Raw genomic sequence first — 132,143 nt, 5'->3', positions numbered from 1 at the left:
AAGAAGGAGTACCTGAAACTAACATTCACGTATTTTCTTCTTCTTTTTTTCCTTCCTTTCTTTCTGCAGGGTCCTGATGATGCAGCCAGATCCTGAGGAAAGGCACTCCCACCTCGCTCTGCTGGAATCCTTGCAGTGCTGTCCTCACACTCCATCCCACAAACTGATGAAAAACTGGACCACAAACTTCTATTGATTTCTAAATCTGCTTAAATAAAGAGAAAGAGAGAACATTTGCTCAGTTTTTTTGTCAGGTTCACACAGTTCAATTCCCATTACAAATAATGTGTGGCACCTAAAGGCCATGGGCATACTTGCGTGGTGTCCATGCTCCCACAGCAAAGAAGCAGCACGCATAGATAGTAGAGCAAGGAAGTATGAGTACTAACATCAGAAAACTGAGCAGCAGCAAAGGCAACACCAACAGTCCTGACTGAATGCTGGAGCTTCTGTGTACATTTGCTTTGCAGGAAATGCTAACAAATACTGGGAAGCCACTCTGTTTATTACTTTGAGCACATTCCAGGAAAGGAAAATAAAAAATTGATCATAGTATGGCAGTACAGTACATAGATGGCAAGCACAATAATTTCTTATATTGACTTCAGTGTAGGAGCCACTGAGGAAAATACATTCATTTATCAATACACGAGTGAACATGAGTGTATCACTGACTGTTTTAAGGGGTGGAAAAAGAGAGTATACTCATGCTAAGACAAACTCTTGGAAGCAAATGCTGAGCCCTTGCAATCACTTATCTGCTGACAAAACCTTTTGTGCTCATCCTCATCCCAGTGCCCCCACCTACACAGACAAGGCTGTGTATTTCAGTAAAATAAACCACACAGTTACTTTAACGTGCAGTGGTGCTGTTACCTTGACCACCAACAAAAGCACTGTTGCTCTTTCAGACACTTACAACTTTGAAGTTGCCACCAGCCCTAATACCAAACGGACCTTTTCAAGACATCCATTCTCAGTAAGGAATGCCGAAGAACTGCTACGTACAAAGGAGGATAAAGAAGACATGGAATTAAAGGATAGAAGGGAACACTGCTCTTTGCAGCCTTAAGAGTTTAACCCAGAATTCTGCGTCACTTCAGCATTCGCACGGATAAAAACAGAGATGGGAATGTTGTGCTGCGTTCCCTTTGCACCACGGAGCGATGGGTCTGCTTCTACGGACAGTTTTGGTGGAGGTGTCTCACACAAGAAACCATTCCATGTGATCTGCTCTTCCTCAGCCACACTGCACCTGGGTAATTGGCCTCATTACAGAGGAATATTTTAGCAGTCAGACGTGGCTTCATGCTACAGTACCTTTGTGCAGACAGATCACCTTTAGCGATTATTTATTTCAGGAGTTCAGATTCCTGCCTTCCTGTGACATGATGAATGACTTTTAAGTAACATAATATCTGGTTTCCTCTTCTTTCACACACCCATTTCATTGCCAGTTGTCTTCAGTGACCAGATCTAGGATTGTTTGCAGTCAAATCAAATGGGAAAGAGAAACTCTTTACCACGTGCCCAGCCTCCTCTTGTTCATTTTTAATTGAATTCTTGCTTGTTTTAAAATCGCTATCAATTATTCACTCCTGAACTTATTAACTCTGAACATCACAAGTAATAAATAGGACTGCTCTACTGTTCAGTCAGAAGTACCAGAGCCTCCCTCATCACTGCTGGGCTCTAAGAAACACATCCTGGCCTTTCAGACCAGCACTCAGTCCTCTCTTTCATCCCCAGCTTTAACATTTGAAAAGAGTATTTTTTTTTTATTTTTTTTTTAATGAGCTAAATTAAATCCTTGATGTTTTGTTTATAACCCACACTGGTTCCCAAGCCAGCTGGGAGGAAACAAAGCAGTAAAGCAACAGAAACAGCAACAAAAACCGAACAGAGGGAACGGGAGATAATTTGATCCCAGTAACACAGAGCAAAACTGAAACCTGTGCTCTCTGTGTGATCTCAAAACCTCTCTGCACTGCATGCTGGCAGCATTCGTACCATCACAGGAGATCAAGCATTTCAAGATGCAAGGCTCTTCAGTCAAATCAGATTCAAATACATTATTCTGACGTTGCATCCAAGGCCCAGCAAGCAGCCTCAGCACTGCTGAGTTGGGAGGTGTGCCATCTGCACACACACAGAGCCATCACCAGGCTCAGGTGGGCACAAGGCTTCAACCAGTGCAGGCCCTCATGTAGGCAAAAAAAAATTACCAAAAAAGCAATGTTGTGGGTTGACTGGAGTGCTGAAAAATGCACAAGATAATAAGTTTAACAACTATGCAAGTAATTTTTTTAGCTTTATTCTGTTAGCAATGGAGGGGTGGCACGTGAAGCAGCTGGAAGGGGTCAAGGTGCTCCCTGGGATGGTGTTTCTTATCACTAGAAGCAGACCCAATAATAACTGGGAATGAGGAATCAATTTCTTATTATTTAATAAATGCATTTGTAGTTTACCAACCTGTGGAGCTCATGACTGCACAGAAAGAGGATTGATAGAGGAGTTCAGACCTGGATGCAGCCCTGCTCAGCCACAAGCTGCTGGTGTGCATTTACCAGAAATTGCCTTCTGTGCATATGATAATGCAGTACAAAGGAAACCTGTTTTAAAGCAAACAAACACTTCAGCTAGCCTGCATTCTAAGGCCCAAGCTGCTTAGGTCTACCTCATCTCAGCCTTCCCACAGCATTACACTGTATATATCACTTAAACACACCGTGAGAGCTTCACTTTCACATCTATAAAACACAACTAACCGGGCTTCCTTTTCCTTGCATGGCTTCTGTGAATATTCAGACACAAACTGTTGTGCAATGCTAATGTGTAAGAAAGCAATTAAAAATGCCAAAGATAGATAGAGTGCTCCTAGGAGAATGTAAAGCTGTAAAAAATCTGTTTCAAACTCACTTCTCATGCAGGTCACTAAATCTGTGCCTATAATATTAGGAGTGTGCTGGCTAACTGGCCACTAACTATACAAAAGCCTTTTCTCTCCAAGTTCAATCAAAAGGACAACAGCATATGACAGACCCCTTGTATCTTTTGGTATTTTAGCCTGTCACAGCAGGGACCTCCTGCAGTGCTAGGAAAAGAAGGTTTTTTTGCTGGCCAAGCTAAAGCTAACAAAAATACCTAATGAGTAGAGGAGCTGAGAAGCTTGTGCATTTAGCTACGTCTAAAGTAGCATGTGCACACTGAATGCAGGCATAAAAAATTAATTCCAGAGATCCTATCAGATATACCTTCAAGTGACTGGAAGAAAAAAAAAATACTATTTTCTGTAACTGTTTTTACTTGAATCAAACATTTTTTTTGGAGGGGAGGGGAATATATACAACCATCACATCCATCTACAAGAAGGGAAAAAGAACTTCCGCCCTGCACCCTGAGCATTAACAATGCCTTATGCCTTGCAGGATCCTGGTCTGACTGTTCACCTCCTCTCCCTAGCACTGGTCTCTCTCCCTGTCGATTATCTCCACCCCTCTCACCTGTACCACAGTTTCTCACCATCCCAGCCAACTTTCCCCTAAAGTGGCACGAAGCCAGATGAGGCTGATGGACCTTAGGGCACACCGTGTGCTCTGCTTTGAGGATGCAGCGGAGAAGCTGCAGGTGGGAGAGGAATGTGACTGTATGTCCCCCATCAGGGATACCTGAGTTTCACATCAGGCTTTCAGTGCAGAAAATATTCCCTACTGTTGCTCTAAAATGTAATGTGCATCCTTTCACACAAAATAAGCTGGGAAAAAAAAGAAAAAGAAGTCAAACGGCATCTACCAGCAGAACGGAGCTTCATTCCATAGGAGGAATTAAGGTAGAGCAGAGCTTTCATCTGTGATGGCACCTTTGTTCCAAAATGAGCTGAGCATGGAGAAAGAGCTAGAGCTTCTGTTCAGAATCAAAGACAAGAAAAGAAGTGTTCATTCAGATGTTAGCTTATGCTGCAAGTGTGACGTGCTTCAGAAGAAACTTTACAGGCAGTCAAAAGAAGGCATAATTGACATCTGGGTCCAGATGGATGCCTCTGCACAAGCCAAGGAGAGCAGTTAGAAAGGTGCAGTCAGTACATAAACATTGGGTAATCCTTCTTCTTCTTCTCCAGGACAAACTCAGCCTATAGATTTGATGACAAAATTTCCATGACTAAGTAGCTGTTAATTAAATGCGTAATATATAATTATTACATGCAACATGCCTGAGCTCTTCAGGCACATTTACTGGTGTTCCAAACAGGATACGTGTTTGGAATCAGTTTGATTCTGTTTGTCATGTCCCTTTAGAGTGGTTGTGTAGTTTATTTATCCTTCAGGCAAACCTGAAGAGGAAGCTAAAGCAAATGCAAATACATTAAAGGAAATGTACTTTGAAAGAAGTATCCATCAACCTCTCCCATTTAAAGGAGAATCCAATATTTAATCAAAGTCTTCTGTAATTAGGAAACTTGGTTCCACAGTCGTTAATCCAAAGAGGAGCATCACTGATGGATTTGTTGCTTGAATGAAGTATTTTGGCAAAGCCAAAGATTCAATAAAAATCGATGCTGTCTTGCAGCCCACTATTGACTCATTATTTGCTGCAAAGAAAGAGCACAGAGAAGGATTTCATGAACCCTTGTATGGCTTGGGACTGCTAGAGCAGGGGTTGTCAGACTGACTCCTACAGTATGGATTGGCAAATAAATTTCCTAATGAAAATTCAGTATATGACCACTGCTAATATCTAAAGCAACATGATCTGTGTGACAAAATGATTAAATTCCTTCTGTATTCAGGGGCTGTCTTTACAGAAAAACGCCACTTGCTAATGACAAAAATGCTGGCTTTATGATAGAAAGAGAAGAGATGCTCTGTTGCAATGTGGTAATAATGCCTTTGTTCAGGGTTACACAGACAGCTTCATTTTAAAGTCCTAAATAAAATTTCCAGTGAGGAGTTTGGGGAAAACACTTAGGAGTTTCTTATATTTGCACGACCAGTGACAAATCTGTTTAAAATAGGGCTGAGTTTATAGGAGAATAAGGAGCTCTTCATCAGCCCCTCATGCCTCTATTTTCAAGTTCTGCAGAGTCGTGTATGCAGCAATAAGGTACAACAGGTGCATGATCAGGTCAGATTCTAATGTATGTATGTATCATCATGCAACAGACAAGTTCTACCTAACGCAAAGCTCAAAGCAAGAAAATTATGTAAAAGTGAAGCCTGGAATAAAAAACCCTTGTTTCATTAAACTTAAAATACAATTTGACTCTGCCATGCCAATGTATATGAGCTATCTGCATTAAATTGTGTTTAATTTAACTCTAGAACTATAGGGCCCAATTAAAAATAATGAGGCCTGTCTCCAACTGTCAGGCTCAATTAGAGATAATGGGAACTGATAGTTCCTGGAATAGATTCATTTTTGTCTGATAGACGAACTAGGGCAGGGGTCTTGGCAGGGGTCATTGGAATAGACCTGGCAACAAAACATGGGTCACTCAAGCTTAAGGAGTCTTAAGGAACCTAGTTATTAAATAAGGAAGTAGGAAGTAAATCAAATCCAAAAGCACATGAATAACCCCAATAGATTCTCTTCTTCTGTTAAACATGCATATATTGCAATTCATCTAATCATTAAGCTGCCCATTTGAAACCACAAAATATGTACCACAGAAAGGCTAAAATTGACGAGATGAAAGAAGAACTGGAAAATAAGTGCCCAGCTTATTTAGGAGTGCAAGAGGATCAGTATTTTCCCAGTGTGATGCTCCAAATATTTTACTAAAATGGCAAAGGATTTGTTTTACTTAAAGATTATAAAAACCAAAAGGAGGAAAGAATATTTGGATGTATTAGGAAACCCAGCTGTATTGACAGACGTTACTTATGACGAGCAGATTACTTCCTCTTCAGCCCCAGCAACAAACATAGGAAAAACTTGTCAGCTTCTGCTAAGCACTTTCAAAGATGTAACTGAACAGTCAGGCAAATTCAGAAACGCGCCTGTGAGGAATGAAGACATGTGTCCTTGAGGAAACATGAATGGGTGATATGGCTCGTGACAACTTTTAGGCACTAGACAGTAGCTGTCATTTTAGATGAGTAATTAATCTTGAACTGAGAGGGAGATGTGGAGCACTGTTGGCTGTTTATTCGGCTAGAATGACAGCCAGTGTCTGTTAGCACCGCCTGTACCCTGCCTGGAATCCGTAACCTCTCCGAGGCAAAGCTTCCCTGTGCATCCATTGTCAACAGCAATGACTCTGAAGTTCGTGTTGGGCAATGCTGACGTGCTGTGCCTTGGCTTGCCTTTTGTTTCTGTGTGAAGACACTTTTTTAATCTAATGATATCTTTCTCAATGTCTAATGATGCTCGTGCTACGTGCTGCTGATGGCATTTTATCCTCTGTTCCCCTCCCCCTTACATGTATGGGCCTGCAAAGTCATGCTTTGCATTTTAAATCTGTTCTCTGGGACTCCCAAAGAAAGAAAGAAAGAAGGGTTGAGCGTTTGAGCTTCCCCACAACACGATTTACTCTTTGTGCTGAAAGAATGTGCAAACTTATGATTGGGCATGTTATTTTTCTTCATACTTCCCTTCTTGTATGCTAAGAACCTCGATGAAGGACTCTCTACTGCCATTACAGAGCACCGTGTCACTACAAGACAGCACAGTGCTACTGGCACCACAAAGTTTTGTTCCCTTCTCCCATTGTCTTTCCTTGGTTAAAAGCACTGGCTATGGGTGACAGCCTCCTTGGCTTGGTCCGTACTGCTCACTGGCTGTAATAGATGGGAATTAACACATACAAGCAGGATCTTTGGAGCCTGCCTCATGGTTGTCTGCACTCGTGTAACACCTGGAAGGAACTGGGCATAGATGTCAATTACCATCCTTAGTAGTGACATAGCGTTAAAAACAAAAGTACATGTTTACTAGAGCCTGAAGTATGCCCAGCTCATGTCATACAGCACATGGGAGAACAGAAGTACTGAGATTCTGAAGAATTCTGTTATCTGTATCAGTATGTGTCACCTGCACTCAGCACAAGAACCTCAGGAAGAAGACTATTTTCCACAAGCAACACTTCACATCAGTATATATATTATACATACACATGTGTACATATAGGAATGTATGTATATGTGCAACTTTAACCCACAGAAAGCATTACTGCCCACAATTATTGTTGTACCTCTCTGCTGGAAGAATCAAATGTTTTGTTAGCTTCATTCTCAGTTGAGCTCTATGACTTTGGTCAATGCCAGGAGGTAAATTCTGTGAAATTCTCATCTCTCTCTGTCTTGGTCTCATCTTGTAAGTCTCAGTTTTCTTAAGTGTTAACGATTAGATTTCACTTCAAGGAAATTTCATTTCTTTTTCCTTCATTGCAGCAGCAAATTATGATGATATTTTTGCATTTCTACAGCCTCTTCTATCAAAATCTCTGAAAGTTTTGTGAAAAAGCTAACAGAGCCCCACCACAGTAATAGCAGACATTGTTGGTTCTACAGAACAATTAACCAAGCCACAGCTCAGCACATCATGCTGCTATTTATTTTATTTTGCAGAACTCATCCAATCAGTCGCTTCAGTGATTAATTCCAAATAACAAATTTTTGAGGAAGTGAAATTTTCATTTTCATCACCATGCAGTAAATTTGTTTCTAGTTCTGCTGTTCCTAACTTGGATGTCTAACTCAGTCCAAGACTTGGTGTGCAAAAGTTTATGACACAAGCTGAAATAATGAGTTACTGTCTTAATTAGCAAAGACATACAGAAAATGTGGAAATCTGTGACTGTGCAAGATTACACACATGGTCAATGACAGAGAAGAGATGTATTGCCCAACAACCAATTTGGACCCATCTGTTTTGCATATTTTCTTCAAAATTGCTTTTCCCACACAGAACACAAAACAAATGAAAAAGAATGAATCTGATCTCTCACAGTACCTGTACTCAGTATTCACAGGAAACAATGAGGAAGTGAAAATAGTGATGAGAAACAGCATTTGGATTGGATTTCTTTTCTAAAACCTTCGCTTCAAATGAAGAGAACGAAACCCAAATATTATGCACTAAAAGAAATTCTGCAAACACTGTGAAACTCCTTAGTTTTTAGAGCACACTAAAAAGTATTTTGCAACTTCAGGAAGTCCATTTTTGATCACATTTCTATATTAATGGTTGAAATCCAACAGTGCATTCTAATCTGAGTTCTGTGTGATAAAACAAACGGCTTCACACAATGGTGCACACCAAAACGAAAAAAAAACCTTAATCAAAGATACAGATCTATATGCAAAACAATGCCTAAGCAAGTCCTTCTGATTACTCTATATATTCAACTTCAAGGTTTCTTAGAGTGTTTTAAAATTTACTGAGGGCATTTATAGTCATGAAGCACTGGCACATGACATGAACAGTGCTAGGTGTGCCAGTGCTATGAGAGGGACAAAATGACAGAAGGTGGGAAAAGCAGATTTAATGTCAGAACTTCACACTCACGTGACTCTGAGTGATTTTCACTTCACCCAGTGGCACAGTGCCACAATGGAGAGTTGCTTCTTTTTCTAAAACCACATACACAGAAGAATACATGGTTTTAAATTCATGCATTGGAAACAGCTGAAATAATCCACAAGACTGGCAACCAGCAAAGGCAAGCATGAATACATCAACCTTCCATTTGCCAAGTTGGCCAGGAATAGCATTCTGATGCTGAGTGAGAGAAAAGGAAATCAGTTCCCCATGTGGTTACAAAACAGTGCTACACGTTTACATAGCACTGAAATCAAGCAAAGCCAAGTGCCAGCTGCTAGATTTCACACATACTACATCCAACATAAAGGATAATCTTATACATGGTTAATTCTGCCTCCCTGATGAAACCAGATTCTTTTGACTTCAGCAGCCTGGACTGGACTCTTGGTTTGTTTTCAGTTTCACACTAATATCAGCCCACTGTAGCTTGATGCTATAATCCTACAGAGCTCGGTGTGCCTGACTTTTCAGTGGGTGCATCTTCAGAACTGATTTCTATCGCTCCACAGAACTGCCCTTAATTTGGTATAAAAAGTGAGACGTTGTCATCACTTAAAGCTGAAGACTGTCACCACTAGAAAAACCAAACGTTTATCTTACAATGGCATTTGAAGAGGTTCTGAAATACAAAGAGACTCAGCAGGCAGTCGATGAATTCCCCCTGGCCCCACAAAAACATGACAGAGGAAAGAGAAGGAGACACATAATTCATCTTGAAGATACCGGAGGTTTTCTTTTTTTTCCTGCTGAGTTGGTCTAGTTTGGAACAAGCTACACCAGAGCTCATCGCAGCGCTGGGGCAATTCCCCATCACCCATTTGGTCAGCTAGGTACTGTAGCAGAAGCTGCCAAACAATTGGTTTATTCTCTTGTGATAGTAACCCAGGAAACAAATCTATGATGACACTGTTACATGCATTCGTGAACTTCGTGGCCTTGTAGGTCACTGGACAAATCTCTCTAAACTGAACTGTTGACAGTTCTTTGCAGGGTTCCCCACAGGAAACTGAAGGTTAATTGACCATTCTTTCAAACCATGAAATGCTTTTGAAAATGTTAGTTTTAAGTCCCGCAGCCTAAAATCTGATGAAACAGCGTAACTGTGCTGTAGTGTCTTGTAATTACTGGAAATTTAAAAGTATGGTCAAGGAAGGTGCAGAAATGGCTTAATTAGATTCCCGTGTCACGTAAACATGAAACAATGCTCATCTGAATTGTGATTTTGTTTAGAACAGAGATGTTGAGGTAGCAGGACACCTGCCAGAGAAGCTGTTATAATAGAAGTGACTTCTTCTTGATTATGTTAATTTGGTGATGGCCTTATTAAGAGGAGGACTCTTACATCTTTAGTCTTAGATCCTTAGAAAAATAGGCACATGTTTACCTCACATGGATAACCTCACTGACCTCGTGGGAACTGTCACGGTTTGTATCTGCAGGACTCTTCCACCTGGAAAGTCACACTGCTGTAAACATCCGCAGAAATCCCAGCAAACCCCCGAAGTTCATGAATAACTGAAATAAAAGCAGATTTGATGTTATGAGGCACAATACAAGTGACAAATCAGTTACATGACCACTTCAGATTTGCAGAAGCTACAAAGAAATCTGTGACTTTGTCTTGCAGAGGCTGAAGATTGAGCTGTGCCTCCAGCTGAGGCAGCAAACAGCCACTGAGAGACACAAGTTCCCAAAGGAGCTGCGGACACAACCTCATGTTTATTGCTTCTGTGACAAAACGCCATGTTTTTACGGCAGAAAAGCAAAGCTTTCCGTTCTTCTTCTTTCCAATCTTTCCACATACAAAGAGGAAAATCCTAATGTGAGAATAGGTATAAATAAAAGCATTGAGATTATTTGTGCAGTGCAATCCATGGAGATTTGATGAAAACTATCAGGAATATTGTTTATAGAAAAGCTCATGACTATGGGGAGGAAACAAACTAGATCTACTTGTAATTCTTTCCACTGCTCTCTGGCTGTAAAAAGAGCAATAAAGAGATCAAAATGGACTATTTTGTCTGCAGCCTCTTTCCATAGCTAACTACAGTTATACATGACATACGTCAGCCAGCAGCATATTGAATAAACAGTGGGTGTTAAAAATATGCACTTTCTACCCCAAAGTGCAAAATAAAAGCATTAACAGGTATGCTTACATAATGCAAGGATTTGGCTTAGCTTCACAAATGCAGGCATTCAAAACTCAGAGTACAACAGGTTTTTTGTCCCAACCTTTCGCACTGATGTATTTCCATCAACTATCAAAGTTCTGGCAATATGACCTTCCACACACACTGGCACTGAGTGTCACACACCACAGTATCTACAGATGGTAGGACGGCACATGGAAGCAGTTTTAGCCTCAGTCCTGATTTTGATAATTTCTACAGTCTCATATTAGATCCTACATCACTGAAAGTAACTATTTTGCTGGGAGCTAAGTAGATATGTATGGAAGCTACATTTCTCAGAGATCACTCTCTTGTTAATGAGATTTGGAGGGTTAAAATTCGCTAACAAGCTGTGATAAAGGCCATTACAATGGACATCAGAAGTGCTGGAAAACACATCAGCCAATCAGAATTCTCTCATCACATCACTTGCTCCATAACATTGCGTGTAATTGCACAATTACACTATCTATAGACAATGTTTGCCCCCAAATAGATACGTATCAAGGCAAAATACTGCTGTATTCACTCACAAAGGTAAAACTGAGCTATGTTTTGGTTTAAGTGGATAAATTATGAGCAGACTGTCAGTTTGTGTTTCCTAGTGGACTCCCTTTGTGACTTTGCCAGCTCTTAAAATGCAGATAATAATGGCTCTGTATTCTGTGTTATAGTGGCATGTAGAAGCCCCAGGCCCATCCTCTCAGCTGTCATTAGAAATACAGCAGGGAGATCATCTCAGCCTCAAAAAATATTACTTTCAAATGCATAGCTTCATTTAGCACCTAAACCTAAGACCCATCTAACTACAAGAAGGATGCTGGCAAACTGAGCAGCTATATCTCCAATTTCTTCCTAAACTCCAGAATTACTCAGTAATATGCCGTCCTAAAAATTACATCTGAATGCATCAACAAAAAATAGAATGGAAATAATAGCAATGAAAATAATACTCAATAAAATAAAGTTGGGCTACCAGCAAAGCTTCTCTTTCTGATGACACACTTTACCCTAACTAACCTGGACACAGAATTTCTAGCAGCAAAGGCATCTTAAAATGAGCAAGTCAGGCACTAGGACCTCCAGAATGTTTCCCTTACCTTAGCCATGAGGAAGGGCCTTTTTGTCCGTTACATCCATGCATGTAATCAGTGATTGTGCCTATTGTAGAACTCAGATTCACCATCTGTACGCTCCCAAGTGGCCAGGCGAGTGCTAAAACCCCATCCCTATGGGATTAATCTGCAATTTCACACTAAATGATTTTTAAGTGTAATTTGTTACAATACAGTATTCTAAAAGAAATTAAAAAAAAAAAAAGCAAAAAAAGGCAAACGACAACAAACGGTCAGTGCTTTTGCACTGTAATGAGAGGAGGAAGCTTGTAAAGTGCCTGCGTTAAAATGGGTCTTACAGAATCCACTTCCACATTAGTTTCATGTAGACATGAAAAGATCTTGGTAACTGCAATAGCTGCTTTTTATTTCTGAGGGAAAGAATACAAAACCAAACCCAGAATCTGTGCACTGAGCAGGGGATGAAGGATAAAGTACTCGCAGTCTTGTCTGGGGACTGAGAATTTGCACAGCGAAGTTGCAGTTTGTATTATAAATAGAATATTTCAGTTTTATATGAGGAGGGATGTAAAAGCACCAAGTAGACAAAGGAGGGCAAAAGAATCCACTCTTCCACACGAAACAAAGCTGGCTTTAAGCGTGCAAGGAAATGTCTCCTTTTTAAGCAGCACCGACTGCTTTGAGAAGCACCTCTTTTCACCAAGCAGAGGGCACTGATCTTGACTCACACAATTATTTTATCAAAACATTTCAGATGCTTGGCCAAGATGGAAGAAAACTGTAATCAGAAAACATGCCATGTGAGCAGTAAGACTGGGGGTCAGGACAAGTCAATATCCTTGTACCAAAATGATGATGTATTAACAAGGAGCAGTTTTCCAACCCTGCTGTCGTCAGTGTGGCAACTGTGGCTCCCAGTCTAAGCAGGTCTGAGGTAGGGGAAACACTTTGATTTTAAAGCCTGACCACGTGGAATGCAGAAGTGATCGAAGTCTTTGCAGAGTTATCCTAAATCTTGGCTTTTGAGGGTTCCACAACTCTCTCTTGTTAGTTTTGACTGAATCATCTGAAGTACACTCGAGAGTGGGGAAAATAAAACAAAACTGTTTTATGGTGACCTCACTTCATAGCAAAACGGATCCAGTTCAACGTCCAAAGCAAGCTACTACAGTTCAGATGATAATTCACAGAAATTAAAGCTCATTTTAGGATAAATTCACAGACAAGGAAGTCAATGCCTTTACAAAGTGAATTCCTTGCTTTTCTTTGTAGTTTTCTTCCGCTATCTTTTACTCCAGAGAAGGAAAGAATTTAACTGCTGAAGATCGTGTTATTTTAGAGATCACGTGTGAAAACTTTCTTCGTAACATTCAACCAGAACCTTTCTTGCTGCAACTTGCTAAGCACTCCGTGTTTGCAGAACTAAGCCCTTCATCCCTTCACATTTCAGTTTAAGCTCCCCTAGCGAGTAAGATGGGTTATCAACCACCTTCCTGCTCCATACCTGTGGTAATCCGGCCCTTGGAAGCAGGAGGGGCGCAAATCACCTGCACGAGGGAAACGAATCAGGTGTATTGCCGATATTTGGACAACATTTCCCGGGATTGTCCCTCTGATGGTCTGCCGTGACAGGACGAGGGGAAACGGCTTCAAACTAAAAGAGAGGGGAGATGCCGATCGGATAAAGGCGGGCGTTTTGGCACCGAGGGCGGTGAGGCGGCGGCCCAGGGCGCGCGCAGCGGCGGCCTCACGGCGCCTCCCCGCGTCCGCCGCTCCGCGCGGGACTCCGCGCGCCTCCTCGGCCGCTCCCGGGCAGCTTCCCGGGCTCGGATGGGGGGTGGCGGAGGCGGCGGGCCGAGCGGCGGGGAAAGCAGGGCGGCATCGGGCGGGGCGAGCCCAGCTCGGGCGGTTCTCCCCTCAGAGATTTCATTTTCCCCTCCTGACACGCAAACCGCCGCCGCACGTTTGAATGCCGCCCCCCTCCTCCTCTTTTCCCCCGCTCTTCTCTCCCTCCTCCTTTTTCTTTCTTTCTTTTTTTTTTTTTTTTTTTTTTAACCCTCTGGAAAGTTGCGAGAAGTTCGTCTTGCGCTTCTTTTTTTTTTTTTTTTCTCTCTCTCTCTCGTCACGACCCGCTCCCGCCGTGCGGAGGGGGATCAAGGGGAGGCGTAGGGAAGGGGGCTGGGGGGGGGGGGGGCTGAGGGGGGCTCTGAGGAAACGCGCTTCCCCAGCCCTGCCCCGGCCCTGACCCCCGGCCGCGCATGCTCCAGGCTGGACAGCTCCTGAGAGGGAAATTTAAAATCGGGGCAGGAGGGCGGCTGTGCCGCGGCGCCCACGGGGAGCTCCGGCCCCGCACGGCTCCCTCCGAACCGCCCGAGGAGGACCGAACCGCCCCCCGAGGGCGCGCAGCGCCGCGTTCTGACGGCCGCCAGGTTGGTGGGATCCGGGGGTCGCGGGTTCGGGGCCGCCCTGGGGCACGGCGGGGCTGCGCTCACCTGAGGGCGGCCCGCAACGCCGGGCGGTGCTCGGGGCAGAGCTCGCGGTGAATCGCCGAGCGCGTTGGCTTCGCCCTTATGACGGCGTTTTTTAGCTGGTTGTGTGGCCTAAGAGCGGGCAGCGCGCTCGGAGGTGGCGCCTTTGGTTCTGCTTTCCCATCGCTTGGGGTTTTCGGTTGGAATTTTGTCGGTCCCTTCCCCGTGCTGAAGTGCTGGATAGCTACTGCGTCTGTGCCCATAAATGTTTTCTTCGGTTTTATTTCTTCCTCTCCCACCCCCCTCCCCCCTCTTTTTTTTTTTTTTTTTTTTTAATTTCCTAAGGAGATGATAGAAAGCGACCTCCCGTCCACGATGTCAGGACTCATCCGGAGCTCAGGGCACAGCCAGCACGCTGCCCAGGAGTACAGGTGAGGGCTTTATTGATGGAGAACCACACAGCACCACCAAAACCTGCCAACTGATGGCACACAAATGATTCTCACCGTTTCCTTATGCGACCCTGTTCTAAAAAGCCAGCTGTGTCATTTCTCTTGCTCCTCTTGCTCTTCTCGAGCTGAACAAAGTGGAGAGCAGCTATAACTCATTGCTTACTTAGAGTGATTCCTATTTAAAACAATTTGATGCTAAGCCATATTAAATGCACCTTCCAAGCCACGGGCTGACCTCCCACTCTCTCTCTCCTGTAAGAGTGTTATCAGACAACATGTAGATCAATTACTGTTAATTTAGAATTATCTAAGAGTTTCCTTTCAGGTTGCATTTTGCATTATTGTGCAAAGACTGAATCACATGCAATAAGCACTGAATAATTTTTCCATTAAGACAAGCAAAGTACATACCTAGTACTCCAAAGCACTAGTTTATATATATATATTAGTTCTACTAATATTGGTGAGAGAAAATCTGGTTTTGCCAACAGCCTCTGATGATTTTCTATACCAATACACATCTTTCATCATGCAAAGGCATTGTTAGAAGTCATGGGATAGTTCTGCGTGAATTACAGTGCGCTGGGTTAAGTTAGGTTACATCTTGTCACATGATGCCAAGTTCCAAGAAACACATAATAACACGATCTGGCTCTTACAATAAAGAAAAGGATCTCTTTTTTTTTCTTTTTTTTTTCTTTTGTTGTTGTTGTTTTAAAATGAGGAGTGAGAGCTTCTCTCCTCCCTCCCAGCCTGAGGGTGTTTTCACACATTTCTGTGGGTACCAGTGCTCAGCCGCAGGTATTCTTCTATCAGCCTCTCTCTATTCAAAATGCAAACACTGCACTGCAGCCCCTTGCAGCTCAACAAGTGATTTGTTATACCCTCCTCAGCCACTGTGGAAGAAGGGTTGTGGAACTCTGTTTTGCTGTTTATTAAAGCATTCTTTGCTCCAGACGTTTTGTTGGCTGTGTAAATATTTGTAAAGAAATATTCAGTATTTAATGAGGGGTGTGTATGAGAGAGGTTTCTGGGTGCTTACATTTAAGTCTGTATCAGTGCCTTGAAGAGCACACCACCCTAACAAAGACCCTTATTATGGGGAGAATTATTCTTTAACTCATTTTAAAAAGCCCCCTTTTTTTTTTCCTTTGAGAAAGATTGGATTTATCTTAGTGCCAATAAAGGAATTGTAAGAGTTTCTCCTTTATTGGGAAGTCAGCTCCTTTTAAAAACTACTTTTAATCTCTGTTAAACATTCTGAACTCGAAGATCAGAGTTCTCTGAAGTTTTTAACCCATTTGTGATTTCTTTACTGCAGCTTTAAAGTGAATTATTTGACCTCATTTAATAGTGGCGAATTCTGATAAAAATGCATAAAATCTGAACTGCACCATAAATGCAGAGCAGTATTTGTCCTACTTCATGAGAAAACACTTTGGATTATGTAAAAGAAAATCTTTTAGACTGAATGATTTTAAGAAAAGAATAGACCTGTCAAATTCTATCAGCTCTGTTTACTCTCCTGCTGTCACCACAGTCCAGCACTGGAACCCACAGTCCCGAGTGCTCCATGGGGGAGCATCAAGGCTCTGCAAAATGGGGAATGGCCTCCAATTAGTGAGTGGGAGGCTGGGTCTGGGCTGAGAATGCTCTTCTGTCTCACTTGGAATCTTTCAATTGGGCAATTGGACTTAGAGGAGAGCAGGCTTTCCTGTGAGGCTGCAGCAGAAAATGCTGAAAAGGGGGAGAGTGTGTGTGCATGTGAGCTGGGGATCAAAGCAGTGAATACCTATACGTTTTCATGCACGTATGCATAGATCTCAAAATGACTGATTTTTTTAATGGAGAAAAAAAAGAAAGAAGAGGAAAAAAATCACTAATTTTAGCAGACATTAGAATTCTCTGGATCTAAAGCATCTGTAGCATATTTGACGCAGCACATGGCAGCCTAATTCTCCTAACTACTCTGTGCAAAGACCTGGGCTGTTTGCACCTTGATAAAATTATTTTGGGCAAACATCTCTTCTGTGAGATGTAAAACATCATGCTGTCTGGGAATGATTAGGGCCATGGCAGCTTCCCCAGTTCCTACATTTCTCTGGGACTGTCAGTGCCGGGCTGTCAATGCAAAGTAAAGCTGCCTATTAGCCAAAAAGTGCCTCTATCAACTTTCCCAGAGAAAATACTGCTACCTTCAGTATTTTCATAACTGTAGCAGTGACAAGAATTGCTGATGATTTCATTTCACATTTTGGGGAATAAAGGCAGAGAATCATAACACTGGGATTTTTAAACTTTCAAGACTTCAACACTTGGCTAATTCTAATGAATAACTGAATATTGTGCTGCAGTGTAAGTATTTTGATGTGGAATCGTAGTACATGCTTACCTTGCAGTGGTGCTCCTGTATTGTTTCAGCACAAAGCTATGTGAGTTATAGGAGCCCACTCAAAGACTTCTAAACCAATGGAGAACTCTCATAATCTTCAATGGGCTTGGAGCTGGCCTTTGAGTTATTTATTTGCCTTGTGAGTGCTTCAGGAAATACTGAATATAAGTAATATAAGCAGTATTGAAATTTGCAATTCATTTTCTTGCAGTTTAGTTTTGCTGAGCATTAATAACTGGTGCAAGAGAAGTAGAAGATCTATTGCAATGTATACGAGTGCAGAATTGGATTTAACATGAAAACCTTTAGGATTTGGAGCCCCACTGAGGCAGATGAAGGGAAAATAACAGATTTACAGTAGTTTACTTTTGGCTTGGCTAAAGAATGCTTTTACGTGACTATGAAGTATTCAATATATTAGAAGACTGTCCTTCCTCTTCTTCCCATTTTAACTGTCCCTTTGATTCTTAAATACAATATTTATATGATATTTAACTGATCAGATAATCTAATTCAGTTCTTTTTCTGTAACCTTGAATTTCTACACACACAGTTTGGCATCAAATTGTGCTTTAAAAGCTTTTTGGGTTAAGCTGACCTTTAGTTCATGTCCTGAACAGTTATGGTTTTACTTTCTCTAACCATTGATTCAGCGACTGCTTAATCCTGGCAGCAAATCCCATGAGCCTTGGATTGCCATGTCTACAGTCTTCACAGACAACCAACACGTAACCACTACGTTCCCTATGTTCTAGACATGACTAGACATGACATGGCGTTACAGAGGTGAAAATGGTGGACAGTCTTTATCTTTTATGGCACTCGGGACATTTTGGCTCTCCTAAGTGGTAGTCTCATAGCTGGTTTTGGAGCGAGCTACAGTTGGGTGTTTTCCACCATCAATCCTGTGGATAGATGGAGGCTGGGGTTTGCACGAAGTAAATTTCTGCAGACAAAAGGTTACAGATGCATAACTAACAACACCGTAATTGTTCCTGAAGAAAATGTCAGTGTCCATTCCCTTGACACCATGTGTGTCTGACAGGGAGTGAGATAATGACTCGATGTGTCGGAGGAATTTCATCACAGGACTTGCTTCATTCTTTCAAAAAAATGTGAGAAACCTCCTAGGAATCAGTCAAAGTGAGGCTGCAGTGGATTGATTTAAGTGGATTAGCTCAACTGTTTCCTATGCAGTTCCTGAAATGTGCTAATCAGTATTAATAAAAAAAAATAGCGGCCCTTGCTTCTCATATTGTCTTGCAATTGCTGCCAGAGCTGGGAAGGACTGGTTGTAGCTGGGCAGTACCTAGCAAGATTCCGAGGCTATTCTGTTTCCAATGAAACCAGAACTGAGCTCCTGTGTTACCTCATAAAAGGTGCTTGACCTTCAATTCAAGACAAGGAAGCAGAAAACTTGCCTTTTTTTTCAGCATTCTTGTGAGAAACCTCACGTGCTCAGGGCTCCCCGCTCTTGTTTTGCCCACTGAAAAAGTCTCGCCTGAGCAGAAAGCACAGCACAACTTCTGCAAGGGAGACAGGTCTGACAGCAGCGCAAAGCACAGCGTATTTCATGTCCCTTTTACACTGGATTAACTATCTGCACAGGATCCCAGGCAAGTAAATCAGTTCTTTGCTAATGAATAGCAGCTGAAGCAATGTTAAAGGAAAAATAGCTTCCCCAGTAGACAACGCTGCTGACTGTTACACAAAACATTCGTGTAGCATCAGATGCTTCAACACATTTTTGCATCAAGAAGAAACTTATTTTGACATTAGTTACAGCTCTTTTTTTCTGTTTGTTTGTTTGTTTTTTTTCCCCAGCAAAACATACTGTAGATTAAGATACAGGCTGCATCTGGGAAATCTTAACCTACAGGAAGAAAGAGTGACTGTGTGGGTGAAGCAGAGCAAGGAGTGAGCTCTGGGTTTGCTGCTGACACTGCTGCTCACTTCCTGTTAGGCTTAAGCAAATCATGTAGGTCACTTGTAATTCAGTTTCCCTTCATCCCATACCAAAATGAGGTAACGGGGTGTTGTGAAACTCTGAGCTGAGATGTATAAAAGTCTCTTACAGCACTTCTATAACTGGTTCTTTTAGAGGATAAATATCTTTGCAGAAGGTTTTTGGAGAATCACCTTCTCTTCTGAGCCATGGTGTTATGAAAAGGAGAAGAGCAACACCTGACAGGGTAATTATTTGCTTTTTGCTTTGGTTCATCTAATCTAAAGTTTCCCCAGTTGTAGTTGAGGAGGGATGTTCTGGTTGTTCCTGGACCGCTGCCTAATTTCTCTTCTTATTTCCAGCAAGGCCAGAAATTACTAAATTTCTGAAGACAGGGAGGAGAAAGGCAGGCTGGGCACTTCGGAGTGGATGGGTAGTGGGATTTCAAAAGGCAGAGTGGAATTGCAGACCAAAAGCAGCAGTGAGAGCAGCTGGGACAGAGCAAGGAGAAAGGGGACTGATGGCTGTGCAGTGTGGAAAACAGACCCTGGTGCAGGGAAAGGGGGAAGGTGGGAAGAGAAGTGTAGGTAGCAGGGAAGAGCAGAACCGTCAGTGAAGAGCGAAAGAAGACAGGTTGACTCAGTAAAACAGAATAATTCTCACCATGGAGACAGCTGAAGAGTCACAAAACACTACTGTTTTCCTTGTGTTGCTTTATGTATCAGAAATTGCTGTGCTTGTTCTGAGGCCGTTACATAATCCCAGACAAAAGAAAACAGTTTCTGAGAACCAATTCAAGAGAAAGTTTTTGTAGGATTCTTGTTGAATTGTCGCTCTCTGGATAAACCATTGCAAGCAGCTAATTAAGAATCTATCACTGCTGACTGCCTCTGCTCGAAGTTGCATTACTTATGCTCCAGTGTCAGTGCTGGCAGGGATAATGAAAATTTTCCATTGAGAGATGTTAGAACACTATGGTCGAAGTTGAATATGCCATGCAAAACAGCCATGGTGTTTTGGTCTGGGTTTGTTTAGAACAGTGGCAATGCTGAGTTGCTGCCACGCTCAAATCCCTTTGCACCAGACTCACCGTGCAACATCAACCAGTTTGAGCGCTTTGCAGCTTTTAGAGACAGACTCCATGCAGGCAGAGTCCTCTGAAGGGTGGAGGGCACAATACCTACAGAAATATGTCACCTTGCATGCTGTGTTATAAACCAGAATCCCCAGTTATTGGCTAAACCACCTAGAGATAAAATATTTGAAGGCATACTTGTCACTGCCAGGCTTTTCTTTAGCCTCAGCAGGGGTGTTTGGCAGGCTGGTCTATAACACCATTGAAGAGATGGTTGCTGTGTTCTCCAAAGTCAAATTCCTCATGCACCAGAGTTTGCAGGTGTAGAAGAGGCTGGATCACCTGCACAGCTGCTCCTGCACTGATGAACTGCATGAGATTCAGCTCAGTAGATCCAGCTCAATACGAGGTTCACGGATGTAGATCCAAAATCAGTTCTGGCATTCCAGGCTCCTGCAGGGTTGTGTCAGGAAGGAATTTCTTTCCATGTAGCTAGCTGTTTAGTTGGTGTCTCCTACCTGTATAGGAGCTGTTTCAGATAGCAAACGTGGCAGTGTTTTGCACTGCTAACAGACTCAAGTGGTCTTGGTCATAAGTGCAGCCAATGCAAGAGTCCAATTCCATGGTGATTGCTGGCAGGAAAGGCTGTAAGGTCAGCATAAGGGGATTCCTTTCCGTGTTATTCATCCTAATTTAAGTAAACTTTGTGCAGGCTGGCTGATGGCCAAGCTCTGTTGGAGCTTATCTCAAGTGGATAAATATTTTGGGCAACGTATAATAGAGCAGACAGCAATGATGAGTGCTATACCGAGCACTTCTGTGTCACGTACTGTAGATCTCAGGGTGCTTTTCAAAGAAGGCCAGCATCCTCTGATACACAGAGAGCTGGGGCATAAATCTTCAATATCACATGGGTTCTTACTAATGCAGTTACCTTTCTAGGGTAGAAACACATAGACAGGTTTTTTTTTCCTGCAGAGGGTTGAAAGGAGAGGGCTGAAAATGGAATTGCATCATTTCACCACACCTTTAAAAGATAATATTATGTTTGTAACAACTTTGGTGCAACTGGAACCTTCCTGCACAGGACGTAGCTGTTGAGCTTATGCACCAGACAGCCCTGGGGAATGTGCAGCTGGGGACATTTTCGGCAGCGTGCATTAATTATAGCGTATCACTATTTATCTCATTTACATGCATTGAAAGGAAATGGCTGCTTTTACTACAGTGCCCCATTGTGCCAGGAGCTGTGAACACCCATCTACAGGCAGGATCTCTGACTCCTGAAGTTTACCCTGAAATGTGAGACAGAAAGGATGGCGGAGGGGAGTGGAATCTGAGCACGTGGTATTACAGTGTGTATTTTTGCATTAGTAGTTGGCCTGGCACTGGTGCTTTTTTCGGGTCAGAAAGGTTGAACCCTATGACATTACAGTGTTACGTATTACTGTATTACTCTCTTTCCAGAGAGAGTCAGATGAGCATTTTTCACTAAAATCAGGAACGCCTTGAGCCTGTGTACTGTGAGATAAGCTGGGTTTATGCTGCAGAATAAATCTGGGTGCTTAAAACACCTTGGAGGACAAATGGATGCACTTTAAGCAGCCTTGCCTTCTTGAAGGTATATGAAATTTCAGCATTGCTTCAGTCTTCAACTGTGAAATATTTTTTCTCATTCTGACAAAACTTTTTCTTTTCCCCTATGATTAATGAGAACAGTTATTCCAACAACTACCAGTGAAAACATGTAAGCGAGCAGCCAGGCGTGCTTTTAAAAGTCTTGAATCCCAACAGCTGTTCCATGCTAGCACAGAGAAAGGAAGACATCTTTGTGTTGGACAAAGAACTGGCTCACACACCTTGCCTTGTTGTTTGCCTCTACCATTGCATCTTGGTGTCTGTTTGAAATGGAGCTCAGTGAGTGTGACACCGAGTTTAAATTGGGTATTAGGAAGTTGTTGACCAGGAGGGCAGCAAAGAACTGGCATGGATTGACCAGGGAGGTGGTGGTGCTCCCTGTGGACACCTGTGCTCAGAGGACGGGGCTGTGAGCACTGATGGAGCTGTGGGTGTCCTTGTGCACCGCACTGCAGACCAGACAGCCTTTGGGTCTCCCTTCCAACTCAAAATGCTCTACGATTCTATGAGGGAGCTGCATGTCTCCCAGTGATGCTGAGAGGCAGGCAGTGTGATCTTGGGGGGAGGATCATCCAATTTTGGATAGCACCCAATCTTCCAGAGCATATCACCAGACCTCTGCACGTCTGGGAAGCGCTATGCGAATCTCCACCAGGATAAGCAGGGAAACAGGGACCTTCTCTTCACTAAAAGACACTCAGGGAAGGCTGCTGCACAGCCCCAGCCCCACTGCACGGAGATGCTCAGAGAAGCAGAGGGCATGTGGAGGATTCATGGGCTGACAGGAGGCGTGTGTGGTGGGTGCTGACCCTCGCCGCCCATCTGACCCCGCTGTTTGTTGAGGGGGCTGACTTGTCTGGGAGGACTGGCAGGGACCGGGGTGCCAGATGGCATGTGTATGCGTGTTGTGTGTCGGCTGTCATTCAGCCAGATTAATGTGGAGTTGGTAAAAAGGAGGAGGGGGGAGAAAAACAATTAAGCAAGAATCCCAAAAACAATGGAGGCCACGTGCCACTGGGCAACAGTCGTTTGCTCCACAATGGGTTATCGGCTTACAATGAATGGGCCCAACTGTTGCAAACGACATGAGCCTGCCCAGTTTTCAAATCATTTAATGCTCTTGTTTTCTTCCAATCCAGCCAATCTCTGGGCCGGGAGAGTGGTCACCTGATATTCTTTTCCTGTATTTAAGTCCCAGGCCTCACAAAATAACTGAACAGTGGTAACCATGGCAATGCTAATTATTGCACTTTAACTACAGTACGAGAAAGAAAATGCGGTAGGCTAGGAGAGAGATGTGAAGATGTTTCTGGCCAGGATTTTAACTTTTGGCTCCTGCTCGTGGCTTTTTCTTTTTCCTCCTTCTTTTCAAAGCCTTTTTACAAACAAACAAATGACATTCTGCTTTCAGGATTTCCCAGATAACAATTTCTGGAACTTCTGATGTGTGTTTCAGGAAATCACAAATAGAGGGGCTGAATGCCCCTGGGCTGCCAGGCATTAGAGTTCTGTTCTTGTTCTTTTGAGCTGCCTTGGAATCATATGGAAGGTAAAAGATGGTTCAGCATGAGACCAGATTTCTTTAAGACTTCTGCATCGTTATTTGGCAATAAACATGCATTAGTGCCACACAGCTGGCTTCAACACATCTATGAGAGAGATTGTTTCTAAGCTTCATGGTTCCTTGTTAATGATCAGTAACTTCATATCTCTGAATGGAAAAGATCAATGATTCATTATGTGAAATTTCACTTATGCACCCACCAGTGGGATGCACAGGGGCTGGGAAAAGCTCTCCCCAGGTTTTGAAGCCAGCAGCAGGCTGTGGTGGATCTGGGCACAGAAACATTTCCAAGGTTTGCTGCTCACTGCCTTTTAATGCTAATACAAATTTGTCAGGTTAAGAGTCTTAACAGGTTTCTTCTACATCAAGGCTCTACAAGAACAGATTTCAGACAAAAGTGAAAATGACAATTCAGTTTGGGTTTTGTTTCTAGGCAGTTTCTCTTCCAGGTTCTCATGACTTCTTCCCCTATAAACACTGCACAGAATGTTTTCTTAACTAAAACATTTCAAATTGTACAAAGGAACACATGATTAAAAAGCAAAGGATGTCAGTAACAAGCCAGCTGTGAAACAAAAGGTCACATCCGAACTCTGCAAGCAGAATTCCAGCCTGATGCATTTCCCCGCTGACCTCCATGAGCTCAGGCATCCCAGACATCTCCCTTCTTACCAGGAGCAGTTTTGCAGCATCTCTACTCTTTTCTAACCTCTTGTGTTGTTTTGCAGGCTCTTAGCTTCTGATCCCTCCCAGCTGAGTGAAGATGACCTCCCCAGTGACTTGCAGTCCTTGTCGTGGCTGACATCTGTTGATGTTCCTCGGTTACAACAGATGGCCAGTGGAAGAATGGATTTTGGCCTTGGTGCCCAGAATGCAATGTTGCAACAGACAGGTAAACTGTTAGGGTGGTAAATAACTGCTATTGAAATGACCCAGGCTATTGCCCCTTTCACTTTCCTCCACACGTTCCAGCTTTCCTAGTAGTGGGTTTGTTTTAGGTACATTACTTTTTGCTTCCTGACAGAAGACCTGGAGCCTGTTGTCTTCTTAAAAACATTGCTGAATCTTTCTTTCACTTCAAGAGGCAGAGTCCTAGCTGTCACAGCAGCAATCTTAGGATCCAGCAGACTGCTCTGCTTGTTGTAGTTGCCAATGCCATGTGTGAAATTGGGCCAAGGTATTTAATACTTGTATTTCAGAGGTTTTCAACAGCTTGGAAATTAGGTAATTAATCTTTCTCATTTGTTTCAACACCGATAAAACTAAGAGTATCTTATTTACCCCATACCTGTTTGCTTCACACAGACTTACAGCATCTGTTCACTGAACACCTTTCTTTTCTTTGTGAGCATCCTTCAGGCAAACACACTTGTTCCCCAAGGCATTCTGCCGAGCAAGCTCAGCATATCATCTTGCTTGCTTTAGAGCAGAAATCCGTCTGGAGTATAGAGAGCTCTGAATTTGTGTTTTGTTTCTGGATAGTTTTTTTTTCCTTTTGTAAGATACTGTGTCTGTAAGAGCACTGCGGACTGTTAAACACCTGTCATCTTTCAGTCTCTATATAACAAGTTTTGGAAGCAGCCAAAGTCAGCTTTGCAATCTGTGAAAGGTTCAGAGTTCTTTTGGGATGGAAAGCCATCCAGGCTTTCCTGGTGAGGTGTGATTATCCACTCCACACTTAGCTGCATTGAAGTGCACCTATTACAAATAAATGTCAGCTCTCTTTTCTGAAGTGTACTTTCACGTGAACATTTATTACACTTGATTTTTTCAAAACAGGTCCTGTGGCAAGCAACATGCACTCCACAGGAGCACCTGGAGCAATGATTCATGTCCAGGCCAGCCTGCCACAAGGAGTCCTGGGACTGAATTCTATTTCATCACATGGAGCCAATGTAAGAGCAACCCTTGCAACACTTCTTAGGAAAAGATATTGGTAATCTGAAGACTGACACGTCTGTTGTCTTTGTCTCTGCAGATGAGCCAGTACTCTGTAGGTGGGCAGCCCTCTCCTAGTTTGCAGACACAGCAGCAGCTCTTCCCTCCTCATCCACAGCAAGTGTTTGCCATAGCCCAGAATACACAGCAGGTACTGTTATTTACTTGTGGTCCGTGTCTCAGAGTGCCTTCTAAGAACATCTCTAGAACTCTTTCAGAAGAAAAAGCCCTAAGCCTACACACAGTCGTGGACGCTCTTCTTCTTTTCCTTTGCATACAGTGTAACCCAGCAGCAATCTACAACACATCGTATGGCACCCAGCCACATTACCCTCAGCCTCGCCTGGCTCCTCACTCTGCCCAAGAACTGCATCCAAAACATTACCCCAAGCCCATCTATTCATACAGGTGAGTAGATACCAGCACAGCATGTTGCTCAGAGCCTGTTTTGGGATGACTTCACTGCAGGTGGGACAGCACAAGAGCATCTGATTCCGTTTGAAGGGAACACAGATCAATTCAGCCCGAGAGTTCTGTGGAAACTGCCTCTGGGGGGTAGCAGGACTGAACAAGCAAACTAGTTCCTGGCCATCGGCAGAAAGGTAGAAAAAAACAGCACAGGGAAGTAAAATCTGCAGGATCAGAGGGTGCCTTCTGAGCTCTTGAAAACTCACTGACTATAGATCCTTAGGGGGAAACAGACTACCAGGGGAATCCCGTGGTCAGCCAGGTGTTTGTATCTGAATGGAGATGGATCTGAGATTGCTAGACCAGGAGACAACATGATGTATGCAACCTGTTGCATATGCAACCTGTCGTTAAATGTTTTTCTGTCCTCTAGTTGCTTAATTGCAATGGCATTGAAGAACAGCAAAACGGGCAGTCTCCCTGTGAGTGAGATCTACAGCTTCATGAAGGAACACTTTCCCTACTTCAAGGTATGCATACAGCTGGGAGTAGAACATCACTTACTTTGTTCTCAGCATATTTCCCTGACATCTTTCTGCATCTTTTAGACAGCCCCCGATGGCTGGAAAAACTCCGTGCGTCATAACCTGTCCCTGAATAAGTGTTTTGAGAAGGTGGAGAACAAAATGAGTGGCACCTCGCGCAAGGGATGTCTGTGGGCTCTCAACCCTGCCAAGATTGACAAAATGGAAGAGGAGATGCAGAAGTGGAAGCGGAAGGACTTAGCTGCTATTCACAGGAGCATGGCTAACCCAGGTAGGGCTTATATTACACTTCTGTTGCTCGTGTTAAAAGTGTCTGTTTGGCCAGGAACACACAAATTAAAACAAAAGAAAAACGAAACAAAAACAAGCAAGTCCTGCACAACAGTCCTGTAGCACAGAGCTCTCAGGCCTTCCAACAACCTCTGCCTTAAACCTGCACAGCCAAAATGATCCCTGTGCTCTGCACTGAACTGGGTCACTACCCTTGCTGAGGACATGGAAGCTCTCAGCATAAACTGGTCCCCACATTCTAGATGGTTATCTTTTCCCTCCATGCTAACTAACTTAACTAGCACATTATGAAGAGTTATGCTGCCTCCAGTGTTAGCATTTATAGTGTCAGCTTTTATTTATTTATTTATTTATTTTGGCTGTTGCTCTGCAAAAGTCTTTGCTCTCATTCTTACTTATAAAAATGCATGCTTGTTTTTGAAGCTTTCAGCAGCTCGGTGTTGGCAAAAATCAACCAGAAGGTTTTCCTGTAAATTCTTTAATACACAATCTGATAAATTACATTCTCCTTTACTTAAAAGCAATCGTGCCACTGAAACTGCCAGGAGGCTCTCACGTGAATCTCACCTGGGAAAGAAGCAGAATTCAGAGTGTTGCTGTGAGCAGGAGACCTTCCAAGCATGCTGCCCATGCTGGTTGGGTTGCTCTGTGCAAACTTCATGTGATTCTTTATTTTTTTTCAAGCTGTGTTCGGGGTTACTATGGAAGTTGACTAGGGTATGGGCTAAGGGGAGGGAAGTAGATGGCACTTTTTTGCTCTTTGAACAGTCAGTTTGCACAGTCAAAGCTTGCCTTTTGTGCTGCTTCTCACACAGTCACAGATGCTGCTTGCCTTCTAGGTTTTATTGCAAAAGTGCAAAGCTGTGCTCACGAATGAAATGAATGAAATGCTTTGATAGGAACCTACTTGAACAAATGGGTTAAACTTCCTCTTTTCTTCCTTGGGAACGGGCATCGCATGCACAGAGGAGCTGGACAAGCTGATTACTGACAGACCTGAGAACTGCAGGCGGTCCAGTAAGCAGGCAGAACCTGAGATCTCTACCCTGACCCACATGGCAGCAGCCCAAGGCCGAATCTCCATCTCCCAGCTGCAGCCCCAACCGATCATGACGCTCTCTCTGCAGTCTGTCCCTCTGCATCACCAGATCCAGACCCAGGCTCGCATCGCGCCGGACTCCCCAGCACCTGCACAGACTCCTCCTCTCCACACTCTGCCTGACATCAGCCACAGCCCTCTGCCCCACCACCCCATGGGCCGTGCCCCTCCCGACTTCCTGAACGTGACCACAGACATGAACACGGAGGTGGATGCTCTGGACCCAAGCATTATGGATTTTGCATTGCAAGGTATAGGAGAAGGAAGCTGGGGGAGTGGAGGGCAGAATTTATACGATTGTGTCGTTGCTGAATATATATCCAAGGGCTTCAGCAGGACTCACTGGGATGGAATTAACTGAGATGAAATCTCGCGCTGGGTTCTGGCCTGTGCAGCTTGACTTCCCCAGCCTTCCTCATTGCATTTCTACCCTGTGCTAGTTAGGAAAGCAAACTCCCCTCGTGGTTCAAGTTCAGGCACTGCATTAGATATCAATAGACATGTCCCCCTAAAGATCTGGGACATCACACCTCTCCATCCCTCGGAAACCATAGCTCTACTCGTGCCGTGGTTTCTCTCATTTGTAAATCTTTGGCTTATGGAGATCCTTAGCGTGATCCTTGGGTTTCTTTCTGGTCAGCACATGGTAGATAGCTGCTGTCCAGGAAGGACTGGATTGCTGGATCCCAGAGGCCTGTGGGGGAACAGATGCTCACTGCCTTTGCACTCCAGAGCTGCAAACTGTGCTGTTTCTAAGCAGCACGTAAAACCCTTTAGTTAAGGACTGACCCCCTCCCCACAGTGCCTGAACAGGTTGGATGTGTTGCTGTGACTGGAATTTAATCTTTTAAAGGTAACATATGGGAGGAAATGAAAGATGACAGCTTCAGCCTTGACACACTGGGTGCCTTCAGCAACTCTCCCCTGCACCTCTCAGACTGTGACCTGGGCACTCCTGGCCTCACTCCCATCTCCAGTGGCAGCGATCACTCCTTGTCAGACTTTCAGGTCACAGGCCTTTATACCACTTACACCTCCGTGGACAACGTAGCAGCAGCTCAGTACATGAACCCTCAAGGCAACAAGCCCATCGCTCTGCTCTAAACGTTGCACCATTCCATGGACCTTGAATTCAGGGGCCAGTTTCTCCCAACCCTTAAAATCCAACCTGAAAGCAATAAACGGCTCCTCCTGCAGACACTTGGAAAGTGTTGGCTGTTTACTGGGACACAGCACGCAATGCCAAAATAACTCAAACCAGTACCAGTGGAGTTCTGCTGTACCTTTCATCCATGCCAGGACTAAGATTGGATGGTTGTGTTGCAGGGCTGGTGAGCTCTTAAGGACTTGGAAGGCATCAGTCAGTAGGAACTTCTACTAGAATGGAGCTGAGCTGAAAACTAGTCCAGTTAAGGAGAACATGTTTGCTTGACGTTCTAATCTAAACTTACTTGTTGATGTTGTTCTGCTGTCACACACACAGAGGCCAACACAACTCAATGGCTGGATCAGCACCAAGTTCACATCCAAAAGGGTTGATCTGGTACCACGTTCATCTTTCTTCTCATGTTGCCAAATGACTATTGCCTTGAACAAAGATCACACGCAGGCTCTGGAGGCATTTGCACCTCTAACACTTTTCTGATGTAACTGTTGCTAACTTATTGTTATGAGCTGGGGGGGGGGGAAAAAAGGAGCAAAAAGGTTATTAATGAGAAATCCATAGCAGACAACTGCTGTGTCTAGGGCTTAAAACAAAGCCCTTACCCAGGAAGGAACCGGTACTACTGAATGATGAAGCTGATCACTGGCTAGAAGCTTTTAGGAATTATGCCTATTTTTAGGACTTGTTTTAAAAAAGATTAGATTTGCCTTTTTTATAGTACTGTGCATTGTGCTTCTGTCCATTTTTGTGCTAGGCAGTATTACTATTTGTAAATTTATTTATATTTATTGTTATGAAGAGAAACTATGTAAACTGAGCACTGTTCAAATTCTTTTAAATGCTGCAGTAACCTGTTTTACATCAACTAAGTTATTCACCTTCAAAAACACCACTCCAGTCACTGTTACACTACATTTCTCTTAAATAAGCACTTTCAGTACTGTGAAACTCACTGTTTGTTTTCTTTTCTTAAATTCAGAGACCAAATATCCTAACTGTACCATTCCAATTCGCCTTCCCATTCTGATTAGCCCAAGTAAAATTGTTCCTAATTTAGATTTTCAGGTTTACATATTCCACTTTATACTTGGTGTCACACGATGCAAAGAAAAGAAATTGTATGAAACATCCAACAGCTAAAAAAAAAAAGCAACAACCCTGAAAACGACGTTGAAATTTAGCCTTTAGTCCACTTATAGCTCTGTGACCATGCGGTCGTATTCGTGTCTCACGTGTTGTCTGTTCCATTCAGGGCTCTGGCAGTCCCAGTCCTCGTACCTGCAGTGCATGCAGTGGGGCTGCTCACAGCACGCAGCCTCTCCAGCCTCCATCCAGGCACAAAGCACCACTGCAGCACCCAGCTGTGCCACCGCAGGGCAGCCAGATGCTGAAGCAGCCCCACCAAGCCAGCGCAGGTACCTTGTGCTGAAAGACACTGCTGGGAGAGTCAGGGGCTGGAAAATGTGCATACCTGTACCTTTCTAAGTGCGTGCATCCACGTCAGCCTCTTCCAGAAGACCGTGGTTGTCCAGGTCGTAATTTATTGTCCAAGAACGAATGTGATTACTGATCATTTGCTGTGTCATCTATGCTGTTTTCATCTTTTAAAAAATAAATATTTCTTAGCACGAAACCTGCCTCATTCTAGATGTGCTGCACTGTAATTACTGTGGTGGCAAGCAAGCTGTGCTGCAGCTCAGCGTGGTCACTTATTGCTGCAAATCTCAGTACCTAAATACATGGTGAGGGATGCTATGGACCACAGCTATTCCCTTTTCTTGTGCTGCATGCCGCACAGCAGCAGTCACTATTCCCTTCCTTCTCAGGTCCTGGGTTTATACAGTGACAAAACAAAAGAGCTCAGGAACAGTTTCAGGAACAGAACAAGGAAAAGTTTCCCTTGAGGACAGTGCTCATTTTATTGGTGTTGGTCTGGGTGAATGTTTCCATCACCTCCTGCACAGTGAGCAGCAGCACTCCAGGATCCCTGACAGTGCACTGACTCCTTCCATACCAGAAAGCATCTCCTTGTGTCTTTCTCATCCTCACTATGAGGTTGAGGAGACCTCCTCCCTGCAGTCCCCAGCATAGACACAACCAAGAAATTGCCAACAAAACCCCATCACATCAGTCCCAGTGCTGCCCTCAAAGCAGCTGTCCCCCCTTGCACTGTCACTGTGCTCCCTGCTCAGAGCCAAAGCTAAGCCCAGTGTGATGCTCCTGCAACGGAGTGACAGTCAGCTGATATCCCCACTGATAGCCCTACTGCAGCCAGTCCCAGAACAGCTTGATGTCTTTTCTGGCTGCCAGCTTTTGGTGGTCGTGTCTGCAGACTGCTCCCCAGCGCAGGGAAGGATGGGGACAAATGGCTCCTTGCAGTTCCTGAGTTTGTTTTAAAGCATCAGTTTGAGGCTGATCCTTCCTCAGCAGTATTTGTATTTCCTTGTGCCAGTGCATGGTCAGTCCCAACACAGTCATACGGAGACCTCTCCCATCGTCCAGCTCCAGCCAGCCTTGTGCAACATCTGGCACTGGTGCTTGTTTAAATGATTAAGGCATGGGCTTGCAACTAAAACACAGTAAAAGATGTTTAATTCTTCTAAAAATCAGCCTCTGCACCAGGTCCAGACTCCAGCTTTGGCTTGGAGCAAGTTTATCTCTGCCAAACCCAGCACCAGACGGAGAGAGCATCTTCATATCTTAAGGTACAGACATTGGCATCCTTTATTTAGGCACAAAGTGAGAGCCCAAGGTTTCAGCTGGCGGGCTGAGGAACCAGTGCTCCTCCTGCTGGCTCAGGACGGGTTCTCACCGTCCACCGTCGACAGGAGATGAGCGACCTGAGCCTTCTGTGCACCAGTGATGTGCTGAGCCATCTGGATGATGCAGTCCATGGCCACCTCGGGGTTGGCTTGGACCAGGCTGTGAGGCAGACAGAAGAGCGTGGCTGCCTGGGAGCCCACCACCCGGTGTCCCCAGCACAGGGGACGGCAGTGCCCTCGCACACAGCTCCTGCAGCCACTCACCTCCGGATGCGCTTGAGCACGTAGTCCCGTTTCAGGTACTTGATGTTCTCCCGGATGGCTGACTTCCTGCCATCATCCTCCTTCATGTGTTTCTGCAGCCATTCCACCACCACCTGGTTGTTGTCCCAGAGGTATCCCTGGGGAGAGCAGCACCATGAATTGGGGGGGGGGGGGTCCCATTGCTCACATGCTCTGATCCTCCCCTTTCTGCTACATCCTCAGGCTTTTCCTCCCATGGCACAGTGGATAATGGCATTGTCCTCCTCATCCTGCACATACGACATAGCATGTTGTTCCCAACCCATGTAGCAGCCATAGAGAGAGGGCTTGGTTTGGAAATCGGAACCCATGAAAGCCTCATAGACTACAGAAAATGCAAAAGATTTAGGTAAAACCAAGGCCCCCACATACTTTCTCAGCTCCTTCTGTCTCCATAAACCAGCGCCGCAGCATGGACTGGATGTGGATGTGGCTCAGCTTGCTGTTGGCTTTCAGGATCTCCAGCTTCACCACCTCTTCCAGCAGCAGCCGTCGCAGCCGCCAGTAGAGGAATGAGCGAGCATTCTTCCATTCCAGGATGTCCTGCAGAAACAGGCAGAGCCCACCTTAAGCCTTCGCAGAGGAAGATGTATTGGGGGTGTACTCTCCCCTTCATGCTGCTTCTGCAAAATCCCTGCAGCAGCCTCTTCCCCAGCCTCCGTGCTCACTGTGATGACGCCTTTCTCCTGCATGCGGCCAGGGGTGTCGTGCAGGTCAGCAAAGTGCACGGCCACCTGGTAATACATGGGCAGCAGGAGCTCCTCCCGGGCCTTGAGCTGCTTCTCCAGCTCCTTGCGCTGCCCCTCAGACAGTTCAGGTGTCCCTGCAGGACATTACCAGCTGTTGTTTCCCAGCAAGGGCCCTGCTTGGTGCTCCCATCCTAGCCACCCCAAGGCCCATGCGCTGAAGATCCTTTCCCCTTACCCAGCTGCTCCACAAGCTTGGCATAAACCTTATCGATCCTTCTCATGGTCTTCACCAGATCTTTCTTCCTGAACTTGATCTCCACTGTTCCTCCAGGCTCCAGAATGCCGCCCCTGGGAAGAAAGTATGGTAAAGCAAGGACCGATTTACAGGGGAAAATAAATCCTGGGAAAAGAGGTCACTGCTGATAGGAAAGCATTTCAATTCAGGCAACTTTATCCCCTAAGAATTTGGGACAGAAAACTCGACAGGGTTTTGTTTCCAGATTGGGACTCTTGTCTGTCCTCCCTTCCAGCTTGCTCTGATGCATGTTAACTTGCACTGGAGAAAACCAGAGGCTGACCTGCTCTCCTTGTCAGCGTAGAGCTCCACATACAGGGGGTTGATGGTGGGGTCCATGACCACCCAGGATCCTCCCCGCAGCTCGGCGTGCGGTGGGATGTACACGAGGACAGGCTGCTTAAAATCCCGCAGGCTATCGACGATGAAGGCACCAAACTTCAGCATTTGGTCATACATATCTGGGAGACAAAGGGACTCAGTGGCCGGACACCCCGAGTGCTGCAGGAGGGCTGGTGGCACAGCACAGCAACCTGGGCACCCTGGATACCTTTCATGCCGCTGGAAAAGCCCCTCCAGTTGGCAAAGATCATCAGTGGGAGGTGCTCACGGTTGAAATCCCGAATGGCCTGGGCTGTTTTGAAAGCAGAATCTGGAAACCAGACCTGTCCTGCCTGCTGGATTATCTGGAACAGACAGTGAGCAGCAGTGCTGAGTCTGGGGTCAGAGCCTCCAGGCACAGCAGTCAGCGGCACACAGTGCACGAGAGCTGGAAGGAGACAAAATGAGAGCACCCTGATCTTACTGCTTTCAAGGGGAGTCAAAACATGCCAAAAGGCCGTGCTAAGCTTTATCCTCACTTGTTCTCCCAGCCTCAGTGCTCTTCCTCTGCCTCATGACAGCACTGAGATCTCACCTTCGCCTCCGAGTCAGGGTTGGCAGGGTCTGCAGGTATTGTCACCTCCACAGTGCGGGTCTCGACAGCAATGACGCCCACAGGGAGACCTCCCAGCCTGCAGAAAGCAGGGCAGCCTCAGTAGCAGCCAATTCCCCTCCATGCTACACCCAGAGAAGTCAACCCCACTGGTCACCATCCCAAAAGCGGTGCCATGGGCAAAGATGACTTGCACTGTGCTCACGGCATCCGTGCATCAGGGGTTGGGAAGCATCCCCTGCTCACAGCTGTACCTCGCTCTGCCAACCACGACCGTCTGAGCCCACGGCTTCATGATCTCCAGAAAGCTTCCCTGGTCAAAGAAACCACTCTGCCACGTCCCCTTGAGAGCTGCAGAGCACAGAGCGAAGAGGAAAGGCACAACCACGTGCATCTAAGGGCTCCTTGCGCATCAGTGTGCGGCAAAAAGCACGTTCTGCACAAGGATGGAAGAGTTTGCAGCCATAGGTTGCATTTGGGCACACTGCTGCAGGGGCTTTGGGTTGCTCTCACTCACTTGGATGGGGTCTCCCTGCCAGCATCCACCTGGGGTCGTAAGGGACTTTGGAAGGGACAAAATCGATTTCTCTTTCGATGGGGTCACTTATGGCAATGACAGGCACTGGGCTCCGGTTATCCTGTAAGGGGAAGCCCCAAAGGGCAGCTTACCAGCCAAGTACCCCCATAACACCCCACGCCACCATCCTGCAGCACCCTCCTACCTTGGGCATGTAGGAGAGCCACTGCAGGATGGTGTAGACTCCTTCAAAGTCATCTGGGACAGTGATGTGGGAAATACCATTGTTGTACATGACCTGCACACCTCCCAGCTGGTTATTGGATGTGTAAACTTCACGCCCCAACACCTGGGCAGAGAAACACAGATAAGTCTCTGCTAAGCACAGGCACTGCCTCTCCAGATCATTTTTTATCCGCCTTTGTCTGGGTGCATTCCCTCTGTTTTGAGGCTGAATTTCCATCTCTGTCTAGCAGGCTGATGTTAAATTCTATTTTAGACACCTGAAGGTTTCAAATCAGCTCAAGGCCGCAGAGCTGTGCCCAGAGATGGGTCCTGCTCCTGGCATCACAGCTGAACTGTCCCTGCAACCCAACACTGACCCCTAAAGCAACACCAAACACCGGCAGGGTGGCATTTCCTTAACAAACACATTCCATGAGGATCCATGGGGGTGTTCCACCTCTTCCCACAGGATAGGGAAGGGGTAAAGAGACAGCACTGGATGAGGATACGGGCCGCAGGCACGGTACCTTATTGAGAGCTGTGACCCCAGTCAGGATGATGTGGGAGTTCTCCACCTGGATGACACGCTGCCCCAGCCTCACCAGGTACGCACCGATCCCAATGGCACGACAAGTCACCTGGGCACACACAAAAGCACATGCAGGGTTGCTGGGATTGTGGGCTGCAGCAGTGATCCTTTCCAGCTCTATTGGGAAAGGGCACAGGTCGTACCATGCTGATGGTCACTATTTCATCATAAGCACGACTGGACTCTCCAGCAATGGTGCCAGCAGCTCGCAGGTTTTCCACTCCAAAACCATTATCCTTCCCAATGATGTCCAAGAGGACGTACCTGCAGGAAGGCAGGGCTGCAGTGGTGTGGGTAGGACAGGGCAAAACTCACTTCCATGGTGGGGCCAGCAGGACAGCGAGCCAGGATGTGGGGAGACATAGGGCAGGGCTTACCTGGACTCACCCCCCTCCTCCACATGCTCACAGTGCACAGAGTTCATGGCACTGATCCTCGTGTAGTCCTGGGGAGTCAGGTACAGGTACTTGAACCCCTGAAAACATACAGAAGGAGAACGAGCTGCACACTCAAACGGGACATGGCCAGCTCTCCAAACACAACCTCACAGCAGATCAGGAGCAGGGCTGGTCAGAGCAGCCATGCCTATACATGTACTTTTATCACCACCCCACCGTGGAAAGTGGAGGGAACCATCCACTGGCACTGGGGATTCTCATTCTCTAGCACTGATCCCACAAGATTTATCTCTCCTTTTTAGCTCCGGTCCTTCCCCCATTGAGTGCTCTGTTGCTTTCTCTGATAACCAAAGGAAAGGTGCCCACACACCTTGTAGGGGTCCTCAGGGTCCACCCAGGCCACCTGGAACATGTGCTTTATTTCATCAGCAAAGCCGATACGCGCACCGCTGTTGGCAGCAATGTAGACACGAGGGATGCCTTCAGCCCGTGCCAGCTCCGAGGCTCTCAGGAACACCATGTCCTCCTCCGGCCCAAAGGAACCAATCATGTGTGTGATGTCATTGCAGATGAGCACGATGTCCCGACCCTTCGGGTACTCAGGGGTCTTCAGCTTCATTTTGAATGCAACCATCCCCACCTGCCCCAAAATGGTACAACGTCACGAGGCTGGCACCTCCCAGAGCTGGAGACTGCACAACTGACAGACAAAGCTGGTTGAGGAGTTTTCAATCCCTTGGGCTTGAAACAAAGCTTGGATCAGGAAGCCACCAGCAGATCCCACCTGTGGCAGCACAGCTTCCCTGCACCCCGCTCCCAAACCCTTCCCTGCTACCTCATTCCCTCCAGGGAGCCTGTTCATCTGCACCAGCTGTCCTTGCGAGTCCAGCACCAGCTCTGTGTATGTCAGGACATCTTTAGGGTGCAGCTCTGAGGAGCCCCACAGCTTGAAGAGAGCCTGCAGAGACACCGTGCATGGGACAGGCTGGAAGAACGGGGCACAAAGCCTGCTGCTGGGACTTGATGTGAGGAGAACTTGGTGTCTGAACTCTGCACAGAGCCTTATAGTTCACATCCTTTATGAGTACAGCTATGGCAATTTGCAAGAGCTAGGAAGCAGTTTTGAAATGCTTTGTATAATTGAAAAAGCAGGTAGTTTGGGCTCTTTTCTTTTTCTCCTTTGCCAGCTCAAAAGGGGAAAGAGGGATAGAAGTGGAAATTTGGGAATTTGGAGTCTCATTCAGCTCAGCCAGACGCACCTGCCTGATCATCTCCGGGAAGTCATACACATAGGTGGTGCCCAAGGACTGTGCCTGGAAGCGCTTGGCCTGGAGCAGGTCCTTGGTGACATAGGGGGTATTGATGAGCATGCCATGCTGTGCCCCTTGTTTGTCCCCATAGGACTGGAACATGATCTGCAGAGGAGGGCAGAGCGTTGGCTGCCTCCCTGCGGACATGGGAGCAGCTCAGAGAGGTCGTGGAGGGGCTCCCACTTTCTGCAGTACTCACATTGCCGGTGCTGGGGTCCCTCACTTCCTTGTAGAGGCTGATGTCCAGGTAGTAGCCAGACTCGTTGGTCAGGAAGAGGCGGATGGGGATGGCCGTGGCGGTGGGCGTCAGGCGGATGTTGATCTTCACCTCTGCCTGCAGGACCCGCAGCTTCCAGAGGCGGCTGCCATAGCGCATCACCATGGCCCTGACCGACTCCTCGATCTGAGTGCGGGACAGCACAGGGGTTGCTCTGCAGCCCCAGGAACACCATGCACGCGATGCCAAGATTGAAGCAGCCTATTGCACCTCCACCAAATAACCACGTCAGGTTTGCTTTGGGGGATCCCCTTCTCTCTCCTCCTCCCTGCTTACCAGGGGCCAGTGCTGTCATTCAGCCTCTCCACTGGGAAGAGGGAAAGCCACTCCTCTACAGCCCCCTTGGCAGACACAGTCACCACTTTCTCACCATGTGCTGCACGAGGGCAGAGCCCACCACTCTCCCTTGTGTCCTCCAGCAAATCGCTGCTTACAAAGACCATGCAACAAGTCTTGAGTCACTGCTAAGTGTGAAAGCTCAGCATCTCAGCAAAAAGCCCATCTCAGCAAAGAGCGAACAAGCCCACAAACGTGGAATTAAACTGCAGGAGCTTCTGGGACTTGCCAAATCAATCCCCTGTCCAAGACTGAGCGTACACTAGACAGGACCAGGTCCAATAGACAGCATGGAGGGTGGCATAGGGGATGAGGCAGCCTCCATCCCACCACTCTGATACACAGCGAAGCAGGACACCCAGAAATGTACCTTGGAAGGGTCCATGACAACGGTGGGGACAAAGTTGAGGAAGATGTGGTTGCAGTCGGTGCGAACACTGGTGTTGTTGAAGGCCACCTCCAGCTCATCCATCGCCTCCAGGAGCAAGCGCTCACCCTCGTTCTGCAGGTACTCAAAGGAGGCCTCCTGCAGTGCATGAAGAGGTTACAAGATCTCCTTGAGGACAGGTAGGCAGCAGTGAAGGGCGGCCTCGCAGCTCCCAGCCTTGCCTTGGTGATGAGGTCTGAGTGCCGCACAATGGCGCGGATGAAGAAGCGATAGTCGGTGGCCTCGGTGCCCGCCTGCACTTTGGCTGCCCCCAGGTAGAGGTGCATCTTGTGGTTGGCACAGGGGATGGCTGTCAGGTCGAAGTTGCGCATGCGGCTCAGTTCCAGCTGGAAGGCCAGCGCCGGCTCCAGGTGCCGGTAGATGCGGTCCTCTGCAAACTGGTGCAGTGTGGGGTGAGGGAGCCGTACAAACAGACCTCGCTCCATCCCGGCTGGGGGACAGCTTTACCTCATCCCTGGCTCTGAATGTGAAAAACTTTGGGAATTCTCTCTAGGGAAAAAAAGGGGAAAGACAAGATGATGTGAATAAAGCTGGAATGCAGTGGCTTTTTCTGTCCTGTAGTGGAGTCACCTGACATAAAAAGCAATGTAAGTCTTCCACCCACAATGGGGGAAAGTGCTAGAAGTAATGGATGCCCTTAAGGGCAATTAAGAGGTATGGAGGGACCACACAGGAACCACACGTAACTGGAGATGTTAGCAGCATGAAGGATAACACCAGAGATAAATCACTCATTGAATGCTCTGTTCATCAATTCCCATCTCTCCCTCCCAGTGCCAGGAACATCTATCTCTCTGCTTTTAGTACAGAGTATTTCCAGAAATCACTACAGGCTTTAGGGAGACAGAGGCCCCATCCCTGGAAGCATCCAAGGTCAGGGGACGGGGCTCTGAGCACTGATGGAGCTGTGGGTGTCCCTGTGCACTGCAGGCAGTGGGACCAGACGGTCTTCAAGAGTCCCTTCTGACTCAAACCATTGTATGATTCTGTGAGAAGCATAATGTACCTAACGCCACGCTGTCAGCATTCAGTCTGCACTGACCTGCTGGGCAATGAGAAACGTGATTCTTCGGAGACCACAGTCAACAAGGATGTTTTTCTGCACGGAAGCAGATGAGAAGGTCAGAGCATGGCCAGCCCAACAGGGAGGCAGGGAATGTGCCATGAAACGCACCTTGGACTGGGCAAAAGCTCTGAAGATAGGCACCAGCTTCTCATCCTCGGCATGGTCCGCCCGGCGGAGCGCAATGTTAAGGATGTGGATTGGTTCCTCATGCGTGTTCTGGCAACGAGAGCCTTGCTCAGCCCTTTTGCCCCAGCACAGCCGTGCTGCCACCATCCCTGCACCATCCAGAGTGGGAGAGCAGCACTTCTGTGCCCACCTTGGCATCCTCCTCCCCATAGATGGTGGTTCGTGCCTCGCTGAAGAGGGAGCTCTCCAAAGGTGGGTCAGCAAAGCAAGAGATCACTTCATCAAAGTTCCTGCCCAAACAGTGGGGTGAGAAACCAGCGCTTCATCCCACAACCCATGGGGACAGCATCACAGCCAGGAGTGTCCCTGCATTCCCACCTTGTGAAGTCCTCAAATTTGTTGAAGGCCACCATGGCTCCCATCCGTTGGCTCAGGGGTGAAAAGCCACTGTCCATGAAGAGCTCAGTGCTGTGCCGAGCCAGGTCGGGGTTGGAGATGCTGATGGGGACAGACATCCTGCGTGGGGCAGAGAGGTGGCTGTCAGCCACCATAGATCCTGTGTGAGACCACAACCCAGAGAGGGCTCATCCAGCACCTCCCTCCCAGGGTTCCCAGGCACTGAGGAAGCAAATCCAGAAAATTTGCAGAAGAGATCCTCATAGGGGGAGTGGGCAGAAAGGTGAGGATGCCGTACCTGTTTGGGTGAGAGAAGGGCAGCATGAACTGGAACTCTACCAGGCAAGTGCCATCTGAGAGCTGCCTGTGCTGCAGGCTGTTCAGCTCATAGGCAATGTACCCACGTCGCACGTACACCTGGGAAGGAGGTGATGGGGTGTAGATGTGGGTACCACTGAATCTGCACACACCTGCACCCCTGGGGGCTCACTGCCCTGTGTGCCCCCAGCCCTCACCTCCAGTGCTGCCATGCGCACAACCTGGTTGTCGTGGTAGAAGAAGAAAGGAAGCACGTCAAAGATGGTGGTTTCTGAGAGGATCAGTTTCTAGGAGGAGAAGGCAACGTTTAGGGCAAAGACGGAACAGAACCTCTCCTTACCCAGCTACAGGGAAGGAGAAGGAACATCCCAGTGGCATCTATCAATAAAGGCTGCACAGGAATCAACACCTATGTGCTGGGATGCTCAGCCCACCATAGGGACACTGCCAGATTCAGGCACGGACCCACACATCAGCGGTGCAGGAAGCAGGAAACTGGAACCAGCAGCAACGGGGCACATCCCAACTTTGCTTTGCACAGGGGCTGACGCTGCAGCAAGGCTTTAATGCATTTTTTTTTGCTATTTTTCAAGCTTAACCCATTTGCAGACCAAACCTCAAAGCTAACCAAAGCAAAATTTTCATTGTGAGGAAAAGTGAGGTTCCCAACCTTCAGGTTTTCAGGGCAGAACTCATGTCCATACATGTCAATAGCAGAGAGGAATATGGACTCCACCTGGTTGTGCCGCAGCTCATAGGAGGGCAAGTGAGAGGCAATGAGAACCTGCAAGAAGAAAGGTGACCAGGAGCACTGGGATGGGGTTAGGAGATGGGAACAGGGGTAAGACAGCACGGTGCTTGCTGACCTGCCGGGCTCTCAGTGCCACTTTGGAGTGTTCTGTCTTACTGAGCTGTGTCAGCTCATGCAGGATGGCTGCCAGCTCATCTGTCAGCGTGGGTTCGCGGCCGCACAGCTGGTCCTGCAATGCACCACCTCAAGGTTTGACTCAGCTCCTTACTGCCCCATGTAAACAGCAGGGGCGAGATCCCATGTGGGGAACAAGGATGAAACACAGCAAAATTCTGCTTTCCGAGCCCAGTGCAACAAAGCAACGCTAAGCAAGGGACAAGATGACCCCTCACCAAGCAACTGCATGGCCAAAAAGGAATGGATGCTTGAATGCAACCCCCCAAACCTGGGTTTACATTGAGTAGAGAAATACCAGCTTATTAAGCTTCTGCCTGCTTTTGAGGGAAAAGCACGGGGCTGTGATGGCTTCAGGCAGCTGAGCACTGTGGCAGCCATGTCCCATTCACAGTGATGAGGCTTATGGGCTTTTCCCTGTCTCAGGCTTTTGCTGCCACACTTACAATTAACATGGTCACCAGCAGGTTCTTCTTTGCCACCTGGGCATGGGAGAAGATGCTCTCCAGCACCGGGGTCATGTCAGGTTTGTACTGCTCCCGCAGGCTGATGACACACTTGTCGTAGTGAGCTATGGGCAAAGCGTTGTGAGCCTTGTAGCTCCCCTAGGAGCCCTATAGCCCCTGCCCATGGTCCCAAGCCCTCACCTTGCTGGAACTGTGTCTCCACTTGCAGGTAGCGTCTCAGCAGGTCCAGCACCACCGCCTTCATGTAGCCACGGATGCCGCTACGGTACCTGGGCAGCAAAGAGCCCAGCATGCTGCAAAGGGGTGGCGATGGGCTGGGGGCAAGGAGGGCACGAGGCTCACCTCTGTACCAGCTGCACCACGCTCTGCGTGTTCATGAAGAAGACCTCCCGCTCAGCCTTCCTTTGCAGTGTGGCTGCGTGGGTATCCAGCACATTGGCGATCTGAAAGGAGAGGGCGCAGGGTCTAGCACCGCTCAGGGACAGTGCTGCAGTGCACAGTGGCTTTCAAGTTTGGTTTTTCACTTTCCCCTAAGCAAAATATGCAATATGACCCATCGCTCTTTTACATCTTTATATCATCTCCCAGCAGGACAAATGCAGGCTGAAGCTCCTGGCTAGCTCTAGCTAGAGGGGAGGCAAAGGCAAGCTGCTCACCTGCTGGCTGGGGAAGCGGCAGAGTACAGAGGTGATGTTGCTGGCGTACTGAGCCATCACTTTGCGGATTGACTTCTCCACTGAGAGAGGGATTCTTCCTGAAATGCTCGTCATGATTTCCTGCAGCTCCAGGAGGGGCAGGGAAGGGTCCCGCAGAGTCTTCATCAGCTGTGCCACCCATTCCTTCACCTGCAAGGAGCAGAAGTGGTGAAGCCCAGCAGCCCCAGTGCCATATATCTTGCAGGGCATGTGGGTTGCCAGGAGCAGAGGATGCTCCTTGCCCTGGGCACCCACCTTGGTGCTGAAGTAGGGCTCGGGCAGGCAGTACCCATTCATGACATTGGTGAGGTTGTCAAGCACGTTGCGCAGAACCTGGTGCTGCCTCTCACCAGTAATGGAGAGGGTCTGTTGTGCTGGGAGCCCCCCTGTGAATGGCTGTGCCTGGAGAGAGCAAACAGGGTATTTGTACTAGATTGCCCCCAGAATTGTGTGGGGCCCCCAGAAATTGCAGCTGCCCCAATAGAAAGCTGCATCACCCCTCCAGCATCTGTTTGTTTGAAGGAAGGACCTAATGGTCAGCTTCACGTTTCTGCCAGTATCTCATCACGAGAAAGATGCAGAAAAACTGTAAGTGTGAATTTATGGAAGCACGCACAGGCTGCTTATGTAGTGCCACACTGGGGAGCAGCCACCTGAGCTCCAGCACAGCCACCCGGGGATGCAGCATGGGCATGCAGTGCTGTTCCAGGACAACAGCACATCCCCACCTGTGCCCCAAAGAGTGGCTGCTCAGCTCCATGCCTCAACCACCGCCCCCTGCTGTCCTTCAGACTCACAGACTGCACTTTGGTAGGGTCATCCAGCTGGAGCTGTGCAATGACACAGCCTGCCTCTAGCAGCGCACCTGGCCGCTTGACATAGTGCACCCTGCCTGCCTCCTCCACCGTCAGCGTCATGATGATCTTCATCACCTGCACCAGGATGGGCAAAGCTGTCACCCACTGCTGCTTTGATCTTGAGCCACGTGGCAGAGCTGCAGGAATGCACTCACCTCAATCTCTGCAAAAACGCTCCCCTCGGCAACGTGGCCACCATCATCCACCGTGTACTGCAGCAGCTTTCCTGCAGATGGGGAGCGCAGCACCGTTGGGTCCTTCTGCTTTTCAAAGTCACACGTTTTGTTGCCAATCGTGATCCGGTACCTTCAGAAAAGGGGAATGTCTCACCACAGCCCCGAGGCTGCTGGGACCTGGCGCCCAGGGAGGAGCTACCTGTCGATCTCCTCCTTCATGTAGGTGGTGTAGCTGTTGCCATCATAAGAGAGCAGCAACCCGCCGTCGGTCAGCCGGTGCACATCTATCTCGATGTGAGTGTGGTTCATGATGATGACATACGTTGTCAAGGACTGCCGGGCAACCTGCGGGCAGCAGCCAGAGACACCATTTTTTAGGATGTTTCCCCATGAAGTTAACTTACTGGTGATCCTTAAGGTCCCTTGCAAGCCAAGGAGATAAAGATCTCCTTATAGAATGGTAAACGTTGGAGAAGCCCTCTAAGATCACCAAGTCCAATTCCAGCCCATCACCACCACGCCCACTGACCACGTCCTTCAGTGCCACATCCACCCTTTTCTTCATCATATTATCATACTTCTTGATCATGTTAAGATCAGGGCAATGGGATGTATGCAAACGCCTGCCTTTTTAAAACGAGGCTATCAACTTCATTTCCTATGCTGCATATTTTTAAACGACAACCTTGTATTCATCGTGTATTTATACTCCTTCCATCAGCAGAACACATGTTCCCATGCTGGGGAGCAGCCAGCATTGCTGGGAGGAGCACAGCACGGCCCCTACCTGGAGAACATATTTCATGCCCTCGTAGATGAGCTCCACGTCGACAATGTTCAGCAAGGAGGCTGCTGGCAGCACCTGGCCCCTAAAACACATCAGTGAGGTCAGGCACCACCAGGGTTTCATTTCTCGCCTGTGCAAAGCGGCAGGCAGCCAAATGGGCCATGTGTCAGCAGTGCTGCTGGTGTCAGGTCACATGGGGAAGGTGACCAGAGGGGACAGGCATCTGTTTGTACACAGCCCACGCGTGCACCTCTTACAGAGCAGGGCAGAGACCGGCAAAACACACTCAGATAAATGCCTGTGGGAGCCCCAGGCGTCCTTGTCGAGGAATAACCTTGATGTTCAAGTGCAAATCAGGAGCAAGCTGCACTCAGTTGAGCTGCTTTCCCTGAAATGCCACTTTCACAACTACGTGAAACATTGCGCTTCTCTACAGATAAAGCAACGCGGAGAAGGCAGAGCCCTGAAGGCTCATCAAGTCCTGAGGCACTGCTGCACTGAGACACCACCTCCAAATTTGCAAAGCAAAAGAGGGAAAGAGGATGGCCAAGGCAGAGAAGAACACAGGTCTCTGTGCTTGCAGGAGCCACGCCAGCTTCCAGTAGCAGAACATGCTCTCCCTGTGTCCCCTGCACCCGCAGACATCAGGTCCCACCACCCAACACGGGCAGCTCCCACCCTGCACCTCTCCAGCGAGTGCAGGAAGTCAGTCATGCACGTCCTGAAGGCAGCATCTGCGACGTTCAGAGCACCACAGACAACACCCAGCATCGTGTCTGGCTTCTCTGCCTGGAGGGGTGACGATAAAGGACTTGGTATCTTCCCACAGAAGGTGACCCAGAGGTGGTAGGGGCCCATCTCCCCCACCTGCACTTTCTCAGCGATCAGATGGTCCAGCCAGCCGGTGTCGATCTCATTGCTCTGGAAGCTCTCTGTCTCCAAAAGTTTTATCAGATATTCCACTGTGGTGCGGAAATCCCCACGGATGGAGAGCTCTTTCAAGGCCACCACCATGTTCCTTTCAGGGAGATAAAACCTCCGTTAATGACCGAGCAGGGCACTGCGGCACCCTTCCCCTGCTTTCAGAGTTGTCCCCAAACACTTCAGACACCAGGAGCTGCACCTGGTTTCCACCCTCCACAAAGAACAGGCTGTAGAGACTGTTTAAGTGTCTCCATGGCCCATCAGCATATCAAAAGGCTGTTACGCAGCAGCCAAAAGCTGCAGGATGAAGACACAGAGATGGGACCGGTGAACACCTCACCCTGAATGCTACAGCATCCAGATAAAATATCCCTGCAGGGTAGGAAAGGGACAACCCCGTGCACTTAAATACCCAAGACAATTCCATTTCTTGTTGCTTAATTACTGCTCAACAGCAGCAAGAACTGCCCATCTTCAAGGCACCATAACATCATTGCGGTTTGAAAACTTTGGCTTTCATCAGACAGCTTCCACAACGCCAACAAGCCGATCAGCACAGCAGCGCTATCACCTGAGAGAAGAGCCAGCTTTTCTGGCTTATGCATCTACTAGGAATCTTTCCCCTTCCAGCCCCAGCTGCCACACTCACGAGATGGCCTCCTCTCTGTTCTCTCCCCATGAGAAGCAGTGTCCAAACTGGGAATCAGCAAATTCGTGCAGCCCCCCAGCAGCTGCCACGCTGAAGTACCCCCAGACATTCTTGCTGCTGCGGAAATTCAATTCCTGCACTGTCCCTGAACTGGGCTTGAAACCCTAAACAAAGAGCAGAAAGCACTGAGAAAGAAGTCTTGGACCCCATGCACGTGTAAATAAGAGGAAGGAGGAACCCCTCTGTGTTTTATGAAGGTTTCACTGACCCCATGGGCTGAGTTCCCATCAGTGCTGTCCCACTGATGAGGACAACAGGTCCCCCTGTCCCCACAGCTCACCTCCTCAGGGTTCTCACTGGTGATGCGAGCGGCGATGACGTGGCCTCTGGGCACGGGGGGGCTGGCAGGGTTGTTGAAGCAGATGGGAGTATCGCCCCATGGGCTCTCCCCATACAGCAGTCGGATGTCTTTTATCCTGTGTAAGGGGATGCCCATGGCAATCTGCACAAAGAACAAGGAAGAGAACTTGAGAACTAGTGCAAGGCTTTAGCATCACACATACAGCTTTTGGAACTAGAGGACGAGCAGCTAAGCTGCAAACAGCTCCTCCAGGCAGAGAGCCAGAGGCAAAGGGGAGACACTGCATTGCTTCTGCCTGCACCCTCCATGCTGCATTCAGGTACCTGGAGCTGGGCAGCAGGGAGGTTCACATCTGCGATCATCTCTGTGCAAGGGTGCTCGACCTGCAGGCGTGGGTTCAGCTCGAGGAAGTGGAAGCTCCCATCTTCACTGTAGAGGTACTCAACAGTGCCTGCGCTCACGTAGCCCACCATCTGTGCCAGGCGTACGGCGCACTGCAGGACCATGAAACCACAGCACTGAGAAACAACCGCTGCAGAGCCAGGGCTGTGCCAGGCAACGGGGCAGTAATGTCCTTGCATGGAGCAAGGACACAAAGAGGACCAACAGTTGTCTTCGGGAAGGACGGGGAAGAAGAATGCTGCCCCAATGTGCTCACAAGTCCAAGCTTGCACGTATCATGGAATCCCTCCCTTCCTTAGGAGTCACAGGTGCCTCAAACCACAATAAATCCAGCAAAGATCATTTTCTCATTAAATTCCACGCCACCTGAAGACCAGGGTCACCCACCTTCTCCATCACCTCGATGACAGCAGGAGCTGCAATGGTGACGGGTGCCTCCTCGATGATCTTCTGGTGCCGGCGCTGGATGGAGCAGTCACGGCCGAAGAGGGAGATGGCATTGCCATACTCATCAGCCAGCACCTGCACCTCCAGGTGCCGCGCATGCTGGGCCAGCTTCATCAGGAAGATGGGGGACCCAGGTGCCTCTGCCTGCACCTGTGGAGGGGAGAGGTTCACACTTTGGCTCTGTGCTCTGAAATTTACCCCAAGTCCCACAGAAAGCCCAGCAGGGAAGCACAGGATGCATGGGGTAGGAGCAAAACCCTAGTGTGTCCCAGCCTGTCTGAGGGGATGGGATTGGAACAGAACAGGTGCTCTGGGCACCTACCTGTCGGAAACAGGTCCCAAACTGTTCTGCTGCCTCCACTTTGCGGATGCCTTTGCCCCCACCTCCTTCTGCTGCCTTGATCATCAGCGGGTACCCGATCTTCTTGGCCACCTGAGGGGGACAAGGATCGGTGTGGCCATAGTGCTCTGGAGCCCACCTGGATCACCCAGAGCTGCACCAGCACAGGGGAACAGATTGCTACCAAAACACCCTTATATCGCTGTTGTATGGGCTGGGAGCCCAAAAGGGCTGGAGCTTGTAGTCTCCAAAGAGAAATAATGGCATGCAAGAAAAAACTGGCTGCTCATGCACTCAGCTTTACCTCCAGGCCTTCTTCCACATCCTTCACGCAGCCCTGTCTGTATGTCTCGACGGGAATGCTGATCATCTGCTGATCCTTCTGGTCCTCCTCAGACCACTGGGCCACCAGACCTGCAGGCATAGTTGGGCTGTAGTCACCACAGAGGCAGTAGGGCCACCCTGGGGACAGCATGCTGAGGACCCCATGTGGTATATATCACTTCTTGTGTGTCTGTGCACCCCTGCCCAAACCAACAGCTGCTCAGCTGCCATGAGATCCCCAGTATCTGCAGCCCGCTTGGGCTAGGGGCCCCATGTCAGTGTTTTCTTTGGGGAAAGGGAGGCAAAGAGGGAGAAATCACTACAGAGAGGGTGTATGGAGCTGCAGTGAAGGTCTTACCACTCCCACTCCATGGCAGCGTTGGTATCTGGACTGTCTGAGCCACGATGGTAGAGGCAACTTTATCCCCCAGTGCCCACATGGCATCGCTGGGGGGCCCTGTGGACAGGGAAGGAAGGGATGAGCAGGGCCAGCCTGGAAGCTGGGATAGCTCCAGGAAAATGGCCTGGGGACTGCCACACTGCAGGACACACGAAATGGGCAGATGCACACATGGAACTGGTGTCACTGGGGATCAAGAATACACACTCCCACTATCCCAGAGTCCACATCTCCCTACAAACAAGGCAAAAGCAGCAAGACCTTACCTAGGAAAGCTATCCCATTTTTCTGCAGCAGTTCTGGCAGCTTGGGGTTTTCCGAGGCATGTCCCCAGCCAGCCCATACCGCCTGGCACAAGAGAAAGAGCAGCACGAGCAGTTATCTCCTGCCCCAGCATCCTCCCTTAGGCCTTGGCATCATGCCTGGTTCCTCTGTGCAGGGTAGGAGTATCACTCCATCTTGGAGCACCCCTTGTGCCATCCCTGCTTCCCAACAATTAATTACAGTCTGTGAAAGCCCCGCTGGCACAGGAGGGAGGCATTGAGGCACCAGTATGATTCTAAATCACACTGACAGCAAAGCTTCGTGCTTTTCCCTCTTTTCTGGGCCAGAAGGGTCAAGGGAAACATCCCTGCCAATTTCTACAACATTTTCTTCAGCTTTGCTCTCCTCATAGAACTGGTCATCCCCTAAGTCATAAGGGTAAGCCCAGCAAAGAGATGAGAGACCAATTATAAGCTGTTACCTGGACTGGGATCCGTTTGGAAATGTCCACAATCAGCTCCACGTTGGCATAGTTGTTGTTGTTGGTCCCTCCAGGGACAGGCACGTAATGATCTGCCATTCTGATATACTCTGAAAGACAGCACACAGCAGTGGGGGTCTCCTCACAAATCTGGGGAGCGGGAAATCATTTATTCCTGGATCTGGTTACATATAAGGGGAGCCTACACTGGGCTGATCAGTCCTGGGATCGGCTTTAAGGAATTACCTGCGTTAGCCTTGAGATCTTCAGGGGTGACCATGACCACAAACCGAATGGCACGCTCATTTCGGAACATCTCGTAGGCCCAGCGGCGGATGGAGCGCATGCATTTGACAGCAGCGATGCCATTGTTGGCAATCAGGACCTGCAGGGCCAGGGGCATCGCTAGAGCAAGCGTGGGAGCACAGGAGCTGAACACGGCAACGCAGGGCCTCCGAGGGAGGGTGAAGCAGAGGGGATGGCAGCTTCAGATGGAGGCAGCTCAAGGAGGCACCCCAAGAAGCAAGCAGGCAAGGCAGACACCTTCTCAATGACGCGCGTCCCCCCGAAGCGGGCGATGAACTCAGCAGGCGAGGCCACGGTGAAGTCCCGCTGCAGGTCCATCTTGCGGTGCTCGCGGCTGCGCTTCGCCAGGTGCAGCCCAGACATGCTAGGCCTGCGGGGGGGGGGTGAAACAATTGGGGAAGCAATTGGGGATGAAGAGAGCATTTTGTCATTTAAACCCTGGGAAAAGCACAGGGGATCCCTAAGGACGTAAAGCAGCAATTTGGATCTTTTGTTATTATTTCATGGCTGGGCTACAAATAAGCAAAGGCAAAAAGACAGTCTACCCCTCCTCTCCCCCTGTGACCTATTTTTGCACTATCAACACATGGCATGCTTATTTCAAGGGGAAATATGCTCACAGCCCCCTGGGAGCTCAAGAAATGCTCCATTCTCTCCATCAATTCAAGATATTTTATGAGTAGCCACAATTTTACACAGTTTACCAGCATTGTCCCAAGCCCCGCTGCAAAGCCAACGCATCCAAACCATCCTGCAAACTGCACCAACCACCTCTGCCCTGCAGCTTGGGCACCACCAGAAGAGTTCCTCCTGTGTTCTGGTGCAGATGGAAACCAGAGGTGCCTGACATCTCCCAGACTCCCAGCTCAACGAGAAGATACCGTTTGGCTGTGCTGAGCTACGGGGCTGTCAGTTTTCATCATCCTGCAAAGGTCTTTTATTTTTAACAGTGGTGAGAGCAGAGCAGGCAGGAGGAGCTGTGCAGCAGCGCTTTGTTTCCAGTTATTTATAATTGTCATCAGCTGCGCTTGCATGGGAAGCTGCTGAGTGCTGCCAGCAGGCAGCACCTCCTGTCCCCTTACACAAACTGCACAGAGCATTGCTGCTGCAGGCTTACGTCATCCTGTAGGCTCTAGCTCAAACATGCAGAGGCTTAAGAAGCCAAGAGGCGTCTTGCAAAACTCAGTATTGACAATATAGGAGAAAGCTCTCTCATTTCTACATCTTCTGGCCAAGGGACAAAATAAAAAAGGTTGAGTTTGTAGCTCAGCAAGCACAGGTGCAAGTCAGTGCCTCAGGGCAGAGCTCACTGTGGTACTACTCACAGAGCAAAACTCACTGCTTTTCATTGACTTACACACAGAAAAACCCACCAAAGAACTACATTGTTCCCCTCTACAAAAGCAAAGTGCTCAGTGCAGCTGAGCCAGACCTGGAGGGTGCACAGCAACATGTGCTCGTGCAAAAGTATGTGCACACGTAAGTGCATGGATAAGTGCACGTGTAGGCACAAAAAAACTCAGATAAACTTGCAGATTTCCATCCCACAAAATGTATCCAGAGATGCTCCTGCACAGAACAGTGAGTTGGAGGGATGGAGACTGTGTGGCAGCACCTGCTGCTGCCTGTCCTGTGGGCTCAGCACTGTGACCACCACCAATCTCACCTCCTTGGGCCGAGAAGCCCCCATGTGCCGATGCCCCCCCAACAGCATTGCGTTATACCTTATGCCAACAGTGAATTCCTGCAGAGCAGCCATGGTGGGGGGCTCAGCACCTGTCCCCCCTGCACTGGCCAAGCTGCTGCGGCGGCTGCCCACCCTGAAAGCTGCAGCTATCACCTCATCATCAGAGGAGTTGTCATCAAAGGAGCCCAGCACAAACTTGGCCAGGGTGGGCCTGCGGAGAGCAGTGGGGTTGTACACCACAATCTGCTCCTGCTCCCCCACAGCAGGTTGCTGTGGGGGGCTGGGGACCGGGGGGTTTGGGGATGCCGCCAGCTCTGGGGTGGGAGGTGGAGCTGGGCTCTGCTCAGGAGTCTCGTCCTCATTCTTGGCGTTCAAGGTGGACATCTTGGTCAGGATGAGCAGCGCAAACATCATCAGGAGAGCAGAGGCCAGCAACATTCACCACCCTGAGGAGAAAATGGAGATGCTCCATGAGTTTTGCTGCACCACAGGCTAAGCTGAACCCTCAGGGGCTCCTTTAGGCTCAGCTCTGAGCTCTAACTCATCACCAGCCCCCAGCAGACAGGAAACTTTTGTTTCCCCCAGTGCTCCCTACAGCACCCAGCTCAGTCCCCCAGCATTCCCACACCCCAGCCCACCCTCCTCCATTTCGCCCCTGTGCCCCCCCAGCACTCCCCAAAGCCCCCAACCCACCTTCCCCTGTTCTGTTAACACGTCAAGCAGTTTTTACCTCCGTTAGAAAAACACCTCATGGCAAAAACGTGGGCTAAAATGGGCACCCGGACACGAGGAAGGGGGTGGGGGAGGAGGGGGCAACAGCCATCAGGCCAGCAGCCCCACAGTGCCCTGAGGTGGAAGGGCTGTTAAACGGAACGTCTGGTTCTGTTAGCAGTTAACGGGGGGGGGGGGGGGGGGAAACTGTCACCCTACCTTCCTCTGGAGGTAATTATTGAGATCGACCCAATGTGAAATCTCAGCACCTCCAAGGTGAATGCCAACACTAGCTTAGTTAAAGGAGGGCTGCAGGGCTCCTCAGACCCCCCCCCCCCCCCCCCCCGTGGCCCCACAGGGACCCACCTCCCCATTTTAAACCTCAGCATGCCCCCACTCAGGGATCCCCCAATGCCACCACCACTACCCCACTCACCATCATCTCCGAGCCCGCTGGCGTCCCAAGTTGAGCCCAAAGCCAACCCTAAGGGCCACAGCTCTGTGCTGGACCCCCCTTTATCCTCAAGTCGGGACAGTGACCCCCACAGGGCCTGCAGACTGGGGGCAGCTCCTGACCGCTGCAGGGTTTCACATTTCAGCCCGCAGCCTGCGCTAGGATCTCCCTCTGCTCTTCACGTGACATTCACGTCAAGCATAAATATTTCCCCGTTAGCACGGCTGGAAAACTTCTGCTGGAAGGAGAGGGTGGAAAGCAGAGACGGGGACATGTGATCCTTGTGGGACAAAGGTGCCATGACAGCTAAGGGGGGGGTTGGGGAGGGTTAGGACGAGCTGCTGCCGTCCCTGTGCCGTCAGCCCCACCACCCACTCCTCTGCTCATTTCCAGCCCTGGAAGATCACAGCACAATGTAAAGAAAAGATTTTTATTAAAAAAAAAAGAAAAGAAAAACACACACCAAACCCAAACAGATGTCAAGGAAGCTCCACCAACTAGTGCCACCTCCTGGAGCAAATACAAGGTTTTAAATGCAACTTTTGAACAAGGCACTTTCATTAAAAGAAAGCATGGAAACAAAGCAGGACTGGACACCCAGAGCTCTCACAATCAGCCAGGAAGAGCCAACAGATTTCTGGCCTCAGAGCAAATAACTTTCTCCTAGGAAGGCAAAGCACAGAAGTATCTCTGTATTAAGATTTAAGATTGTAAATATTCTGAAACATTCAGCCCATCACTTGGGCAGCTTGATGGACCGGTGTATCTCTGCTGGAAGTGGCAGTGAGATCTGCAGGAACCTCCCTCAGTATCATGGAGCTCATCTGGTTAACCCTGAAACCTCAGTGACGCACCAGATAAAGCCTCTGATGGTGATTTGCCTTTAAGTCAGTCTTGGCTCCAGTGGGGACCAGGGACTCCAGTTCCACTCCCATCCACTAAGAAACACAGATTTGTACAGCAGGATGCAGGGGAGAGGGGAAAAGCAAGGCAGGCTACGTACAGCAGCTGAGCAGCTTCACTGCAAGAATTCACACCCCTTCACAAGGTCCTCAAAAAACATTCCAGAATAAAAACCAAACAAACTAACATGAAACTGTTTTGCTTTGCCTCAAGCCAGGCTGAGATCCCTTCCAAAAGCAGACAAGTCATTCAAATTTGCTCTGGAATAAAACCCAAGTCTCTTAGAGTTAGGCCTTTTGTTCCTTGATTGACATCCAGAGGACAATCCTCAGGTCAGCAGAAGTTTCTCAGAAACCAGACAGCCCTTCCAACAGGGGCTGTTTGCACCCATCTGGCCCCAGAGCTGATGCTCACAGCTCAGAGCGCTCTCCAATCAATGGGCTTCTTGCCGGACTTCTTTAGGAGCTCATTTGTCTTGGAGAAATGCCGACAGCCAAAAAACCCTCTGTTCACAGACAGAGGGGAAGGGTGAACCGTCTGCAGGACGTGGTGGCGTTTCTGTGAAGGGTGAAGGAAACAGCTCATTAGATGTCTGCACTTTCAGGGACAAGGCTGGCTGCTCCACGTCATTTAATTTCCTCTCTGCGTTTCCTCAGTCATCAGACCAAGAAAGGAGGGCTGGAGAATTCAGCCATAAAGGCAGAGACTTTTGTCCCACTGAGGACAGGCTGCACAGAAGCAGTAACACCCAGCCCATTTTTCAATTGCTGTTGTCCTAGCAGCACTTATTCATGAGATTTTTCCTAGAAATACCAGCTCTGCCATCAGCTGGAGGCTCTCCTGACAACAGAACGTTACTCTTGCTCCACTTTTGTTGCTTAATTCTGGCAAAGACCAAGCTAAACAAAAGGGCAATCAAGTTTGGCAGCAGCAGAGTTCAAGCAGGGACTAAAACACAACCCTGTAAAGAAAGCACCCTCTAGCGTCCACCCCGTAATTAAAAACATCAGTGAGCCACTGCACGACCCATACCCTGTCAATAGAGCTGCCCTTCCTCTGCGCATAAGCTCCCCACAGCATGAAAACAACACCGTGCAGGTTCTTGTTCAGCCAGGAGACCACCACATCTGTGAACTGCTCCCAGCCTTTCTCCTTGTGGGACGTGGCCTGGTGGGCTCGCACCGTGAGGACAGCGTTGAGCAGGAGCACACCTAGCACACAAACAAAGCCACAGGTTAGCTGCCTTCTGCTTCCCTTGAGAATAAATAATGGGAATATTTTCATCCCAAGGTACTTGCTAGGGCACCCAGAATTGATTTTGCTTTACAGATAGGCTCTGCCTAATCACAGATCTGCTTTTTAGGATGCCTTACCCTGCTTGGCCCAGCCAGTCAGATCACCGTGACCAGGATGGGTGAAGTCTTCAATATCAGTAGACAGTTCTTTGTAAATATTTTCCAGACTGAGATCATGAGAGAAAGACAAAAGATTATGAACTATGCACCTGGGACAGACAAACAATTTGGTATTTAGACCCTCAAACAAGCTAATGTATCCCAGATATATATATATATATATTTTATTAGACTTTTAGATTGGATACAAATAAGTTGTTTATGCTAAGGACAGTGAGGCACAGGGTGCCCAGAGAGCTGGTGCTGCCCCATCCCTGCACACAGCCACAGTCAGGGGACAGGCCTGCGAGCACTGCTGGAGCTGTGGGTGTCCCTGTGCACTGCAGGCAGTGGGAACAGATAGCCTTTGAGGGTCCAACTCAAACCCCTCTACGACCTGAGAGTCTTTGTCCAATTTCTATTTAAGTTTCTATTATCCCTCCTGGGTAAGTCGCACCTTTGCCTTTCCATTCGTTAATCGAGTCCTAATCATACAAGACTTCTAGCAGCATTCAAGTATCAAAAACCCATTGCAGACAATCAGCACAAGACAGACCTGTGTCATTAAAGATACTCATTTATAGATAAGAGCAGACAGCATCACTCACTGCTCTTCCCCTAAACAAGGACTGCACTGAGTCCCATCTAATCATTTAAAATAACACACTCGTTTGCAGCATTGTCTTTAAGATGTCTCTCCTAGGCAAAGCACAGCTGTAACATCTCATCAATTATCTCACACACAGGTCTAAGTAACAGAACCAAAACTAATTTGTTCATGAAAGGAATTTTGTAAGATGGTTACTGCCATACCTGGGGGGAGGTGGAACAGGTTTCTGGACACTGAAACAGAGCCCATGAGCTTGATTAGGTCCGTGATAAGGATCTTGTCCCAAAATTACAACTTTTACCTGGAAGCAGACCGTAATTAGTATTGAATCACATTACTGTTCCCCAAAAAAATGGAAACAAAGGAAAAGCTTGCATACAGGCTCTATCCTAGAACAAATGCAGACAAAAAAAACAACCAGTAACTGCCTTTCAATCACTGACACTATATGCAAGTTAAGAAACAGCCCCTACCAGAAGCTAACACCACAGCTGTGCTGCCGAGATTATGGAAATGCTTTGAGTGCAAAACAACAAAGTTTACACAAATCCACAATCCACTTGATGAATGCTTCCAAAGAAGCTTTCTGAGTTTTGAATTCTATGCCACATTCACTGGGAAAATGATGGCCACACACACAGCTTATTAGCAAGGCATTACCTTAAACACTACCATACATATCTCTGTATTACAGTTCATTAGACAGGAGAAAATCCAAGATGCAGGAGACCCCAAATCAAGCCCCACCCTCCCACGAGCCCCACCCCTAAGGCACTTCAGATCCAAACCACCCCCATCCTACTCACATCCCTGATGTCACACATCTGTGTCCAGGTGAAGACCTGCTCCGGAGGCGGGTACACCGTGTGTTTCTTCCTCTCCTCGGCCACGAATGCCATCAGCTATAGGCAAAACAGGGGGATCAGCACAGGGGGAGCAGTGGGGCAGCAGCACGGTGCGGGGCCAGCCCTAGACACTCACGTCCACGAAGTAGGGCTTGGTGAACTCTGCCGCCAGCTCCCGCCGCCAGCTCTCCCCGAAGCCCGGAGGCACGTTGCGCTCGTTTAGCCGCCGCAGTGCCAACTCTTTGTTTCTGCGCATCCGCTCCAGCTGCTCAGGGCTCAGCGCTGAGGCCCTGCCCGCTTCACGATCCGAGGTTTTCTGCCTCTTAGCGGCATCGTCCTGCAAACGGCGAGAGAAAAGACCGCTGCAGAGCTGGCGCAGAGAGGCGCGGCCCAGCCGCTTGCCCAGCAACAGCCCTGAGACCGCCATGCCACAATCCGGCCCTCCCCACAACGCACGTGTTTTTCTCGCGGCAAAACAGCGACAGATCTGTCCCCATTGGTTACCGCGCCCTAAGAGGGCCCGCCCACAAGCGCGGCTCTGATCCCGTGCTCTCCCATTGGCCAGCGTAAAAACATCCCCTTATTTCTATTGGCTCTTGACGGGCGTAGTGTGCTAGTCTGCCTAGCAATCGTGACGTAAACAAGCCTGCAACGCCTATTGGATGTTATTGGTTGCTCAGTCAGGCGTGCAGAACCGCGGGATTTTGGAAGCGGCTCCCAACGGCCGCTAGCACCTCACCCCCCACACAGGCACCGCGACCCTTCAACAGCCAACCCCCAGCTCTCGGCAGCTCTTGCCAGCTCTCGGCAACCCCCTCCTCACCAGCCCCCAGTGCCCTGCGCAGCTCTCAGCCACCTCCAGCGTCCAGAATGCTCCTTTACCCCTATAGCCTCCACCACACAGTTACCTCAGTACCACCGCCAGGCTCTGGAGAGCGGCTGCGTTTCCTCGGCGGTGCGGTGCTGAAGAAACAATGTAGCGTCTTCTGCCCGATCATAGCTGCAGCAGTGCCGGAGGGAGGACAATAGCGGCGGGACCGGCGCGAAAAGGTGTTCGAAGGGGGCGGGGCCACGATTTGGCGCCAAAAGCTCGCGCAGACGCCGGGGGTGGGGCCTGGTGGTGGCAGGGGGCGGGGCTTAGGGAAGCGCTTGCGCACTGCTTCCGGTACGGAGGGGTTGAGAGATTCCCGCCTCCGGTCGCTCCCTCAGTGGAGGCCGCTCCTCAGCGCCCGCCCCGTACGGGTGCTGTCCCACGTATTACCCGCTTTGCGCATGGACAGATTCGTGGTTAAACGTTCTGCTGTGGAACCTGGGGGTGATGGTAAGAGGCCCCGGTTAGAGAAGGCGGCGGGCGGCCTGCCCCATCCTTCACAGCCTAGTCAGCAGATCCGTGCCCAAGGCCTGAGCCTCGAGTACCGCCTCCTCTTCGGCCGGGCCGAGGCTGACGAGGTCTTCCAGCAGCTGGAAAAGGAGGTGGAGTACTTCGAAGGTAAAGCAGCTGAGGGGGAGGGTCTGATCTTTGGAATCAGCGTGATTAGGTTGGAGGGGACCCCAAAGCCCCCACAGCCCTGCCGTGTGCTGGCTGCCCCCAGCTCAGGCTGCGCCCATCCGTGGCCTTGGGTGCCTCCAGGGATGGGGCACCACAGCTCTGGGCAGCACGGCCAGGGCCTCACTGCCCTCTGAATGAAGAATACTGAGTTAATTTTGATCCATCTTGTTTAAACAGGTGAACAGACAAAGTTGCGTGTGTTTGGCAAATGGCATAACATCCCCAGGAAGCAGGTAACCTATGGAGACCCCGAGTTAACGTACACTTACTCAGGTGTCACCTTTTCTCCTAAGCCGTGGATCCCAGTTCTGAACCACATCAGAGATCGCCTTGTTTTGGAAACGGGACACACTTTTAATTTTGTTGTTATTAACAGGTATGTCTGATTTCCAGTCACACAAAGCAGCTCATTCCTATTGCTTGGTGTACTGACAGATCACCAAGGAGTAGTTTGATATTCATTTTGCTGGACTGACAGGTGAACTAATTATTCTGTTTACAGATATAAAGACGGTGAGGACCACATAGGTGAACATCGAGATGATGAGAAGGAGCTGATTCCACGCAGCCCTATTGCATCAGTGTCCTTTGGAGCCTGCAGAGACTTCGTTTTCAGGCACTGCGATTCCAGAGGGAAGAATGCAACACGGCACATTAAGCCCATCAGACTGCAGCTAGCCCATGGCAGCCTGCTGATGATAAAGTACCCCACTAATGTGTACTGGTACCACAGCCTGCCCATCCGCAAGAGAGTGCTTGCTCCAAGAATCAACCTGACATTTCGGAAAATGATGGTTGTTGACAAAAAAGCGAGATAGCAATGAAGCACCTGGACCATAGACCCTGAGTACTGAAGTTTTCCTCCTCGATATAGCTGTCAGTTCCTCAATCAAGCTGTGTTTGATGATCCAAGGCATTAAAGTAGAAGATAGCGTGCTTGGTAACTTGCTAATAAATTCTGCAGCTACTGATCTTAAGTGCCAGGAATGCTTTCAGTAAACAGTTGTTGATACACCACTTATTATCAAGTAATACTCTTGTTTTGGTCAGGATGAAATTTGTTCTCACCTAATCTTAATTAGAGCCACTTCTTTAGAAAGTCCAAAATATTCTTCATCCTTGAAATAGTGAGATAATTTATAAATACCATAAAGCGTGAGGTGTAATCATTTAGAGTGAGCCTGTAAGCTGGTGGTATTCAGTGGGTGACACTTCCTTCGATGGTCTAACAGTGAGCTACAGCTTGCTTGGTTTTATTTAAATAAAACACAAATGAGACTGACATGAGAAGATGATTGCTAAGATATTAATGCAGTGACTGCAGTATGTTGTACGGTCACTATGATTTGTCTGCATCTATTTTCTCTGCTGCTTTACCTCCTCTGCTTGCGTGGGTTCTTGTGGGCAGCGGTGTGGTGGGACAGAAAGACATCAGAGGCACCTCTTCTTCGCTCAGTCCTCTGTGCAGAAACCAGGGAGCATAAGGTGACTTTCAGGGGAATATGTTTTATATGGGCAACACAGTGTGAAAAGCTATCACTTCTGAGAGTACCTGTTTTTCTAAACAATTATCCCTAGGGAATCCATTCTGAAAGCCATTCCCATCCGTGCTCCATCCTACTGAAATGAGGAAAGAGTGTCCAAAGTGTCCACCAGGTCTTAAGGAATCAAGCAATGGTAAGTGCTGAGCAAAAATGCGAGTTGATCCCTGTGTAACCGTGCTTAGAGTATGTGAATGAGTAGCCTGCAGTCTCTTGGGGCTGTGGAATTAACAGCAGTTTAGAAAAGCTGGAATTGGAAATTCTTATCCTCTGTGTTTCTTGTGAAGAGCAGGGCTCTGCTGGGAACCTGGATCCCAGGAATGCACCTAGAGAAGGAGAAGTGCTGCTTCTATCAGATACACTGTGTATATATCTGATAGATTGGCCTTGAAGAAATCAGCAAATATGGACAGTTACTTTTTTTATTAAGTTCTTTTATTGCTACTGTACAGTTACAAAAAATACCCTGAAGTGAAAATGCAACTTCAAACAGCGGTGCTGTGACTCACATCACACTTTTTTAAAATAATACACAAAATAAAACAAGAATTATCCAAACACAGAGATGTCATCCTAGAGGCCTTATCTGATGTTTGTAAGCTCCTGCATTTTGTTAACAACTTTTCCATCACGAAAGCTTCTAACAAGTAACAATATTGGATGAAGCCCAGTGACTTCAAAAGGTGAAGATGGTAAACATCTGCAGAAGCCTTTGAGCTTGCAGTAGGCTGAGTGTCCAGCACAGGACTGGGCCTGAGGTTCTGTCACTTGCTTCCTTCCTCACGCTGAGGGCTAAACCAAGGCTGCCTGCTCCTTCCCAGCAGCAAAACCTACAACAAATGCTGAGCTGTTCAGCCCTCGTCTCTGCAGCCTTTGAGGAAGGTTGCAGAGTGAACCTGCAGCTGAATGAAAGTGAGCAGGTTATCAGTGTCACGCAGTCATGCTTCCATCCTGATCAAACTGACCCGACAGAAAGCAGTTCTATGCAAAGTACTGAACGTGCAAGCTTGCAACGCTTTGGGGCTGACAAGTTTGAGACTGTTAGCCTGTGGTGTGCATGTGTTCTGACACAGCTCCAGCATTACTGCTTCCTAAACAAAATTACCTGAAGAACTTCACAAAACCTCTATAAACAGCCCCTACTGAGAACAGGCTTTGCAGAATATACGCTCTGGCTGGTGGAAGTGTTTGGAAGCTTTCAGGTCAAATTGTAGCCCTGCTGGAACGACACGCTTTACAGAGCTTCTCCTGCACTCCCATGCTGCTCAGAACAGGGGGTTTTCCTCTCCTCTCACATTCTGCAAGTCTGTTAGATTTTATCTCAATGGCCAGGACATTTGTGGCATTTTGCAACCCTTTTTTTTTTCCCTCTTGTTGTTTTTCCCTAACTTAACATATAAAAGTTAAAACCATGCTACCAGTAGCCTAACCTAGACAGGGAGGCTTCTCACTAACTGGTATCTCTGTAGATTTATAAAGGGTGTTTTATGTATTATTACTTTGGAACAACGTGACTGTAGTAAACAGATTCTTATGTACATCTATTATTATTTCAGCTGGTTCTGAGACTTCATTAAGGAACTCTGAACGCCTGAGAGCTTCAGGCAGTGATATGAATATATGAGGTACAAAGTTACCTAAAAAAAAGCTATGAAGACAGTAATGATTTGAAAACTTAGTTGCTGTTTTACACTGAAAAATCTAGTCTGAGGAATGGGTCTTTTTCCTCCACGTTAGAATTATAGAAAAGAGCTAAAAACAGTCTACATATTTTATTCCTGATAATTTAAAAGCAGTCAAAAGTAATTTTTCCTTCTCCATCCATGCTTTGAGATACTATTATTTTTAACACATTAGACAACCTAGAGCAGCAAAGTACAATTTATATGGAAATCTGCATATCTAATGCAGAGACACCAGAATTTGCAGACTGCCTTACCAGACAAGTTGCCCATTGGTCCAGATTCAGTTCTGTATGCTCAAATTTTACAAGGATGCTTGGGTTGCTGTTTATCTCAGCTCACAGTCACAACCAGTATAAGCTCTAATGCTCAGCTGCAAGCCTGACAACATACATCCAAAAGGCTGATGACAAATGACAGTTTTTAGTATTAAAATAGGAAGGGCACATCTAGAACACCAATTACAATAGCCTTAAAGTTAATGGTATTAAAAGGTGTAGTCCTTACTACCAGCATTAGTATTCAACAGTTTGAGTGACCAAGAAAATTACAATATTGACAGCTAGCAAACTCTTCTGTCTTTCCATGTCACCTGTAGTGCAAAGATACAGAGCAATAAGTCAGGTGTCAGCTCTTAATTGGTAAAAGAATTTGATCTTTTCTCCTCGAAAAAGGAAACTGCTGCCTGAATCAGTAATTCCATGACATATAGAGAACTGAACTATTAGGAAGAGGGAAGGAAATTTTTTGGTCATGCATGTTCTGTAAGGAGGCCTTGTTTTATTCACTGGCTGGGATATCAGGAGAAATCTGCTGTCATTCTTTTCATCCCATCATCTTGAGACACCTCTCAGAACACAGCTGGCACGCAGTGGACTCAGACAATGGTAATCTGTTCAAATAGGCTCAAGGCACTTTGTTTCTTAAATCATTGCCTTTGATAACAGTAGCTTCCCAACAACTGCTCCTGGGGCTCCCTTGTTCAGAAACGTCTGCACTGAAGTGTACAGGATTCCACATCTCCCCTTGAAAACATACATGTGTTCAGAATATGGATATCAGCCTTGGAAAGTCTGTTTTGAGATGTCTGTCTCGGAGCTGTGATACTGACAGAATTGCTACTGAACAGAATAAATGCTCTTCTAATACAAATACACTTTGGACTGCACGACGTTAGCAGACCAACTTTGGGTAGCTTAATTTTGGTACAAAACTACTCCCAGCAAGAGCCAGCTGCTGCCATGGAGGGAGGGGAAAGTTAAAGGGCCTGTGGTGGATTATTTGCATAACAGACAGGAGGTGCAACGTGGATCTCAGCAGAGGAATTTGGTCAGTTTTTGTCCTCCTCCATCTCTCTTAATCACTCTTCAGGCCTCAACTCCAAACTCTGGTGCTGTACCCTTGAGTGAACACGCTCATAGAACAGCAGGTAAGCACTAGAGGCAAGGACCTCCTGCAAACTAGCTTTGCGAACCGTATCGTCTGAAATCCATAGCCACTGATTGCTGACAGAGAGCGGGCTCTTGGGAGAAGGCGGAGAGCGGCGGTAAGTCACAAAGTGTCCAGAATGCATGTCTCCATGGTGCACAACCACCGCCATCAGCCGGTACAGGTACACAGGGGGACTGAGAGAGAGAGGAGAGAAAGGGTCAGCAGACCTCGTGTGTCTCACATGGACCTAAGGAAGCTCCACTTGCTTTGTCTTTGCTTGCAATTTCTTTCCAGAGCAAGTAATTGTGTCTAAGAGACGTGCTGCAGTTACTGTGTGCAGTAGCTGTGCAATTACTTTTCATTATTCTAATTCTTTTTGTTATTTTAAGTGCACTGCAGTGCTGCCTGACTACTGAAGAAAGCAAACCATTCATTTTAAAGGTTTAATGCACCAGACAGCTATTACATCTTTCTTAAAAAGAGGTCAAATTATGGTGGGTAATCCATAGATAAAAACAGGTATACTTTAAGGACTTGCTCTACAACTGTCTTCATAACAAATGTTTGGCACAGAGCGTTTGCTCGCTTCTCATTTCCCAAAGTATTGTGGGAAATGTGCTCCCCATGGGATGATAACCAACAGTTCTGTAACAGAACGTTGGTCACAGGACTGAAAAGGGAACTTTCTCAAAAAACAAGTCATCATCATAAACATCAAGACTGGATTTATTAAGTAGAATCACGGCAGCTGCAATTGAGATTGTTAAGTAGAACTCTTACAGATTTTTTTCCCAATATTGTACGAATTTCTTGCAGGAGTTTGAAGAAACCTAACAACTCTCACAGGAATAGTTAAAAATCAAAGAAGGGGTAGTAGGAAAAACAGCATGAATGAGAATATGGCAATCCAGAAGGATGACTGCTGCACACTGAACCAAAGAAAGGAGATTCCGAGTTCTCCCTGTAATAAGCTCAACTCCCTTTCTTAGAAGGAGAGAAATGGAGCCAAAGACAATCAGCAAGGAAAACAGAAAACAATTTTCTGCACAGGAACTAGGATAGATGTTAAGTTCTATGACTACACAGCCTTTTTGATAAAGACAATAAAGGAAAACATAACTCAAATGGATGGAAATACAAACAGGGTGCACATCTGACTTACCTGCACTCAGGGAATGCAGCGAGTGGAAAAGTTCCCGAGGACATTAAGAGTGGAGAGGAGCAGGCGCCATTCATAAGGAGAGATTTGGTACCACATGTCTGCTCTGCATCTGCAAAACAAAACAGATGCTGGTCATTTAACTTCAGTGCTGCCACAAGTATTGCTAACTGCTTCTGTTTCTACAGTGTCTGTCATCACAGAATGTGAAGGCAGTTTATTTTAATTCATTGCATATCACAGTCCCTTGATATCTAAAGGCAAGAGGTAAATACAGGTAAATACCTGAAGGTTTTACTGCTATCCCATCCCTTGTTCCAGGCTTTGCCTCTTCGGAGCTTTTCTGATTCAGATCATTCTGAGTTGATTTATGAACAGGAATGTGATATTTGTAGATGTCCATGATTAGGAACTCATTGAACTGTACGTGTTCATGACGTTTCAGAGGAGTCCCTTGGTTTGACCAGCTCAGTCTTTGCAGATGGATACACAAACACTGAGGGAGCTTCAAAGTTCCATACAAAAGAGAAGTCAAAATACATTTTAAGTGAAGAGAAACAGCTGCTAAAAGCATTCTAATGGAAGTAAGCGGTAAGTCCAGCAGATAAGGAATTAAGTCACTGAACTGTTGTTCCTTTATGTGCTATTTCTGTATCTAACTTACTGCAATACAATTTCTGAGTCACAACTGTTGAGATTTCTAATAGTGCCACATTGCTTGCTAGGCAGTAGGACAGAGCATGTTAATTACTGACTGCAAATGGGGGAAGGAAAAGAAGAAAAATCACACACATTGCTAAAAAGCCCATCTCATTTCGCTTGATGATCTGCAAGGTAGAAATGAGCACTGGAATTTGTGTCAGTATGTTGCTGCCAGACATTTGCTAATATTCCATAAATAATGGCATCACACAGTAAGATACCCAGGAAAAAAGGTCAAGGAGTTATAAATATCTGTCAGACAAAATCATGCCGAGGCTAGCCTTTGTCAGTAAGGAAATGTTATTAGGAATGGCCCTGCTGTCCTCTGCATTATCTGATCACAGAACAAGAAACTTGTAAGCACCTCCACTATAAACCTTTCCAGTTCTTTAGCATTGCGTTCTCTTGTTTAAACCTTCTGTAGTTAGAATATGTTAACTTTGAAATGCACAAATTATCCTACAAATAGGCTGTATATATCAACTGCTTTACTGACCAAGGGAATAAAAAAGCAACACAAGGCAAATAAACTGCACCTAAGCCAAACTCAAGTGTTTTGCTGAATAGCAGTGGAGTACTCACGTTCTTTAAGCTAAAGAGTTCAGAGCTTTGTTAACTGAGATTTCAATGTCTACAAATATTTGACAAAAGCTTTGTTTTTCTATTTCAGAAAACATTAGAGAAGTGCAATAAGTAGTAGTAGGCATTAAGCAAACGGGTCAAAGAAAGAGATTACTATTTAATAGGATTTAAAAGTGGATGTGGGGGGTTAGCTCGCCTTACCTTCCCTAGCTTTAATTGCTTAACAAATGTTGTTTTCTGGTTTTCTATGCTCTGTCCATTCAGAGTCCCTTCTGCCTGAATCTGAAATCAAAGGGAAAACAGAGTTGTTTGATCACTTGTATCAAATTACAAACAATAATCCTGCTGCAGGTTTGCATGCTGCATGCCAAGCTATCCCTGGGACGTGAATTTCTTCTACAATTTTCCTCTCTCAAGAGCTGTTGGCCCATTCCAATGGATCCATGTTTTAACACAGAACTGAGCAGAAACAGCTCTTAGAGAACAAACCTAGTTTACATGTAGCCATTTCTGTTAGGTTTCAAACAATCCGTTTTGGCTCTCTGTCATCAAAGTACAGGCAAATATAAAGTAATGTTTCAAAAGGGGACTAATTCTTGTTTTGTTCTTCTAAGTATGATCTAAATACCCAATAAAGCAGTTGTAAATTTTATTATGTTAACAATAAATAAAGCTTCAAAATACTATGGGGTAATAACTCTATTTTAAGAATAATAAATCCCAGGCAAGCTAGAGGCTTTCCTGAAGTCATGAAGAAAGGAGTAGAAAACCAAAGCCATAATTCTGTCAGCAGGCTTGAAACTGAGCTCAAAGGTTACATAAATTACAATGACATACTTTAGTGCAGTTGTCACACACAACATCCTTCACAGATTCAGAGGAGATGAAGTGATGGAGGCAGTGATCCAGTGTCATAGGATGACCCTTAGAACAACAGCAAAAACAATTAATTACAGACATAAGGTAATGGCTACAATACAAAGGTCTGCACATTTTGCCCCCAGATCTACAATGTTTTATCATTTAAAGATTTTCACAAAGCCAGTGAGACACAGAAACTATTTCCAGTTGAAATGTAACCAGAGACAGAGCATTTGAAGGTCATCTTCTAAGCCTGCCTGTAATACACAGCCCTCGGGATACAATCTGCCCTGTTCAATTTAACCAAAAGGACCAAATAATCCACCAGGAGAAAAAGAAAACTCAGTGCCTACAGTCACACCCACCAGGCTAATTGCTCATTTCCCTCATTGCCTTAGTAGTAAGGTCCTGTGCTAACACAGCAGGATTGCTTATAAAGGCAACTCCAGTTACTCATTTAGTAACACCTCATTGAGGTGCTACTGAGGCTGTAAAAGGATAACAGTGAAGATAAAGCCCTGATGGCAAGGCAGTAGAGTGCTGGCTGGGTCACCCATCAAAGGCAGATACATACCCACACAGCTGCTGGAATACTCAGGGAGAGACTGTCAAATGTATCATACCTCACAGGACTCTGCAAGAAAATATTTCAAATGCAGTGAGCTACAAAATCCACCATGATCTAAAAAACCAAATAGGTCAACCATTACCTCCCAGCAGCCTCATGCAGAACAAGCACATCCGTGCATGTCTGTTAAATCACTTGTTTTCCCCACAGCTGTAGTGCTAGGAAACACCTGATGCAGATGCTGATACAGGTACTGCTCTGCCTGTTCCTGCTGAAGCTGCCCCTGCTCGCTTCTAAACTTGTCTGCAAGTTTTTGAAAAGTGTTCTTAGAGTTGTGTGTATGAATTCCATCTATTTTCTGTATTTTTGCTTCATTCAGCTTATCTTCATCTCCTCACTCTGGATGACTGCAACCTTTGCATGTGCAATCACAATACTGCATGCTGAATGAATAGCCAGTCCTAAAATGCAAGTGGATTTTCAGCATATGATCCCTGTGACATTGGATACTAAATGTAATTAAACAACTATTCTACCCGATAAGATAGCTGTCATCCCCAGGAAGTGAATCACACTTCATTTTCTTTGGGATGCTTAGCAATATTTTCTTGTTCAATGCAAAATGCCACAACAAGTAGCTGAAAAAAATAATGGCTGAAGCTCTTATTCCTGCAAACTATTGAGCTTAAACCAATTATGTTGGAAACAAGGGATGGTGATTTCACCTCAGAATGCACTCTGAATATCAGGCATCGCTTTTCACATGTACCTACACACAGCACACTTCTGTATACCTGGTGTTCACAGTGTTTGCAAACCATGTTGCTGGTCAGCCTGCCATGAAAAGGATGCTGAGACTTCCAGTGATTTGACATAGGAGGAAGAGATCCTGAAACACAAAGATGAAATTGTCCTTTTATTTTCAAAACATTCACGTTTCATCACTGTAATTCCAACTGTCTGGCCTATTGTAACAAAAGCTGTAAAACATGGTCTGCCCCACTAACAAATAACAAATGGTATTTTACAAATGAGGAGATGCACATCAGTCCAATAAAGACAAAGATCAGTTGGTCTTATCCCCTTAATAAACCAAATGATCACACTATGACTTAATATTCTTGTTTCAGGATGGAAGAAAAAACATACCTCTGGTTCGGCAGCTAATTTGCTTTTGGGTTATTTCTGGCTGCTGCAGAGGAAGATAAAAGATGTCATCAGCCCCACCTTAGAGAAGCTTACATATTAAATATATATTTCATCCCTGATTTCAGAACAAAGGTATGAGTTTAAGTGTCTTTGTGATTGAAGAAAGCCAAAAACCTGGTGCAGAACAAAGTTCTAAGTGACAAATAGAGCAGTTCTAATACAATGAACAGTTAACCTGTCGAATTCTGTGCCTGATAGCACTGAAATAAAAGCTCAACAAGTTTTCAGACTGGTTGTATTTTAGGCAAAAAGATACAAATCTTCCATCAGCATTAAGCTGACCATTAATGCTGGAGGATGAGCTAAAACTTCACCTCCAAATGCACTGTTCTATAAACACCCATTCTGCAGTTGCCCTTTGTTGCATCGGGTCTAACAGATAAGAGTAAATGATTGCACCAACTGCTGCTCTGTGTTAGTTTTGCTAGTTTTTCAGTCCTTATGTTCAATGGATTTAGGAATGCAAAAGCTCTCATGCAAGCAGAGTCACAACAGACTGAGGTACATTTGCCTTCAAACATTTTTTTTTTCTTTTCATTACCTGGGCTACTGATTCATTTCTCTCACAGCAATAAAGAGCAGCTTTGTAAACCCTATGCTAATATCTTCAGTTTCTTAACAGGCATTTCATACTTGACAAGCTTAGGAATCTAGGCAGACTACCAAGTACATATGGAAACTTCTCCTGATAAGAAAACAACATTGGTAAAGTCGTCACCTCCAATGAATGCACATCAAACAAATGTGTGACACGTGGCTGACGATCCCGTTCATCTTCCAATGAAGAGGTAAGGACATGAAATAGTTCATGAGCATCCTATTAAACAGAGGCATAAGGGTTACAGGAAGCAAAAAAAAAAGAAACCCATCCAAACATACACCAGGAGTGCTGAGAGTCCACTGCACTATGAAATTAAAGGGGAAAATCACTGCTTAGAGCTTATCTTACGTATTAATAGTCATCAATTGTGCATCCAATTCAAGTTTAGTAAGAAGTGTTCTCTCTAAAACTGAATTTCATATATTTCATTATTAAAAACATTCTGGGCTGGATAAATTTAAGAGGCACCAAAATCATTGAAGAAAAAAAATGAATGCACAAATGCCTGCTTTCCTGAGTTTCAATAAAACCCATCACTGAAATCTGTGCTATTTGGTCTGGCTCTGAAACATAAAAGAAGAATGCCACCATATTTTATGAATGAGAAAATTGATTGAGTTTATTGACCAGCTGCACTTACTTAGGGGCTAGAAATACTGAAAATAAGTCTTAGAAATCCCCTATGGGACTGAATTTGGAAATAGTAACCAAGTTGAGTCCATCCCTGCAAGCAGAAGCCCTTCAGATACAGGGCAGTGAGGGCTGCATCCCTTCTGCTTTAACATGTCAAACCAAATCTGAACATACTAAGTAGGAGGTTTTGAAGCAGCCAGGCTTCCCATGACAGACATCTAAGCAAACTGAAAACACCATTCATTAATCACAAACCACACGGTTGTTCTCCTTCATTTTTTCAAAGCAAACTTTTTCCTGCAGCAAAGATTCAGCTCTGACACCCAGTGCTATTAGTGCTATTGCTTCAGTTTTTGGTTATTCCAGATCTAAGCACTGAACTGTACATCAGGCAGTCTAACTTGAATTTTGTAATCACCTGCTCTTCAAATGTCGAGATCTGCCACCTGTAAATTCGTAACACTTCTAATAAGCAGCTTGCATCCAGGACATCATCTTCTGTTACCTCTTGACAGGATAAAGCTTAAAGACATTGCATTTTAACATGTTAGAAGGAGCCACAAAGCATGGTTAGAACACAGGTCTGTGTATTTTAGGATTTACGCTACTTAGGCACAATATAATTGATTACCATAAAGATATTCTTGATTAAGACAGGTAAACAATGACAACCAAACTAGCATGTATTAATTGCCATTCTCATCTGACAGTGTCATTGACTGCATACATTCTCTTTGTCTAATATACTTGTAAAGTAAAGTGTTTCCCAACTGACACACATAGAGAGAATAAGCAATAATATAAACACTGCCTGAAAAGATCACTTTACGAGTGGCTTAGGTAAAAAGAGGATCTCTAGATATCACAAAATCAATGTTAATGTCTCACTGTCCTTTTATCGCTTGAACTTACAAGCTCAAGCACAGTTTTAGTGTGAACAACATCCTGAGACACTAAACCAAAAAGAGAGGAACCCAGCATCGCCTGCTCTTCCTTTCTTTGAGAAAGATTAATGTTGATGCTAAGTGCTTTCTTCCTGGCTTACCACGACGTGAATGAGTTTGGTACCTCTTAGGAGATGCAACAGAGTGAGCGACAAGTACTGCTGCTCGCTGGCTTGGTTCTGCTCTGCCTTGTACTGTGCTGTGAACTCCTCCAGCCACCTGATGAACGAGGGGCACGAAGACAGGCCTTGCAGCAGGGAGTTCATGAAGCAGGTGTTGCCCAGGTTCAGCAGGCCAGGCACCAGGCCTGCCAACAGAGATGGAAGAGCTGACACTGCGGGCTGCAAAAACCTTACTACTTTCACTGGCAAGTGAATTTGGTATGGAAATTACATGGTTTCTGTTCATTTGGTGCTGAAAACTAGAAGGTTCTCACATGGCTGTTTTGCATCCCAAAATGCAAAATAAAATAAGATCCGTGACCTGCAGCAGTAATTAAATTACCACAGAAGAGACACGAGCATATATTCAGTAAGTCACAATTATTAATAATAGATACAATTAATAGCTTACATAAGGAACAAAAGTCCTCTGTTCAACACAGATTGCAACCTGTGACATTTTAAAGGCAAGGACAGCGGCCCAAACCTTAACTTCAGTGACAGCCCACCATTTCCAACAGCTCCTAACGACGAACGCAGATAACGGGGTGCCCGGGGAACCCCAAACCGGGCCTCTGCCCTCAGCAACGGCCTCGCCCGCCTCCCCCCGCCGCTCCCTACCTCTCCTCCGCTTCTTCCTCTCGGCGATGGGCCCCCACAGCACGTAGATCCCCGCCGCCACGGCGGCCGCCAGCCCCCCGATCACCCCCCAGCTCCGCATCGCCCTGTACCTGCACGGGGAGACACGGGGACGGTGACGGAGGCGGCCACGCAACGGGGCTCGGGACGACGCTCGAGCCTCGCCTGCCGGTCCCCACCCCTCCCGGCCCCGCCGCTGACCTGCCGCCCGCCCCGGCCCTCAGCGCCCGCCGCACGGCGCCGCCGGGCAGCATCGCACCCCGGAACCCGGACCTGCGGGCGGGTGGCGCGACGGACGGGCAGCGCGGGGTACCGGAAGTAGCGAGGGGGCCGCCGGAAGTGACGCCATAAGCACGCTCCGCGCCGGGCCGCCCCCTAGCAAAGGTTGCTAAGGCCGCGCGTTGGGCGAGGATTGCAGAGTCCCGAGCGTGGTGCAGGTTTCTGAGCCTGACTCGAAGGCCTCGCTCTGCACACAGCGCTGTCACTTTTTTTTTTTTAACCGAGGTGCTCTAGGGGTTCTGTAGCGAAAGCAGCGTTTGCCATCAATGCAGACATACGTGCAGCTTCTGGGAGCTCCTCGAGGTGGCAGCTGCCGACTGTGGGCCTGGCAGGGAGCAGCGTCCTCCTCTTTACACCTTCCCAAACTAATTATCGAGCTGTGTTACATGGTGCCTCGTGCACCTTTCAGCCCAGTCCTGGTTTGCCTGGCCTTGTTCCATATGTGCCAGAGGGAGAGGGGAGCCCAGAGAGCACAGGAACAAGAGGCTGATTGAGGTGGGGAAGTGGTGGAAGAGAGGGGCAAATGAAGCTGTCCTGACTGCTGCAGCACTCCTGTGAGATGTACAACACTGACGTAACACACTGAATACATGAACAAAAGGCACCAGGGTGCTGAGAGGACCAAAATTCCCACCTTCCTCTTGTGGGCTTTACGATGTTTCACCTCATGAGACAGAGCAGACTTTTCAGATTATATAAAATATTGAAGTATGGTTTCTTTAACCCGTGTTTTTTGAAGAGGAATGTGTGGATAGATGAGGTTTAGCTGCCAAAGTCTTTCATTTTTTTTATGTTATGGGCCAGGCTGCTTTTTATTCCAAATAAACTGCTCAGCCCCTTTGTGAGAACAACCAACTGAAACTGCCATTCTTTATCCAAATCACAGCACCACCCAAATCAAAGACAACAAGGATGCACGATGAGAGAGCCACATTGTTTGTGCAAATCTGCGTGTCTGGGAAAGATGAGCAAAAAATGTCAGGGGAGGTGACAGTTACCCAAATATATGCATCTTGATCCACATGGAATGACACTAAGGTACCTGAGACACCCATGAGGTCTTTTGTGATCAACTGTACAGTGTGGTGCTACACAAAGTGCACGGATGGAGACCGCAGGACACACACAGTTATTGAAATGAAGCTTAGTGTGAGCATCAGGATTCCACTCCCAGGCACAAATTAAAGAATTATTCTCACAACTTTTAAGGCAGCTGAAGCTCTAGCTACACCGCCTGTGAGACCTCTCCTATACATACTAAAAACTGTTCACATTTTCAGTATTTAGCATCATAAACCGAATCTGTGTGATAGCTGAACAACTCTCAGTATTAAGCGTGCTTGGTTTGTCATAGCCAGGCCAACTCTCTGTTGGGCATCATCTGTTTTCCCTGGTCTGAATTTGCACGCCTTCTGACTTATTCCTCATGATAATACTTTTCACCTGTCTTCATCTGAATTCACCTTGCTGATTTCAGGCCATTTTTTAATTAGTCAAATGTATCTTACATTTTAATCACGTAAAAAAGTCTCCTAGCACATTTCTTTTAATTTTCTCCTGCATGCCTTTCTCTGGAAAGGATTCTTCTGTAAATGCACAGCTAAATTTTCTCTTCCAATTGCAGAAGAAAGTCTACAGGGGGGAATGCACCTGGCTGACAGCATATTTTGCAGCTAAATGACTGAGATTTTTTACAAAGTGATTTCATTCTGAGTTTGTGGAGTGCACACTCAGAAACCCTGTCGGATCACCAGAAGAGATTAAATATGGAAACTTTCCATGGGTATCTGAAACAGGCACTATAACGACGTAGTTTCTGCAAAGACCCTCATGAAAGTGGAGTGTTAACAGCTTACCTGACTGCGCTGTGTTCCCCCAAAAGACCCTTTGCTATCATTTCAGGATCACCCAAAATAACTTTGCTCGGCTTTCCTTACGGAAGTCCCAACGCTGCCCAGCTCATTTTCTGCTGCCACTTTAGCATCCCTTGTGCCCCAGCCTCTCAACGGACGAATCCCTGGTCACGGCTGCCAGGAAAGCCGGTGCAGGCTGGCAGCACATCCCGCAGCAAGCACGGCAAGGGGAGGGAGCCACTCAGCCCTCCCCGCGTGCCGTGCTGAGCGGTGCCGAGCCCAGCCGCGCCGCGCTGTGCCGTGCGGTGCCGCACCGTCCCGGTGCCTGCGACCACCAGAGCCCTCCGTCCGCCCGTGCCCGCTTTGCTACAGCTGCATCCATCCCCGCCATGCGAGAGCGATGAGAGCAGCTCCTCCAGACGCAGCCTGGCAATGGAGGATGATTTATTCCAGCTGAGACAGCTGCCGTAAGTAGCAACGGTAGGGGAGCGAGGATGCGCAGGGTTTCTTCTCAACGGGCTGCAGGGATATTGTACATCCTGGCGATTTTTAAGAGAATTGCTTTTAGGAAGTGTCTCGGGCCCCGGGAAGCAGGCCATTTTCCTTGTGCAGCTGCCTGGCTTCAGCATCCTGGGGGCATGCAGGGATTCGGCTGTTACATAAATCCGATGCGTTTATGTTTTTGCATGAACCTGGTGGTGGTGGAAATAAGGAGGGCTGGAACAAAACCGCGGAAGTGCCAAAAAAAATGTTCTGAGAGGAAATGCTCCTATTGCATTTGCAAGGTGCATTGCATCTGTAAATAACGTTGGGCTAAGGAAGGCATCTTCCTCAGCTTCCTGCTTTGAGCCGATGGCAGATCACAACCTCTTTTTGCCAAGGTGTGTTTGCACTGAGTGTCGTTAATATTTGCTAAGTGCATGTTGCAGTAAAGCACACGCTGCTGCACAGGGAGAACGCTGCTGTTCATAACAAACTGTTGGGATGTGGTTGTTGGATCTGTGCAAAAAGGTGAGAGAAGGATTTTAACGGCAAGATTTCCTTTCCTGTTCACGGCTGCAAAATGTTGTCTTTGCAAATAAATGCGTTTCTCCCAGTTGCTCCATTATCACGTGGTTTGAAATATATTCCTGTTTGGAAATCATTCACTCTGCAAGGCGGGGAATAAATGCTTAAAGTTGATTTTCAATATTAATGAGCTTGTCTCAATGACAGAGCAACCTGTCCAATAACATTTCTAATAAGCTGAAGAGGTGGACGTGAGCTGCAGGTATTTTCAAGTGCTCAGCTCAGCTGTAATCACCTTAAAAGTAAAAATAATGATCCATCATTTACATTAGGCCATTTTCCCCAGTCTCTTTGTTTTAGAAAACTAAGCACAGAGGGCATAAATGTCCTGAAGTACTTTTCAATGCAGGTATAATTAGACTTATTCAGTACTGTGGGATCTTGCAAACAAATGCAGCTCTCTGAGAGTGTGGGATGGCCAGTGGCACTGCGTGTTGTTCTTCATTTGTGTCAATTTGCTTCGTGTGTTCTCAAATGAAAAGCATTTTCTTTGATTCTTTGTGATGCAGAATGTGAGCTCTGTGCTTGGATTGCCACTGGAGAGTTTATGATTTTCAGATCAATCAGTGTGCCTTTGTACAGCACCTGGAACTCCCCAAAATGCTCAGTTCCAAAAGCCTATTTGAGCTATACAGTATGAAACAGAAGTAATACTTGGGTTTTGTGGTGTTTTACATTGGAAAGGTTTTTCTTAGTATAAAAAACGTGGCTTGTAGCTTGCTGAAACATGGTCTAGTTACAAGTATAGTTGGTATGAATGATATTCAGTCATAACCCCGTGGAGCAGTGGCTTTTTGTAGCTCCCAAAATCCTTCAATGAGTTTTGCTTCAGGCTTTGGGGTTACTGAAATTATGGTAATAGTCCTTTTTTTAATGACAAGAAATTGCAAATCTGGTTTACTTTCTGTATAGTTAAACCAGTTGCTTGCAGAGCTTTTACAAGTACAACATGAATGGCATTCTCCTATTAATTGCCCTTTGTAATAAAAATAAATAAATCATCTCACAGGCGTGCAACATCAGTGAGTGCTAAGACTTTGCATGTTGTAGACTGTATGAGGATTATATCTTCAGGGACGTTTTTAGTCCCAGTATTCCCATAACTATTTACCCCATGCATCTCTCCAGTTGTCCTGTTTCTATGATCATGAGAAGCAGTCCCAAAACATCTCACAGCCAACTGCTTGTGTGTGACAGCCTCACAAAACGAGGACTGTACCTCTCTCTCTCCAGATTGTTGCCAGAATATCATCAGTGAGTGCGTGCAATTCCCCACATGGGATGTGGTCAGCTGTGCCATGTGCCATGTGCCATGGACTGTGGTCAGCTATGTGCCAGGACTGTGAGACTGGAAAGTGTTTTGGATCCCTTTGCTTTATGGTTCTACCACAGAGAAATCCTGAGCTGGACTGGGTGGTTCATTGCAGCCAGGACTCCTTCAGTTGTAGACAACCCATGGGAGACCGAGATTTTAATTCTTCCATCCTCTTATTAGACCAGAAGCCATTTGGAGGAGTTGTGTAGATTGCCTGTCATTTTGCCCTTACATTCATATGGATTGCACCATCAGCACTTGTAAGAGAAAATAAGATTGCCAAATACATAAAGTCTTTCAGGTCACCTTTAGAAATGTCATGCATGCATGTCAGTTTGCTGCAGCTGCATCTGGCAAGGATGCTGCTAGCTTAGTTTTGGCAACCTTTAAAGCGGAGGATTTTAGCTGAAGTTCAAGGGACTTTCTGCTCATCTTTATCATAGAAATAAAATGTTTAAGTACCAGAAGTCAAAGGTAGCAGCAAGAATAATTTAATCTATTTCCAACAACAGCAACAACAAAAAGCTTCACTGAAGTCCAAGAAATTGTCAGTTACCAAGGTGAAAAGTTCCTCTGATGTTGGGGTAGACTGAAGGAGGACTGAGGGATGTGTTACACTAGCTATGTTAGACCTGTTCTAAAATCTTTGTTTCATCACATGAAAGTTCAATGATGGCAGGTGGACCTCCTCCTTGTTATGTGAAGCCTTGCAAAAAGTCACTGTTAAGTAAGTCATGAAAGTTGGATCAGTTCAGCAGTTCTCTTTTCATGTCCTGTTCTCTCCCTGGCCTCACTGCAGAGATCAGCCCATCGCCTCTTTGACCAGATAGCTTCTCAAGACTAACTGAGCACAGCAATCCACAAGACATCCACCAAAGCATTAATCCTCATTTCTCTTTTCTTAGGGTAGTCAAGTTTCGCCGCACTGGAGAAAGTTCAAGGTCAGAGGAGGATGCCATTTCAGGAGAGCATGAAATTCAGATTGAGGGCGTTCGGACAGAGCTAGAGGCTATCGAGCTGGAGGATGGAGCTGCAGTGCCAAAAGAATTTGCCAACCCAACTGATGGTGAGCAGGTTTCTTGTTTCCCTTCAAGGAAAAAGCCGTGGCCTCTTCATTTCAGCCAGGATAAGTGCATTGGGTTTAGAGAAGTTAGAGATCCCCAGATCAAAAAAGAAAACAGCAACATAGGCAACACACCTGAACATGGGGATTTAGTTACATTGTCCCCTGAGGATTTCTTTGTGTGTTTCATTTGATGGGGGGATCCAGTTGTCAGCACCCATTTCAAGTAGGCAGTTTGGCTAAGTTTCCTTTACAACTGATCAGTACTCCTAAATCATCACCATGTTTACTGGAACAGTTACACCTGGCTCTCCTTTAGGGCTGAGCACGAAGCCTCTGCAGTGCTCCTGTCTGCCACTCACCTAGAGGACAAGAGGGACACAGAATGCATTCATATCCCAGCCTCTGCTTTCTGCCTGAGAGAAAAGAGCAGGCTGTCCTGAAGGAAGATGTGAGAAGTGCTAATTGTGTCTCAGCACAAAACATACTGAAGTTCTGTAGAACAGCTGTTTGCCCAGGGACTCATTTATTAACATATTGATGCAGGAGGAGCCAGAATGGCGTGAAGTGGATGAGTTTCTTGAAAGACTTACTGCATCAATGCAAATCTGCAGACAGGTTCAGTTGGTATATCTCCCAAAAAAGTGGAAGCGATGCAACATGCCAGCATGCTGAGCTTCAGTGCTGCAGCCACAGATTGGGATCCCACGACATTTCTGTTTTATCACTTAGTTTTTGTTTGATTTCATTTTGGTTTGGTTTTGATTTCTTTTTGATCTTCTGTTCTGTGAGAATGTCCAAGTCTTAGTTAGATAAAGCTTTTCTGTGGCAAATGTACTTCATTAAGAGCTGGAAGTGTTAAAGCCTGGAGACTTAAACCGTTTTAAACAAATGGAAGATCAAAAGATATTTTGGTTGCACTTCTCATTTTCTGTTTGAGCAAAGGAATTTGAGATATCATTGCTTGTTCAGATGGCACAAAATAACGAGGTAATGAAACAAGAACCCTCAGCATTTTTAACAGAACTGTATTGAGATATAGATGTCCTGGACAAATTCTTCATTCAAATAATTACAGTTTGACTTTCAGTTCAATAAAATATCCTTCTGCACTTTCCAGCCCCTGTATAGTATTGCTCTGTGCTGTTATATATACCTCTCACCAAAGGAAATTGTAAGTCAGTGGCTGGTGGGGTCTCCAAGGAGTAGCAGGCTGAGAATGCACTGAAGTCATTGGTGTGACTCTGATTTATTTCTTTGTCAAGAAAATATTTTATAAATATTTAGAATTGTTTTGGCTCTAAGACAATTTCTGAAAAACATGGAGATGTTCTTGGGGAGGAGCTGTATAAAAGCAAAGTGGCCCTCTGGTCGTTATTGTAAATCTAAGCAGATTACCCAGTTAATGCATAGTTACACTGGCAGAAAACACTGCATCAAGGGATGCATGTCACTAGGAGAGGAGCACGTTTCTGCACTCAGATTGTTTTCTTTCTAGATACTTTCATGGTGGAAGATGCGGTGGAAGCCATTGGATTTGGGAAGTTCCAGTGGAAGCTCTCTGTTATTACAGGATTAGCATGGGCAAGTAATTGTTAGCAAGATGAATTGCATGGTCACCCGTTACAGAATCCCAGTGATTTCAAATTCTGTAGCCATTCTCTGTAGACAAAAAGTCTCTAAACAGATAAATATGCAATGGAGGAAGAATTTTGCCTGAAATTCTAGAGTGACAGCTGGACTCAAACTTGTTGTGTGGAGGTAAAGAATAACTGATTGATTTCTCTCTTGCTGAAATTCTCTACTTAAAATACTTATTTCAGATGGAAAGGGTACAATCCTATTCCTACAGATCTCAGTTTTCATTCGGTGATTTCACCACATTATTCCATCAGCTACATTCTCTCTTTGCTGTATTACTCAATATTATTGTAATGTCTGCTTCAGATGAACACCAATTCAGTGCTTCTAGTTTTAAACTTTGATATCAAGAACAGGAAGACAGGCTTTGCTTTCACTTTTCTGCTATTTCTGAAGCACTGTATGTTACATCCACAGTGGTCTATTTTTGGGTAATGATGTCTGGAGCCCTTATTTACTGTGGACACCCCCAGTACCTTGCAAGCACAAGTATTTTGTTTCACTTACAGAGGAGAAATGTCAAGAGAAGAAGCAAAGTTAGCTTCAAGAAGGAGGATTAATGACTGTTACATCAATCTAATTTACAGGCAGTTCTTTATTTTTGTTTCTTTCTCACCTTTCTAGATGGCAGATGCTATGGAAATGATGATTTTAAGTATCCTAGCTCCTCAGCTTCATTGTGAGTGGCGATTACCAAGCTGGCAGGTTGCATTGCTCACATCGGTAGGAAAAATAACTGACAGCTCCTGTGTTCTGTAAGGTTTTTCCACTCACTGTTATTCAGACATTATGCTTTATATTCCACAGTTAAATCTGTTCATGGCCTTTCTTAAAAGCCAGAGCTTGAAGAAGGGAAACTCAGTGAGAAATGAGGAAAATTTGCAAGCTTTAACTTCATTGTTTCATGTAATTTCCAGGAAAACATATGAATTGACTCAGAATAATTGCCATTATTTTAAATGGGCAAGATTCCATTCTTCTCTGAAGACAAGTAGCCTTGCAGAGATTCAGTCTGCTGAAATTCACCCCAATTCCTGGACAACAAACTCCCTATCATCTCAATGGATGTAAAGTAGGGCTGGAGTGCATTTTGAATAATCTCACTGTATGAATAATTGCCTTTAATAGTCTTTACTGCAGAGGAACCCAGAACACGTGAAAATTTTGGTCTGCTGTTAGTGCTGAAGTTTTCAAGTTTCATTTGAAATTGTGTTTTCTTTGCTGTCGAATGGGAATTGTCACTTGTCTTGTTGTTAAGGAGGAGACTTTTTTTCTGGTGTTTCCTAGGTAGTGTTTGTGGGAATGATGTCCAGCTCCACCCTCTGGGGAAACATTTCAGATCAGTATGGGAGAAAAACAGTAAGTGCTCAGCTCCTACTGGAACATGTGGAAGTAGTGCAGCAGTGTGCATATTTTAGTGAGTGATATTTACAGGTGTCATAGCTCGTATGTATGTAGAGTTAAGCAGAATTAAGGAGAGCCAGAAGCGACCTGCCATGAAATAAAAGAAGTCTGGGAGACTAAAGCAGAAAATAAGAAGTGAGAAAAATAAGAGCCGGGTGGCATGAAGCATTTTGTTGTTGTGAAAGCCTCTGGGAAATTCTGGGTGCAGTACAGCAAATCCTTGATACAGATAGAGGAATTCTCTGCTCACTTGGTGAACGGGTTCATAAACTCATCACCTACTGGTGGTGTTAGGGTCCTGGTAACAGCCGTGCCACCTTAGACTCGCCTTTAGGAAACCTTCAGCTGTTGGACTTAGAGAAGTAACACTTGAACTTTCTGGCTGTGAAGCTCTAGTTTACATGTTGTTCATGTTGTGTTACAGCAGAGATTTTATTTTTCCCTTGCTTGTTTGTTAAATGCAGGGCCTGAAGATCAGTGTGTTATGGACTCTGTATTATGGGATCCTCAGTGGTTTTGCACCGATATACAGCTGGATCTTGGTGCTGAGGGGCCTGGTGGGCTTTGGGATTGGAGGAGTGCCTCAGTCGTAAGTAAATATTCACAAGTCTCTTTTCTATCTTCGTGTTACTTTTTTTTTAATGCTTATGTCAAATTGAAGACTTCCCTCAGTTTAGTTATCCCAAGCCCACTTTCCTTTTAGTTTTTTGGAACTAATATATTAAATTCTGATAAGCCTTTGAAGATATCTAATAGATCACTAAGGTGATCTATCAGCCTACAGTGACCTCTGTGTGAAAAAGCTAGGTACTTAAATGTAATATATTGTATGCCTTGAGTCCTATTAAGTTCCTCTCATTCCCTCAGGTGAAAAGGAGAGGCCCAAAACAGCCCAGCTAGCAGTGGATTAAGTGCAATAGACAGCATTCTGTAGCCGTGCCCAAACACTGCATTAACAAATTGTGCTGGGAGTGGTCAATAAGGGATGACATGGACTTGTTGCAAGATAGATGATGATCTAAACACTAGCAGTTAGAGGTGGAGTGAAGCCTCGACTGCTGCTGCTTTGTAAAGCTCTAAAATATTGTTCAATCAGAGCCTCAACTTTTACGTCGGATCCTGATCTGGAGTTCCGAAGTCACGTAGCCCAAACCTGGAGCAGTTCAGATGTCTTCGTGGCTCAGACACTTTCTGGTACGAAGGTAGTGTCAGGATATTTCTCTAGGACTGTATCATTCCATTCTGAAGAGGAGGATCTCTAAATTTTCCATTTTAATAAATAAATCTGCTCTTGGCTTTTAATTATAAATGGAAAGGGATGAGTATATCTAGTCTTTCTCCATGTGGTCTTTTATCCTTATTAATAATTGATAGTTTGCCCCGTGGAGGTGCTATTTCAGAGTAATCAGAGCCTAACTTTGATTGATGGCTCATAGACTTCTTGACAAGGCAAGTCAATATCCTGTCTTTTCTATTACCATTCCCAGATAAAAGATTCAGAGCTGAGATGGAGCTTCACAGTTTCATTAATTTTCTCTTACTGCTCATCTGCTCCCTGTTAGAAGCTGCACACAAGCACAACATGCATGTAAAATTGAAAGTTCTTATCCTGCTGTGTATTGAGCAGCAGTGAGGCATTTTCTGCCATGCAGTTCCAACTGAGCACAACTGGAATGAGGCAGGAGAACAACAAAGACGAAGCATCAGAATTAATAATGCCTCATACTGCAAACTCATATTAATGGTGTTCCACAGAGCCCCGGTGGAACAGTTACAGCTCAGCTAATACCACTTTGCAGAGAGGTGGATAAAGCCTAAGGGCTGCATGACTTAATGAGGGACAAAGAGGAGCTGGTTACAGAGCTCAGAGGGGATTCCATTGCTGCTGAGTCTGCTTCTTGCTCCAACTATAACAGCAATACCTTTGATAAAAAGAATTAATATAAATCTGGCATGAGAAATAGCTCCTTCCTGGTATTAAGTAGACACTATTACTTTGGCTACGAGTAGCTCTATTTCAGGGAAATAACACTGGCATCTTTATAATTATATTGTTGTATTCTATAGTTGGTATGGGAGAAAGGTTTGTACGAAACGTGCTGCTAGAAAGAATACACCCAGCAGTAATAAATCAACTAACTATAGCAGATGTCCCTTTCCCTCTGCGTATGTTGGACCTGCACCTGAGGCCTCTTGGAATCTCCTGTGAGACAGTATGTCACCATAAGTATGATTGTTCACTCATGTTGCAACATCCAGTCTTTCAAAGATATTGTATTCTTTCAAAGCTGAGGATGAGCCAGTGGAATCCAAAGAGAGTAGGAGCCAAGAGTCTTAGCAGACTGAAGACAACAAGAGAGCCTTGGCTGTCTGCTGCCCCTTTGGTTCTGCCTTCTGTCCACGCAGAAGCCATACTGTTGGCACAATCATGGAATGGCAGTCCTGCAAAGTTAGACAATTTCTTTTTGATTCCTCGTTGCAAAAGAATGGGAATTGTGTTATACCAATAGCACAATCAGATCTTGAAAATAATTATGTCTTAGAAAGTTGAAACCTGGCAGAGTAGGCCAATGTGATGTTCTCTGAGCCAGGTGTAAGTAAGAACTTAACTAGCAAGAGTTTGCATGGACTGCTGATAGACCATGCTGAAAATGCAGACATCATGCCTGTCCCAGATCAAAGCAGTGTTAAGCAACGTGTGCAGCAGGAACTGTTACATTTAGCTAACAACTATAAGCCACGTGAGCAGAGCAAATTCTGCCTTCTCTGGCAGTGATGAACTAAAATAGAGTGTTTGTTGTTCAGCAAAGTTTGTACCAGTGTGCACACCTCCCTGCCTCTGAAGACTAGGAAGGGTTTTTGTTACTCCTGTGGTTTTGGCAATGTTAATAAAAGGCAAGCACAGTGTCTGACATTTCTCAGTGTGCTAACATGATGTTTTTCTCAATGTTCACTCTTACAGGGTAACCTTATATGCCGAATTCCTTCCAATGAAAGCCAGAGCAAAATGCATTTTATTAATAGAGGTGAGCAGTGTAGCTATGTGTGCTGGTCCACGGGGGACAAATTCTGCTGTTGGTTGCAACCATTCAGCTCTGTTGATTAATAATGTCAGACATGGCAGCAGTCAGGTCTTGACAGTTAAGTTAGCGTGGAGTTCTCCAGCACTGAGGCCAGTGGTCCCAGAACAGAGCCAAGTATGCAGCATTTCTGAAGGCAGCATGCAGAGATCCCTCTGGTGACCTAATGCTGCAGTGAAATTGATGTACAGCTCAGTAATGGATAACGAAGAGGTGACTGTACAGTAAGTGCAAGGCTAAATTCAGCTCTCCAGATTCAATCCAAATGTATCAAAGTCACACAGAGAGGAATTTTGCCTTATAAATACTTGAAAAGCAAAATTTGCAGCCCTTGAGTTGAAGTGTGCCAGTAGAAGACAGTTAAGCAGTGAGAGAGCAGTGCTGTTACTTGTCTGACGTGGTCCTTTTGGAAGGAGCATCCTTGTGGCAAACCTCACTACACTGAAACAGCTTCTCAGTTACTCAAACAGTTTCCCAAGATAACTGCTGGCTAGTCCTACTTTCAGTTGCTTAAGTTTTTGTAAATAGAGTTCAACAGATGAATCACTGCCTTCTGTGTCATTTTTGTTCTGCCACAGTCTGGCTACCTCAGAGCAATAGTGGGTAAGAAATATATTCTGAGCATTAAAGAGTGAGCTGTCAAGAAAAAGAAGATTATCCTTTTACGGTTCATAATCCAGAGGAGAATAATCCTGCATGGCTAGGACATGCAACAGGTTGCCAGCTCCATTATTTGCTAGGAAGGTATCAATTCCTTCTTTCACTTATAGGACAAACTCTGTGTGGCTTTGCTGTTTTGGTTTTGCAAAGGAAGACAAATACAGTAAATGTGGCAGTGTTAGGTGGGTACTATAGCCATACATAAGTGGTAGTAGTCATTTTGCTTAAGAAGCAGAATGTGATGAGTCTGTTCCTTATAAGAAGCTGCCTCTGGTCAAACAGGAGTGTCAAAAGAAAGCTGACATTAGCTTTTCAGAGCTGAGCTTCTGCAACATGTACACAGATCCCCAGTACATCTCTGGATTTCTGTTTGCATGCAGTGGTGTATATTTGAAATGTCTCTGGCATTTCTCTCTCAGCTGTCCCTGGAGAGCACATTTCTGAATGTTTCAAAGAATGCTTAATAGCATTCTCATCTGTGACTGCTTCTTTTCCCTTTGGCAGGTCTTTTGGGCCATTGGAACCGTGTTTGAAGTGCTCCTAGCAGTGCTGGTGATGCCCACTCTTGGCTGGCGGTGGCTTCTCATTCTTTCTGCCCTCCCACTTTTGCTCTTCGCTGTCCTATGTTTTGTAGGTATTCTCTTAAAATGTGTTTAAAAATGCAAATTCTGGAATGCCTAAAGCATCTTGTTGTCTGCTCGGGATGCTTTGCCTTCCCCACTGAGAAAGGATAATGTCAAGATCCTGCAAAAATGCTCAGCATTTCTTGAGAATGGGAAAGAGACAACAGAGTTCTGGAGTTCTGACTTTATGGCAAAAAAAAGCTGTTTGGTAGTTTCTCAAAGCCTAGAGAGGAACTTGACATTTGACACAAAGGGGATTTTCTGATTTGTTAAAGACCGGTTCTGTGGTCAAGTCTTATGTTAGATTTCCCACTGTAAGCTCACCAATAAAGTCTGCAGTTTGTTGGTTGCTGTGTTTTTGACATCACTGTGCATATGATCTGCTTTGCTCTCTTAGTGGCTGCCAGAAAGTGCAAGGTATGATGTATTATCTGGAAATCAAGAAAAAGCAATTGCTACTTTAAAGCGGATAGCAACAGAAAACGGAGCTCCAATGCCTCTAGGAAAATTAATTATTTCCAGGCAGGTATGTATGGGTAATTGACACATTAATCACTCGGGATAACAGTGAAACTGTACTGGAGGCATAGGGATTTATGTAAGCAAATAATCCATGTTAACTTTAATTTTAACGTCTCAACCACTAACCAAAAATGAGAGATGACCATATATGCCCAAACCACAGTGAGAAAGACCCTATTTTTGAAGAATATCACACCTCCCAGGATCTGAACTCATGGGATGAGGTGGAATCAGACTCTCTAGGTGCATCTCTTGAATTTAATCCTGGTCTTGTGGAGCTGGAATGCTACAAGCTCCAATTCAGTCCTATTGCATGGAGCAATTCAGGTTGTTCCTTCTGAACTGTATGCTACTGCATGAATTACATTGGATTTCTTTTCACTTTAGTGTTACATGGCCAACTTTTCAGCACCCCTGTCAACATATAAATTGGCTCTGCGTTTACAGAACACAGAGCAGACTTTCACAGATAAAAAATGTTACGAAGCTAGCAGGAACAGCAGAGGCAAACCTGCAGGTTCGAACAGCAGCAAAATTGTAGAATTAAGCAGGAGATTTTTAGAAATGGTCTTAATAATTGGAGATACAAGCTCAGTTTTCTGCAGCCTAGATGGGTGAGGACTGGAGCTCTTGCGCCTTTCACCAATACTTGGTTCAGTCAGGGCAACGATGATGGGCTGTGCAGGAACGCTCTGCAAGTTTTGGAAGATTCTGTTTTTAGGGTGGGGTGGGAAAGCACTTTTCCTTAACCACAGGTTTATGAGCTGTGTCTGCCACTCTGTTTTAGAAACACTCTGTTGAAAAGAGGTCTGCTTGCTGGTAGGCTGCTTGTAGTTCCTTGGCACCTTGCCCTGGGTCTCAATGGGCTGTGCTAATTCAGCAGAGCTGACTGAAGGCCACATGAACCCTGTGCTAGATGTGCATTGGCAAAGTTCTGCTATTCCACTTTCCAGCCCCTCCTTACTCAGATTCTCACCTTCCTCATGAAGCAGCACTGCGCCATGTGTGTGAACTGTTCTGAGAATGCTGTGCTCCTAGAGAATTCCACTTGGCAGAGGAATTCTTTACTTCATTGTGGCTCCTCCAACCTGAAGAGTCCGAAATTCAAACTGAACTTGTCCAAGTACATCATGCTGTATATTGTTATCCCTTGCCACTGTACATCCTTCAGTCTGGGACCTGTGAGCACCCTGATTCTCTGACTTACATTTGTTTTCAACAGGAAGACCGAGGAAAAATGAGGGACCTTTTTACACCCCATTTTAGATGGACCACGTTGTTACTCTGGTTTATATGGTAAGAGAAAGTATAAATGGTTCAGTGCCAGCACTTTTCTAATGGATTTTAATTGAGGTGTTCAGCAGTATCACTAAAATACAGCAATTTCCTCCTCATGAAAAAAAGCCCAAACTGCATTGATTTGTAATTTATTAAACCACTCAGTCACTAGCATTCTTGATCTCATTGCCCCTTCCTTTTCTAACTGCTGATAGGAAATGGCTTTGAGGTGGCACTTGGTGGAAGTCCTCACACAGTGGGTTTGGTTGTGGTTCCTGTTGTTTATCATAGGTGTGGTCAGCTGAGATTTCCTCTCTTCTTTTCGTCCCTGCAGGTTTTCCAATGCTTTTTCATACTATGGGTTAGTTTTATTAACTACAGAGTTCTTCCAAGCAGGAGATGTCTGCAGCAGTGAGTACTAGACCATCTCTTCTTTTTAATGATCCCTGTAAAGTAATGGAATATCTTTTATTTGATGACTTTCAGCAGTTAGTTTGGAAACAACCGTGGTTGCCAGCCTGACTTTTAAGGCATCTCCTTTTTATTAAACGCTATTGGCAGACATTGCCTTGTTTCCCACACAATGCAGAGAGGTCCTGCAGTGTCTCTGAGCCCCAAATGTAACACAGCAAGACAACCTTCAAAGGAGAGCTTTTAGGAAATGTGTCTGTTCTTCTTGAGTAAAGAACGATTGAATAAATGTAAGCTGCTAGATTTGACAGGCCTAATTGGTTCTGAGATAGAGAAAACTGCTGCTCCCGTGGAGCTCCCGGGTCCTTAAGATGTGAAGACCTGTGGAGAAAAAAGATAATGCTGGGAAAGCAACGCCCTTTCTGTTGCAGGTTTTTATGTATAAAAAAAAAGCTTTGACTGCATCAAGAAGAGGCTTAAGAAGTTGGATTCCCCAGGGGAGGCATGGCTTTATTCAGAACGTTTGAGATTAGTCAAAACTGTCTGGTAGTTTGAAAATTATGGAAAGGGATGGGCAGCATTGGGGAAAGACACGGAATCAGAGCTTGCACAACAGCGCAGTCCTTAAAAATACTGTTTTGTTTTTTTTCCCACAAGGACTTGGAATTATTCTGTCTTCTCAAAGTCCAGAAGAAGGGTTAAATCCCAATTTATGTAGGGAGAAACCTGTGTTACGAATGTTAATTCTGCTCACTTCATAGGCCCTGGGCTGGGAAATCACTAAGCTTGTAAAGCTGATATTCAGGTGTAAGTTTTCATTCTGGTTGCACATGTAAGACATCCTGCCACATGTAAGACCATCAGCTGTTCAGTTCCAGCTGTGTCTTCTGCTCTGAATACACTTTCTGTGCAGCAGCATTTCTTTGCTTCACATCCCTTCCTTTATTTTCAGCAGTAAGAATGGTTCCTTTACCAGGAGTAAAGGAAGCTGAGCAGAGAGCAGATTACTTAAAATATGTTTAGTTTTTTTGTTTGTTTTTTTCTTTTCTCCTACAGTTTCCAGTAGAAGAAAAGAAATTAAAGCAAAGTGCAGCCTGACCTGTGAGTATCTGACAGAGGAAGACTACACTGATCTGCTCTGGACAACCCTGTCAGAATTCCCAGGTAAGTGGTGATAAAAAGCTCCAGTTTTTCACTGCCAGTAGCTCAGTGTAATTGGAATGGACTTTGGTATGACAGAAAGTGGGCTCTCCTTCTGGCCTAATGCCACTGTATTTCCAGAAGCAGTGGGGCTCCTTGCTTGAACTGTTTGATACATGCAGTACACACAGTAGCTGTAGCTCCCTTCACTGGTGGCGACATCCCCACAGATCAAATCACTAGTAATTGCTTTGTGAACCTATAATGGCCTGTCTTACTATGGATTTGTTCCAAGAAACATATTAGGCATTCAGAGGAAGAGTAACGATTAAATAAAAGGAGCAGAATCACTTGAACTTTTATCCATAAGTGACTATCCAAGACTATTTTAAAAGGATCCTGGATGTAGTGAATCAATGGAGGACTTGCTTCATAACACTCCATCCAGCACAGCCGTGATTTTCAGTCAATTTAAGATGAATTTCAATGGACAGTCTTTCACGGGATGATCCAGATAGCATTTAATAGCTAGTGTTTCTTCAGATGTAAAAGATGATCTCTCAGTACTACTCTGTTTGAAATACTGCAGTGAGGCAGCAGTGGAGATGTTTGCACCGCTCTATATTGTAGTTTCAGGGACATGAAATCTAAGAGAAGCCATTTAATAGGTGAAAAGTTGTGAGTCTGTGGCAAATGTGCATAGCCCCTACCTAATGAGAGTAGGTAGGACAGTCTGGAAAGGACATGAGTGAATGGAAGACAGAACGTAGTCTTGGACTGATGCTATAGCTGAACAGACTGGTCAGGTCCTGACACATACTGAGACAGGGTGTAAGAAATACAAACTGGGATATCTCTGAATGTGACACTGGCAACATTGGTACTGGCATAATCTCCACTCTTGCTGTGCGTCTGGTTTTAAAGGGATCTGGAAAAACTGCAGAAGAGAGAATATTTAAAAATATGAGACTTAAAGAGCTTGATCCATTTCTTTTATCACAGAGCAGGTGAGAAGTGATTTGATGGCAGCATGTAAAAAAACTCAATGGCTAGACAATATTTGGGTCTAAGCAGTAGAAAGATTAGTAGGGGACGGTGGTTGGAAGCTGAACAAAAGATATTCCAGTTAGACATAAGGCAGGCATTTTTAGCACTCAGTAAGCAGTATTTAGCAGATGTCAGAGTTGACTGCTCACTGCTACACCTGTGTGTCCCCCAGTGAGCGTGCAGGCAGGTGGATTACTGTGAGTGTGGAGCAAAGCTCACACACTGGGACACAGAGTGGTATTTTTGCATGTGATAACAGTAATTGCACCGATCTATTCCACACCTCTGCTCCATTCCTCTGCCAGCAAAGTATTGTGAGAGCAGATTTTCAAATCTAACTAACATAGCCTATGTGAAAAGCCAGCTGATGCAGCCTCCACCTGTGCTTAATTCCCAACAATCAACTTGCCTCCTTCTACAGGTGTGTTAGTAACACTGTGGATTATTGATCGCATAGGCCGCAAGAAAACCATGGCCCTGTCCTTTTTTGTCTTCTCGTTTTGCAGCCTGCTGCTGTTTCTGTGTGTTGGAAGGTAAGTAAAACACGGTGAAATGCCAGTGCTGACTCTGTGTTCTTTCTTAATCGTGGTGGGAGACAACGTTTGGTTTTTGGGGCTGAAGAGCAAGGAAGTGTAAAATAGGCAGAGGAGAGCTCTCTGAATTTAAACCTTTTGGGGCACAGCACAGGAACTGTGTAATGAGAAACCTTTCAAAGCTGCAAATGTTCAGTTGGTATGTAGGGTCGTGTGTTTTAAACAGACGAGCTGCAGTCTGACTTCCTTCTTGTGTGTGCCAATTTTTTGTTGTTAGCACCATTCATAACATGGAATATATTTTTCTTACTTAGACAAGCTTAGGCACTGGCTGTTTGTTTCTGCAGTCCACAGCTGTCAGTTAGAATGAATACCCTTAGAAAGCTGATGTGACTGTGGGAATGCAGATTGTTTGGCATCGTTATTGTATTAAGGGTCCAGAAAAAATAAGAAGGGTTCATTAAAAAACACAAAAGAAATGGCTGTAATGAAATTAGCATTTTTTTAATTGCACGTGCCTCCAAGTTAAACAAACAGATTTGTACAGAACAATCCCAAACACTGCTCTCCTTTTTATTCTCACAGAAATGTTCTTACTGTGCTGCTCTTCATTGCAAGAGCTTTTATTTCTGGAGGATTTCAGGCTGCTTATGTTTACACTCCAGAGGTAAGGAGGCTGGTTTTGTAATGAGACTATTTAAGGGGAGTGAGAACGTGGTGGGAAAGTCATTTTTATGACCTCTTCACAGTGGACCAAACCCCAGATGTGAGTTCATGATCTCAATGTTGTCTTGCAGAACTCGTTGCAGTGCTATTTCCGTTGATTAAGGAGGTTGGAAGGGAGCTGCTCACTTGAGTTAATGGGCTGGTGCTTTCTCCACAGGTTTACCCAACAGCCACACGTGCTTTGGGCCTGGGAACGTGCAGTGGAATGGCCAGAGTGGGAGCCCTCATAACGCCATTCATTGCACAGGTAAAAACCCTTCCCTCAGTACTGATGGCCTAGGAAGGTGATGGAGAACCTGCCTCCTCTCTGTAAGGGCCACACCAAGGTCAGTCTGTGCGTGATGTGTTGAAGGATAGTTGTTGCCCAGTCCCTGAAGAGAGTTCAGGCTCATCTCTTATTTCAAGGGTCTTATGATGGGAGATAAATAACTACAGAGCAGGCTGCTGGATGGATGTGAGGGCTCCTCGGAAGGAACCCATCTAGGAGATGGGATCTGTGAGGGGCTTACAGGTTTCTGTGGGTTGTGCAGTGCTGCTTTTCCTTTGAGACCTCAAGTTCTAGGGAATGTGAACCTGCAGCACACGTGGAATGATAGGCAGGAGGTCTGGGAGAGCCAGGCTCTGTGGGACAGGACTAAGAAGGCTGTGTCAGGAACTGCTGCTCTGCAAAAAGCTAAGTAGAGAACTTATGACTGTAGTCTTTGAGGAAAGAAAAGTATGCAGCCCTAAAATTCCTCCTGGTGGTAATATTTTGTATTTTCTGCAGGTGATGTTGGAATCCTCAGTCTATTTAACACTGGCTGTTTACAGTGGATGTTGCCTGCTGGCTGCTGTGGCTTCCTTCTTCTTGCCCATTGAAACAAAAGGTCGTGGCTTACAGGAGTCCAGCCACAGAGAATGGGGACAGGAGATGGTTGGGAGAGGATCTCATTCCCCAGGAGTCACCAGGTCTAACTCTGGGTCACAGGAGTGATGAGACATGAAATCCTGCTGAAGGAATGGATGAAATAAGCAAGATAAGTTCCCAAAAAGGCCAACTCTGAAGCATAGAAAGCAGACCATTCTGTCACTGCCAACGTTATGTGTCAAACTGCAGGAACTTTTGGGTTGAACCTCAGTAAATTGTGTCACTACTGCTCTTTGCTCACACACGTAAAGACCTCACTTCCATGCTGAAAGGCATTTGATCCAGATGTCGTTTGAATTTTAGCAGGAAGGGTTTTTCTTAAGTCTGTTGTGCTTGCATGGTCAGCTACTCAGCTTACAATGTCCCGTGTCAAGCAGATAATTAACTGAATGCCACTCGGTATAAGCTGTAATTAAAATAATGTACTCTCGATGCCTAAAAACAAAAGATTAATATTTATTGTGTACTTGGTATAGCATATGGTGGATTCCATACACTACAAAATAGGTTTTACGAACTAGATGCCTGCCTTGCACTTTTTAGCCATCATCAACAACAACAATGCAGTAACAGCAAACCAACCAATGCTTACTATTCCCTTGCTTACGGGTTCTGCTCCTTGAGAATTAACAGGCACTGTGAGGGAGATTGCTTGGAATCTATTTCCTGAATGCTTCTCCCACTCGAGGCAGGTAGTTTGAGTTGGTGAGGAGTGGTGTTTGCTGCAGAGATGGGATCTCATATGGGAGGTGTATGTACTCTGTAATTCTTGATGCTTTGGAGCAGAATTTGATTTTTCTACCATTGCCAGGAACATTGAGCACTGTGTTGCTTGGTGAAGACTGCTTCAGCTGTGCTGGTGTCTCTTTGTGCGTGGAGATGCACGCTGTGGTTTTCTGCATGGGCTCAGGTCTGTTTCTGCTCAATTTGCCTAAGTGTGTTCCTGCAGTGGTGTACCCAGAGTGTTTGGTGAAGATGCCTCAGTCTGAACGGCTACATGGAACAGTTTGGAAGGTGCCTGTTTGGAGTGTCTCCCAACAGAAGCTGGTCTCCTGAAAGCTGGTCTGGACTTCTCAATAGCTGCAGATTGCATGACTGCAGTGGTAAGCGGGTGACAAAGGAATGTAGCTGGCATCGTGTCAGAAACAAAAATCCTGGGAAGAGCTAAACCACAATCTTCCTGAGAAGAGGAACTTCATTCCTTCAGACGTAACCAGTCCGTGGAGGCTGATGATCCCTGCTCTTGGTGGAGAATGCAACAGAGTTCAGGTGAGGATAAGTTTGTCTCGTTTGTCAGAAATTTGTCTTTGCAGGGAGTCAGAATTCAGAGCCTGTGGATATGCAGCAAGAAAATACAAACAGAAACTGAGACCTGTCTGAGCATCTATGGCTCAGTTTGCTGTCTGAATTCCTCACTATAGAACACATGACCCAGTGGAATGAGATGGACTAGATGCTAATCAATAGGCTGTGGGAAAGCAATACATTTTTTCTAATATGTGTGGTCCGTTGTCTCACAGAAACACAGGTAAATGTGCAACAAATTTTGCACAATAAAGTATTTTAAGTATTCTGGGAACCAAGCCCCTCTTCTGTGGGGCAATAACAGGTCGCTGAGTCTGTTTTTGGGTGCAATACAAATGAACACTGTTGGGTTCACCTTTCACTTAGGGATTTGCAGCACTGTAGTGCTGTGTAATGCTCTGAGACATGTTGGGCTGTTTGTTTGTTTATGGCGTCGAAGGAGAATTAGACAAGAAACTGAGGGAACTCAGACTAATTTAAAAAAGGCCAAAGAGTTTGTTGATATTCCATGTTTGAGTGTCTTCTGCTGAGAAAAGTTGGAGTTTGACATGGCACCAGAATGTCTGTCTGCTCACTTACTGCTTTCTGATGGTGGCTGCAGTGAGAGATTCTGGGAGCAGTGGGTGCAAGCAGGCACTTTTCTTTTTGTGGCTGTCTGAAAATGCAGCTGAGCTCGCAGGGGATCCTGCTGTAGATATGGTGGATGATGTAGGAATGCACTGTCTGTTCCAGTGACTGTTGCTTGGTGTGGGTCTGGTTATCTCTGATCTTTGTCTCTGCTGTGTCTTTATCCTGTGTGCTCGGTCTCCAGCAAGCTCAAATTCCAGTCAGCCCTCAGTAAACAGACAGGGCTCTCATGGAGCTGACAACCAGTGCATGTAATTTGTTTTTGCCACCTTTTATCAGGCTGTAGTTGGATAGCTTTCTCTAATATACTATGCAACTGGGGTAGCTCAGTGCTGCCTCAGAGATGCACTGACTCATTTCCCTTGGATGCACGAGGGATGGATGTGGTGCAGCAGAGGATGGAAGCATCTCCTGGATGCTTACAGTTCAGTGAACACCCCAAAACTGGAGTGCCTATAGGAGAATCCAGCTGGGTGTGAGCCCACCTTAAAGGTCAGGGTGAATATAAAATGAAATCTATGGCTGGATGAATGCCACCTCGCAGCCTGGCTGCTGCCTTGGTTTGTTATTGAAAGCCTTTTCGTTAAAGTTCTGCTTTTCCAGTGTTAATGTTCACAGGGTACTTTGTTATTTTTTGAGCCAATATTCAACAGCATTGCAATGGCCTTCAAAACGTGCATTCACAGGGTTTAGGGAAGTAGAGATATCGAGTAAACTTCAAACAAGATATGGCCCACGTGAAGACTTGTAGGTAACACACAGCCTTTGGATGCTGTTGAGTTCAGTGTTAACCTGTATTAAAATAAAAATTGAGGGCATTTTTGCTTTTCACTTTTTACAAATTCTGCAACTGAGAATGTATCTGACAACACAAGCGTTACTAAGAAGGGAAGGACGTTGTAGACAGCGCACTGAAAAACCAAGGGATGTTTGGCTTGATACACTGCAGCCTATAACCACATGTCATATGGTCAATATGGCAACACCATTGATGTATATAAGCTTCCAAGGATCCTTTTACACACTGAGTATTTTTCACTGATGAAGGAATGAATAGAGCTAGTTCATTGAGAACAATGAAGTGACATAGTTTTGGATTCTAACTGAGAGCAAAGAGAGTTGTGGGATTCAGAGTTTTGCTATCTGTTCAATATATTAATGTGCAAAGCTGTTGTGGGAAAAATAATTCTCCAAGTGTGCTTTGATGGAATGATTTCGTATTCCTAAATGCTTGCAGAAAGAACATTGAATGTTTTCCTGTGTTTGAATGTACAGTTTCTAAGCTGGATACGTTTTAATGTTTAAAAACTTTGTGTACATGGAGCTTGTTGTAAAATAATCCTTTTGTTCCTCTGTTACTGATGCAACATTGGATCGTTTAATTCCACACTAGATATTTTATGTTGGACAAATAAATAGTTTTTTCAGTAAAAATGGCTGTTCCACAGGACTATTATAAAGGTAAGTAGCCTCAGTGGGGTCTGTCATGATGGTCAGATACTGGATGCCTTCAGGGCAGGGAGGCTTCTATTAATTTACTTCTTCATGTAAACTTTACTCATCTCATTACTGTAAGACATAACTGTGTAACTCTGACTGCATTCCTCTGCTCTTCCAATGGTGTTTTGATGCCCAGTGATTTACAAACAAAAAGAGGTTTGTATCTGAGCCACCACAGATGATGATCCACTATCGCAGCGTGCTCCCATCTCAGCGTGCAGCAGCTCTGCTCTCACTGCTGTGAATTTGCATCGTGGCAGCAATACTTGGGAGAGTATTTGTTCTGTGTCTTCCGTGAATTTTTGGCATCTTCAGCCATTCCTGAAGCTCATTCTGCTTTCCAAAATGCCAGAGCTGCCGCTGGCTCACAGAGGATAACTTTACTGATACTTGGTGCGTTTCCAGGTTTGTTTTGTGTCACAGGCCATCGCTGTGAGTTCCTGAATTGTGCTGACTCTGCTTCTGGAGAGGACATTTTTTGCTTGTCCAGAACACATTTGCAGTAGTTGTCCAGCCTCCCTCCTGGTTCTCTTACCGTTGCCACAAAAAATGAACTTAACTCTCCATGATTCTTCTACCCCATGGTGTTCCACTGCTTCCAGCAGTGCAAAATACTGCTCCTGTAGTTCTGCCCTCCAAGCAGAGCCCAGCTGAGCCCAATGGCAGAACCCCACACAGTTCTGTCTGTGAGCTCTTAGCGATCTGAGGGCTACGGGCAGCCACGTGCAGCCACCCAAACAGCTTCACACTGCACTATTTCAGCTTCGTTTGTCTACTCAGAAAGTGAAATGACAGCTGTTCCTTCTGCAGGAGGAAACATCCAGGAAACACGTAGCATTAAACACTGGGAGAAGGAATGGTGGTCTGCTGGAATGTTGCTGTCAAATCAGCATTTGAAGTCCAATCCATGGTACTGTTACAAAAAGCATCACACAGGGTAGTTGGCTATGATCTTTATTGTGCACACACATTAAACTGTAGCCTTTTAGAAAATAAGCAACATAGAAATTGCAAATAAAACCCAGTCATTTCTGTTTGTTTTCTAAGAGGCCACATAGAGCTGTGTTTGTCATCCTGACCCATGCAGGGCAGCTGTTCCTACAGGCTCTGAGATCAGAAGAATCAACTGCTTTTTGCCAGCTTGCTTCTTCACTTGGAGTTACACCAGCACAAGTGTGAGGAGAATACAGTCCTTCATATCTCATCTATTTGGAATAAGTGAACTCAAGCGGATGCCACTTTGCCAAACAGCTCCGACTCCAGCACTACTACAGACAATTAGGTTTAGCATCCATCAGTGGTAAATTTTCTCTAGGTATTTTCTTTTCAGTGTTCTTTTCTGCATGACAAGCCTCTGAATGTGACTGCAGTACATCAGGTGAGCTGCCAGATGAAGTGGGAAACCCTTTGGCAGACAGACTGGACATGACAGGAGCTCCTATTTCCACACAGTGGTGCTGCAGGTGTCACAGCACAGGCAAGCATCAAGGATGCAAAAGGTGGAGAAATAAGAGAGGGGACAGAGCAGCACTTCTGAGAAATCCTGGCCCTTATGGTGAGAACTACTGCTGCGTTTGTACAATGGCAAACACTGAGCTCATGTGCTCAGCAAAGCTGCTCAGGTTGTTCCCACTGCTCACAGCGTGTAAAACTTGCTAAGTTCACAGTGTGAACAGTCACAGCATTCAGTGGAGAACCATGTCATGGAGAGGTCTCCTGGGGCTGTGCTGGCACAGTGACCTCCACAGCACTTTGGAAACAGAGACAAGGCTCATACATGTCTGGGGCAGCAGGTCTTGTGTGTGTGGATTGTTTCCTGCAGCACTGAATGCTCACTCTTGGGTAAGCATCACAACAGGTCCTTGGACAGGGTGCAGGGGCCATGGGATTGTTGAATCCAGCTCCCCAGGAGGTGAGACAAACCTGGCTGCACTGCAGCAGCTCTCATTTACCAGTACGGCACTTTGGATCTGAGGCTGATGCTTTCTGACCTCACAGCACCTTTCTGTTTGTGAAATCTTTACAGCAGGAAAGGCACGTGGCACAGAACAAGAGGCCAAAGCTCATCTCTAGAACCAGGCCTGGGGCCCTTGGAAGTGACACTGACCACCTCCAGCTCCTCTCTCCAAGAAGAGTCACCCTCCTCTGATCAGCACAGCCCCAAGGCTTCCTCCAGCCACGTTTCACAGCAGAGGGAAATGAGAAACCAAAGTGCCCGTGGGAGTTTTAGGGACAAGAACAGCTATTTGGCATACGCACTGTGCTATATATAGGAATTGGCAAGTACACAAGGCTGGAACATGTTGCTTTTGTTACTAAAACCATCATTTGGAAAGCCATTTTAGGTAACCACTGCAGTCTGCTGCCAGATACACTAACCAGGTGCCGCAGACCCGTGCTTTGTCCTGGCATGAGCGTAAGAAAAGCAATTGCAAGTGGAGCACGTGCTTGTGAGGCCATTGTCACTTCCCCAGGAGCTTCTTCCTACTAAGGAGCTTTTGCCTCTTGGGGGCAGCTTGCAAATCCAATTACATGCTGGGTGTCTGAGCAGCCAGTGGAGACCTCGCACGGCACCAGCTCGCTTTCAGATCCTGTCTCAGCGTGCAGATAAACTGCAGGACTGCCAAGGCTTCAACTGAACTCCACCTGCCCTTTGCAGACTGATCCCTGAGACAGAAGTGCACTTTGTCACAGATAATTAGTCCATGTTGTAAAGCACTTCCTTTGGGTAGGTTGCGCGAGGCCACGATGGAGGAAATTCGGCCGTCTGGCAAATGGCAGCAGCAGAACTGGCAGCAACCCGAAAACAAGACAGGAGGAAGCATCAGCAAAGCCAGCAGGAGTGTCAACAGCCCACGTGCACCAGTGTTGCTTGGATCTTTTTGCTGTGATTTCTAAGCTACTGCTATCGCAATAATCCCAGCTGAGAAGGCAACTCACAGGTGGGACTGGGGCTGCTGCTTCTCTTGCAGGATGTTCCCGAGCAGCCGGGCTGCGGCCATGGCACAGCCCCAGTGGATGGTGATCCCAAAGCCACCGTGGCCGTAGTTGTGTATGACCTGCTGGGGACAGAGGGAGTCAGACTGCAGCAGCTCACCACCCTGCTCCTCAGAGCATGCAGGATTTGCTCCTGACAAGGTAAATGGCTTTGCTTCGGCTGGAGCCCAACTTGCTGCTGGGATCGATGGCTGCACCGCTCCTGTGCCAAAGCTGCACAGATATGACATGCTGATAAAGGAACAGAATGATCCAAACAGCAATTCAAACACAGCCTCACTTTGAACCACATTTGCCTAAATACACTGAGCTCTTTCCAAAGCTTTCCAGCTAAAAATTGAATCTATTTTCGTTACACTTAATTACATTTTGCAGTCACATCCCCTTTGGAGCTCTAATCTTTTCTTCAGAGCTGCACAGAGGCACATACCCAAACCACAGTTCCCTTTGTAGGACTGCAGATGAGCTTCAGGCTGAAGAGCTGAGGAGTGATGGGATCCTACATGGATGGTGTTATGCTGAATAGCCTCAAGCACAACAGACAGAATCACAGAATCACAGAATCGTAGGGGTTGGAAGGGACCTCCAGAGATCATCGAGTCCAACACCATCTCTGTCTGCCACAAGGACAGTGGCACGCAGCAGCTGGTGCCATTCCCAACTCCTTTCTCTTAAAAGAGAAATAGGCAGGGCTTGGTGCCTCAGAATTTTTCTCTGTCCGTGAAGGACAAAGCTCCAATTACAAGTTTTCCTTTGGCAGGAATGCTCTCCCCATAAAATCCATCACAATGTTTTTGACACTTATCTCTGATCCGGGCTGAAACTGAATTGAGGATTTGCCATTAGGAGAGGGGAGATGGAGCGAGGACAGCTGAGCGCTGGCAGTGTGGCTGCAGAGCAGCAGCCAAGTTTGTAGCCATCAGCACCCAATTAGCACCACAGTTAATGAGCACAGTACCTCTGTCCTCGAACGCCCATGGCCAATGCTCTCCCGCTCCAGACGGACGCTGGGACGTGCTGGTCTCAGGCCACTCCATTCCTGCACAATCTCTGCTTTCTGAAACCAGAATCCCATCAGCCCAGCATTGCTCTGACTCACAGAAGCCAAAATCCTCCCAGCAACCACACCGGGAAGGTGCAAGCAATGAGGGAGTGCACAGAAAACCCTCCAGCTCTCAGGGCTTGTTGAAGGCAGTCACCATGTGCTGCTGATTTTGGGGTTTGGTGCTGGGCTGGGGTCACTCACCTGCAGCGTGGGCAGCAGCCTGCAGCACCTCTCCCAGATGGACTTGTGGTCCTGAGCACTGTTCTCTTCGTTCCAGTTGCCTTGCTGGTAGATGCCTCCCAAAACTGTGAATTCACTCCTGCACCAAGAGCAAAGGGCAGTAAATGGTCCCGGTGCCACCAGATGGAGGCACTCAGTGTGGGTCCTGCCGTGCCCGCAGCATGCTCCTGCCTGAGGCACCCTCGGGAGCCAAGCAGGCAGGAAAGTCTGCCTGAGTGTCTGCTCATGGGAAAGTTGTTCATTAAACACTATCAGCACCCGAAAGGCCTTGGCAAAGAAAAGGGCTGATTTCATCTGCTATCAACAGGGTGAGGGAATGGAATGCTCCTGGCAAGGAGCTCAGATTCCCACCGTTTTCTGCTCCCCTCATAGCCAGCCTATACCCAGCTATGGAACAGCTAGCAAAAATAAACACATGGAGAGAGGAATTTCTGTGGGGTTGGGACTGTGATAAGAGATCAGTTGAAGCACTTCACTTGGGAGCTGTGAGCATTCAAAGTTCCTATTTACATCAGGGCTTCTTGCCTAATCCTGAGATATTAGCACAATGGAAGTGCCAGACGTGCAGCATTCAGGTTACAGCTTAAAAAATCTCTCCATTGCCAAAGTGCAGTGGATGGCTGCTCTCAGGGGGACGCAGGAGGGATGCACAGCAGACATGGATTTATTTACCCTGCTGCTTAGCTCCCTGGGTACATGCATCTGCTGCCCTCTGAGACAGATCCCAGCATCTCTAAGAAAGCAGCCAGAGGGAAGCAGATGCTGGAGAAGTGCTGGCAGCTGGGCTCTGCCTGGCACTGCTGCTCCTTGAGCTCTGCTCCACAGTAAAAGACGGGCAGGGAAGGCAGAGCTTGTGTGCAGATGTCAACAGGGAGCGGTGCTGGGGGTTGCTCTGAGTGCACATCATTGCTAACTCCAGGATCGCTGCTACCTACCCCGGGATGACGTAGGGTGAGCTGTAGATCCCTGACTCCATGTCATGAGTGATAATGAAGTGCTTCACCCATGGGGCCAGGACCTGGGGGAAGAAAGCAGGAGGGTGACGGCGGGTGACAGGCAGGACACAGGATGCATATGGAGCAGGGTGCAGCCTCACCTTGATGACTTGCCCACGGGCAGGCAGCAGAGCAGGGTCTGGCTGCAGCTCCCCAGCACGGATCCCAGTGCAATTTATGACAACATCAATTCCCTGGGAAAACATCTACCAAGAGACAGAGGTGGTGCAGTGTGCAGCATGCAGGCAGTGATGCTACCCAAACGAGCACGAGACTCCTGCATCAACACCAAACCATGCATTTGGTCCAGCACTCTGGTACTGAATAGAACAGAAGGGCCAGTCCCAAGACATAGCTTCCTCAGCACAGCTCCCAAGTGTACAGGCAAAGAAAGTGTTTGCAGCTTAAGGCAAAGCTGCACTGCTGATTCCTGACTGCATCCTGGCTCCCCACCAGCCCTAAGCTCTGCTGAAGCGTAGTGCTTTGGGGTGGATGGCTTCACTGAACCTTCTGCAGCAGAAATTCCAGCCTCGTGCTCCCCACATCCCAGCTCACCTCCTCGAAGGACTCGACCTTCCTGTGGAAGAACTTCACGCCTCTCTGTGCCAGCCTGGAAGAGCAAGTTCATCTCTTACCAGCACATAAAAGCCAATGTACCATTCAAATTAAGGCCTGTAATTGATTCACAGGGTAAGCATGGCTTGTTGCTCCTTGTAATAAACATCCATGGTCTTCTCAGCAGTTCTTAAATACTCTTCAGCCATTATTAGCTCATTTCCCTAATGGCCAAAAGCCCTGCTGAGCCCTCCAGGTCAATCAGGGAAGAGCAGCATCAGGGCTTAGTACTCACCTGTTGGTCAGCCAGGGCAAATAGCTCCTGCACTCCAGCATCAGCGCCGTGTTGAACCAGCCATAGCTGAAAGACATGAGGATAGAAAGTAGTAAAGAGCACAACAGCTGCCCAAGGGTGGTTGCCTCATGCATGGGCAGAGCCAGGGCTTTATTTTTTCCCCGTTTACTGCATAGCTATTTTCTTCTCAAGTTCAAAGGTATGCAGTGAAATGAGAGAGGAAGCTGAAATGGTTTTCATGCATTGTTACCACTTTCTTTGAGGTGATCTGTACTACTTTTAAGGGAAGTAACTGTGATGGAGCCCAGAAACTCTCAGAAAAAGGGCCTGAAAGTACCTGTAGCCAGGAAAGAGTTCAAGCTCTTTCGGTGTCAAGTTCCTGAAGCCAAGGACAATGTTCTTCCAAGATGGATCCTGCAAGGGGAGAAGGACTGATGTCACTCAAATGACAGTAATCAATTGTGGTACTGCAGAGGCAGGAGTGACAGAGATGTCCCTGCTGCCCAGCTCCAGCCCAGAAACTCAAACCTGCACACTGCCCACAGCTGGAGCCCTTCCTGCCTCCCCTGTGCCCTGCTCCTTACCGGTACAGGCTGCTTAAATAGGTTGTATCCAGAAATCAGGAACAGTCCCATTTCCTTTGCTTCTGGTGAGTTGAGGTACCCCAGGAGGTGCTCAAAGGTCTCCTTGTTCCACAGCCTGTGTGGAAAAACCCCATCAGAATACACTCCAGGCCATCTTTGCAGCCCTCCAGTGGACTCTCTCCAGTGGCTCCCCAGCTCAAGACAGACAGGAAGCTCAGCAATGGGCCCAGTGCTCCAGATACGGCTTCCCCAGGGCAGAGCAGAGGGGAGAACTTCCCTCACCCTGCCACCTGTGCTCTTAGTAATGCAGCCCAGGGTACCATTGGCCTTCTTAGCCACGAAGGCACACTTCTGGCTCATGATCAACCAGGACACCCAGGTCACTCTCCGCAGAGCTCCTCTCCAACAGCTCAGCCCCTAATCCGCACAGTTATCACAGAATGGCTTGGGTTGAAAGGGACCCCCCAACTCACGTCTCCTGCAGGTTGCCGTGGTCGCTCAGGTAGGGCTGCCACAGGCCTGCAGCCCCATCGCTGGTGGTGTGCGGCGTGAAGCGGTCGGCATAGACCTCCAGCTGCAGCTGGGGCACCAGTGCATGGAAGCGGTCATGGATGCACAGGGCGGTGGACAGGCCGATCACTCCAGCCCCGATGACAGCGATGCGCATGGCTCTGGGCTCTGCACGGTGAGAAAAAGGCCTGGAAGAAGGCACTGGGGCCAGGGTGGCATGGGGCTTCCTGGTATCGAAACAATGCCAGTTTGGCTGCTAGAGCACAGGAGGATTGCACAGGGGCTGAGCTGTGAAGGGCACTTCACATGTAAACACTCTTTTCCCCACAGAGTCTCCAAAGCGCTCTTCAACACCTGCCTGCACTGTGCAGGCACTGAAATCATGAATGTAGGGTTGCAGTGTGCCATCGTGGCAGGAAAACTTTTCAAGCATTGCTTGCAGCCCCTGAGCTCTTGCCAGCAGCTCTGCCTCTGCCCATGGACCTGGGGTTGGCCTCCAGCAAGATCATCTTGAAGTCATCATAGAATCATTAACGTTGGAAAAGACTTCTAAGCTCACCAATTGCAACCACATCCCTAAGTATTACACCTCCACATTTTACAGAATCATTAAGATTGGAAAAGACTACTAAGATTATCTCATTCATGTTTTAAAGCATTGGGTACAGCCGTGGGCACTAGGCTGCCAGAAGCATGCCAGACCTGGTCTGGGGCAAGATTATTAATTCGACACCAGTTCTATTTGGATAAGGTGAAGCACAGCACCCCTGTGACACTGCTCAGCTCACAGTAGGACTGACATCTGCTTGGGCTGCAGGATGAGTCACAGAGACGATGGGCAGCAGGACAGGGCCATGCTGCTTCCCATCTGCTGCCACTCACAGGTCAGAGCCAGCAGAAATCAGGGCTACCTCTGCCAAATGCAGCCCTGAGGAGGCATCCATCTGCCCTGTGAGCCTTCAGCTGGTCAATAAATAACAGAAACACAACCTTCCACTGACCTACCTGCAGAGTTCTCCAGGCAGCCTCTATAGGTTTTGGAGGCTTCAGCAGAGCCCCTGGTGCAGCGTAGCTTGTTTGGAGCCTCACAGTCCAAGGTCTGAGTGTCCAGAGCTTGCAGCTGCACCCTGTGCTGGGCAATGGGGTCAAAGTCTTTGCTTTTGACCTGGGAGGTGGAGTTTCTGGTGCCCCATGGTCCATCCTCTGGAAGCCCATAGGGTCACAGTGGTCCATGTCAGAGTCCCCAGCAGCAGAAATATAGTCCCACAGGAGGCAGGGGAAAGGTGGCGACAAGCAGACACTGCTGAAAAAAAGGGGAAAAAGAGATATTCATAGGCCTAAATTATTAAAAGCTTTACATGTAATCAGCAAAGCCTCTTAAATTAATTACCTATTACTTGCCTGCTTCTTGCTTTTGGCATTGCTGACCCTTCACACTTTCTTCAGCCTGGTTCTAGTATGGTTCCTTGTTGCTGTACCTGGAAATGGAGGCTCTGCAGATGCTCTATGGATGCCCTTTCATCCCCATGGCACCTCCTCAGGATGGCCGGGGCATGTACATGCAGCAGCTAACTGGTTTTTCATAGAACCAAGGAACCATGGAATGGTTTGAGTTGGAAAGGGGCCTTAAAACTCATTCAGGTCTACTCTCTGCCATGGAACATTTTGCACAGAATCACAGAATCATTAAGGTTTGGAAAAGAGCACTAAGATCACCAAGTGCAACCCCAACCCACCCCCTCCATGCCCACTGACCACATCGCTCAGTGCCACATCTCCACATCCCTTGAACACCTCTGGGGACGGTGACCCCACCACCTCCCTGGGCAGCTGTGCCACTGCATCACTGCTCCTTCTGAGAAGGAATTGTCCCTAATACCCAGCCTGATCTTCCCCTGGTGCAACGTGAGGCCATCACCTCACGTCCTATCGCTGTTAGCTGGGAGCAGGGACCCCCCCCTTGCTCTACTGTCCCTTCAGGGAGCCGCAGGCAGCAACGAGTTCACCCAGACTGAACAACACCAGGCAGACCCAGCCTGGCCTCGGGCACCCCCATGGACAGAGCACCCACAGCTTCTTAGAATGATCTCCGCAGCCCCACATTGAAGATTTTCCTCCTTGCATCTCACCTAAACCCACCTCTGCTGGGCTACAGCTGCTCTCCTTCTCCCACCACTACAATCCCCACAAAGAGAAGCACTGCAGAGCCTTCCCTCCCGCGGGCCGCACCCATAATCTCTCAGCCCGTCCCTATCGCACAGCTCCTCCATCCCCCGAGCACCCAGCAACTCCATCCCTTCAAAGGCCCTGAACCCCCCAGCCCCGCCCTCAACTTCGTCCCGCTAGGCCCCACCGGGCCTGCTAGGCCCCGCCCAGCTCAGGCCTGCCCCCCTCCGAGCCCGCTAGGCCCCGCCCTGCCCGCGGCCTACCCCCGCTAGGCCCCGCCCGGCCCCAGGCCTCTCTCGTTCCCGGCCCGCTCGGCCCCGCCCTGTCGGGCCCTCTCCCCGCCCCTCAGCTCTCGCTCCTCCCCGCAGCGCGGCGGCCGCCGGCGGGGCCCGGTGCTGCGCAGCCGCCAGGCGGGATGAAGGCGGCCGGAGCCCCGCAGCCGCCGTTGTAGCCGGGCCCTCGTCGCCGCGGTCCGCCCCCCCCCCCCGCCATGGCGCTGGTCACGCTGCAGCGCTCGCCGACCCCCAGCGCCGCCTCCTCGGCCAGCACCAGCGAGGTGAGGCGGGGAGGGGTGGGGTGGGCCTTGGACGAGGCCTCCGCGGGGCCCGGCCGTCCCTGGGATGCACCCGGCCCCGCCGAGCGGCGGTTCGCTCTGCTGGCTCCGCTTCTCCCGTTGCCGCCTGCTGCACCCCACCGCTCCCCTCCTCCCGTCTTTCTCTTTGGTGACCCCAAAAAGCTGTTTCTTCCCCCGCCCCCCATCCTTCTCCTCCCTGCCCTTGGCCCCGCAGGTGCGCAATCCTATTTGTCACCTGTCAGGGCCCGCTGGCCCCCGTTTAGCTGTGCGGCGATGAGCTCCGTGCGGTGGTTGGGGCCCGGAGCAGCCCTGCCCTGGCTGAGGGATGTGGGGATGGTGCTTGTGCCCTGCAGAAGGAGCGTGTTGGGTTCTGGCACGGATCCTGCTGCTCTGAGCTGCGGAACGGGACAAAGCAGTGTGGTCTGAAGGAGAAAGGCTCAGGGGAGGAGAGCTCATGGCTACCTACAACTCCTAACAGCAGGTTGTGGGGAGGGGTTGGCCTCTACTCACAGGTAACAGCAGTAGGATGAGAGGTGGTGGCCTCAGTTTGCACCAGGGGAGGGTCAGGATGGATACTGGGAGAAAATTATCCAAAAGAGCGGTGATGCAGTGGCACGAGCTGCTCAGGGACATGGTGGTGTCACTGTCCCTGGAGCTGCTAAAGGAACATGGAGATGTTGCACTGAGGGTCATGGTTAGTGGGCCAGGCAAGGGTGGGTTGGGCCTGGACTTGGTGGTCTCAGAGGCCTTTTCTGGGCTTTATGGTTCTATGAAAGCCTGCCAACCATCCCATCTCTGCAGATGGCCACCACCAGGTGCAGCTGGTGCAATTGGTCTGGGTTTAACTGGGAGGGAAGGTCCAGGTGGGCTGCTCGCTCCCTGCCCATGCACACCTGGGTTAGGTTTTGTGCTGTGCAGCTCACTGCCCACCAGTGGTTTCTTGGTGGGGTAACCATGCAGCCCCTGATTTTTCACCAAGCTTGCTTCCTGGCTGTGCTTTGGTGGCCCTTGGAGGAGTCCCCTCTCCCATGTGAATGTTCCCTCCTGGCATGCAGCCCTGCAGAGCTACAAACTGTCAGAATTCAGCCTGGTAGCAGATTTCAAAGGAAAATCCCCCCCAAAAGTGCCTCATTTCTCCTCCTTCTCCCAGGGATGGATTCGCAGGGTTTTTAGCGTATGGTGATTAATTACCAGAAGATAGATCTTTTTAAAATGGAAAATGATGACCAAATGTTCTTGCTAATTGTGAGTAAGCTGCTGCAGCCTCTCTTAACTCCTCAGCCTGAAGGAATGTAGGAAATGGATGCTGCTGCCTTCACGAGACTGGCTGTTGTAACACACCATAAATCCATAGGGGCGATCCGTCAGAGCAGTGGTGGCGTCACGATGTGTGTTCTGGCCCCACTTGCTCATTCCATACCCCTTGTGGGTAATGCCTCAGAATGTGGATAGATGCTGTGCTTGTGCTGTGGGCTCCTTCTCTGTTCCATTGTTTCTTTCCTGCAGCAAGGAAAGTACACTTGAAACCAAGTCAGTGGCTGCGAAAGCTGAGCCCAAAGCAGCTCCAGGCCCAGCTCTGCTGCTGAACCTCATCTGGGATTTTGCAGTCCTGCTTGTTTAAAAAACGTTGCTCTCCATCCTGTTGCTACGTGACTGACCCAAACAAACACAGCAGTGACCTCACTGGACCCTGCAGCTCTCTCAGGGCCGTGGGCAAGGGGCTCAGGGTGCTGTGAGCACTGCGGCTGCCTCTGGCTCTGCCTCTGGCCACGCCATGTAAACAAACTAAAAATAGAGCTGGTATGCTTTCCTCCAGATCGTCGTCCGTTGTGGTTGTTTGAGATGGGATCTGTGCCTCTTTCTACTCCCCATGGCTGTACTTCAGTACCCAGACTGAGTGGTCGTGTGGTTCTTGCAGGTTGCAGACTCTGATCCCTGAGTCATAATAGGAGGAGGATGCAGAACAGCCTGGTCCCTATGTGCACACTCTCAAAATTTTAAGCTTAAATGTGTGGCGTGAAACTACTTGCTTGTTTTTGAGTCGTGAGAAACCACCTGAAAACAACTAACCCTTCCCAGGACCCTGTTTGATGTGGGTTTTAAGCAGTGTTAATAAATAAGAAAACATTGCTGGTGCTAATGGGGAGACACAGACACAGGAGAGCATGCTCTGAGTTATCCAGGCTCTGGTGTCCTGTGTGGTGCATGCAGGTCTGAGCAGAAGTTTCCCTGTTGCAACACAATCCACAAGGTCCTGGATCTCCAGCACAGCCAGCCCTTCAGAGGGATGCTGCTGGCCCTCATTCTGGTCATGCAGAAGCAAAGGAAAGGAGAGATCTTTGAGCTTTTTTCATCCACTCTGGATGCAATTAACCAAAACTCTGTTTTCCTTTAATGCGGAATTTGGTCTGTGAGCTGGTGGGGAGGTGGAAGCAGACCCAGCCCTTCCCAGCACTCCTGTGTGCACAGAACAGGTTGCTGTGCTTCAGAGTGGTGCACGCTGCAGGACCAGCTTGCAGGATTAGGGCCTAATAGCCTTAAAGCCCCCATGAGCCCCTTTGTCAGCAGGCATGTATTGCCAGAGTGTCTCCTTTATCCCCAGCACTGCAAAAACATGGGGTGCAACCACCCACTGTTGTTAGGATGGTTTTAAAGAATGTATTCTTTTAGTCCTATGGAAACAACCAGCGTGTAACTTTGTCTCCTTTTCTCCCCTCAGCTGGAGGCTGGCAGTGATGAGGAGCGCAAATTAAATGTGAGGTAAGCAGAGCTGTTTGGTTGTAAGCATTGTTTTTGCTGTTGTTAATTGTGTGCCATGCATTGGAGTCCCAGTCCCACCCAAAGTTCTGGCTTCTCGCTCTCCTTTCATGGCCAGCCCTGTGGGAGCTCTGCACTGGAGATGGCCTTCACCTTATCTGCTTGGGTTTGAGGCAAGGGCTTAATGAACTGAAAGCATAAGAGGGAGTTTGTTTTGTTCCTGATGGGAAGAAACTGGAAAATTGCTCATCAATTCTGGTCACAACACTTAGCTGTTATCTCAGCAGTTCTCTTTGCTGCTGCTCTGGAGCTCTGAGTAGAGAAGGGAAGGGAGCAGAGCTCTGAGCTTTCCTGGATGTAGAGCCATCCCATAAGGGAATTTTGCTTCCTGGGTTCTGGGGATTGTACTGATTTTGCTTATAGGAGGAGGGGAAGGCTGAGATGCCCTGCTGGAAAAGGACAAGGCTTCCCTTGGTGACACTGTGCAGACACGAGAGCAGTAACAACACAGGTAGTTTGGTGGGACACCAGCCTGGTGGGGCTCTGAGTAATGACGTGGGTTGCTCACTCTAAAACCAGCTGCTGTAGATAACCTTCTAACCTGTCAACCACCATCTGAGAGGCAAAATGTAAAAACACAACAGTGCTTGTGCTTCTCGTTACGACTTCCTACTTGAGAGAAAAGCAAAGCCACAAATGCTGCTGCTTTGAGTCTGCTCTTGTTCTTTCCATTCCACTGTGTGGTTTGAGATGTGTTGCAGCAGTGATGTAAAACCTGGACTGTGGTGGCAGCTTTCTACTGCAGGCTGGTGGATTGGCTGCAATGAGGACAGAGCTGGCTGGGGTTGGATCCTGTGACACCCAGCAGGGTTGTGCAGTGTGTGGATGTTAGAGCACAACTGTGATTATCCAGCAAAGGAACTGAGAGAGGAAGGTAGGAAGTGATGTGACGTGGGTGCAACTGATGTTAAAGCAAAATTCAAGATTCCTGGTTTTGTTCCCAGCTTGATTATGGCCTCATTACACAACAACTTAAGCAGGAACCCACTGACATCATGAGCACATCCTTATTCTCCTTGTGCTTTCTTCTGTGTTGTTTTGAATAGTAACAGTCTACAAATAGTAGGCTGATATTTTGCTTGTGTGAATGATACTTGTACCAAATGAAGAAATACAACTTTATTCCTTCACATTACAAGTCAGCTTGATGGCAAAGCACAGAGGCATGGCTGGGAAGTGGCTGGATTTGAGGGCCACCTTTGACTGACCACTTTGCAAGCCAGAAGTGTGCATCCATCTTTGACCAGAGTGATCCTGTGGGGATGGACAGCACGGGGCTGAGCTTAAAATCCAAATGCTTTTCAGCACGTCATTGAGAAGTGATGTTAAACTGAGATCCCAACAGCTTCCCCTTTCCTTCAGCCTCTTGGGCTCTGCTCTTTCCTATACAGTTTTCAGGTTAAGAATCTGGTAACCAGGTTGTGAAACAGACCTGGAGAATGGGTCGGCTCTTGTGCTGAGCCTTTGCTATGCTCAGGGGAGAACAGCACTGAGGACATGTGGGAAATCTGTGGCACTGATGCAGACGCAGTTTTGGTGATAGATGACACATCCTCTGTGCAGGGGTTGGATGAATGCCACCCCCTCCTGCTAGAGCTGCTCTGGATCAGTTCCCTGAAACTTTACCCGGTGCCCATGGGGTGGCAGAATTGCTCAACTTCATCATGCTGCTTCTGCAGTAGCAGAGAACAGGTCCTCTGAAATAAGCCTAGGAGTGGGCTGGGATGGTTTTGGTGGATTTTAAATCCTGGAGCAGCCTTGCTGGAGTCTTGGGTGTCAGCTGTGCTTTGTCACATCTGCCCTGAGCACAGAGGTCAGCATTCCAGCACACAGCTTTGCAGACCTCAGAGGCCCTGATAGGTAGAAGGAAGAGTTGTTGGAAACAAGAGCCCAACCTGCTGCCAGCTCCGACTGGATTTCATGGATACAGAATGGATATGCTCAGTTATGACATAGCTTTTTCTTCCACACGAACAGAGGCTTTTCATTCTGTCCAAAAAACTTGAGGATTTTCATTCTGGGCTGTGCATTTGGATGTGGTGATGTGAGCTATCAGACTTTTTCTCTCTGACTCTTGGAGGAAGTGGTCTGCGTCCCAGATTTAGAACTGGCTGTGTCTTTTACTTTGCTCTGAGTTCCTGTATGGTTTGTGTCATTCCAAAATGCCTTTCTTTCTGTTTTCTCCCTGAAAAAGCTTTTATGCTAAAAAAGAGAGAAGGAATATGTTCAGCTTTTCCTCCAAAGATTTCACTATCTGCATTTTTAGAGACATTACTGTGCTTAGGAATCCTCCCAAAGGCGTTCCAGCAGCCTCCGCTCCTTCTTTGCATCATCTGCTGCAATCCTCCTTCCCAAATGCTGCCCAGCCATGGGATGCTGTGCCCTGATTCTTTTTTCTCCTGCAGAGCACCCACGTGGTCTTGAGAAATCTCAACCAAGGCGAGGTTACGTCAAGCACACAGGAGTGTGCATTAGCTCAGTTTCAGTGGGAAATTAGGTGGAGCCTACAGGTTTATGAGTCCCAACCCCAATCCTTTGCAGCCCAGCAAGAGGAGGATCACCACAGGCAGGCTCCTTGCAGAGCGTGGTCCTGCTGGCATCCAAAACAGCCTCATTAGGAGGAGCTCGTTAGGTTAAATTCATTGTAATGAAGCAGGCTTCTGCCTGGTGCTGTGGTTGCTTTGGTTAGGAAAGCTCTGAGCCACGTGTTGCACTGGGAGGATCTTATTGTGCTTTGTTGTATCTTGGATTTTAATGCACAACCATTTTTTATTAATGCTTTGACCTTTAACTCCTGCAGGGATTTCTGTGCGTGGCAGCACGGCGTGGAGCTGAGCAGCTGTGCTTTGGTGCTGGGGGTACCTGGGGCTGGAGCAGCTGCGTGACAGTTGTTTGAGGGGAGGTCTTGGGGCAGAAGCTCCTGGCTTTGTGCACTGTTCAAAACAGGACGCTGAATCACATCCTGGCTGGGCTGCAGCATCCTGCCCTGTTCTGTACAATGGAGCAGCAAAGTGACAGGCTGGTGACCTGCTGGTGCTTCTGGCTTGAGGTGTGGCCATGTGAGCCCATGGGGATATCATTGGGCCTCGCCATGCTGCAGTGGTTTGTGAGGATATCAGGGCGAGCTGGGGAAGCTTGCACTTCTCTCCCACTTCTTTGGGATTTGGCCTTTCCAGGAAACTACTGCAGGCTCGATGCTGAGCAGCAGGATGAGTTTGCTTGGACAGCAGGAGGCTGCAGGTTTGGAGATGCAGTGATCAGAAGATTTAGAAATTATATAAAAATCTTTTTCCCTTTTTTTTTCTTTTTATTTTTCCTCCCCCCAAAACCTCAGCAGTTTGGCAAAAACCCTCTGGCCCTGTTATCAAAGGAACCGACTGCGTGCTGAATGCTTTTTTTTTTTTTCCTGTAAAGGCCAATGTGGTTACTGTTTGTTTAGGCACAAAGAGCCGGGTCAGAAAAATATTTTGGTTTCAAATGCCTCCTGATTTTTTTAAATACCTTAATCTTTGATAATCAGCTGCCAAGATCTGCAAGTCAGGGATTTCTCATACAAATGGGGCTGTTGCCAGCCTGACAAATGCCCTTGGGAGGTTGTGGAGGATGTGAAATGGACAGGACACCTTTAGAGGCATGGCTTCACTTTCAGTGAAAAGCACAAAGGTTTTTATTTCATCAACGTTCACACAGTGCTCAGATCTGTGATGTGGAAGCTCTCTAATGGCACGCTGAAAAGCAAAGTATGGCAGGCATAAGTGCAGCCTCAAATGAATGGTTCACAGTGCAAAGCACATCGTGTGCTTGTGAGTGGGATCAGAAGGACCCCTCTGCAGAGCTTGCTTTGCCTCTCTGCCCCATGAAGAGGGCAGACGGAAGGCCTGAGGGCTGCACTCAGCCCCTGTGCACTCATCTTTCCCTGCCAAAACCGTGCTGCTCACCCCAGTCCCTGGGCTTTGGTGGGTAAAGGCAGCCTGCAGCAAACACCAGAGGGGGTGCCTGTGTTGGGTTAGAACTTTTCCTGCCCTTCTTTTGCCCTGCGTGATCCATCAAGATTTATTTTATTTCCTTTTGACACGTTACCAATGTGTCAAGTACTGCCTGGTCTCCGCTGCCTTTTTTGGAGTCATTCTGAAATGCAGCAGCGGAGCTGTTTTGTGGGTTGCTGTGCCACTGCTGCTTCCCATGCTGCTGGCTGTGTCCTGGCTGACCTTTGCTTGGGGTCTGTGTTCTCCAGCCATGGAAGCATGCTTCACCTTCCTTTTCTTTTCCATCAGTGTGGCTGGAAAGTTCCCACTTGTTCCTTGTCTCTGGGAAGCGCTGCCAGTGGGTGAACTGGGGTGACTTAATGACACAGCGTGTTGTTTTCAGCTCATAAGCTGACGGGGAGGTATGTAGGAGGATGGGGCCGTTTCCACCAGCTCACCTGGGGAATGGGATGGGAATGGGGCAGGAGCTGCTCCTGGAGGGCTCATACCGTATCACGGAGTGCCTTGGGTTGGAAGAAGGCCTCGCTGCCCTCGTAGAATCATATTGTAGAGTGGCTTAGGTTGGAAGAGCTATGGCTTTAGCATGGAAAGAAGAACAGAACTGTAAGGAAAAAGAACAGAAAAGAACGGGTAGGACAACCTGGGGCTTTGGGACTTGTCATTGCAAGGGAAGGGAGCCAGCGTTTGGGGAATAAGCAGCTGCTGGATGGGTTGAGGTCTGTGGGGGTTTGGCCCTACGGCTGTTACAACAGTGACCTCATTTTCCAATGGGAATCTCAGAAATGCCTGCTGCCATTTGAAGTTTGCTCAGAGCATGTTGCATAGCTGGGGATGCTGCACTCAGCCCCGTGCCTTTCCGAACTCTGCAATTAATGGATGTGCAAAAAGGATTTCATCTTTTTTTTTTTTTTCCTTGTGAAACAATCTCTGTTTTATTTGGCCTTTCACCGTCACGTACCAGGGATTCCTAAAATTTTCTCTCCCCAGGCCATTGGGAGCTGTTCTGCTAACTTATTTTGTACAAGTCTCTGCTGAAATGGGGAGTTGTGTTCACTTCCCTCTTCCTGCACCTCTCTCAGGCAGGGCTCCAGCTGTTATCTGGGTCTTGCTCCGTGCCAGTATGGTGCTGGGATGGAGCTGGGCAGGAGTAGCACAAAGACATGGAATGAGGATGGAGCTGCCATGTCCCCTCCTGTCCCCACTGTCTTCACAGAGTGGGACTGAAGGCTGCATGGAGTGAGCAGGAGTGGCTGGAAGCAATCTAGTTATCTTAGGAAATCAGCTTTTGTGGGCTCCAAGATTGATTTCATTTTTCTTTTTCCTCTTTGTGCCGGAGGAGAGTTAGTATCTGGTGCTGTGAATGGCCTGCAGTGTCTCCAGCCCTTCTCAGCATTCTTGTGCTGTGAATGTGGCCCACGCCTTCAGCCAAACAATGCATGCTCAGACTCCTTGTGTCTCCACAGCCCTAAAAACACCAGCCCTGCTGAGTCTTCTGCCATCCTTACCATTCCTTGGACAGGATGGATGCGGGATACCCTGGCTCTGTGGGGATGATGGGGATGAGCTCCAGGCTGTGCTGTGATTTACAGCTGATGTTTTTGATTCTGATGTTTTGGGTTTCTTCTTGGAGCGCCTTGTCTGATATTTGGTCAACTCCATGTCTTCAGCTTAGAGTGATGGCTTCTTACAACCCATCAGAGTCACACCCTAATGTAGCCACAAATATGGAAAGAACCTTCCTGCCTCACATTTTTGGGTAATAAAATACTATTTGAGAAGGCAAACATTTTCCCTAGTTACCCTATAGACAGCTGCCTCAGCAGTGCAACGTCAGGAGGTGGTTAGATGCCTGCAGTTCCCATCTCAGGTCAGTTCATCAACGTGTCACAGATCTCTACTTTGTTGTAGGACAACCTTTGCTGTGGTGGGGTTGGGATTTTTCCTGCTCCTTCTCTTCCCAGAGTTTCCTTTCTGTTTGATGTGCTCCTTTGCGGTGTAGCTGGTGTTATTTCGGTGTGGCTGCTGAAGCCTGGAAGCAGCCTTTGTCCCCAGAGAGCTCCAGCTCAGCCCCAATGGACTGATGCCTTCCTCTGCCCTCGTGCCACTTGTGTGTGTCATTCTGTTAACAAGGGAGAAATTAAGAGACTTAATTTGACAAACATCTAGTGACAGGAGAGCATGGCATGGCCCTGTGCCTAGCAAGGCTCCATTGCAGAGCTTTGCTGGAGCACAGCACCCTGCAGGGCACACAGTGTGGGCAGTGCTGAGGATGGAGGATGACTGCGCACTGCTTGTTTGCCTTTGCAGACTCGGGGAACGGTGTTTTGAAATGATTATGAGCCACTGCCTATTGTGTTCTGAAGCAACTTGAAGTGTAATTGATGTGCGTTACAGCCACGTTCTTCTGGAGCTTTCCCAAAGGGGAAGAAATATTTCCTTTTAAAGCTGAGCAGCGTGGAGCCAGCGGACAGAGCAAAGAGGTGCTGTAGTCAAGAAGCATCCTCTCCTTGCAGAGCTCCAGGCACAGCAGGACCTCTGGTTTATGGCCAGCAAAGAAATGCAGCTGTTCTGTCAGCATCCTCCTGCTGACACTCGGAGCTCCCAGGTGCCTGTAAGTGTAGGTTTTACCCCTCTTAAGGGGCTGATGTGCTCCACTGAGATCATTTGATAAGGAGATGCTCTGCAGCCCTTCTGGAGCGCCCAGATCCCATGCCACAGCAAAATCCCTGGGCTCCGTGTTTCTTTGAGAGCCACAAGGGGCTGCTGGAAAGCAGTGATGCTGGTTGGGATTTCTGGGAGGGCATCCAGCAAATCGGTGGGTTGTGCTGTGTGTGCCAATGGGGCAGGGTGAAAAAGGAACAGAAAGCTGCTTCTTCCTCTGGGGGGACTGGTGTTACTGTGGTGAAGGAATTAACCAGGGATCGGTAAGAAATCAGTCCTCATTGAATTTGGTTACAGGCAGTCCCTGACAGAGGAATTGCAAACCACCTGAAAGAGGTTCTTGTTCAGCAGCACACCAGCACGTGGCCGCACCGTAAGCGAGGAAGTGTCCCGATCTGACTGCGATGCCTTTGCCACACAGACATTCTATTACAGGGCTTTAAATGTAAAGATCAGTAAGGCACTGGGCAATATGGAAAGTAAGCATCAGTGCAGTGCTTTTCACCTCGTCCTGCCCTGCATTGCTCTGTGAGCATGGGGAGGAAACAAACAGCTCGCACCAGTCTGTAGGAGGGAAGTGATTAGACGAGCTTCAGCTGTTTTTTTCCCCTCCTGAAAGGCCTTCTTTCATCAGGATATGTTAGGACAAGTGCTTTTTCAAGCCAGGATATCAGTGGAAGACACAGTGTTCTGTAGAAGTCATCCAGTTCCTGGGTAGCATCAACAGATGCGATTGCTCTGCACAGAATATACGACCGACCTTTTCTTTTCTTTCTTTTCTTTTTCTTTTTGTATGGGTTTAGAAGCAAAAGGATGTGAGTTTTACAGCTAGTTATGAATCTTTTTGAATTTACTGACTTCTGCCTGACTCTTGGGCCAGCACAATGCTTCTGCTGTTCAAAGAAAACCAGTCCAAATTAGTATGTATAAACCACTCGTATTTATGTCGCTAACAAACGCTGCTTGCTAAGGCATTTAGCATTGCTGCTGGGGAGGGAGCTGGTGGGCTTTGTAACGATGGGACTTTTTTTTTTGGCTTTTTGGGAGATTTAAAAAAAAAAAAAAGCTGGAATTTGGATGTTTACTGGGATTGCAGGATTTCAGAGTGTTGGAACGCTGGGTTGGGATGTCATGGGATGTCACGTCATGCCTTTTTCTCACTTTTATTTTGTTAGCTATTAGAGGATTCGCATGGAGAGGCTGAGGGCGAAGTGTTCCAGAGTTAAGGGTCAGCGTTGGGTAACCTCACCATTTTGGTGCAGTGTTCCAGGACAACTCACAGTGGCTGTTGTGCAGCACTGAGCCGGTGCATCCAACAGCAGCTGGGGGGAAATTGCAGTGCTGGGGAGCACAAGCTGACTTACTCAGCGTTGTGCTTTGTACAGATGGAGGCGCAAGCATTTAAGCTAGAACACTTTCAGCTAGAACAGAAATTTTGCTCTCAATCACTTCTTCAGTTCATTGCCATGCAGATAAATACCTGGTGGCAAAACGTGTGCTGTGTGTGTGTCAACCTCTGCTTGCGGGCACTTCTGCTCCCCCAGCGCAACTCTCTGACTGGGAACGTTCTGCCTTATTGTGAAGGTTTCCTGCCTGCTGTGAACGAGAGCATTAGGAGCTGCGTGTTATCTAACCATTCCTTTCCTCTTGCTGATAAACCAGCTGGCTATGCACGAGGCTGCAATCTAGTGAACATCCTATACATTGTGTTGGTGTCGCAGCTTTGATGTCACTTCTGTCCTTTTTTTTTTTTTTTTTTAATGCTTTCCTGTTAGATCTGGAGTAAGAAGGAAACAGGGCTCTTCCTGCCTTGCTTATGGGATGGACCAAGTGCCTGCCTGCAGGGATTCTTGCTGTTGGTGGGTGCTGGTGGTGAGGGCTGCGGGGCCATCGCTGAGAGCTCCCGGTGAGCCAGGGGTGAGTGCTGTGGGAGCAGAAATGGGGAGAGCTTTGTTCTCATCGCAGTGCCATTGTCCTGCCAACATCTTGTTGGTCTGAGATGGGGCTGAGGGAGCCTGAAGCTTGTGCTATGAATTTAGGTTGCTTTTTAGGGGGGACTGAAGTCTCAAATGTAAACCCAGTCCAGCTTTTCTGGGAGCTTTGCGCCTTGAAGAAAGCTGTAAATTCAGGCAGCAACTGCAAACCTTGGCTCTGTACTTGGGGGAGGGAAGACCTGACTTGGAGCAGGAGCTGGGAAGGCTTGAATTGATGGCTCTTTACCACACTGCTGGTGCTCACTGCTAGCCAGGGGCAAAGACCTCAGGGACAGAGCACAGAACAGACGAGCAGTGGGAGCAGCAGCTGCTATGGGATCATTTTCTGTAGCATAAGTAACTCTGGTGGAGCACAGCCTCATAGTGGAGCTTTTATATTTAGTTGATAGCAGCCAGTAACGAACAGCTGTCTGTTGGGAAGTGTGGGATGGCAGAAAGTTGGGCTCTGTAGCAAGGAATGTCTCTTGTGATGCTCCTGCCTGATGTTTGGAGTGGGGTAGAAAGTGCAAGGTAAGCAGTTACTGTGGCAACTAAAACGTGGCTTAGGAGATGTTCATTTCCAGCCCTGTGGGAAACGCCAACTTTACCACTTCTGTCCTTGTCTGTTTCTGAAGTGCTCACAGGGCATTACAGGACTGTGTAATTAGGCTTGTGCTGCTCCTTGCTCTAACTGCTGGTTTTGATTGGCTTTCTCATTAGCCATGTTTCATTTGATCTGGGAATGCAGCTTTGTGTGTGCTTACGCTGTGACCTCCCTTCTTATCAGCACTGTTTCCCAGGTCAGTTGTGTCTCAGCAGACAGAGAAATGCCTTTGCTGCTGTGCCTGTTGCTTTTCGCCCCGAAGTTTCATTTCATTCTGCTGTGTTGTGCAGGTTTTTCACCTTCCCTCCCTGCCCTGTAAATCTGTGATTTATAGCTCTGTGTTCTTGTTTCTGCATTCCAAAGAAATCTCAAGAACTGAAATTAATAGGGACTGATTGACTCAAGAGATGATCTGGAGTTATTTACAGGTCTATGCCTGTAGGAATTCTTACCCTCTACTGTTTTTAAGTTGCAGAATTTGATAATCAAGTGATAAAGTCATTTTCAGTCCATGACAGCTCAGGCAAGCATACCCTGCTATGGCCAAGCAATAAAATGTTGGTGGAAAATGACACCATTCTTCATGAATAATCCTGGAGCCGTGCCTTGCAAGTGGCAGAATCTACCTTTGGGAGCAGCTTCTTGTGGCAAATCCTGCTGTGTTTTAATGAGCACAAGTCCTTCCTTCTCCAGGCACACTGATGGAGCACACGTTTTGCTGCTGTTTCCTTTGAGCTGACTTCCTGTGTCCTTTGTTTTCCAGCCTAAGCGAGAGCTTTTTCATGGTGAAAGGAGCAGCCCTCTTCTTGCAACAAGGAAACAGCTCCCAGGGCCAGCGAAGTCTCCAGCATCCTCACAAACATGCAGGTATGGATTAAAGCATGGCCTGATGCTCCTTTCCCTCTTTCTTCCCCACTCCTCTCCTGCACACTGGCAGCCCAACAGCAGGTGTGGCGGTGGTTGGCTCCTCTGTCACAGGGGGTTTTGTACAACCTGCTGGGGAAAAGGAGGTTTTCAGTCCACTTGACATGAATGGGAACATATGGTGATCTTGTCTTTGTTTAAACTTTTGTCATCCGCTTGGAAGTGTATCTGGAGCAGAAGTTTATTCTCTGCAGACATTGTGGCATTCCGTAGCCAGGAAAGCCCTCTAAGCCAGGGGCTGTGCTGTATGTGTGTCCCTATTTTCTGCAGCCTGCAGTGAAGAAATGTCGCTTGTTTCTGCTTCAGTAGTTTGATCTTTGCCTTCTCCTTTGGCCTGTGGGGAGGAAAATGCAATGGGTTGAGTCATACGGCTCCAGCACCCCTTCTGTGGTTACTGAGCTCCTGATTCAGTGTGTCAGGGACGTTGCTCCTCAGTGCTCTCCCAGCCTCCCACAGTCTGAAGCTTGGGACTTCGTATGACAGCATCTTTCTTTTTATTATTATTATTTTTAAACCACCTGTTGCTGGTTTTGTTCAGTGCTACTTCTCAAAAGTAAGGTACGCTCTCAGTGGGATTTGAGCCTCTGGACAAACACCCCTTTCTTATCTCCTTACAGCCCCTTTTCTGGTTTCAGGAAATCCCCTTTTCAGTTAACCAATCTAAATCTGGCCTGCGGGCATTTCTCATGGTTTGAGAACAGCTTGTCCTTCCTCCAGGCACACTCCAGTGTTCCAAAATGGTGGGAGGAGAGTTGTGTGGTGAAGGTCTGTAAGGACTGATAAGCAGACGGGGTTTAAGGAAGTTGGATCCCACTCATCCTGTATTTCTATGCCTTCTGTCATTGATGGTTTTGTAATAAGTGGTTAAGGGGCAAGAAGAATTAAGCTCATCAGGGCATTTTGAGTGCAGAAGCATGTGGGAAAGGCACAGTGTGGTACTGTGTGCCTGCTGCTTAGTAAACACTCCAAGCACAAAGAGGCTGTTTGAATGCCAAGCGTGGCTTTGGGTTTCTTCAATTGTCAGCAATTTGGTATACCCAGCAAACATCCTACGGAAGGAATTTTATCTTTTATGGAAAGTTATGAGTGTGTTACCAAGTTATTAGATGTGAACTTGGTTTGTTTTCTTGTAGATTCTTTGTTCCTTTTGCTGAGCAGAAATATACCCACCGCTTTGGAGTAGTTGCATGAGCAGATCTTTATTTGTTGCAGAAGGGATGCATCACCTGAATAGAGCCACTCCTGCAGCCCTTCCTCCTCAGAAGCTGCTTATGTTCAGATGACCTTTTCTGATGTTGTCTCTGCTCTCACTGCAGGTGATTTGCCCCAGCACCTCCAGGTGATGATCAACCTCCTTCGCTGTGAGGATAGAATCAAACTGGTAAGAACAAGTGCATTTTCCTGCCCTTCTTTCTGTTGGAGGAGTTTGAACCAGATCTCTACAGGGTCACAGAAAGCATTGGCAAATTCATGGTTAGCTTCAGACTGCTGCACTTGGTTGCCAGCCCCACCATGCTTCCCTGTATGCAACTCTGGGGCTGATCCTTACATCCAGCTTATGAGTTGAGTCTGTGTTAATTACCCTCTCTAGAATGGCTAGATAGAATGTTTCAGCGAAGGCTTGTCAGTGTGGAAGAGCCCTCTGAGGTTCTCCAGCTTAGTGCACAATCAGTACTTCTACCTGCTTTCAAGTTGAACATCTTCAGAGGAAACCTTCAGATGGTATTTGGTAATGCTTCTGCAGCATGGGACGGGTCATCTAGACTGCTCTTATCTCTAATCCTCTCCTGATTCCAAGACAAACTGGCCTTGCTGGGATGAGGGACTACCTCTCCCAGTGTCTCTCATCCTGCAGCTGAATAAAGCTTTGAGGCACAATTACACCTGTAAAATATTAGGCAGCAATGGAAGTGCAGATTGTCCAAAAGCTGTTGTGCAGAGCTTGATGTCTTTTTGTTGTTGTTCCTAGGCTGTCCGTTTGGAAAGCGTATGGACGGACAGAGTGCGGTACATGGTGGTTGTGTACAGCAGCGGGAGGCAGGACACGGAAGAGAATATTTTGCTGGGTGTGGATTTTTCCAGCAAGGAGAGGTATGTCTAGGGCAAAGGCAGGCGGCCTTCTCTGGAAAGCTTGTCAACAACTGTCCCCAAGCAGTTAATTTTCATGTACTCCAGCAAAAGAAGAGACATAGTTGTTAATTCTTCTGACCGTTGTGAGAGCGCTTTTTGTTCCAGAGAACTTTCAGTCTCCTTAGAATCTCTAGGCACTCTGTGCAGCTGTGGGCAAAGCATTCACTTGTAATCCATCTGGAGGGCTGTGGTATCTAACTCATTTGTGGTAGCTTGCTTTCTCCTCACAACAAAATGCTTCTGTGGAAATGTTTCCTGAAGTGGAACTTATTTGCTCCATCAGACTTCAAGTCTGTTCGTGGCATGATGCAATGGAGCTGTTTCAGGTAGGTTAGTTGCCAAATAGTATCAACAACAATAGTGCAAAAGTACCTCCAAAACCAACAAACAAATGTGTTAGCAATGAGCTGTTCCTTTTTGTCTAACTGATAAGAGCACGGAATGTTTTGAAATGAAAATAAAACGTTGCTGCAGACCTTCTCACATAATTCCAGTTGTAGGTGAGGAAACCAAGAACAGCTCTTGGCTGGAATAGGTGAGGCTGCTTTGGCAGAGCTAGAGTTAGAAGGCAGACTTCCAGATTTGTTTCTGTTCCCTGGTAGATTGAGCATGCTGCCATGCTGAGCTGACACAGCCAATGGGGCTTTGTGTTTTTGTCTGTGGGTTGAAGTGGGAAGGGAGAGCTTTTGCACTGCTGTGAGTCCTGTTGGTGAACTCCTAGCAGTGCCTTCCTAAGGAGATTATTGACTTGGCTTTGGTGCTGCTTCTGTGTCTGCTCTAAATTACTGCTGTTGGTGTTAGGGAGGAAATTCCAACATTACATTCCTTCCTGGCACATCTGCAACAGCAGGCAGCATTGGCCTTGTCTTCTCCAAATCCAAGGTGACCATCCAGTGATTTCCTCCTGGAGGTGATTGGTGTGAAACAAGAGGAGAGATGGAAAAGTAATGGCACATCCATCCCAACTGCGAGGTTCTGCTGGTTCATTCAGTTGCCTCTGAAAACGGAGGGATTTGTTAATTAAGGGAAAGTGTCATGCATAAAGAGGTCTATTGGCATTAATGACTCGTTGAGGGACTCCAAGGCTCCATGTTGAGGCTGAAATGGCACTTCTCAGCTGTGAGGGTGCTGGCTGCTGAGAGTTGGGCTGGTCGGGCTTTTGTGGGCTTTATTCCTTGTATGTGTGTTTAATAAGAAACTTTTTTCTCACAGAGCTTGAGAGTGTATGTTGTCTATGTGTGAGTTCAAACTGGCTTTGTAATAGCCTTTGATTCACTGTAGGCAGTGGCTGAAGGCTTTAAAAATAATAGAATAAAAGAAACCAAAACAATCCTGAGTTCTTGCTGCTGGTTGTTGGATGCGTCCTGATTTCCTTTAAAACTTTAATATCTCAGCAACTGAATTATTTAGTGGTTGAAAGTTGCTGGCCCCCAATTATAGTAGTTTCCTTGCCAAATTGCATCTTTGAAATAGAAGTGTTCTTCTGGGTTAGGTACACCCATAAAATGCTTTTTTTTCTTTTCTATCAGCCAAAGCGATGAAGTGAGAACCAAGCACACAAACCTTTGAAAGGCCCCCAGGATCCTCTCTGCAAAGGGCAGAAAGGAAAGCATCTGCCAGCACTTGCTGAAAGCTGAATCTCTGCTTTCAGAGGTTATATCCTGCTCTTCTGTCCTGTTAGGGATGTTCCTTGCACTGAGCTTATGAAGGTGAGAGAGGAGGAGAGGTGATGAGACAAATACTGCAGTGCATTCTGGCAACTATGGTGGTTCTGACCCTTGATTCTGTGCTGTTGGTTCTCCAGTTGGTATCAGAGAAGACCTTTACACTTTAGTTGTCCATCTCCTTATGTGCTACACATGAAATAGCTGAAGATGATATGAGGAATTACTAAAGCAAGGCTAGAGGATTTTAAAAATTAAAGACTATTAATAATTGAGGATATTGGCATGACTGCATTGTGGCCTATATTTAACATGCATAACATTTCTCTTCCAGTAAAAGCTGCACTATAGGAATGGTTCTTCGTCTGTGGAGTGATACTAAGATCCATCTTGATGGCGATGGGTAAGAAGCCCCATTGAAAGCATGGATGTGAATGGCCTTCCCTTCTGGGGCTGCTGTGGGAGAGACACTCTGTCACCATACAAATAAAGTCCCCCAGTTTCAGATTCATGGCTGCAGTCCTTTAATTCAGGGAGCTCCAGGGGTGGAGCTCCCATTCCTGGTGCTGTATGGCAGGTGTCCACTTGTCGCTTTTCTTTGGGGGGATAATGGAAAATTGGTGATGGAAATTCTCATCCCTTATTTCTTTTGATTGTGGGTGCTCCTGGAGCTGACTCGCAGCAGCCTGAGAGCAGAGAAGTGCAGTTTGTGACTTTTTCCCCCTCTCTCTTAGTGGCTTCAGTGTGAGCACTGCTGGGAGGATGCACATCTTCAAGCCAGTGTCGGTGCAAGCCATGTGGTATGTGTGCTAATTAGCTTTATTGAGAAAGAGGCTGTAATTTCTGTGAATAAATTAGCAACAAACAAATTGCATTTTAGCGTTTTCCATAGCTGATATTCAGCGAGCTGCAGCAGAGATGCCGCTTCCCTGTGTCAGCTGGCAGCAATGTTATAAAGGGGCTCTGGGAGCACTGATCCAAAACCAGCATCTTCTGCTGCAGCTGTGTGCTCTGTGACATGAGGGCAATGGGAAATGGCACTGATGAGATGTATGGACATGAAAGCCCAGTGTGAATTCATCAGGGTGCCAACCCGGTCTTTCCTCTCCATGCATAACCTCCCAAGTATGAGGGAGTCTTGTGACCCATTGCCACATTGATGGCATTTCCAACTCTGCCCCATTCCTGGGGCCAGGCTGGGGCTGCTTCTGCATGGAAACTTTCTGTGCCACTCCGCAATCATGCTCACCTTTCAGCTCCTGTCACCCCTCCCATGTGCAGGGATTCCAAAACGCTGAAGCAGAGACGACTGAATCAGCAGCAGCTGTGCCAGCAAATGCCTTCTTGAAGAGACTTTATCCTGCCCCAAACAGAGCAAATGCCTCTCCTTGAGTTCTTTGTGGAGCCTCAGGAAACTCCTGTGCTTGTCATAGCTGGTAGGGACAAGATAAAGGTGTAGAGAATGTCAGGGATGGTTTGGTACAGAAACAAACCAAACTTCATCCTGTCATTTTTTTGAACTCAGCCCCTCCTGTTGGCAGCCTTAGATGTGGTTAATATGTTCACTACAGTGACATCTTCAGAGCAGGGCCTTAAAAAAAAAATAATGGAGGAGGGAAGGGAGGAAAGAAAAAGTAATGCTAAGATTTACAAAAACAAATGACCCAATCTGGGTCCTGACCCTGGAGCGTGTCGGGGCCAAGAATGCTGTAAATATGTATTTGATTCTTTGCTGAAGGTGGTTTGAAAATTGTCCATGTTCTTTGTTTTTCTTTGGTCTGGCTTTACAAGTTAGCTAATGATTAGGTCCCAGAGTGGCTGTGCCTCGTGCTTGCCAGTTGATGAGGAGAAGATCTGAGCCTCCATCTCAGATGGGCTCTTGAGAAAACCTTCAAGATGCTCCTCTGAACTCTGATACAGTAAAGCTGCAGCTCTCAGAAAGTGACTGCACCACAGTGCCAAAAGTCTTCTATGAAAATCTCTTAATCCTGATGTGTGTGTATTTATGCCTGCACAATTTTGTTCCCAATCCTGCAGGTCTGCTCTACAAATCCTCCATAAAGCCTGTGAGGTTGCCAGAAGGTACAACTACTTCCCAGGTGGGATGGCCTTGGTCTGGGCCACGTACTATGAAAGCTGCATCAGCTCTGACCAGAGCTGCATCAATGAGTGGAATGCCATGCAGGACCTGGAGTCCACCCGCCCTGACTCTCCAGCTCTGTTTGTTGACAAGTCAGTTCTCAGTTTTATTATGAAAAGTTGACTTGGTTCACAAGAAAATCCCCTTTTTTGTTTCTTTTGTTCTCCTGGCAGTTAATTTCCTTTCTCTACTTTAAATGCCTTCAAATGTTTTTCTTCCATTTTCCTGGTCGAGATGCTTTCAATGCAAGTCCTTCCCACCAGCGCTCTGTGCTGTGTGTCTGTTGCATTGTCTCAGGAGTGTTTACTGCTGGTTTGGAGACATCCTCTCCCTCTTCCTTTCCAGGCCAACTGAAAGGGAACGGACAGAACGCCTGATTAAAGCCAAGCTCCGGAGCATCATGATGAGCAAAGACCTGGAAAATGTGACTTCCAAGGAGGTAAATAGAAAAACTCCTCATTATTCTTCCTGCTAGACTCCTTTTCCAGAGAATGTTATACTGACAAAGACATATTGTATGATGAGGTGCCATTGACTTTTGAGTGTATTGCCAACTGATCCTCAAAGGTTCTGCTCCTTGGCTTTGCTGCACCTCTTTCCCTAGTTGTAAAACAGAGTAATACCAATATTAGAGCACGTTTTTCAAGATCTTAGTAACAAGCCAGAGTGGCATCAGAGGTGATACTTCATTCCAACTTGCAGCACTTATGGCATGTCCAAGCAGTGAATTTGGAGCCACTTATTCCTCATGGTGCTGTAAGCAAAGATAGCTCTCTCAAAAGTTGCAGTTAGTGGCTTTGTGTCCTCCCAGCTGTGAGTATACATGGCTGTTCTAGAGGAGCATGCTGATCTTCACTTGTTTTTGGACACAGAGTGTGCTAAGAAGCAGTGTTTTCCTTTCTCCTTGTTGGCTTCACTTTAAGATTCTGTTTTCTTTGTTCCTGAGCGATGTCAGAGAGGCTTACTGGTGAGACCTTGCTGCTATGTCTATGGATGAAGAGTCACAAGTCAAGGCTAAAACGAGTTTGGATCTGTCCCACAGGGACACGGTGCAGATGTACTCGGAGCAAATGGCAATAGTTCTGTGTAGGTTTGGGTTTTGAGTTTCATGTTTGTTAGTTGCTCTCCTGGGTCTTGTTCATCTCAAGTTATTTTTTGGAAGGAGGTGCATGATATATGTGTGTTTTACTTGGATGTTATCTGAAGTCTTCTTCACAGATCTCAAACATGGGGGCCTAAGATGCCATGTAGTGAGATTCTTTGTCTCCAAAAGGCTGAATCCCTCCTGCTGTCTTTAATGAAGTACATAAAAAGTGCTTTGTGAAAGAGTGCCAGTAAATGTTGCTATTGAACAGAGATGATTCTAGGTGGCATCCTTTGTTTTCTGCTCTGCAGATCCGGAATGAGCTGGAAAAACACATGAATTGCAACTTGAAAGAATTCAAGGAATTCATAGACAATGAAATGCTGCTTATCCTGGGTCAGATGGACAAACCCTCTCTGATTTTTGATCACTTGTATCTGGTGAGTTGCCCTGTTAGGAGCTCTAGCAGAGCTGAAGGCTCAGTGAGAGCGACCTGATGGGTCACTGGGCTGTGGGGATCTGCATTTGGTATCAAGTTCTGCGTGCGTGGCCAAAGCTGTATGAAGAGGAAGGCTGGATGAAGGTGCTGTGTCCTTCAACTTTAAGCAGAAGCAAAGAAAGATGTGTATTCTATGTAATGTTTTGCCACTAGATGGAACTCCAGGCAAAACCAGACGCTGCCATCTGGAACAAAGACTTGCTTGAGATGAGCACATTTGTGCCTGTTATGCTGGGGTCACTTCTAGTTTTTTTTTCCTGGAGAGAGTCAGAGGAAGTGCTGATGTCTGAGGGCAAATCCTGCTTTTTTAAATCCAATTTAGCTTTCTGTTATGTGGATACAGTGAGATCCAGTGTAGCCACCTCTAGAACTTGCAGGATTTGCCTCATGCTCCCCATATATATATATATACTTATGATCACAGTGGTTAAAAATCCAGAGTGGCCAGGGCACAGTGATCTGGGATTGAACTTACCCCTGACTCTTGCATCTTACAGGATTTCTTGCTGTACAGCCCTTATGACTTTTTATCCACAGTTCTTCTGATTTCAGAGGAACTGTGAACTTCCTTATGCCTGAATTTGAGGCTGTTAGGATAAGCCTGGTCTGGCTGCTAGAATGATTCAGGCAGCATCTGATGGTTCTTCACAACAGTCTGAAGCTGGTGGTGCTAATTGTGCCCTTTAGAAACCATTAGCAACATTGCAGTTGGCAGCTGAGGAGTAGTGCTGAGACCAGGGCAGTTCAGAATCTTAGAAATGGGGAAGCTCCTTTGAAAGATGTTTTTATCTGTGTGTCTGTTGCAGGGGTCGGAGTGGAATGCCTCTAACCTGGAGGAGCTGCAGGGCTCAGGGTGAGTACTGGACATTCCAGGCCGTGAGTCAGGTCTCTTGAGATGCCATGTGGCATTTGTAGATGGTAGGGAAGAGTTCCCAGCAATGTGGGTAACTGATATCAAGACTTCGGGCAGGAAAGCTTTCCTGTCTTGTTTCCATCACATGTTCACATACGAAGTGGGAATAGCAAAACTTCAAGACCTCTTAACCACCCCCCCAGTGTGTAGCAGCCAAGTATGAAGCAGACATCAGGTGTAAATTCCTGCAGGCTGCAGAAGAGCAAATGTTACAGTGCAGCATTCAGGAAAAACTCCATCTAAATGGAGCAGAATTTGCTGTGGGTGAGCAATCCCCACCTCACCTGCCCAGACAGGCAGCTGCAGGGCTGTCTTTCACTACACTGTCATCACCACACCACTACTTGGCTTGATTTATTTTCAGGCTTTTTAGATGAGTGAGAATTTTACGTATAATATTTGCTGTTTTCCCAAGGCATGCACCACCTCTGATGTGAGAAACTGAAAATTATTGCTCAACAGCATGACTAAAAATGTTTAATTTGGAATCCTTGGGAACAGATGTCTGAACATCTTTGAGCAAGTGGATCAACCAGCGTGTCAGTGCTTCTGATCTGTGATGAGGGCATCTTGAAGTCAAAGCTGGGCAAACTGAAACAAATATCCTGCAGCCTTGATTTATCTGAATGATATGAAATAGTAAATCAATATGGGCCTTCATTCTCCCTAGAGACACTGTAAACCCTGCCATAGTGCTTGGCAGGAATCAGGAGATTCACAACGTGCATCAGTTTCCTTTTCCTGGCCGTGGCAGTTCAACTCTATTTTTCTTTTTGTTCTCCGCAGCATTGACTACATTTTGAACGTGACCAGGGAAATAGATAACTTTTTCCCTGGCTTGTTTGCTTATCACAACATCCGGGTGTATGATGAGGAGACGACTGACCTCCTGGCTCACTGGAACGAGGCGTATCATTTCATAAACAAGGCCAAGTAAGTGGGCTGGGGGACGTGGCTTGATGTGAGAGTGCGTCCAAGCAGGGTGCATCCAATCCAAGCCACAGCAGAAGCTGCCTGAGGTCTGGAGGAGGTGACACTGCCCCACGTGCTCCAGCCAGCTCTGCAGCTGGAGGTGGCAGCTGGGCTTTGTGTTACATCTCCTGCCAGGAGTTCTGTGTCCCTGGAGCTTCCGTGTACTTTGTGTCTTCCTGTGCTGGTTTTAACCCATTTCTAACCCATGGGTTTTGTTGGTTTTTTTTTTTAAATAATAGTAATTATTTTGTTTTGCTTCTAAAAGGAAACGAGAGCATTTCCTCTACTTGAGATGTTCTGGAAATATTCCAACGTGTGTCCTTGTTGAATGAGCCCAAGAGATGGCCGCAGAGCCCATCACACCCTGCTGCTGTCACATGCAGGCTGCTGCTGCTTATCCCTGTGCCCAAAGCGTTGGGCAAGTGGGTGGGAGGCTTCATGGTGGCCTCTGATGTGACAGCATGGCTGAGACTGGCCTTCCCACCTCCTGCCTTTTCTGGAGGAGAATTCTTCTCGTGGGCATCTTAGTCTAAAACATTCATGACCTACAGAGCTGTGGTGTTAGAGTGGTTAGCAGGACAAAGTACTGCCCCTCCACCATTTAAAATGTCAACACCACATAGGATAAGCAGAAAGATTAGAGAGGTGTTTTCTTGATCTTTCTGCAGGAAGAATCACTCCAAGTGCCTGGTGCACTGCAAAATGGGCGTGAGCCGGTCTGCGTCCACTGTGATAGCTTATGCAATGAAAGAGTTTGGCTGGTCACTGGAAAAGGCCTATAATTACGTGAAGCAGAAACGCAGCATTGCAAGGCCAAATGCAGGCTTCATGAGACAGCTTCTGGAGTATGAAGGCATTTTAGATGCAAGGTAAGGTGACAGAATAAACAGAAAGGTGATCTGCAGGAAATCAAAGGACCTCTTTGTTGGCAACACCTTTAGAGTTTCAGTATATCACCAAACACACTAAGGTCCAGGGATTTCTGTTCAGGCAATCAACCCTTCTTGCAGTGAACAAGACAAAGGCAGTGACAGCGTGTGTGGTGCTGCAGTCTGAAGGCCACACCACCGTGCAGAGGGGCTCTTTGGAAGGGCAGAAGCAGGAGCCTGGGCTAACTGCACTTTTCTAAACCTTTTCTCTGCCAGCCCACCCCAGATGGAAATTAGCTGTCTTCAGCTCTGGTGTAATTCATTGAGTGTTTCTCTGTGCTTGTGTTGGTGTTTCTCAGCAGCCAGGCTGTTCAGCAAAACATTGTTCTTGTTTTATGAGGCAGAACTGAGCTTGGGCAGTGTTGGAGCATTCTGGGTGACCGTGCCAATCATGAGGCTTTGTCGTTGCAAAGGCTGTGGTATCTAATAAGGGTTTCTGTATGCTCCACACTTCACTTGGCCTCTGCTCTAGCTGAGGTAGAGAAGGAAAATTTTCCACTCTGGCAAAAGCCGTGCCATGAAACGTGCAGAGATGTTGGTTCAGAGCATTTGATGCTGGCAGAAGTCTCTGTACCCATCATGTTTGCAGTGCAGGGCCCTGCTATGAGTCTGCTGAGCCAAAGAGATGCTGCAGCAGGTGCAGTGGGCAAACTCCTTCAGTGCTCAGGATGGCTTTGCCCTGGTGGGGCTGGACCTGCCAATCAGTCTGTTCTGAGTTGTGAATCTGCTCTGTGCATAGAGAGGGAGGGACGCTCCTGGAGCTGAGCGCTTTCAGCTTGTGCCGCAGCCATCAGCAGCTGCTCCTCTGTGCTCACTTGTATCTCTGTCCTTCCTCCAGCAAGCAACGCCACAACAAGCTGTGGAAGCAGCAGGCAGAGAGCAACCTCCCCCAGAGCACAGATGGCACCGCAGGGTCAGGTGACTTCTTACTTGAGAGCTTGGACATCGACCTTGAAAACCGGCTGGCTGACCTGGACACCCCATCGCAGTCAGCTTACCTGGACAACCGAGCAGGCACCGAGCTGCCCATGGGCTTCAACTACTGCTTCCGCCGCCTCTCGGACACGCTGCTGGAGAACAAGGTGCCTGGGGACAGGGGGAGCTTTTGCCACGTGGAGCAGCTGGAACGGGATGCGCTCACAGAGCGTGCGGCCTCGCTGGCGAGGCAGCCTCCAGCTGTGCCTCCGGAGATGGCCAAAGGCCTGGAGCCAGCAGAGCCTCTGGCAGAGCTGAGCAGCTTCTGTGACAAGGAGGTGAAGAAGAAACGAGAGTTCAGCCCTCGGAAGGCGAGGATGGTGCTGGGTGCCGTGGAAGCAGGGGAGGATGGTATCAGGGAGGAAAACCCGGTGGAGAAGTGGAAGCGGCGGTTGTCCATGCACAAGGAGGAGAGCAGGCTTAATAGGGAGAACTTGAATAACAACAACAGCAAAAGGAGTTGCCCAGAGGATTTTGAGGTGCGTATGGATCTGATGTGTAGGTGATTAGCATGGCTGACTACTGCAAGCGGAACTACTCATCTTCATAGCACAGTCTCATTTGACTTGGATAAAGTCTTCTGTTCCATGATGAGCTTCTTCCTTTTCAAAGTGCTTCTGAACATGGCTTTGCTTGCCCAAGCTATGGATAGAGATGCCAGACAGAGCACGCACATGAGTGCACTGTAAACTGCTCTGGGCAGCTTGCTTGCGTGACCATCACTTGAGACGGTAGGTGTCCTTCCAGTGGGAGTTATTGTTCCTGCTGCAGGGCATGAAGAGACAGGGCAGTGGGCTGCCTTTCAAAGCTGCGTAGATCTCATGACCTTTGCCTCTCACTGTTCTGTGCCCATTGATTTGTCCTTGTTTTCTTTCTTGCAGCATGATGCTGTGTTTGGGATCCTCAGTAAAGTCAAGCCTTCCTACCAGTCCTGTGCTGACTGCATGTACTCCTCGGGCAGCCTGGCTCCGGACTCTTTTGGGGAACAGTGTGAGAAGCTGAACTCCAGCTCTGCACACCGCAGCTCCACCATCTGCACGCAGCCAGCCCTCCTCTCCCACCTCCCCCCATTGGGGGAGCACCTTCTCAGCAGGGCACGCATGGAGGAGGGAATTGGGACTAGAAATACTGAGGCACTGCTTCCTCTGTCAGCAGGAGGCGGTGCTTTGGAAGCCGGTGCTTGCAAATCAATGGTTGCTCATCAGTGTGGCTTTTCAGAAAAAGGAAAAGATGCACCAGAAATCCCTGTCAGAACACTGCAGCCCAGGAGGAACTCGCACTGTGACAAGAGCCTGCTTAGCACAGAAGTGGTGAAAGAAGAGTCTCTGACCAGAAAAGATAGCAAACCTACCAAGGATCCAAAGTACTTGTTCAGTAAAGACTTGGAAAAGCCAAGTGCTAACAGTTACTTGATGCAGCATCAGGAGTCCCTTATTCAGTTGCAGAAGGCAGGCTTGGTCAGGAAGCACACCAAAGAGCTGGAGCGGCTGAGGAGCCTGCCCTCAGACACCTCAGTGCTGCTCCGAGAGAGCGCCCTGGGCAGGACAGAGCCCAGCATCGCAGAGGAAGGCGAGGAGCTGGTTCCCCATCCCGGCCTCGTGCCCCTCCTGAGGCCTTCACCGCCTGAACCCGGAGATGCTGAGAGCGACCTGGAGAAGCTGGAGGTCAAACGCGTGCTGGACGGGGGGACCTCTCAGAAAGCCTCCATCCCCATGGTGTGCAGGCTGGAACACACCAGCAGCTTCACCAAGGACTTCCTGAAGACCATCTGCTACACCCCCTCGTCCTCCCGCAGCTCCAATCTGACGCGCAGCTCCAGCAGTGACAGCATCCACAGCGTGCGTGGCAAGCCAGGCCTGGTGAAGCAGCGGACTCAGGAGATCGAGACCCGGCTGCGGCTGGCCGGCTTGACTGTCTCTTCCCCTCTGAAGAGGTCCAACTCTCTTGCCAAGCTGGGGTGTCTTAACCTGTCTTCCGAGGACCTGTCCAGCGACATGGACGTGTCGACCATCACGGGCTCCAAGGAGGCCGTTTCCAGCGAGTCTTCCGGGCTCTGTGAGCCACCCTCTGCCCCAAGGGGCACAGATGTTGGCTCCAAGATGTCAGCCAAGCCGGCACTTGGGAACATGAAGACTCCGCTTTGGCTTGGCAAAAGTTGATGCCTTCTGTGCGGGGAGTGGGGGGCTGGATATTTGATGTTGGTTTTTTTCTTTGTTATTTTTCTAAGGCATTTATTCATTGCACCAATCATCTGATCTTGCACCCATCATCTGATGCCACCTCTTCTTCCCTTCCTTGTACTCTTAAGTGGGGAGAAAAAAGTAATTGGGTCATGGATGGCACAAGGGAAAAATAAAATGTTTTGCATGGCTTAGAAGAGGACCGTGTGTGTGAATCCGCCTGTTGTCCTGCAGGATGCTGTTTCTCATATGTTTGCCAAGTATAATAATGCATTTTGTATATGGATAGATACTTCCATCTACCTGTATAAAATGCTGAATTGAGAGTCTCAGCAAAACAATTAGTCATTACTTCATTTTTTTTTTTAATTTTTTTTTAACTGAAATGTCTCCTAAAACAAGCAATTGTGGGAAAACCTTTAAAGCAGTGACACGAACGCTACCTCTGTTCCTGCCGACTTGTAATTGTGGCTTGTTTGGGTTTTTGAAGGCTTTTCCCACCATACTGACTGTTATCTGAAGGCGTTCCCTTACTGTTAGCTGTGATCTCCTGGAGGAGCAGTGCTGGGCTGTCCTGCACTGTGTGCTCTTGCTGTAATGTCAAGTGAAGGAGTGTGAAGCTGTGTTCGTACCGACTGTGATCCGTTGGCGTTGACCTTTGCTGCATGACCACGTGAATCGTCGTCGTCTCCTGTTGGTGATGGAGTGCATCCAGGTTGTGTTGCTGTGGAAGGTTCCTCGTGCTCAGCTGGAGAGGTGCTGTGCCCTTTGGGTGTTTTTTGCTGTTGTCTTGGTTTGTGATGTCCCAGTGATGATGACCAACCAGTGAGTGGCCGTGCACCGTAGTGATTCTCAATGTGTGATGCTGTGTTGGTGTCGTGGGGACCCTTTTTGGGCTGCTGGTGGCACACAGGACAGTGAAGTTATTCCCTACCTGGTGGGGAAGGGCAGCGCCTGGCTGCCCGGCTGCCTGCATTCCCTTTGCAGTGTGGAGCAGGCTGGGGTCAGACCAGAGCTCACAGGGCTGAGATGGCAAACAGATGCCCTTGGAACTCCCAGGCTGAGAGTGAGCCCCAAACCTCTAAAATCCCTGTAGAGCCCCATCAAAGCCATTCTTAACGATCCTCTCGTTGAGGTGAGGGAAAAGCAGGACTGTGAACTGTCACTCTCAGCCCATGTTCATCAAAACCTCAATGGCTTGAGAAAAGGGAGCTGTGTGCTTTGCTGTCCTACATGCCCAGAATTACCTTTTTTTCAAGGCTGTACTTTTTTATACTAGCAGCGTGAGGAGTTGTAAGGACTGGGAATCAGTGAATAAATGTCCCTCTTTAAAGGGTCTTAAATTCCCCATGCATTTTAAGGGCATTTTTTCCTGTTTCTCCCACAAACCATCATTTGAAGCAGAGCTCCTACATGTGGGGCCCTGGAGGAGACACATGGGGCTCTGCCTCCTGTAGGGCTTGGGAGAACACGGGTTTATACAGATGCTGATGCCCACTGCCATCACCAAGAGCTTGGTGGTGCCACCAATGGCACTGCCATCAGAAAGGTGCACTGTGCCATCCCGGGGGGGTTTGTAGCCAAATCCGTGATGCTCACAGGCTTGGATGTGTTTGCATGAGAAGGTAGATGGTTTGCTTTTGTTTTCCACGTATCGTAATCGTTCTTTTACAATGGAGTGCCTTACGACTAGTTTACAAATACTGTGTATTTACGCTGAGCTGTTGGACTCTGCTGTTTGCTGTTCATTTCTTGGTGCTTTCGGTGTATCCGGTGGCATTGAACTGCTGCCACTTCCTCCCTCCAGCCCCTCTCAGCCCTTCCCCTTTTCATTGCTGCCCAGGGGGTGCACAGCAAACTCCTGCCACAACCCAAACCCAACCCCGTCCCAATGGAAGACCCCAAACGGGGCCCTGTTCTCCCACCTGATCCCCGTTGGGTTGGCTCAGCAGCTGCGGGAGGAGAGCGAGGGGTGGGCGCTGTGCCGCGTCCAGTGCACCGCTGTCCTCTCTCGTAACAACGTTCTTTTTATTCCATTGTATTTCTGAAGTCTGGTTTTATATTTAAATCAGCCGTATCTTTTGTACTGTGCGTTGACGGTAGGGGATGCATAATGCACTTTTTTTTTTTTTTTTTTACTTTTGTTTGTACAAACGTACTGTATATTGTATGTCCTTCTTGTGAGAAAAATAAACTTTTTTTTTTCCCCCCTTTTACAAATAAGCTTGGCGGTGTTTGTGGAGGTGGGGAAAGAACGGGCACAGCTGTATCCTCACTGTGCTGGTTAACGTTCTCCCTGCCCTGCTGCGAGGGTGCAGCGTCAGGAGCACACCTGAGCTACGGCGTGGGCACGACTGTGGGTTTTTAAGGAGAAAAAAGGGGTACAAGGCAGGGATTTCTCTTTTCAGAGCTGTTGGGCTGAGTGCGAGGAGCTGCCCTGGGGTCCCCCCAGGAAAACCTCCGCCCTGCTCCACGCCGGCAGCCCTTCCCCAGCACCCACCGCGTTTTTGCCTTTAAAGGCAAACAGAGAGCGGTGCCGCACGCCTGCGAGGAGCCGGGTGCTGCTCTCGCTCTGGGAGCTGCATCAGGAGGAACATGTCAGTGTTTACCTTGGCAGGGAAGCAAAGCACAGGGCTGGAGATGCTCTCTGGCTTTGGCGCACTGTGCTGAGTGCCTCAATAAGTCCTTAACCCCCACCAGAAACGGGCGCTTTGGGGAGGTTTTCTGCATCGCGTTTGCTGCGGGCTGGAAGTTGCGTGCAGGGCGAGGTGCTGATATGTGCGTGCAGAGCTCACCGGGGGGGAAAGGAAGCCCTGGGCTCGTGGCATCTCCACGGCAGTGCTTTGCACGCACGAAGCTGTGCACTGGGGAGGCACTGGGAGTGGAGGTGAGTTTGTTCCTCTTCTGATTGAGCGTCACTTTTGGCAGCACCATGCTGGCCGTGGTCAGTGCTGCATCCTGTTGGGACGTTGCTATGGCAAAACCACATCTGCAGTGACGTGAGGACTCGGCGGCTCACGGGGCTGAGACTTCTCAGTGTGTTCTGCCCCAGCGCATCCTTATGTGGGGCCTGAGATTTTTAGCCCCTTGCCCTGGCTCTGCAGGAAGAGCTGGGTAGCAGTGCTGTGCCTCCATTGAGCATCTCCCGTGGGCTGGACATGAGCCCGAAGCTCAGGGTGAGGACTCTTATCTGTAGGAGAGAGAAAATAATGAGTTTGCTTTTGATATGGTTTTGATATGCTCTGCCACGTCCCTGTGAAGGGCTGTAAGGAGTGGGAGCGCAGCACCGGCTCAGTGCCCTTTGGGCCAATTTGGGAG

General features: G+C 47.2%; 8 protein-coding genes across 10 annotated transcripts; 4 read left to right on the top strand and 4 right to left on the bottom strand.

Annotated features, from left to right (window-relative positions):
- Nucleotides 1-14,607: 14,607 nt before the first annotated feature.
- On the top strand, nucleotides 14,608-28,710 carry FOXN4 (forkhead box N4; the record flags this gene model as incomplete). The annotated part of the gene is made up of 9 exons (XM_079544072.1): nucleotides 14,608-14,690; nucleotides 24,054-24,217; nucleotides 25,105-25,220; nucleotides 25,304-25,414; nucleotides 25,544-25,671; nucleotides 26,105-26,201; nucleotides 26,280-26,487; nucleotides 27,474-27,857; nucleotides 28,460-28,710. The coding sequence occupies 9 exons, from the start codon at nucleotides 14,608-14,610 to the stop codon at nucleotides 28,708-28,710; spliced, it is 1,542 nt and encodes a 513-aa protein (XP_079400198.1).
- A 2,800-nt stretch (nucleotides 28,711-31,510) lies between these two features.
- Nucleotides 31,511-50,690, bottom strand: ACACB (acetyl-CoA carboxylase beta; the record flags this gene model as incomplete). 2 transcript variants are annotated; one of them, XM_079544025.1, is made up of 52 exons in its annotated part: nucleotides 31,511-31,693; nucleotides 31,798-31,934; nucleotides 32,209-32,379; nucleotides 32,505-32,659; nucleotides 32,761-32,873; nucleotides 33,104-33,281; nucleotides 33,371-33,506; nucleotides 33,737-33,833; nucleotides 34,009-34,105; nucleotides 34,272-34,392; nucleotides 34,477-34,620; nucleotides 35,024-35,134; nucleotides 35,229-35,349; nucleotides 35,463-35,560; nucleotides 35,854-36,123; nucleotides 36,319-36,441; nucleotides 36,743-36,898; nucleotides 36,993-37,196; nucleotides 37,777-37,932; nucleotides 38,016-38,231; nucleotides 38,302-38,343; nucleotides 38,897-38,953; nucleotides 39,029-39,136; nucleotides 39,237-39,336; nucleotides 39,425-39,583; nucleotides 39,741-39,859; nucleotides 39,958-40,047; nucleotides 40,431-40,544; nucleotides 40,627-40,740; nucleotides 41,132-41,256; nucleotides 41,333-41,421; nucleotides 41,495-41,595; nucleotides 41,809-41,997; nucleotides 42,103-42,249; nucleotides 42,645-42,779; nucleotides 42,860-43,010; nucleotides 43,080-43,225; nucleotides 43,668-43,749; nucleotides 44,353-44,456; nucleotides 44,535-44,685; nucleotides 45,241-45,404; nucleotides 45,581-45,742; nucleotides 45,925-46,095; nucleotides 46,391-46,600; nucleotides 46,773-46,883; nucleotides 47,095-47,204; nucleotides 47,473-47,571; nucleotides 47,781-47,862; nucleotides 48,260-48,369; nucleotides 48,506-48,644; nucleotides 48,803-48,935; nucleotides 50,290-50,690. In XM_079544025.1, 52 exons carry the CDS (start codon nucleotides 50,688-50,690, stop codon nucleotides 31,567-31,569), a joined length of 7,146 nt encoding a protein of 2,381 aa, XP_079400151.1. In that variant the 3' UTR covers nucleotides 31,511-31,566. The 2 variants fall into 2 exon arrangements, with proteins under 2 accessions (XP_079400151.1, XP_079400152.1); XM_079544026.1 differs by having other exon boundaries at nucleotides 39,425-39,562; nucleotides 50,290-50,339.
- Nucleotides 50,691-52,737: 2,047 nt separating this feature from the next.
- UNG (uracil DNA glycosylase) lies at nucleotides 52,738-56,167 on the bottom strand (the record flags this gene model as incomplete). 2 transcript variants are annotated; one of them, XM_079543994.1, is made up of 7 exons in its annotated part: nucleotides 52,738-52,878; nucleotides 53,353-53,531; nucleotides 53,694-53,782; nucleotides 54,528-54,625; nucleotides 55,131-55,226; nucleotides 55,306-55,506; nucleotides 56,072-56,167. In XM_079543994.1, 7 exons carry the CDS (start codon nucleotides 56,165-56,167, stop codon nucleotides 52,738-52,740), a joined length of 900 nt encoding a protein of 299 aa, XP_079400120.1. The 2 variants fall into 2 exon arrangements, with proteins under 2 accessions (XP_079400120.1, XP_079400121.1); XM_079543995.1 differs by having other exon boundaries at nucleotides 56,078-56,167.
- A 274-nt stretch (nucleotides 56,168-56,441) lies between these two features.
- On the top strand, nucleotides 56,442-57,536 carry ALKBH2 (alkB homolog 2, alpha-ketoglutarate dependent dioxygenase; the record flags this gene model as incomplete). Its single annotated transcript, XM_079543669.1, has 3 exons — nucleotides 56,442-56,658; nucleotides 56,896-57,094; nucleotides 57,221-57,536. 3 exons carry the CDS (start codon nucleotides 56,442-56,444, stop codon nucleotides 57,534-57,536), a joined length of 732 nt encoding a protein of 243 aa, XP_079399795.1.
- A 3,765-nt stretch (nucleotides 57,537-61,301) lies between these two features.
- USP30 (ubiquitin specific peptidase 30) lies at nucleotides 61,302-69,685 on the bottom strand (the record flags this gene model as incomplete). The annotated part of the gene is made up of 13 exons (XM_079543958.1): nucleotides 61,302-61,566; nucleotides 62,535-62,643; nucleotides 62,817-63,036; nucleotides 64,017-64,097; nucleotides 64,653-64,739; nucleotides 65,251-65,310; nucleotides 66,039-66,133; nucleotides 66,394-66,436; nucleotides 67,172-67,270; nucleotides 68,106-68,209; nucleotides 68,756-68,938; nucleotides 69,414-69,523; nucleotides 69,633-69,685. The coding sequence occupies 13 exons, from the start codon at nucleotides 69,683-69,685 to the stop codon at nucleotides 61,302-61,304; spliced, it is 1,509 nt and encodes a 502-aa protein (XP_079400084.1).
- Nucleotides 69,686-71,995: 2,310 nt separating this feature from the next.
- SVOP (SV2 related protein) lies at nucleotides 71,996-89,047 on the top strand (the record flags this gene model as incomplete). The annotated part of the gene is made up of 16 exons (XM_079543905.1): nucleotides 71,996-72,030; nucleotides 74,852-75,012; nucleotides 76,508-76,593; nucleotides 77,275-77,373; nucleotides 77,938-78,009; nucleotides 78,519-78,643; nucleotides 81,017-81,080; nucleotides 82,299-82,424; nucleotides 82,815-82,943; nucleotides 84,162-84,235; nucleotides 84,552-84,628; nucleotides 85,685-85,792; nucleotides 87,237-87,348; nucleotides 87,934-88,015; nucleotides 88,232-88,321; nucleotides 88,841-89,047. 16 exons carry the CDS (start codon nucleotides 71,996-71,998, stop codon nucleotides 89,045-89,047), a joined length of 1,647 nt encoding a protein of 548 aa, XP_079400031.1.
- Nucleotides 89,048-95,349: 6,302 nt separating this feature from the next.
- Nucleotides 95,350-99,791, bottom strand: DAO (D-amino acid oxidase; the record flags this gene model as incomplete). Its single annotated transcript, XM_079543872.1, has 10 exons — nucleotides 95,350-95,472; nucleotides 96,369-96,467; nucleotides 96,657-96,774; nucleotides 97,631-97,713; nucleotides 97,792-97,896; nucleotides 98,246-98,300; nucleotides 98,541-98,606; nucleotides 98,878-98,954; nucleotides 99,125-99,239; nucleotides 99,598-99,791. The coding sequence occupies 10 exons, from the start codon at nucleotides 99,789-99,791 to the stop codon at nucleotides 95,350-95,352; spliced, it is 1,035 nt and encodes a 344-aa protein (XP_079399998.1).
- A 2,499-nt stretch (nucleotides 99,792-102,290) lies between these two features.
- On the top strand, nucleotides 102,291-128,804 carry SSH1 (slingshot protein phosphatase 1; the record flags this gene model as incomplete). The annotated part of the gene is made up of 15 exons (XM_079543984.1): nucleotides 102,291-102,356; nucleotides 105,094-105,134; nucleotides 115,179-115,282; nucleotides 116,656-116,720; nucleotides 117,309-117,430; nucleotides 119,468-119,536; nucleotides 119,868-119,933; nucleotides 121,171-121,365; nucleotides 121,619-121,712; nucleotides 122,669-122,797; nucleotides 123,663-123,709; nucleotides 124,556-124,702; nucleotides 125,410-125,610; nucleotides 126,509-127,124; nucleotides 127,527-128,804. The coding sequence occupies 15 exons, from the start codon at nucleotides 102,291-102,293 to the stop codon at nucleotides 128,802-128,804; spliced, it is 3,240 nt and encodes a 1,079-aa protein (XP_079400110.1).
- Nucleotides 128,805-132,143: the final 3,339 nt, after the last annotated feature.

Source organism: Tetrao urogallus (assembly GCF_951394365.1).
Source record: "Tetrao urogallus genome assembly, chromosome: 17".
NCBI lineage: Eukaryota > Metazoa > Chordata > Aves > Galliformes > Phasianidae > Tetrao > Tetrao urogallus.
Note: the sequence above shows the minus strand (reverse complement) of the source record. Positions and strands in the feature narration are given on the sequence as shown.